At 43.8% G+C, this 144179-nt stretch overlaps 3 protein-coding genes across 3 annotated transcripts in view; 1 reads left to right on the top strand and 2 right to left on the bottom strand.

The window, feature by feature from the left end:
• Positions 1 to 43503: 43503 nt before the first annotated feature.
• ABCG8 (ATP binding cassette subfamily G member 8) lies at positions 43504 to 69328 on the bottom strand. Its single transcript, XM_075338015.1, has 13 exons — positions 69213 to 69328; positions 67330 to 67434; positions 65714 to 65864; positions 63140 to 63378; positions 62772 to 62904; positions 61068 to 61337; positions 58944 to 59106; positions 57167 to 57268; positions 53939 to 54138; positions 51537 to 51613; positions 50069 to 50336; positions 47359 to 47486; positions 43504 to 45423 (listed from the first exon to the last, which is right to left on the bottom strand). Exons 1-13 carry the CDS (start codon positions 69270 to 69272, stop codon positions 45286 to 45288), a joined length of 2034 nt encoding a protein of 677 aa, XP_075194130.1. The 5' UTR covers positions 69273 to 69328; the 3' UTR covers positions 43504 to 45285.
• A 275-nt stretch (positions 69329 to 69603) lies between these two features.
• ABCG5 (ATP binding cassette subfamily G member 5) lies at positions 69604 to 122252 on the top strand. Its single transcript, XM_075338014.1, has 13 exons — positions 69604 to 69707; positions 79080 to 79201; positions 92114 to 92250; positions 95972 to 96070; positions 102272 to 102404; positions 106536 to 106675; positions 107195 to 107324; positions 108438 to 108651; positions 110747 to 110952; positions 113438 to 113576; positions 113668 to 113853; positions 116459 to 116571; positions 120814 to 122252. The coding sequence occupies exons 1-13, from the start codon at positions 69625 to 69627 to the stop codon at positions 121002 to 121004; spliced, it is 1893 nt and encodes a 630-aa protein (XP_075194129.1). The 5' UTR covers positions 69604 to 69624; the 3' UTR covers positions 121005 to 122252.
• A 21570-nt stretch (positions 122253 to 143822) lies between these two features.
• Positions 143823 to 144179, bottom strand: part of DYNC2LI1 (dynein cytoplasmic 2 light intermediate chain 1) — a 151014-nt gene continuing 150657 nt past the window's right edge. Inside the window, exon 13 of the mRNA XM_075338013.1 lies at positions 143823 to 144008. Within this exon, the coding sequence (XP_075194128.1) occupies positions 143937 to 144008 (72 nt within the window). The 3' untranslated portion in view covers positions 143823 to 143936. The remainder of the gene's footprint in view (positions 144009 to 144179) is intronic.

Raw genomic sequence — 144179 nt, 5'->3', positions numbered from 1 at the left:
CTTCTAACACTGAAGACAGCGCCATCTGCAGACACCTCAACAAAGTATCCCCCTTCCCATTCCTTCTACAACACAAGCCTGAAGCTGTTCTTTAATCCAACACTTACACAGGTTGTTCACTCTTGTGGAAACCAAGCTTAATCCGTATTCTAGAAAAGGATTAGGCTGTTACAAGATAGAGTATACAAGATGACTAATTCTCTCACAAAATATAAACCACTGCCAGAGGAGTCTGGTCTTGGCTTATTTTCCTACCCTTATTGAGAAAACATGTATGCTCAGCTGAGTGGATCATGCATGTGTATAGGTGGATTGTGAGGAAAAGCTTTCGTATTAATGAATATTCGGCTAACAGCTATCAAATATGTTTGTTCAGCTTAAATGTGTATCCCAGTAAGACGTTACCATCAATACACAAAAAAGTAATAACTTCAAAATGTGTGGATGTCCATCAGCTGAAACGCCCCACCTGTAGTCATAACGGGGGATTTTGATCCCCCATTCTAATGGACTGGCAATGCAGCAGGGCAGTACTTGGCATTTTACTTTAGCAATTCAGCATGTTCATTACCGCTCCATTGAAATGGCATAAAGCAGTCGCAATGGAAATGGGGGAAAATTGGTGAGGTCCTTGGTGATCAAACTCCCACCGATCCCCTATTCTGTGTTTCTTCAGGTACACCTCTTTAATTCAAGTTGGCACTCTACACGATGGCATTCATAGAAATCACAGCGCCCCATTGGAGAAGTTTCACTATACTGTATATACATATGCAGCGGGTGAAATAAGTATTGAACATGTCACCAATTTTCTAAGTAAATATATTTCTAAAGGTGCTATTGACATGAACTTCTAACCAGATGTCGGTAACATCCCATCCAATCCTTCCAATCCTCACAGACAGCGAAATCAAACCAGAGATGTTCTTAAATTATGTGTAATAATAAGAAATGACAAAGGGAATAAGTATTGAACACGCTTACCGAAAAATATATTTAATACTTCATACAAAAGCCTTTGTTGGTGATGACAGGTTCAAAGTGCCTCTTGTAAACTAGTGACATGCATTGTTCAGGTGTGAGCTTGGCCCATTCTTCAACACAAGCACTCTTCACATCCTGAAGGTCCCGTGGCCTCCTTCTATGAACTCTGAGCTTTAGTTCCTTCCATACATTTTCTATTGGATTCAGATCAGGTGACTAGCTCGGCCATTCTCGCAGCTTTATTTTATTTCTCTGAAACCAATGTAGAGTTTCCTTGGCTGTGTGTTTGGGATCATTGTCTTTCTGAAATGTCCATCCTTGTTTCATTTTCATCATCCTAGTAGAGGGCTGTTGATGATGCAACTAAAGTGCCCCGTATAGTATGATAACTAAATACCCTCACATACACACTCAGTATGAGACCTCCCAGATCCCCTTCTCAGTATGCATGCTCCCACAGCCCACACACAGAAAAAAGGCCTCCACAGCAATCAACAAAGAATGAGGCACCTCACAGTCCCTAACTTAATATGGAACCTTTCACACTCCCTCACATAATATTATGGCCCCCACAGAGCACCTTACATACAGTATGAGCCCTCACCTAGCCCTTATATACAGTATGAACCTCCCACATAACCCCCTGTACACAGTAAGAGCCCCCATATAGCCCATCTATATACAATGTGAGCCCCCACATAGCCCCTATATATATAGTGTGAGCTTCCACATAGCCCATCAATATACAGTGTGAGCTCCCACATAGCCCCTCTATATACACTGGAGCCCCTACATAGCCCCTCTATAGACCAAATTCAGCTTCAGTTAAAGAATAATTAGGTGAAAAGTCATAATAGTGTTCTCTCGATGTGAGAATATGTGCCACCACCCATTATTCATAGATATCTATGGATATCCTGATCCAAATTCAACATAATAACCAATTTACAAAAAAGACCAGAAAAAAAACGTAAAATAAATAATCTTTATTGTGACAAAATTAATAAAATCAAAATGAGGTGCAGTAACACAGGAGATGCACAAGGTGGTGCACTAAAGCAGCAGAGAGGAAAAAGTGCCAGGTTTAAAGTTACAATGCCAAAAATGGAAGTCTAATCACAGGTTAAATATTACACACTGTGAATCTAACTAGTGACTAGTACACATAGGTCCCTGTGATACAAAGGTAAACCATATGGCAAAGGTGGAAATAATAAAGCAAACCAAACGGCACTTACTCACTGCTGGAATGACGCCAGGTCCCAACCAACGCTCGTTTCGGCGATACGCCCCCCTGACAAAGGCTATTGCCGAAACGTTCGTTTTTTGGGACCTGGCGCCATCCAGCAGTGAGTAAGTGCCGTTGGGTTTGCTTTATTATTTCCACCTTTGCCATATTGTTTACCTTTGTATCACAGGGACCTATGTGTACTAGTCACTAGGTGGATTCACAGTGTGTAATATTTAACCTGTGATTAGACTTCCATTTTTGGCATTGTAATTTTAAACCTGGCACTTTTTCCTCTCTGCTGCTTTGGTACGCCACCTTTTGCACCTCCTGTGTTACTGCACCTCATTTTGATTTTATTAATTTTGTCACAATAAAGATTATTTATTTTGCGTTTTGTTTCTGGTCTTTTTTGTAATATGGTTATTATAGCCCCTCTATGTACATTGTGAGCTCTCACATAGCTTCTCTATATACAGTTTGAGCTTTCACATAGCCACTCTATATACAGCGTGAGCCCCCACATTGTCCCTTATATACAGTATGAGCCCACATAGCCCCTCTACATACAATGTGACCCCAACATACCCCTTCTACATGTAGTGTGAGCTTCCACATAGCCCCTCTTTGTACAGTGTGAGCCCCCACATAGCCTCCTATATACAGTATGAGCCCCAACATTGCCCCGTATATACAGTATGAGCCTCTAGCTAGCCCCTCTATATACAGTGTGAGCCCCCACATAGCCTCCTATATACAGTATGAGCCCCTACATTGTCCCTTATATACAGTATGAGCCCCCACATAGCCCCTCTATATTCATTGTGAGCCCCCACATAGCCCTTTTATATACAGTGTGAGCCCCCACATATCCCCTCTATATACAGTGTGATCCCTCACATAGCCTCTCTATATACAGTTTGAGCTCCCACATAGCCCCTCTATATATATTGTCAGCCACCAAATAGCCTCCTATATACAGTGCCTTGCGAAAGTATTAGGCCCCCTTGAATTTTTCAACCTTCTCCCACATATCAAGCTTCAAACATAAAGATAAAAAATTTAGTATTATGGTGAATAATCAACAACAAGTGGGACACATTTGTGAAGTTGAACAAAATATATTAGTAATTTTAAACTTTTATAAAAAATAAATAGCAGAAAATTGGGGCGTGCAATATTATTCGGCCCCTTTAAGTTAATACTTTGTAGCGCCACCTTTTGCTGCGATTACAGCTGCAAGTCGCTTGGGGTATGTGTTTATCAGTTTTGCACATCGGGAGATTGAAATTCTTGCCCATTCTTCCTTTGCATACAGCTGGAGCTGAGTGAGGTTGGATGGAGAATGTTTGTGAACAACAGTTTTCAGCTCTTTCCACAGATTCTCAATTGGATTCAGGTCTGGACTGTGACTTGGCCATTCTAACACCTGGATACGGTTATTTGTGAACCATTCCATTGTAGATTTTGTTTTATGTTTGGGATCATTGTCTTGTTGAAAGACAAATCTCCGTCCCAGTCTCAGGTCTTTTGCAGACTCCAACAGGTTTTCTTCAAGAATGGTCCTGTATTTGGCTCTATCCATCTTCCCATCAATTTTAACCATCTTCCCTGTCCATACTGAAGAAAAGCAGGTCCAAAACATGATGCTGCCACCACCATGTTTGACAGTGGGGATGGTGTGTTCAGGGTGATGAGCTGTGTTGCTTTTACACCAAACATATCGTTTGGCATTGTGCCCAAAAAGTTTGATTTTGGTTTCATCTGACCAGAGCACCTTCTTCCACATGTTTGGTGTCTCCCAGGTGGCTTGTGGCAAACTTTAAATGACACTTTTTATGGATATCTTTGAGAAATGGCTTTCTCCTTGCCTCTCTTCCATAAAGGCCAGATTTGTGCAATTTATGACTGATTGTTGTCCTATGGACAGGCTCTCCTACCTCAGCTGTAGATCTCTGCAGTTAATCCGGAGTGATCATGGGCCTCTTGGCTGCATCTCTGATCAGTCTTCTCCTTGTTTGAGATGACATTTTTGAGGGACGGCCGGGTCTTGGTAGATTTGCAGTGGTATGATACTCCTTCCATTTCAATATGATCGCTTGCACAGTGCTTCTTGGGATGTTTAAAGCTGTGGAAATCTTTTTGTAACCAAATCCAGCTTTAAACTTCTCCACAACAGTATCACGGACCTGCCTGTGTGTTCCTTGGTCTTTATGATGCTATCTGCGCTTTAAACAGAACACTGAGATTATCACAGAGCAGGTTTATTTATACGGAGACTTGATTACACACAGGTGGCTTATATTTATCATCATCAGTCATTTAGGAAAACATTGGATCATTCAGAGATCCTCAATGAACTTCTGGAGTGAGTTTGCTGCACTGAAAGTAAAGGGGATGAATAATATTGCACGCTCCACTTTTCAGTTTATTATTTTCTACAAAAGTTTAAAATAAGGAATAAATTTCGTTCAACTTCACAAATATGTCCCACTTGTTGTTGATTCTGCACCATAACATTAAAATTTGTATCTTTATGTTTGAAGCCTGAAATGTGGAAAAAGGTTGAAAAATTCAAGGGGGCTAAATACTTTTACAAGGCACTGTACAATATGAGCTTTAACATAGCATCCTTTATACAGTATGAGCCCTCACACAGCCTTATAAATACATTAAGAGATCCGACATACTCTCCTATGTACATGAGCCCCACTTCGCCTTATATATATATACAGCATGAACCCTCACATATTTTCCTAATTACTATAAGAACCCCTACATAGCTTTCTATATACATTATGAAACCCACATAGTCCCCATATATACAGTATGAGCCGCACATAGACTCCAATATACATTATGAACCCCACATAGCCTCCTACGTACATTACAAACCCCATATACAGTATGAACCCCTACATAACCCCCTATATACATTTCTACTGTGACACACCGATTGGTCGAAAAAAGAAACAAGCAGCACCGTCCTCTACTAATGTGTTTACCGCTGTCTGCATCCTGTGTATGCAAATAGCAATGACATTGACGAGCGGCAGGGGAGGGCATGGTGTGCCCGCAGCCCATTGTTTTCAGCCCTTCAGTTCTACTGTAGAGGGTTCTAAAGAACCCTTTACAGTTAGAGCAGTCAGATTGAGGAAGCCCTACCACAAGAGGTGGTAATGGCAGTCACTATAACAGCTTTTAAAATTCCCACATCGGAAGGTTTTAACAGCAGTCTTCCTATTAGTTACACCAATTTGCATAGTCACATTTCTTTTTGCACATTCAGCATATATAAATAAGTCTAATTATATATTGTTACTTTATTACTGTAAGCGTTCCTAAATAAACAGTATTTTGTGGGAAAAAATGGATCTAAATGAAGGAAACGCATGTGTTTTTTTATTTCAGCACACCAAAATACATAAAGATCACACGTTATCTTGTAGTCAGCAAAATTGCTGTAGAACAGTGTTATATTTACAAAGAAATATTTGCTACTTCATTTACTTTTAATCACTATAAATAAAGTTTGTCTTATTATAGTATATAGTATATGTATATGTATATAGTATATATATATATATATATATATACAGTATATCTAATATGTAAAGCTGAATGTGTGTATGTGTGTGTGTATGTGTGTGTGTGTGTGTATGTGTGTATGTCCGGGATTGGCATCTGCACCGTCGCAGCTACAGCCACAAAATTTTGCACACTCACACTTCTGGACCCCGAGAGCGTCATAGGCTATGTTTTGAGGGGAAATTTTAACCCCACGCTTTACAGTTATTCACCAAAAAATCTGCCTCCATTAAGCCTCCTGAGAGCCACAGTGCAGCCAGAACTTCAGAAGAATGCGCAGCCACGCCCTTATATGGAATGTTGGCGTGTCACAATGCAGCCAGGGAAAGAGACAGACACAGACAGGGTAAGAAACAGACATAGACAGGGTAAGAGACAGACACAAGAGACAGACACAGACAAAGAGACAGACTGACAGGAAAATAGACAGACAGGGAAAGAGAGAGACAGGTTAAGAGACAGACACAGACAGGTAAAGAGACAGACACAGACAAAGAGACAGACACAGGGAAACAGACAGACAGGGAAAGAGAGGGAAAGAGACAGACAGGGTAAGAGACAGACAAAGACAGGTAAAGAGACAGACACAGGGAAAGAGAGAGGGAAAGAGGGAAAGAGAGAGGGAAAGAGGGAAAGAGAGGGAAAGAGACAGACAGGGAAAGAGAGGGAAAGAGACAGACAGGGAAAGTGACAGAGATAGATAGACAGACAGGGAAAGAGATTGAGACAGATGGAGAAAGAGACAGAGACAGTCAGAGACAGACAGACAAAGAGAGCGAGAGACAGAGAGATATATACAGAGGAGGAGACAGACATTATAATTACATTTATATTTATTTGTTTTGTGGTTTTTGTGTGCAGAATACATTTTTGTTAATACATTATATTTTCTTAACAGCAGTTATTAACCTGGGCGAAGCCGGGTAGTACAGCTAGTAAATAAATAAATCTTTATTTTTTATATAGCGCTAACATATTCTGCAGCGCTTTACATACATCAGAAACACTGTCCCCATTGGGGCTCACAATCTAAATTCCCTATCTGTATGTCTTTGGAGTGTGGGAGGAAACCGGAGGAAACCCAAGCAAACACGGGGAGAACATACAAACTCCTTGCAGATGGTGTCATTGGTGGGATTCAAACCCAGGACTCCAGCGCTGCAAGGCTGTAGTGCTAACCACTGAGGCACCGTGCCACCCTCAAATCCTCGAGATTCATTGGTTTTTGTTAGTCTCCATGATCTAAAAATTCATTAAAACATAATATGGAATGCTGATAATGAATATGAGTAGACATAGAAGAATCAACAGCTTCAGGGTTTATAGTCTGTCAAGGACGGTGTGCTCTCATTTGGGAGGTAAAGAACCAGGAGGCCTGAAAGATATGGTGAAGTTTACTGCAGACTAGCATGAGGAGACTGTACCAACTAGTAGAGAAAGCAGTAGATTGTGGAAATATAGTACACCCAAAACCTCCACCATTCAGTTTTTATCACCTCAGGTGGCGGCTAGTGAAAAGTGTATAGAGCATGAACATCACAGCTTTGTGCTGTTCTCAGTTAACTTTCGTTCTTGTCAAGTTGTGGCCCACCAAAGTTGTTGCCTCCCTATCAGTAAAATAGATGAGTTCAAAACAGAATCATCAGTATGGTGCCACTGGCACTGCCATAACATATCCACATAATTTTAAGGTGCACAGGGTGCCATACAATGCTGTACTGCACATGCACATAACCAACATTAGGAAAAACGTTCTGGCAGTGAGGGCAGTCAGGGAGTGGAACAGGCGACCACGGGAGGTGGTGAACTCTCCATCAATGGAAATCTTCAAGTGGAAACTGGATAAACATATAGCTGGGATGATTTAGGAAAACTTGCACTCGCAGGGGGTTGGACCTGAAGGCCCTTGAGGTTCATTCCAACTCTACCATTCTATGATTCTATGAACAGTGCTGGAGTAGCAACTTGCCAAATAGTGCACAGATAGTGTGTCTATATAAATTGTGCGTTCATTGCTCTTTCCCTATGGTGACAATTTAGTACCAGCTATTGCCAATGAAACCCCTTATTTTTTTTCCTTGCTCTCTGGCTGAGAAGGAGCTCTGTATTTTACACCACTTATTTTACTATTATTCCTCTTCTCTCTCATTGGGTCTTATTGAGATCATGGGACATTTGTGTGATCATAGGTAGATTATAATGAGGAAAATCTGGGCTACTGCTCAGGGCCTGAGGCTCCATTCTAATGGTTTGATGGCTCACATCTCCAGGCAGAGAGCTTTCCTGATGTACTGCTGCTATTATTACAGAATGGGAGCACACTCTCCTGTGATGTGTCGGGGTAATTGGAGCAGGGACCCCTACACTGGCCCTCAGACTAGGAACCCTGTGCTGTCCCTTATCCCAGAGGTAAGCTTGATAGTAGTCAGGTCTGGACCGCCAGCGTGACCCTAACTACTGTCTGAACCCTGATCTAATACCCCATCTCCCTCACCCCAAGAAAGGACCGGAGAAGTAAAGCCCACAAATACCAAAGACAGGGGAAGAACAAAAACACATGCACACTTCAATCAGACACAAGGGAGAGACAGTAAGTGCCCAGGAAGAAATAAAACAGAGAGAGGAAATAAACTATCACCAGGGATCTTTCCACACCACACAGGAAAGCACACGACAGATCACCAGGCTCTGGATAACTACCCCTGACGAAGGTGACGCCGAAACGTGCGTGTCGGGGCTGGCGTCACATGTGTATTCAGGTCTTCTCCTGCACAGGTAAATACTTTCTATTTATCATGTCTATAATTGGGTGGTCTCCCTATACACTTGCTCTGGACATCAGTGTATAACAAGCTATATATGTGATACCTTATGCTGTAATTATACAATTTTTTCACAGCATATTTACACTATATATTACAACTATGTAAAAACATTAAAATTAATACATCTAGTTATCAAATATTTTATAGTAGGACATATAAGTTCACAGTTCTGTTTATGTTGGAGGGCATAGTTTATTAATAAAGTTTTTATAAGGAATAAGTATTAAAATGTCCATATTGAATATACTTGAGTACTGACATGGAAGGATATATATAAATCTTCTGGTAGCTTCTAGAAGATTATGTCATGGAACTGTGTTCAGTTAAAACACCCTATATGGACTGGACAGTTGCCATATAACACACGATGGAGGGGGCTATGGCTCGCTCCTCCACATTGCCTGCTGTCAGAAGACTCCAAGGCTGCAAGATGAAGACACGCTGTCCGGCCTAAGGGATGACACCCCCTGTTTTGCCATTCAGAACCCAAAGAAAGATGGATGAAGAATTCCCATTGATCAGTATGGACTAAATGAACTCTTTTTTCCGTAAGCTAACAAAGTATATTATTTTTTCCTTCCTGTAACTGAACCCTGACAACCATTTTTAAATAGATAAAATACATTTATTTTTTACATTTTTGAAGTCCTTTCTTTCATGCGCTTTTACGTATTTGAAGAAAAATATATTTAAGAGTATATTTTTTAACATTTGGTGAGCCAGCAATTCGTGATTTTTTTTACCTTTTTGTGCTTCGTCTTTCACTTTGCATAAGGGGGGAGAGAGACAACAGAGACATATGCAAAAAAATCACGCAGAACCTAGGAAATACGTATAAGTCAAGTTGCATGAAAGTTTTTTTGACCTTTAAAGACTGTATAAAGCCACAGAAGTTAACTTTTGACGTATTTTTGAGCAAGAAAGATAAAGTCAGAGTATAAGAAGTATTGGACGTGCTGAGCAAGGTGAATCAAGTCTTACAGGATCATCCATCAGATCATCTGATCATTTCAGGTAAGAAAATGGATTTTATCTCTTCATATGTTAAGCAAAGTAAACTTCAGTTCACTTATTCAGATATTTCTAATGTGGAAGAGATTTGGTTACGCTTTTATGGGGAGTGTGAACTTGAGAATTCACGTGTAGAATGTGCAAGGTCTTTTAATAGAGAGAAACAGAAAATCAGAAATGTCTGTCATTTAGTCTATGATTTTCACAAGTTAATCGTAGAAAAATGTAAAAATGGTGGAAATAGACAACCTGAATTGTCAGGAGAGTCAGTGACAGAGAAATCCAAAGACTGCTTAGAACCTGGAATGTCAGTCAGTGATATTGTGAATTCTGACTGTACTGTTGCAAATGATAAATCATATTTTGACTGTAATTCAAATCAGAATTTTGATAATGGCGGCAGACATGTGCTACGTAATCAAGGTGATTTTCAGCATATTGGGAAAGAAGCAGGAAATGACGTAGATAAGCCAGAAGGGGGAGGAGCCAGAGTGGGAGACGTGCAGAAAGGACACGTGCAGAGAGAAAATGGCGACGATCAGTTTCTAAAAATAGAACAGGCTAAGTTAGGGATTAAACTTAGAAAAAATGTATTGGACATATGCAAATTAATTCCCGCATATAATCCTAAAATACATGTTTGCAGAAATTCAGAGATATTTGAAAGTTCCATTGAGAAGTTAAATTTAACCAATAGTGAGACGAATCAGTTATTCCGTATGTGGATACCTCAGCATTTCTTTAGACAATTGGCATTAAAAAAGTCTTCTGACGATGAGACATTTGATTGTTCAAATGATAACGATATCATAAGGCTGAAAAATCTCATCTTCTGTGCAAGGAATGAATCTGATCCAAATTATGAGATGTTGAAGGAATTACAAATTGAACAGAATGAGAGTACGTTCTCATTTATGTCCGTTTTTGAACGTTTGTATAGGGCGGTCATTCCAAATGTCAGATTGGATGGAATGATACGTTTATTCATCAAGAAATTTAATTTCCTTGACAATGCCGCCTGTGCGGTGGCATTAAATAAAAAGTCCCTATTCGAATGTACGACATTTATCGATTTTGTTAGAAGTCGCCAAAGTCAATCAAAACAGAAATTAATTAATTCTGAAAAACCAACAGTGTCTCCCAGATCCAGATATTTCTGTGACAGGGTGTATGAAATTCGAAGGAAAATGCATACGTGTTACAAACCATACAATCCATCCCAATTTTTATCATCTAAAAATCCTTTTCCACAGGAAAAACCCTTGTCTCCAGTGAAGGGATCGGTCACTGGGATTGAGGATCCCAGACAAATGATGAGTAAAAGCTTTGAAAGACAGAAACAGGTGTCTTGTGGAGATCCTCTCCCTGGGTTAGAATTTGATAGCCAGCGACAGCTGGGAGACGGTCCTTCTCATTTAAGAGAAAAACTTGAATTACATAAGTTCAGAGATTCCTATAGGTTTAAAATGAATCTAATAAACCGAATCTTTGAAGAAAAATTTAGGTTTGGTCTTCAGCTAAATAGAGTGGATTTCTGGGTAAATTAATTTTATTGTTTGATAAATATGTTTATTCATATACAGTGAATCTATGCATATATATATATATATATATATATATATATATATATATATTAAAGGTAGTGATAGTAAATCAAGGTCATATTTTCATTTAGTCAAATGATAGTTTAATGTTATAAATTAATAATTTGATCTCTGTATATGAATAATAATATTTAAAATAAAGAATAAGAGAAAGTAACAGATTTTAAGTGTTTCATTTTTATCATAAATATGATAATAATTTTATTCTTTTATTTCCCTCAGAATTTATCAGTAAAGCAGATTGATGAAGTATTAACTTTTTATTTATACATTTGTTCTTGTCCTCAATCAGGTAACATATATTTTATTGGGTAAGGTTAATCGCGAAAGCACGATTAATAATAATTATTATTTTCTCAGGTACCAATTGCCAGAGTATTATTGCTTTAACATATATCTTCTTTAGAGTTATTAGAAATGTAATCTGAGCTTTGGAGTGTAGTAAAACTGCTTGCTGTTTTGGAATGGTGTTCTTTGCATGTAACCAGAGCATGTGACTTGGTACTAAAGCTAATAATAAATGTTTGTTCTATGGTCAAATGTACAGCATGTAATACATTGGAATTTTTATTTTTTCGAGAAGTACTTCAAATTAGTAACATAATTTTTGAAATGCGCATAGAATAATTGGAAAAAAGGGATATGTGTCTGTCAGTTTCTATGTAGAAGTATATGTTAAAGAACCATGACAGTCTTGTGTGCATAGATGTGTCTATGAATGAACGATTGTTTGAGCAGCTGCAGATGTCAATGTTGAGTACTTGGATCCAGAAAAAAAAAAAAAAGGGAATTTTTGTTTTAACTTCGAGGTTATAATATATGTATGTATACTATTAGAATAAATAGGTTATAGTACATAAGTATAAATAATGAAGGAATTTATGCAGAATATATATCTTATTCTTAGACATATTTCTTTAATATAGAGATGTTAGGATCTTTTGTGTTAAGTCACTTCTTTTACTGATACATAGATTGGTAATCATTTTTCTTTTCAAATATGGAAGTGATATTTATAATATGGTCTTGAAGATATACAACACATTTTAATCTAATTTAATCTAAACATATTAATTTTTATAATATCATATTTCATGATATTGAAAGGGAGAGGTTTGGTCTCTATTACACATTTATATTTGATAAATATATGTGTTTACAGGATACTTTAATAATTAATATTTCAAGTACAAAGGAAGAATTGGGAATAAAAAAAAATATTTGGAGTATATCATAATGCATTTATATACTAAGAGAAGAGTATTATTTGCAAGGATACATGACTTAATTATTCTTATAGGTTACTGATATGGAAATCCTATAAGATACTGGTAACATTAAGGTTATGTATTATTAAAGACATAGGTGTTATATATATATATATAGAAGGCCTTATTTTTATTTCAATTTTTATTTTTATTCCGATTTACATTTTTCCTTTTATTCCTATTTTTTATATTAATTATTATTATTTAATATTCACATTTTTAATCAAAATCTTAATTCTACAATTTTTATTTTTTCTTCAAAATTTAAATATCTCAATTGAGAAAACACTTCAATATTTAGTTCAGTAATATCGAATATAAGAATATTACTTTATTAAATATGAATCATAATAAAAGGGAAAAGTTTCTCTGTTTGGAAGAAAAGAATACTTCCTTCATCAATATATACAATTGTCTACTTCCTAGTAATACATTATTTTTATATTAGTATGATAACACAATAAGGATGAAATATTACTTATAGTTACACATTTTCTTATAGTAGGTTATTTAATAAATAATAGACAAATCAAATAAATTAAATTAGAATAATAAAGATGGAAGATCGAGGTACATTTAGGTTTACCTTCCAATATTTACAAATAATATGTATTATATTTTAATCAATAATAATTTATAATGGGTATTATTGTGTTTTGATGGAATCATCCAGTCTTTCCTAAAAGGTTATTTGCTTTGGTTTATAATTTTACAAATGATCTAACTAAATAAGCTACATTGTTGCCTTTCATATTTATAATATGATACATGTTATAGGTACACATTATATTGTTTCATATTTTATATTATATTTTGGTTACATTCAACACATTGCCACCTATGGGTTTGGAAGGGTAATACACCAATGACAAAAAAGGTCATTACATGAGAATACTATTGTCTATACCATTTTTGCAGTATTATTACATCAATCTAAGTATCAATTATATTAATACTTCTACGATAATAATAATGACATGGTATTATAGTATTAGAGTTATGATACGCTGTGACATTTATTAGTGATAGTTATTGCCATATTTGGTATTTAGATTAGGGAATGAAGTCTTCAATCAAGATTACAGAAGATAAAAAGACTTTATAATTTTCCTAAAGTTAAAAGGGATTCTGCAAAAAAGTCCAAAAGGTAACGTCTCAAATAAGACTGTGTAACATACAAAATACACTTACCGTGTTTGCACCTCAGAAACACAGTGCTCCTATGGTTCAAGGATGGACAATGACACATGGTCTGTGCATTAAGACCTCCCTACAGATACTAAGAAGAACAATGACGTGTTAAAGTTAACCCCTGTCGTGCTGACCAAGAACGTCTTAACATCTGTTCCAGGATTTGACAACAGGCAGCATGGAGGATAAAGGTGACTAATGTAAATTACACTGCACAGACATCAAAGACTTCTGCTATTCTTCTACACTCATGAACTGTGGTTTATCAACATTGGCTATGGACTTTGTAATAAAGAATAAAGTTTATGGACTGTGATCTAACGATGATAAACGCAATACGGGACTGTATTAAATGGGTAACCATTCATTTTTTATCAAAGGATTTATTTCTAAGAGACTGTGTTTATGCTGGATTACATCGGAGATAAGAAGACATCAACTCAGAGGACATCATATGGTGACCGGATTTGTTTTTTGCATTTCTTTTTAGGTCTAGTGAAGTATAGATATATATATTTTTATATGATTGATCAGTCACGGCCTACCATAACATGAATCCACATTATTATATTATTGAACTTACAACATGAATAATGCAAATTAATTTCATCATTGATATTAATCTATTATCGCTAAATAAGGAAAGAAGATTCGTTGTTTTAATGATGTATTAATTAATTTTCGGGGTTACTCCACCCGCTTCAAGGGGGGTTTGTAATTGCCTGCTGTCAGAAGACTCCAAGGCTGCAAGATGAAGACACGCTGTCCGGCCTAAGGGATGACACCCCCTGTTTTGCCATTCAGAACCCAAAGAAAGATGGATGAAGAATTCCCATTGATCAGTATGGACTAAATGAACTCTTTTTTCCGTAAGCTAACAAAGTATATTATTTTTTCCTTCCTGTAACTGAACCCTGACAACCATTTTTAAATAGATAAAATACATTTATTTTTTACATTTTTGAAGTCCTTTCTTTCATGCGCTTTTACGTATTTGAAGAAAAATATATTTAAGAGTATATTTTTAACAAACTACAATCGCTGTATATACCAATATAAGTGTTATTAGCAACATATATAGTTCTGGCCCCCAATAACACTAATAGTCAGCTTCATATGTTTACAACACTATATATCCTGGCTATTGTTATTGCATGATTGCTATACATACCACATTTGTGAATACTTGGTTCTAACTCTTATGGTATTTTATATCCTCACTAACTCTATTTTTACAGCTAAACAATTTTACAGCTATAGAATTTTTGTATTTAATTTAATACCTATGCAGTGACACCTGTATTTGACTTTTGAATATGTATACATGTGATGCCCCTGTTCTAGTCATTCTGCCAGTTGACATTCATTAATTTTTGATCATTAATAAAAATTGTTATCTTTGACCAAATCGGTTTCTCTTAGAATTTCTTGTTCTAAAAATTGGTGCCTTATATCATTCCCGTAGGTCTATTACATCCATATGACCCACACACTGTTTAACCCCTTTACGACCGCCGATACGCCTTTTAACGGCGGTAAATAAGGGTACTTTTTCCGATCCGCCGCTTTTTAACGGCGGTCGGAAAAAAGGGTCTAGCGCCCCCCAGAGTCAGAAAATTTCCGGGGTCTCAGCTGCCGGGGGTAGCTGAGACCCTGGAGATCATGATTCGGGCCGGTTTTTCCGGTCCCCGCTCACCTGATGACCGGTATACACCGTATACCGATCATCAAGTTATAGTAAATGACCGCGCCGGTAAAAAATGATTTATCTCCCATCTGGCATGATCAAACATGCCAGATGGGAGATAAATCTTTTTCCCGGTTCCCTCCGGTCCCCCGGTGTCCCCAAAGTGCCCCCCCCCGACCCCCAACCCCCTCCCGAAAATCCAAGATGGCCGCGCGCACCGGCGAGCACAGCAGCGCGCCGGCCGCATTTACAGTGTTCCTATGGTTTCTGTCGTATGTGCCATAACACATACGACAGAAACCTGCTCCCTAGGCCCTGCCGGGTCCCCCCCTACCCCCCCCTGGTGTTCCCCGGTGTCCCCCGGTGTCATACATACCTGTCGCAGCTCTGATCCCCCGCGGCCCCCTCCTCCGGCTCCTTCACAGCAGACGCCGGTCACATGAGCAGAGCGCAGCTGTCAGCTTCCTGTGTTCAGGACGCTGGCTGCTCGCACTCTGCAGCTGTGACCCAGGGAGAGTGGGTGCAGATTCTTTGCACCCACTCTCCTCAAATGGAGGGTCTGCCCTCCTAGAAAATGGGGGATACGTTCCCTGAACGTGTCCCCCATATTCTAGAAGGTCCAGAGGCGACGTGGGACATCCAAATGGATTATTGTGGATTTTTTTTTTTTCTTTTCAATAAATTGGTCAATCAGGGAATGTTTGGGGGAGTGTTTTTTCAAATAAATTTTTTTTTGTTGTCAATTTTTTTTTTATTACTGTCAATTAGTTATGTCGGGTATCTGATAGACGCCGTGACATAACTAATTGCTGGGCTTGATGCCAGGTGACATTACACACCTGGTATCAACCCCATTCATTACCCCGTTAGCCAACGCACCAGGGCGCGGGATGAGCTGGGGCGAAGCGCCAGAATTGGCGCATCTAATGGATGCGCCACTTCTGGGGCGGCTGCGGCCTGCTATTTTTAGGCTGGGAAGAGTCCAATAACCGTGGCTCTTCCCATCCTGAGAATACCAGACCCCAGCTGTCAGCTTCACCTTGGCTGGTGATCTAATTTGGGGGGACCCCACGTTTGTTTTTTTTTTTTAATTATTTATTTATAAATAATTAAAAAAAAAAAACAGCTTGGGGAGCCCTCCAAATTGATCACCAGACAAGATGAAGCTGTCAGCTGTGGTTTGCAGGCTACAGCTGTCTGCTTTACCCTAGCTGGCTATCAAAAATAGGGGGGACCCCACGTCATTTATTTTAATTCTTTTTTTTTTTTTTTGGGCTAAATACAAGGCTAGGCATCCTTTAGTGTCACATGAAAGGCAGGTAAGGGGAGCTTCCTCGTTCCTGCGGCGTCACACATAGCGATGTGTGCTGCCGCAGGAGCGACGAACTACATCGTTACTGCTGCAGTAACGATAATCGAGAATGGACCCCCATGTCACCGATGAGCGATTTTGCACGTTTTTGCAACGATGCAAAATCGCTCATCGGTGTCACACGCAGCAACATCGCTAATGCGGCCGGATGTGCGTCACCAATTCCGTGACCCTAACGACTCCGCATTAGCGATGTCGCAGCGTGTAAAGCCCCCTTAACAGTGAGAAATTTTTTGATACAGCAACAGTTTTGTGAAGTACCTGTGGATTCAAAATGTTTACTATACTCCTGAATAAAATCCTTGAGGGGTCCAGTTTCCAAAATGAGGTCACTTGTGGGGGGTTTCTGATGTATAGGTGCCCAAGGGGCCCTGCTAATGTGACATGGTGCGCGCAATTTACTTCAACTTTTCCAAAATTCAAATGGTGCTCCTTCCATTCCAAGCCCTCCCATTTATCCAAACAAAGGTTTTTGGCCACATGTGTGGTATCCCTGCGCTCACAAGAAATTAGATAACAACCTGTGGGGTACACGTTTTGTTGTTGCCTCTTGAAAAAGTGAAAAATGTGTCGCTAAATCAACATTTTTGTGAAAAAAATGAAAATTTCAATATGGCAACCTAAGCTTATCAAATTCTGTGAAGTATTCGTGGATTCAAAATGCTCAATATACACCTAGATTAAAGCCTTGAGGGGTCTTATTTCCAGAATGGGGTCACTTGTGGGGGACCTCCACTGCTTAGGCACCTCAGGGGTTCTCCTAATGCAACATGGCGTCCGCTATTGATTCCAGCCAATTTTGCAGTCAAATTGCACTCCTTCTCTTCTGAGCCCTGTAGTGTGCCCAAACAGTTGATTTCCACCACATACAAGATATCAACAAACTCAGGAGAAATTGCGCAATAAATTTCATGGTGATTTTTTTCCTGTTACCCTTGTGAAAAAAAAAGCTACCTGGTTGAAGTAACAATTTTGTGGTAAAATTTTATTTTTTTATTTTCATGGCTCAACGTTATAAACTTCTGTAAAGCACCTGGGGGTTCAGGGTACTCACCAAACATCAAGATAAATTCCTTGAGGGGCCTAGTTTCCAATATGGGGTCACTTGTGGTGTTTTTTTGCTGTTTACGTACCTTAGGGGTCCTCCAAATGTGACATGGTGCCCGCAATCTTTTTCAGCCAAATTTCCTTTCCAAAATTCAAATATTGCTCCTTCCGTTCCAAGCCCTCCCATTTCTCCAAACAAAGGTTTCAGACCACAAGTGAGGTATCACCGCGCTCATAAAAAAGTGGGTAACAAACATTGGGGTCACATTTTTGGAATTACCTCTTGAAAAAGTGAAAAAATTGATGCTAAAGCAACATTTTTGAGAAAAAAATGAAAATTTTCAATGTGACAACGTAACGTTATCAAAATCTGTGAAGTACCTGTGGATCCAAAATGCTCACTATACCCCTAGATAGAAGCCTTAAGGGGTCTAGTTTCCAAAATGGTGTCACTTGTAAGGGGTTTCTGCTGTTTAGGTACCTTGGCGGACATGTAAATGCAACATGGTGCCCGCAATCTATTTCAGCCAAATTTGCTTTCCAAAATTCAAATATTGCTCCTTCTGTTCCGAGCCCTCCCATTTGTCCAAACAAAGGTTTCTGACCACATGTGGGGTATCGGCGCGTTCATAAGAAAGTGGGTAACAAGTTTTGGGGTTCATTTTGTTGTGTTATTTCTTCTAAAAGTGAACAAATTTGGGGTAGAGCAACATTTTAGGTAAAATTTTATTTTTTGCTTTTTTTCATTCCACTTTGCTTTAGTTCCTGTGAAGCACCTGAAGGGTTAATAAACTTCTTGGATGTGGTTTTGAGTACTTTGAGGCGTGCTGTTTTGAGAATGGTGTCACTTTTAGGTATTTTCTGTCACTTAGGCCTCTCAAAGTCACTTCAAATGTGATGTGGTCCCTAAAAAAATGGTTTTGTGAATTTTGTTGAAAAAATGGGAAATTGCTGATGAACTTTGACCCCTTCTAACTTCCTAACCCCAAAACATTTTGTTTCAGAAATTGCGCTAATGTAAAGTAGACATGTGGGAAATGTTATTTATTAACTGTTTTGTGTGACATAACTCTCTGGGTTAAGGGCATAAAAATTAAAAGTTTGAAAATTGCAAAATTTTCAAAATTTTCATCAAATTTCCGATTTTTTCACAAATAAAAGCAAAAAATATCGTTCTAAATTTATAACTATCATGAAGTACAATATGTCACGAAAAAACAATGTCAGAATCACCGGGATCCGTTGAAGCGTTCCAGAGTTATGACCTCATAAAGTGACACTGGTCAGAATTGCAAAAAATGGCCTGGTCATTAAGTACAAAACTGGCTTCGTCCTTAAGGGGTTAAATATATGCACTTGTCATCTTATATTATACATTTTATAGTGTTGTGTACGGTCGTTGAGCTATATTCAGCAACTAGCTGTACTACCCGGCTTAGCCCGGGTTAATAACTGCTGTTAACAAAATAGAATGTATTAACAAAAATGTATTCTGCACACAAAAACCACAAAACAAATAGATAGAAATGTAATTATTAAAAGGCAAAAACTAAGCTAATAGAAGCATTTCACAACATATATTTCAACACCACAGATATTCCACACAGATTTAACTAAATTGGCCAAGTAATGTGCTCTGTCTGTCTCTTTCCAGGTCTGTCTCTTTCCCCATCTGTCTCTGTCTGTCTCTTTCCCCATCTGTCTCCTTCCCCGTCTGTCTCTTTCTCCGTCTGTCTCTTTCCCTGTCTGCCTGTCTCTGTCTGTCTCTTTCTTTGCCTGTCTCTATCTCTCTGTTTCTTTCCCCATCTGTCTCTTTCCAGGTCTGTCTCTTTCCCAGGTCTGTCTCTTTCCCCATCTGTCTCCCCGTCTCTTTGTCTGTGTCTTTTCCTGCCTGTCTCTGTCTGTCTCTTTCCTTGTCTGTCTCTATTTCTCTGTCTCTTTCCCCGTCTGTCTCTATCAAGGTCTGTGTCTTTCCCCATCTATCTTTGTCTCTCTGGCTGTCTCCTCCTTCCCTGTCTGCCTGTCTCTGTCCCTGTCTGCATGTCTGTCTCTTTCCCCATCTGTCTCTTTCCCCATCTGTCTCTTTCCAGGTCTGTCTCTCTTCTTACCAGCAAAAACTCTTACTGTCGCCTTCATTCATTCTCGCCTGGATTATTGTAATTCTTTACTAATTGGTCTCCCTGTTACTAAACTCTCCCCTCTCCAATCCATTCTGAATGCCGCAGCAAGGATCATTTTCTTCTGCAACCGCTTCACTGATGCCTCTGCTCTTTGCCAGTCATTGCACTGGTTACCTATCCGCTACAGAATCCAACATAAACTTATCACTCTCACTCACAAAGCTCTCCACGGTTCCGCACTGCCCTACATCTCCTCCCTCATCTCTGTCTATCACCCCACCCGTGCCCTCTTCTCTGCTAATGACCTAAGACTGACATCCTCAACAATTCGAACCTCCCACTCCCGTCTTCAAGATTTCTCACGAGTTGCGCCTATGCTCTGGAACACACTACCAAGAGCAATCCGATTAATTCCCAACATCCACACCTTTAAGCGGGCCCTAAAAACACATTTCTTTAGACTAGCCTATCACCTCACTGCCCTGATCTAATCTAGACTCTTTCTGCCCTTCATAACAAAAAATGTACTTCCAATTCTTGTCCCCTGTACCGGTATAAATTCTGGCCAATGACTGGTTCATGCAGCTGGTTTTGAATACCCTTTTAAATCGATGGCCGGACCATATATAACAAGCTTTTCTCCCCCATTCACCTTTGGTGCCTCCCCTATTTCCTCATAGACTGTAAGCTTTTGAGCAGGGCCCTCACTCCTCCTGGTATCTTAATTTTTATTTTTTTGTATTGTCTCAAATTGTCTGTACATGTCCCCTCTGAATTGTAAAGCGCTGCGGAATATGTTGGCGCTATAGAAATAAAACTTATTATTATCATTATTATTATTATTATTTCTGTCTCTTTCACTGTCTCTTTCCCTGTCTGTCTCTATCTCTGTCTGTTTCCTTCTCGCTGTCTGTCTCTCTCTGTCTCTCTCTATCCATCTCCCCACCGACATCTTATTACCTCACATATAAGCTTCTTATACTATGAATGTCTTTTGTTCCTATAGCAACCAATCACAGCTCCTACTAATAACCTGTAGTTCCAGGCTCCATTTACTTTAATGGAGGCATGTTTTTTGGAGAGTAACTGTAAAGTGCGGGGTTAAATTTTCCTGTCAAAACATAGTCTACGACGTTCCCTGGATCACATGAGGTGTCTGTGCAAAATGTCATGATTCTAAATGCGACGGTGCGGATTCACTTTTCGTTTCACTTTTTCCCTATTATGTAGATAGGGGCAAAATTGATTGGTAAATTGGAACGCGCGGGGGTTACAATTTCGCCTCACAACATAGCCTATGACGCTCTCAGGGTCCAGACGTGTGAGTGTGCAAAATCTTGTGTCTGTAGCTGCGACGGTGCAGATGCCAATCCCGGACATACACACACACACACATGCACGCACGCACGCACGCACGAACACACACACACACACACACACACACACATACATACATACATACATACATTCAGCTTTATATATTAGATGAGCAACTGCATCCAGTACCTTATAAAGAGTGAAGGCGCCTGTAATAGGTCATAGCAGTCTGAGCTCCTAACAGCAGTTCACAAAGCCAGCAGGAATGAACTATTGCTGGACTGGAGAGCAGTGAAGCTAAAGGAGCCGACGCTCGAGTCAGGCTGAGCAACTAAGAGACCTCAGGTTGTTTGTCAGACCCTGTGGTGTGAATTAAGTCCAATGACATCCTGCGAGTGCAAAGCTGATCATTGTAGGGGCTCAAACTGTGTATAGAGAAAATTTTGAAAAATCAGTTTTATCAGCAAGAGATTATCACTGGTGGACTAGTAAACCTGCTGCCATCTAGTCCTCTATATTCATGAGCTTTGTATAAAACTTCCCCTACCATTGATTGGCAGTGTACACAGAAAACTGTCAATCAGTGATGTGCACGAGGCTACACACAGCTCAATATTCAGAAGACTAGTAGAACTGCCGCAGAGAAAACAGTGATTTTATCAAAAGTGCAGCAAGCAGCACAGTATTGATACATTGCTGGACCCACAGTCTCTACCCCTACATTTGCTGCTATCAGATGGGATAGCAAAAACCTGGTAACAAATTCCCTTTAAATGCAACTATCAATCTCTGACAGACACATTCTTATATGGAGCAACCTTGGCTGTGTACCATTTTGGGGGGCATATAGTCCTTGGTGAGGTTTGAACCCAGGATCCCATCCCTTTAAGGCCACAGTGCTAACTACTGAGCCATTTGTTGCTGCCATAGTACATAGATTTTGAATCAATCAACATAAAATTAATTGATCAATACAATAAATACCATGAAAAACAGAAAAAAATCCTCAAAAATGCAATAATAAGTGTTCAAAAGGTCAACTCGCTATGCAAAAAAACATGATGTTGCACCGTTTTATAGACAGGAAAGAGAAAACGTTATGGGGCATAGATAATGGAGACACAAACCCAACTTTATTTCGAAAATTATGAATCTTTTTTTAGACACTAATATCGAAAAAAAACTAAAAAAGGTAATTGTACCCATCTGAATTATGTTAGTGTCAGTTTTACTCCATAAATATGAATCTAAAAAACCCATTGGTGGAATTGCCTTTATTTTACCCCACTTGGATTCTTTTTTTGCACTATTTTTCAGTACATTATATGATAGTGTTATTCAAATCTACAAAAAAAGACAAGCCCTCATATTCGACGCCAGATTGGAGTACCCTGGGCCGCACCAGAGAAAGTCATTCTTGGGGCCCACTATGTAACTGCATAGAATTAAATATAAGACAAACAATTGCATGGTAAAACGTGCTAATTTCAGGGTGTATTACAAGGTATTACACTTCTTAAAGCACCTGTTTTACCCCTTGAGTGAGGCGTTCTCATCTAAGGTCCCTGACCTTACCCTTATACTTTGTCTCCCTGCCCTGTCTTCAGCTCATGGAGCACTTACCTTCCCTGTCACCTCCGTGACTCTGCATTGCCAAGGCAGTGTGATGAGGTCACAGCTTGATGACCTCATCACGCTGCTGACGCTGGGCCACAGTATGATGCGCCCTGCTCTGCTCCACTGACCCTGGTGCCAACAAATGGATAATTTACATATGACGCACATTGCATGCAAATTAGCTATGTGGTAAGGTGGCTGTGAAGGCCGGGTCTTAATAAAGCAAAGTAAGTACCCTCTTTTCACCAGGGCCCATCAGTAAGGGCATTGATGGCCCTTCCAGCTGGTGCCAGTGCCAGGCCCACTGGAGGATCCTCCGGTTCTCCAGTGGGCCAGTCCGACCCCGGTCATGTTACTAAGTTAATGGGTGGCTGTGAAGGGAGGCCTGCCCGGGGCTTAATAAAGCAATGTAAGTATCCCCTCTTCACCGGACCCCATCAGTAAGGGCATTGGTGATCCTGCAAGCTGATGCCAGTGCCTGGGCCCACTGGAGCATCCTCTGGTTCTCCAGTGGGCCAGTCTGACCCTGCTCATGTCTCTAAGTCAGTGGAAAAGTAAAATGGTTATGGCTCTGCATTGCCTGCAGCAGTGTAATGAGGTCTCAGCTTGATGACCTCATCACGTTGCTGCACACTGGGCCGCTGCATGAGGAGCCATGCTCTGCTCCACTGACCCTGATGTCAGCACATGGCTAATTTGCATGTGAAGCGCATGACATGGAAATTAGCCATGTGGTAAAGCGGCTATGGAGGGGGGCGCAGCCGGGGCTTAATAAAGCGATGTAAGTAACTCCTCTTCACTGGACCCCATCAGTAAGGGTATTGGTGGTCCTGCAAGCAGGTGCCAGTGCCGGGGCCCACTGGAGCATCCTCTGGTTCTCCAGTGGGCCAGTCCAACCCTGCTCATGTTGCTAAGTCAATGAAAAAGTATAATAGTTATGGCTCTGCATTGCCCGTATTAACTGCAGGTGAGGTTACACATAGCTTAGGGACCTTGGCGTTTGGTTTTGGGGCTCCTTTGCATTGATCAATACAATGGCTAAATATCTCTCATTCCTATTATTCATAGCAGTTATGCAGATACCATTTTCATGTTTTTCACTTTTTTCAGATAGTCCATTGTATTTTTCAGTCTAGTATTCCCATAGCAGTTCTGCTTTTCATTATTCCCCTATACATTGTGACTGGTGTGCAACTCTTTATCCTATTGTTCAGTTTTATATTTTTGAGTCTTGCACCCTGTTCACACCATTAGTGTTTCAGACGTACATTCTTTCATTACTATGCATTTTCTGTCTGAGAACCCTGCCCCACCCATAACCATGTGTCTTATTTCACATATATAGCTTGGTCCTTTGCTTCCCATATAGAGCAAGTTTTTTAACTATAGGTGAGGTTACACATAGCTTAGGGACCCCAAAAATAGAGATTACCTTGGCGTTTGGTTTTGGGGCTCCTTTGCATTAATTAATACAATGGCTAAATATCTCTCATTCCTATTATTCATAACAGTTATGCAGATACCATTTTCATGTTTTTCACTCTTTTCAGATAGTCCATTGTATTTTTAAGTCTAGTATTCCCAAAGCAGTTCTGCTTTTCATTGTTCCCCTATACATTGTGACTGGTGTGCAACTCTTTATCCTATTGTTTAGTTGTATATTTTTGAGTTTTGCACCCTGTTCACACCATTGGTGTTCCAGACGTACATTATTTCATTGCCTGCAGCAGTGTGATGAGCTCTCAGCTTGATGACCTCATCACATTGCTGCACACTGGGAGCCATGCTCTGCTCTACTGACCCTGGTGTCAGCACATGGCTAATTTGCATGTGAATCGCATCACATGCAAATTAGCCATGTGGTAAAGTGACTATGGAGGGGGGCCCAGCCGGGGCTTAATAAAGTGATGTAAGTACCCCCTCTTCACTGGAGGTCCATTATTAAGGGCAATGGTGACCCTGCTAGCAGGTGCCAGTGCCTGAGACCACTGGAGGATCCTCTGGTTCTCCAGTGGTCCAGTCAATTGAAAAGTAAAAAAGTTATGACTCTAGGATAAAAAAAATGGAAAGAAATGAAGGCGAAAGAAAACAATAAAAAGTCTCCTTTTCGTGAATGGGTTAAGTCTACCGGGACATCAGTACACATAAATTGTTGCCATATTTACGGAATGAGAAAATAGACAAATTGCTTTGACTTTTGCACTTCGAGAAAGTTTTAACCTACTTTTCACGGAGCCCGACAATTTCCCATTTGAATGAACGCATACATTACACTTCAATTAAATGATCAAAACAGAGACGTACATATAGTTAAAAGCACATGATTATTATCAGCCTCGTAAAAATAGCGTCTCCATCATATGTTTTAAAAGGTCTATTAGATAGCTCGTCTTGCAAAATACGTTCTCTCGCAGAGACGGCACATTCAGCTGGTAATTGCAAATGATGGTAACAATTCAAAATCTGTAATATACTTCAGATAAAATTGTAATTTCCCGAATTACTTCTATTGTTAATTTCGCTGAGCGATGTGTGCAACAAACAGAGTAGCCTATAATTTCCCATCTAATTATAATACTCTTCTATTGGCCTTTTATTTTAAGACTTTTAAAATGACATGTGTAGTGGGTGAATTACCTGGACCCCCGCTGATCGCCTATTCTAGGATTGAAGAAGTGAGATTTCATTCAATATAAAGTCTAAGGAGAATGCGGCAACAACACTACAGAGGGTTAAGATATGAAAACATCTCAAGTGAGGCGAGCACCTGTCTATTCCCATTATATACCACGGGGGAAGGACATGCTGGGTCACAAATGCCTTAAAGTAGTTTTTAAAACGTAAAATAAAAGACAAAAAAATGAATGTACAAGTCATCTTTTCTAATTTTTGCGGTTTCAAAAAAATTACATTAAGATCATTAGTTTTGTATTTAGGAATTATTTAAGATCACTAGTTTTGTATTTAGGAATTATTTAAGATCATTAGTTTTGTATTTAGGAATTATTTTTTCCTCCTTAGGATTCAATTTCTTATTTTTCATATTTCAAATTGTGTTAGAAATTGACACTAATTTTTGACAAGGATTTAAAGGAGATTTTTATTTTTTTTATGTAAACCAAATACTTGATGCTCCACTAATTCTGGAAGTTCTGTGGCCCTCCGTTTTCAAGTTATACCCCCTAAAAAAAAAGATGCAATTTTTCCCTTGACCCAACTAGGTGTATACCATAGAACTGTTCTTTGGGCATTTAACTTTTTGAAGCTGGCCAATTAAAACATTCCCACGCCCACAAACAATTTCAGAAATATACAACCATTTGGCTGGAGGCAAAATATGCATCATTATTACCGGTGGAGTATAACCTTGGTACGAGGGGGCACAAAAGAAAAAGAAAAACTTCCAAAATCAGCGGCGCAGTGAAAACTGGACGCGGAACTCAGTTTAATTCCTTTACGACATCCACTTTACATGTACGGCGCATGTCGGAAGCGGGTGTATGAAGGAGGTTTACGGGGTAAACTCGCTCCATACCCAGCAATTAATGACTGTGTGTTACAGCCAGAACCTTCTGCTAACAATCGTGGGTGGAGCTATGCCTGCTGCCATGCAATGTTCTGCTCTGCACTGTCTAAGTGTCATGATGGTGTTAGACTTTGTTCACACTGCAGAGTCTGACAGGCAACCTGAGGTCTCTTAGTTCTTCAGCCAGAGCGGAGCGTCGGCTGTTTCATGTTCACTGCTCACCAGTCCAGCAGGAGTTAATCCATGCTGGCTTATGAACTGCGGCTGGGAACCCAGGTTATTAATCACCAATCACAGCCGCCTCCATCCTTTATTAGGTGCTGGATCCGGTTCTTCATCCCCGATACTAGCTTCTGTTATGCCCTGGACACCCCAGGGGTCACAGGTCACAGGTCACTACACACACCACAACACCCCCACCTCAGTAAGGTACCACCAGTCAACCAAAAGACCTGATTGTCTCCCTCAGAGTCAGACAGGCACACCAGGTGGGCGGAGTCAGGCTGAAAGACACGCCCCCCGAGGAGTCTGCTGGCCTGAGGCAGGAAAACACAAACAGTTAGAGATTGAGTTTAGAGTTTGGAGAGTGAGGAGCTCAGTTCTGCTTGGGGCCTGAGTTGGAGCCTAGGACCCCAGATCAGTCAGGCAGGCAGACGGTAGTGGCCGCCTGCAGAAGACCGGGAATACGACCAGCGGAACCGTAAGGGACCGGGGCAGGGTGGTGTCCCACCGGAACCGAACCGGGGAGCTAACTGGATACCGGAGCACCAGGCAAGGCACTCAGACCCCGAACTAGGCCACCACCATAGTCAAATTAACTGATTGCGGTCTGGACCTCAGGGGTTCATTCCCACCTAAGTCCCGATTGAAGGCAACAGCCCAACCCGTCCGGATAGAAGCCACCGCCAGAGGCCAGAGATCCAAGGGCCAGCATCTGCGGGCAAACGGGCTCCTACGACACATATACGCCGCGGAGCGGGCTACCAGTGCCCAGGCACAGTAGCCAAAATCACACACAGGTGCAGGAGAAAGGCGGACACTGCCACCTATCTGGAGGAACTGCAGCCGGCTGCGGGCCCCGTTCGTCACCCCGTTTGGTTTACCAGCGTCTCCAGTGTCTTGTATCGGAGTGAGTACAACAGTTCCCTCAGGCACCGCACCACACTGCTCCGCCACACTGCGCCCTGCAACCCCGGCCCCTCGCCAATCGGGCCCCGGGACCAACATCCCGTACCCATGGAGGGGTCAACACCTAGCTGCGCCCCTACACCGCTCCCGGGAGTCCCCGTACCTTCACCGCTGCGGTGGTGTCCACCATCACCACAACCCGTGGATGGCGTCACAAACTTTACAACACAACCACCCTACAACCCCTGCGTGCACCGCCACTACACCCTTCCAGAGCGACGTGACCCCTGGGTCCGGAGGCGCTCGAGCCACCGACATGCGAGCCCGGACCCGAGCAGCTCAGCGGTTGCAGCCGAGGCCGCGGGGCGGTACACTTCAGCGATTCCGGTCTCAGTGTATGATCCAGTTTTTGGTGATCTGTTGTATGATCTTGTGTTGCTTTCTGTGCACTTTATGGCTCTCCCTTGGGTCTGATTGCAGTGTGTATGTGTTTTGATTCTCCCCTGTCTGCATTATTTGTAGGGTTTATTACTTCAGTTCTGGCTCTTCCCAGGGGTGTGGGAAAGGGGGTGTTAGACCAGGGTATGGACAGGAGTTAGGATCACGCTGGTGGTCCAGACCTCACTACCAATGAGCATACCTCAGGGATAAGGGACAGTGCAGGGTTTCCAGTCTGAGGGCCAGCCAAGGTGCCCCTGCTTCAGTTACCCATCATTCTGGTGACACCTGCGGTTGTTAACCTGTTAAATTCCTCTGTAAACTCTGACAGTGGGATTTAACATCTGCCGGTGTGACGCCCTGGCCTATCAGGTCGTCACAGGGTATTGTGCAATCTGCCCTTCTGCACAGTATCCACTCCTCCTTGGTTACAGATCCTGGTCCATTGGTGTTGCTAACAGCTTAGCCAGTCAAAATCCTAGGAACACTTTGCACTGAACACACCAGACACACCATTGGGGGGCCTGAAGGGAATAGGGCCGTCCACATGCGGGGTTGGTATGGGAAAGTGAGAAAGTGACAGGGAAGTGAAATGGGAGTGAAAGGAGTAGGAGGTGGAAGGTGACTCTCCAAGAAGGAGAGGTCACTGGCCCAGAGCAGGGCTCCTGAAGTTTACTAGGTGGCAGACGTTGGTCTGGGCCTGGTAGGAGCTGGAACCCCGGTCACAGGGGATTGCGTCAAGGGGCACGGAATGCCGAGGAGGGCGACTGGCGGCCTTGAGCCATCACCGGGCAGGGGCCAGGGCACGACGGGGTACGTGGATCCTAGGCCGGGAAGTAGCTTCACTCGTCCTGGTAATTTACCCGACGGGGGTGAAGACTTCAAGATTCATCCCCAACCCGCTCCAAAATTGGGGTACTAGCGCACCGATGGGATAGGACTTTCCCAAATAGAGTCCAAAGAAATCCTACGCATGAACCCTGAGAGCAAACTCACTCCGTTAGCCATATGGGTGAGCGGGACCCGAAAAGTTTCAAGCTTGAGGGTCTAACTAGTGAAAAGGTGGCACGGATCCACACGTGCTCCCTCCATTCTGCCGCGGTGCTCAGAATTCTGGTTTACAAGCTGTCGGAGTTGTTATTCTTGGACTGAGTGAGTACGCTGAAAAGCCCCTTTTCCTCTACCCAACGGCACCCCAGTCACCAACACCCAATGGGCCCCGGGGTACAAACCCCCTATCCACGGAGGGTTAAACATCCTGCTGCTACACCATTGTCACCGGGCTCCACAACAGCAGCAGTGGTCTCCTACATTACCACGCACCGTGGGTGGCGTCATGAACTTACACATCCCCCTGTACATATCTATCCCCTCTCTTTTGAATTCGAGCGACGAAACAAACCCCCAGGCCCGGAGACCCCTCGAGCCACCGCGGCTCCGGATCCGAGCGGCTCGGCCGCTGGCACGGGGGCGGTACACCGGCATAGGGGGGCGCAACTTTAAGTACTTATCATGACGTGATTGTGGGTGACCTATAGGTTCATATGACAGCAGTGGCTCTGCTGATAACAAGAGATCAAAATGTCATATCTCTCCCAAAATGGTATAAAAAATGTTGGCTCATCCTGAAAAAAATTAACCATCACAGCTTTATTGACTTAAAAATTAAAAAGTTACTGATCTTGGAAAATAGCATCATAATAACCCCCAAATTTTAAGAGAGCAAATGTTTGATATTTTTTTCACCACTAGAATAATGGAAAAAGCTTGACATGTTTAGTATCATCGTGTTCGTACTGATGAGGAGAATAATATTGCAAGGTCATTTTTACCAGAACATGTACTGTACACCGCAAAAACAATTCCCAAAAAACATTGTTGGACATATTGGAAAACCATAATAAATAATTATTATTATAAGTGGTACAAGTCTAAAAGTCTATAGTTCTGAACCAAAATAAAGAAGAAAAAAAAGCACGACAGGTCATAATAACAACTTTTATTATTTAAAACAAGTGACAAAAAATGGGTATAGAAAAAAGGGGGCATCACCACACATAAAAAAAAATCAAAACCAAGTGGTGTATAAATACCAAAGGATCAATTCATTATTAAAAAGTGATATAAGTTAATGATTAAATATCATATATGTTGATCTATGCAAAAAAATATAAATATGCAAACTCTGTGTATATTAAAATTTATATAAAGTGCATAGTGCCAAATAATTAATCCTTATGGTAAAAAAGTCTATAGTTCTTATATAAAGATATCGGCTGCATTCACTGTAAACTGATGATCATTACAATAAAAAATATTTGTATAAGATTCTTCAGCTTCAAAAAAAATCATGGACACCTTAAAAAAAAATTACGGAAAGGGCAAATAAGTGCCCAATTTTTCAAACTATACTAGAATATCTGGACAGTTGGCAATCCAGGAAATCACCCACAAAATATCTGATTATAAAAGGTGATTTTCTCATGATACATTATTTTATATGCAAACAAAGATAGCACTAATGTAAAAAATTTTGCTTTTTTTTTAGAAGTTTATTAAAATCATTATTTCTCACATACTTACATATTTGAGTAAGGTATTGATGCATATAAACTGACATAAAGGGCTCTTCTTTTATATATCAGGTGCTTGACGATTGTAGACTCTAGTAACTACTAGTCCCTTACTTAAAGGTCCAGTCACACTAAGCAACTTACCAGCGATCCCAACAACGATAGGGATCGCTGGTAAGTTGCTAGGAGGTTGCTGGTGAGATGTCACACTGCGACGCTCCAGCGATCCCACCAGCAACCTGACCTGGCAGGGATCGCTGGAGCGTCGCTACACAAGTTGCTGGTGAGCTCACCAGCAACCAGTGACAAGCCCCAGCGCCGCGTGGAAGATGCTGTGCTTGGTAACTAAGGTGAATATCGGGTAACCAACCCGATATTTACCTTGGTTACCACCGCACGGAGCTACACGTGCAGAGAGCAGGGAGCAGCGCACAATGCTTAGCACTGGCTCCTTGCTCTCCTAGTTACAGCACACATCGGGTTAATTAACCCGATGTGTGCTGCAGCTACATGTGCACAGAGCAGGGAGCAGCGCACACTGCTTAGCGCTGGCTCCTTGCTCTCCTAGTTACAGCACACATCGGGTTAATTAACCCGATGTGTGCTGCAGCTACATGTGCACAGAGCAGGAGCCGGCACTGACAGTGAGAGCGGAGGAGGCTGGTAACAAAGGTAAATATCGGGTAACCAAGGACAGGACTTCTTGGTTACCCGATGTTTACTGTGGTTACCAGCCTCCGCAGAAGCCGGCTCCTGCTGCCTGCACATTTAGTTGTTGCTGTCTCGCTGTCACACACAGCGATCTGTGCTTCACAGCGGGACAGCAACAACTAAAAAATGGCCCAGGACATTCAGCAACAACCAACGACCTCACAGCAGGGGCCAGGTTGTTGCTGGATGTCACACACAGCAACATCGCTAGCAACGTCACAAAAGTTGTTCGTTAGCAGCGATGTTGCTAGCGATGTTGCTTAGTGTGACGGGGCCTTTAGTATGAACTCTGAATAAATTGAAAAGAACATGATAATTTTATCACTTTTATCCATGATCTCGTCCTTGGATGACATTCAGGTTTACACATAGTAATAGACATTATTATCTGTGATGTGGCAGGAGCCTGAATCATCCTGACTGCAGTATCTTCTGAATATGAAAATGCGCAGATTTTGGCACTGCTGAACCACTTATAAGATTACTAGAAAGTCAAAGTCAATATACAAGACAATAAACCATGGACTGAAGACCTTACAAGAGCTCTAAACCTTGAAATAAATGATTAAGTTAAACTAGTGATAAAGTTGCTCTCGTTTGTTAGTCTGCCAAACTTTCTGCATGACTTTGGAACAATCAGTCTTTTAGAAATTCCCAGAGATAACAAGGGTAAGGCCTAGGACACATGGCGAGAAAAACGGAGCGAGTGGAATGCGATAAAAAAAATTGCATTCCACTTGGACCAATGTTACTCTATGGGGCAGCTCCCATGAGCGAATATTTTCTCAGCCCTAATCGGACCGAGAAAACAGTCACAGCATGCTGCGAGTGCAATGCGAGCTTGTTTCACTCGCACCCATTCAAGTCTATAGGGCGAGAGAAACATCACATTGCTCTCACGTTACACCGGTGTAACGCGAGAGCAGTGCGATTCTCGCATCAGCCGGTAACAGAGGAGATAGAGAGATAAATCCCTCCCTCTCCTCCGCATCGTCGGCCCTCCCCTTCGCAATGTCGTCCCTCCCCTCCGCAGTGCCAGCCCTCCCCTCTACAACTGTGGTCTGATCGCATGACCGGACCACAGTCGCATGACACTCGGCTCCCGCTGTGCTGCAAGCATGAGCCGAGTGTCATGCGAGCATTCACTATAATCCCCAGTTGGACTATCTCTTGCTAATCAGGTCCTTTTTCTACTAGTACCTGACTAAAGCTCCACCCTCTTGGTCAATGACATGGGGCTTAATCTTGTTATATCCCACTGGAGATAGAATAGAGGGGGGAGGCTTCTGCTGCAGCTAGTTGTCTATAGCTAGACATAGATAAGTGAGAAGGTGGAAGCCCATGGGTGATCTCCTGGGATACACAGAGAAGACGTCTTTATTAGTGATGGGCAGACTGGCAGATAACTGGGACCGGTAGGTTTAATCAGGTTAACAAAAACCCCAGTTATGCCCGTAATTGATTCCGGGTATCTGGCCAGATGCCGGTCCCCATATAAGTCTATGGGGACCAGAATCCGGTGATTAAAAATGGTGGCAGAAGGGATAGAGGGATAGGAGCGAGCGGGCTATACTTACTCACTGGCGTGGCTGTACACTGCTTACAGGCCGCTCATTCACTTCTAGGGCCACATATTAGCCTACATTGCACATGCACTGCTTTCCTGCCCACAGGTGTCAATGTTCTGTTGCATTCAGATGCACCCCCAGCCTGTGTGACTGCGTGTCTGACGCTTCCAATCATAGACCCTGTCTGCGCATCTATATCGAACAGTAAAAATAATTAAATAAAAAATTGGGGTAGGGCCTTCATATATTATGATACCCAGCATAGATAAAGCATATGGCAGATAAAGCGGCATGCGGTCCCCCCTAATTTTGATACCCAGCCATGACAAAGCCTGACAGCTGGGGTCTGGTATTCTCAGGCTGGGGAGACCTGTGTTTATTGGGTCACCCCACCCTAAAAATAGCATCCTGCAGCCGCCCAAGATTGTCGCATCCATTAGAAGTGATAATCCCAGCACTTTACCCAGCTCTTCCAGATTGCCCTAGTGCGGTGGCAATCGGGGTAATAAGGGGTTATTTGCAGCTCACAGCTGCCACGAAGCCCTAGAATAGTAATGGGAGGTGTCTGTGAGACGCCCCCATTGCTAATCTGTAATATGAAAGTAAATAAACACAAACGCAGAAAAAAATCCTTTATTTGAAAAAAAATACTCTCTTTCATCACTTTATTAACCCCCAAAACACCCCTGCAAGTCTTACGTAATCCACACAAGGTCCCATGACAATTCCAGCTCTGATAAAATCTGAATCACAATGAGCAATGCAGGCGGTCATGCCCATTGTGGACTTCAGACAGAGACTGAGCTGCTCGATTAGCGGTGACGTCACTTAGGTAAGTAGTGGTCACTGCAGGTAACTTGACCTCTGGAGATCTCATTGAACTCAGTTACCTCATCTGAGGTGGAGTTACTGAGTTCATTGAGGTCAGGTTACCTGTGGTCACAAGTGGAGGGTCGTGGGAACCTACAGCTGTGACTGCTGATAACCTGAGTGACGTCACCACTGATCACGCGGCTCATTCTCTGCATGAACTTACAGTGTGCGGCCATGTACCATGTACTGTTTTTAAAGGGAATACCTGCCTGTCCCTTTAATTCTCACTAAACGTAGAAAAAATATATACATATGGAAGACACAGTCCTGTTACCTACCTTATCATGAAGCAATGGTTGCATAATTGCTACTTGTAAGTGCAGGGTAGATAAATGTTATTACAAGGGATTTATGGGTATGAAGGTTCAGAAGATTACTGGTGGCCATATAACTGAAGCAAAACTTTTGTATTGTTTGCTGTAGAATATTTAACCTTTTTGCTGAATTGCAATGTAGTTTGATGATCCATGCAACAATCTACATATTTAGCACATGTTCTGCTGACAGTCTGGAGTTCTACATTGTTAGGTGTGATTCTTAAGGGTTAATGAAAATTGGTGAAGCCGTTTGCAAGTGACTGAAAGGAGAGAGCTCCACTTAGAAATGTGTTGGTTGAAGAAGGAGCCACCCCTCAACAACATAAGGTTTAATAAGAGAAAGTTCCAGCACCATCAATTCAGACCTCAGTCAAGTGAAAGGATAGAGCCAATGTGACATTGGTGTTGAGCAGAAGGCGGACTCAACAATTGATAGAGTAGTATAGTAGTATATAAGGTTATTTTAAAATGAGAACATAACATATTGTTATTATTTCTTATTTGTAAATATAAACTTGACTTTCTATAACTTTCTTCTAATCAGTCTCCCATTCCCTAAACACTGCCCTCTTCAATCTATCCTGAATGTATAAGTCAAAATCATATTTCTTTCCATCCACTACATAGATGCCTCCACCCTGTTCCAGTCATTGCACTGGTTGCCTATTCGCTATAAAGTACAATCTATATAGATCACTCTCATTGCCCAACATCTCCTCCCTCATCTCTATTTACGACCCTACTCATCCTCTCCATTCTACTAATGATCTAAGACTACCATCCTTCATAATTTAAACTTTCCTTCCCATCTCCAAGACTTTATTGGTGCTGCATCAGCTCTTTTAATTGCTCTACCTTGGGTAATTCCCAAATTCCGAAGTTTTAAGTGTGCCCCAATAACACATAATTGTAGGCAGTCCTACCACATTAGTAACCTACCTTTTCTATGTTCTCCTTTGTTACATTAATGCTTAAAATATGGTCCCCTCTTTCAACTATTGCCCCCACAGTTCATGGATGTGTAGCGCCCCTGAGACCCTCAGGGCACTACAAGCAACTGCATCCTCTTGGGGATGCAAGACCTACCCCCTGGGACTCTGGAGTACCAGTGCCGATTTCATCCAAACACAACCAAAATCCTAGTTCACCACTGCATACTAGGCATAGAGGGTTAACCATGTAAGGGGATGGTCGCCATGGGAATGAGTCCCGGGGTATAGCCAGCCTGGTGGGAGGGGTCAGTCAGTTATTCAGTAGGGAGGAGAGAGTGGAGTAGCACACAGGAAAGGTGTGCGGACGTGCCTGAGCTGGATCCGTGTAATGGTGACCTTAGGAGCACAGGAGAGATGTTGCCAGGACGGGTACCGGAGATACCGCTGGGACCAAAGCACGCACAGGGCACAGGGCCCTAGGTCAAGCGCAAGTTTTTGGCAAATACCTGCCCGGTGAGGAGACCTTCACGGACTTCATCAAACCAAATAATCCGGGGGCATCAGCAGTAAACTAGGATCGGGGTTCGGACACTTACCTCCCCACAGGGTCCGCACTGCCCGCTGTACGGAGAAGGACACTGTACCCAAAAAGGGACAATCAGGGCCCCAAAACGCTCCATGCTATGAGGACCCAATCAACTAAGAGTGCAACCTGGGTCACTACATTGGCACTGGTCCTCCAAGGGACCTGAACCAGCAACCCCTGGGTCCACAGTAAGTACAGACTGTTAAAGACAACCTGGTGTGGTCTCTGTTATTGCCCCCGTTACATCTCCCAGGCACAGCCCTACCTGCGGAGGGCCTACCATCACAGCTGCCACTACCAACAGTCCTGGGAGTACCGACATTCAGCAGCGGCGGTTCTCCATCCTTAACCTTATCCCGCAGGTGGCGTCACATCACAACAAAGTCTTAACTCCCCTGTAAATACTCCCATTAACAAAAGGGGCCCAGAGCATGGGAACGGGCAACAGCCACCAGAGTGACATTCCCATTTGTTACTGCCCGGGAACGAGTAACCCCTTCTCTGACAGGTCACCGGTTCATGCAGCTGTATGCGTACTTTATAAATGTATTTATTATATAAGATGGCCGGACCATAGAATTCAAGCACTTATTACCTTTTGGGTCCTTGCAAATTGTAAACCTGCAAGCAGTAAACTCACTCCTCTTCGTTAAGTTGTTGACTTACGTATTACTGTAATGATGTATAATACATGTATCCTCTGATTTGTAAAGCGCTGTGAAATATGTTAGGGCTATATAACGATTACACAGATATGCAAAATTTCAGTTTAAGAAAATTTTCCCAAATCCAATGACTAAAGGGTGCTTTACACGCTGCGACATCGCTAGCGATAACTAGCGATGTCGTGCGCGATAGCACCCGTCCCCATCTTTTGTGCGACATTTGGTGATCGCTGCCATAGCAAACATTATCGCTACGGCAGAGTCACACACACATACCTGTTCTGCGACGTCGCTGTGACCGCCGAACAATCCCTCCTTCAAGGGGGAGGTGCATTCGGCGTCATAGCAACGTCACTGCGGCGTCACTAAGCGGCCGCCCAATAGCAGAGGAATATCCCGCCCACCTTCTTCCTTCCTCATTGCCGGTGGATGCAGGTAAGGAGCTGTTCATCGTTCCTGCGGTGTCACACTTAGCGATGTGTGATGCCGCAGGAACGACGAACAACATCGTACCTGCAGCAGCAACGATATTGTAAGAGAGTGAACTATGACAATACAGGGCGAGCATTAGGACCCTGCAGAGTCTGCCTGTCTGTCTGAGCAATAAACAGGAAGTAGTTGTGGAGATCCAGGAAATGAGAGAGGGAGTGTGGTGTCCATGGCAATGGGTTAGTCAACAGAGCAGGCGAAGCAATATAGGCCTTAAAAAAAAGTTGGTTGTAAGCCCCGGTTGGTGAACAAGAGACTTGTTGGTGAACAGAGCCAGTGACGGCATCTGAGGAGAGTGAAGGGAAACAGAAATTGCGGAGACAATACCACATCACTGTGTGATAAGCGATCCAGTTGTGCGGACCTGGGTCCAACTGAAAGAGCATCTGAGGAGAAGCTGAGGAGATGTTTCCCTCCCTGACAGAGCAAGTGATTGATGTCCAGTAAGGCCGTGAGTGACTGCGACAAGAGAGACGGCGTCCGGTGCCATCCCCATTGGAAGGATTCTGACAAGCCCTGGAGAGGAGTGATCCCCAGACTGCGTCCTGAGGCTACAGAATTAAAGTGCTTGACAGGTGACTCTGGCATTGGCTGATAGCTGCCAAACTTTGTTTTTTTTTTTTGCAATAAGTACTTATTTTTGGCGCCAAAGTTTTATTTTTATTTTTATTTTTATTTTTATTCTTCTGGACTTGCTGCAGCCCACGTGGAAACACACCGGTGTAAAGTTACATTGGAGTTTAATGGTACCATAGGTTGTGAGATACCCGGGTATCCCTGTGATAAGTGTATAGTCATCGTTCATTTAGTGTATTGTATTATTATCTGTGATAAGTTATACTCAGTGCGCCATCTCAGAGGTTCCATCAGACCACCCTCATCTGATTTACATCGTCTTTCCAGTTTGATAAGTTTAACGTGTAGGTAAATTTGTTCCGGGTCCTAAATGTGATTTACATATCCTGGGATCTCTGAGCTCGGTGCATTGATTTTCGGCTAACGCTTAGTGTGTGAAATTATTAATGGTAATGTTTTTAAGGGGATTTTGAGCTTATTATATTCTACATTTCACCGTAATTTGATCCCCATTTCAGTAAAATACTGTTGTTCATTTCTGCCTCAGTCTCGGTCTGTGACTCACTGGATCTTAATAGGTCCTCTGGTCATTACAATATTAAGGAAATGAACGACGTGACAACGATCAACGTTTTTTGATGCTTTTGCGATCGTTGATCGTCGCTCCTAGGTGTCACATGCAGCGATGTCGCAAACGACGCCGGATGTGCGTCACTAACGACGTGACCCCGACGATATATCGCTAGCGATGTCGCAGCGTGTAAAGCACCCTTAAGTCTTATGTTTTCTTATGTCTGGATTTAAAAAAAAACAGTTCTATTTTTAACTATCATGTATGGATTTTGCACAAAATGTGCGTGAAATTATGTGCAAGCGAGATGAACAAGAAAAGTGTTTATTGTCGCCAAAAATGTACACAATATTATATAAAAAATGACTGAACATCATTTGTGCAACTTTATTAGAAATTAATTCTTGCCCCTTTTCCTTTTCTCTTCTTGGCTTCTCTTGATCCCTTCTCTCTTATAGAAGGCTGCAGATCTTCTCTGTGAAGCCTCCAGCAGTCGTCCCCCATCATGGTCACCTTCCATCTCTCTTGGTATCATCGTTCCCGCTCCTTGATATCCTGATTAAATATTTCTCCTTGCTCTTCGCTAACAGCACCAAGGTTTTCAGGAAAGTCGTTCAAATGGGAATGTAAAAAATGTAATTTCAAATGCATCTAACAACTCAAGGCTTTGAAATGTTTCATCATGTTCTCCACAATGGACAAATTTTGGATCTTTGCGGTTACCTAGAAATTTATTCATAACTTCTTTAAAAGAATCCCAAGCCTTTTTCTCAACAGCTTTCATATTTGTTTTGAACACATCGTCCTTCATGATTTTCCGAATATCTGGACCCACAAAAATTCCTTCATTCAGCTTTACTTCGGACATTCTCAGAAACTTGGCTCTCAGGTACCTAAAAGTCTCTCCTTCTTTCGGTACAGCTTTCATAAACTGCTTCATCAGTCCAAGCTCAATGTGGAGTGGTGGCAGGAGAACTTTCATGGGATCAACTAAACTTTCCTTAACTATGTTCTTAAGTCCAGTTTGCAAAAATGTTCTCGTTGGCCAACTTTCTTGGCTCCAGGGGCGAGTCCTATCCCGGATGTCCCATTCTCATAAAAAGCATGGTTACTTTCTGTATCCTCCTTGCTGCCTAAGGAGCAAGGAGAAAACTCTCAGATCACCACATATTGATCATCCTTGATCCTCGTAGTTAAGTTTCTTGAGAATAAAGTCTAAATTCTCATAGCTTTCCTTTAAGTGCACATAATGCCATACACCCACCCAAGCTTATTGGCTGCCATTGTGTAGTAGCAGCGGATGAATCAATAAAGAGTCTGCACTCGCTCACAATGTCAAATTTTCCCATCAGCCCAGAAACATCACTGCAATATGCTAGAGCACCGTCCTGTACCATGAAATCTGTTTGTACTGCCCCTAACAACCAATCACAGTGCAGCCTTCATTTCTTATGCTGGTGAGGTTGAATGAAAGATATGCTATGATTGGATGCTATGGATAGTGGCAATATGTCTGGTATTAAAACTCTATCATAATGTGTTGCGATTCTTCCAGAGATAATCATCACCCTGTAGTCATTGAACTAAGGTCAGTAATAATCTGTGTGCACTCAACTGAACCATAGTATTACACTAATTACCTCTTCTGATGACATGTCTACTGTAGATAACTAGTAAAGTAGGTGAAAAATTTATTCTGAGAAGTTATTGCAGAACACTAAGGTTAAAGGTATTATTACCTAGCAGAAGAAATATACACAGTGCCCCAGAAATCTAGTAATCTGTTACTATAATAGTAAACGAAGTCTCATTTTCTTGTTAGAATTTTTACAAATATAGTTATTAAATATACATTGTACAATATACATTAGATATTAATACTACAAATACTTAAAAGGTTGTGATTATAGAGGTTGGTACTTAAAAAGTGGAGTGTATATAGTATGATAAGAAATGTACAAATCTCTCACTCTTTGAAACTTCCCTTGAAGCATTAAAGAGGTAGTCTGCAGTTATTAAAATTGCTTTAGTTAGTTAGACAACTTGAAAATAAGCAAGTTTGCAATTGACTTGCTTTCTCTATCTGCTATAGTTTTTCTGCAATGAGAGCTTTTATCTTTTATAGTGTACAGCTGGTTTCCATAGAGCTCGGCCACTAATGCCTGCCCAGACACTTGCCAGTGGTGTGCGCAGTAGTAAAATTCCAGAAGAGATGTTAACTCCTAACATAGCAGCCACTTCTCTCCATCCCATTAATTTCTATACAGCAGTTAGTTGCTCATCTTCCTCTCCTTCCATCCCAGCTCCTGACAAGCCGCTGTTATAAATTTTGCAAAATCACCATTTTACTATGTTGTGTTGCTCTTAGAGCAGGTCTCCAAGAATGTCTCTCACTGTCTGGTACGGTCTTCTTGTTCAATTTCCCTGATGTATAAAGACTTCGATACGAGTGTAGACTCAGAACAGAACCCTAATGTGTTGAGACAGAACTTGTGCTGAGCTTTATAGTTCCACTAATACTACAGCTCTAATACTCACCAGAACTGTTCCTCAAGGAGGAGAGCCCACCATGCCAGAAACCAGAAAGTGAAAGAAACTGGAAAGCTGTGCGCTGCTCAAGATGCAACTTGAGAAAAACCCTTTAAGAAAACAATAAAGAACTGTACTCTGACATGAATGGTCTGGTGGGTATTCCTGGTCTCACAAGGGGCTATGCAGTCTTATGTCTCTCCTGCTTTGATTGAGGTCCCACAGGCCAACATGCATACATTCCAGTGGCATATGGTATTTATGCAGTGAAGCAATAATAGCTCCATCCCAGTATGGCTGTGGCTGTCGTGGAACTCTGGAAGTTGTATTTTCACAACAGGTGGAGAGCTGAGTGTTGCCAACTGCTAATATTCATCTTTATTCTCTTAATTAGCCTAATTCTTTGTAACCAGCAGTGTATCTACTGGGAAGGTGCCAATGCCCAGGGTCCCCTACTCAGAGGGACCCACCCAGAGCTACTGCCTCTCTTAACTGCGCATGTCGATATAGGTAAGCTTTGCGGTAGAGCAAGGAGATATGATCTCCTAGGACTTCCTCTCTCCATTCTGTAGACCCCAGATTGTTTAGCCCTACAGTCTACAGAACGGTAGGGTAACACACTGACCAAGGCACTGGCACACACACAGGACGTCAGAGTTTTGGCACAGTGACCTCATTCATCATTGCACCGCACATGTACTCTGACATTCAATGCGTTGATCTATCCAAGCTTTGCCGGTGGGCTTGTCAGGATCCTGGATTAGGTAAGCATATTTTTCTTTTATTTTAACTAAAACTTGTGCTGTAACTATGGTGGCATCACAAAGTACGGGGGACCCTCATACAGTGTGGAGATAGCAGTGGGGGGATCTTGTACAGTGTGGAGTCCCTCATGCATTGTAGGGACTACTGTGGGGGGCCTCAAAGTGAAAAGGCTATTATACAGAGTGGGAATCTGTGTGGGACTAATATGTAGTTTGGGGCCATTATATAGTGTGAGGGCTAATGCAGGGTCCATTATACATTTTAGAGGCTACTGTGGGTGCCATGATTCAGTGTGGGGACTACTCTGCGGGCCATTATATGGTGTGGGGGGCATTATACAGTCTGGGGACTACTGTGGGCTCCATTATACAGTGTAGGGGCAACTGTGGGGCCATCATACAATGTATGGGCCTTCAAAGTGTGAAGAATACTGTGGGTGCCATTATGCAGTGTAGCTGCCATTATACGGTGTGTGGGCTACTATGGGGACCATTAAACAGTGTGGGAGCTAATGTGAAGCCATTATACAGTTTGGCGGTTACTGTGGGGGAAACATGCAATGTGGAGGCCCTCATACAGTGTGGTAACTACTGTGGGGGCCACTATGCAGTATAAGGGCCATTATGCAGTGTGGGGGCCATTATGCAGTGTGGGGGCTAATGTGAGGCCCCATATGCAGTGTGGATGCTATTGCTGAAGTCATTATACAGTGTGGGGGCTACTGGGGGGGGCCATTATGCAGTGTGATACGCAGGTATCGGTTGGCTGGTTGAGAGATGTATGATATAGCTCTGGGTGATAGTGTACCGCCCCAGCGCCAGCAGCCGGGCTGCCGCTCGGATCCGGATCCGCAGTGGCTCGAGGGGTCTTCGGACCCGAGTGGGGTCGCGCGGACACTCGAACTAAAAGGGGGGTATTACAGGGGATTTTGTGGTTAGAGTTCATGACGCCACCCCCGGTGTGTGGTAAGGTGAGATACCACCACTGCTGTTGGGAGCGCCCGGTGGCGGTGGAATGGCAGCCAGATGTTTAACCCCTCCGTGGGTAGGGGGGAGATGCCCCAGAGCTTGGTGATGGTGAGAGGAGCACCGTTGGAGAGGCAAGGGGCACTGCGTACTCACTCAGTTCAATAACGCTGACACCGAAAACTTGTAAACCAGAATTCTTAGCACCGCTGCAGCAAGGAGGGAGCACGCTGGGATCCCATGCCCTATGGTGTTGCCTGTTAGCCTGTGACCTTGACCTTGGCACCTCTGTCTGTAGTTGGTCCCTCTCATCTTGAAACTGAACGGGTCCCGCTCACCCGTATGGCTACCGGAGTGAGCTTGCTCTCAGGGTTCACGCTTGGGATTTTCTGGAGTGTATATTGGGAAAGTCCTATCCCCCTCGTTGCCCTAGTACCCCTATTTTGGAGTAGGAGGAGGATGAATCGTGAAGTCTTCGCCCTCGACGGGTAAATTACCAGGACGCTTGAAGCTACTTACCGGCCTAGGATTCTTGTACCCCGTTGTGCCCTCGCCCCTGCCCGGAGATGGCTCAAGGCCGCCAGCTGCCCTCCTTGGCAGTTCCGTGCCCCTTGCCACGATCCCCTGCGACCGGGGTTCTAGCTCCTACCAGGCCCAGACCAACGTCTGCCACCTAGTAACTGAGGAGCCCTACTCCTAACCTCCACCAACGACTTGTGACCTCTCCTCTCGAGAGTCACCACTCGACTGACCTACTCCTGACACTCCTGACCTCCTCTTACCAACCCCCCAAGTGTCCATCCCTATTCCCTTCAGGCTGTCTACTGGTTTGTCTGGTGGGTGTGGTGCAGAGTGTTTCTAGGATTTTGATTAGCTTGTTCTTAGCAACACCATAGGTTAGGGATCCGTAACCAAGGAGGAGATGGACACCATGTAGAAGGGTAGATTGCACAATGTCCTGTGACGACCTGATAGGCCAGGGTGTCACAATAGGTCATCTAGACAACCATTGACCTGCTCTAAACTGATGAGGAAAAAGAATCCTGAGACAGGATAGATGACTTTTGGGGGGAGATCTCTTTATTTGGTTGACATGGGAGATTTTTTGTCTTTCTAGAGGGCTAACTGGCATCTTTCTTTCCAGTATGGCATTACCTGTAAATAAGTCTACTTTCACCAACTCATTTTCTTCATTGAGAGCAGTACCCTTGGTCGCCACCAGAGATGTCACGGAGTGTGTAATGACACGTCAGGGGCCCCTAGGCTGTCCCTCAGACGTGACATCTAATGAGTTTGGACCTGAAGACAGCATGACAGGAGATGTCTGAAAGTTGTATTATCTATAAGACTAATCGTTAATTTAAAAAAATAAGCTCACAAATCTCAGAAACTTTTTGAAAAACAATATTTTTATTAGTAACTGTTGACCTGCAACAAATGTGAATTGTTCGGCCCTCCAGGGGCTTATAACAGACTTGTACACTTAAATTATTTAGCTATCTACACAAATGTCTTCATTATAAATTCAACATTAACATTTTAGAATGAAAAATGATTGTCAAACATAATATTTTGCATTTCAAAATATGGAGAAGCCAACATTTTTCAATTTTATTTATATTTTTACTAACTAATTTAGTCAGGAAAACTATGACAAATCAAACATTTCCATCTTTTTTTTCAAATGCCACACTGACATTCTTTAGACAAAATTTGGTAATTTTTAAGAATGGGGAAGTTAATGTTGATGAACTAAATTTAAAAATTACTAGAATTTTTATGTTTTAAATAGTTCTTATAAAATATCATCAATTCAAGTAGTAGGACTAAGGGGCACTTTGCTCGCTGCGACATCACTAACCGATGCTAGCGATGCTGAGCATGATAGTACCCGCCCCCGTCGCACATGCAATATCTTGTGATAGCTGCCGTAGCGAACATTATCGCTACGGCAGCTTCACACGCACCTACCCGCCTCCTTCCTAAGGGGGCGGGTCGTGCGGCGTCACAGCGACGTCACACGGCAGGCAGCCAATAGAAACATCCCGCCCACCTCCTTCCTTCCGCATAGCCGGTGGAGGCAGGTAAGGAGATGTTCCTCGCTCCTGCGGCTTCACACACAGCGATGTGTGCTGCTGCAGGAACGAGGAACAACATCGTACCACCTATCGGTGCGACATTATGAAAATGTCCGACACTACACAGATAACCGATTTACGACGCTTTTGCGATCGTTTATCGGTGCATCTAGGCTTTACACGTTGCAACATCGTTACCGGCGCTGGATGTGCATCACTTTCGATTTGACCCCGACGATATCGCAGTAGCGATGTCGCAACATGCAAAGTACCCCTAAGGCTATGTGTGTCTGATTACTATAACCCATCAGGAGGGGTCTGTGCCAACACTAGAATGTTCTAATAGAATAAAAACACTCATAACTTTAAGGGGCTGTCCAAAGTTAAAAAAGGGGTCTGATTTCTTCCAAATCAGAATTACACCTGGCCACTGATTATGCTTGGCCACACAAAAAAAGCCAACATTCCGACTAGACATGTCCAGCTCCTCTCAATCTATTTATATTGAGTGAAGATGAGCAAGTCTAGTCGGCATGCGACGTCATGTATGTAAATCACATATTTGCAGTCACATGCCCACCCACTCTCATCTCCGACCACGAAGAATCCTGAAGTTGTTTTTGGAATGGAAGTAGCCATGTTTTTCCAATCACCAAGTCCAATCAACCTGAAGTTTTATTTGTAAATGTGCATCCCAACCGGATATAGTTCAATCAGGCAGTGGCTTGAATGATTATCCCCCTGCCCTCATTGAGTAACATCATAACAAAATTAGGATTGTTTTTTTTCCAGATTTTACATTAATAAAGCCCCACTTCAATATGTCCTGAGTCCTACATTCGTCATTGAATCTTTCAACCTGTCCATCTCCTTTGGTTTGATATATTCCACAGTGGTTTTCTGCAGCAGCCTTTCTCTCATATATGCTTTAAGGTGAGCACCATCCCTCATCGCTCCTCTGGTTGTTATTTAGGTCAAACCCTAGTTATGCTTTTGTTTCTTCCAGTTTCTTTTCGCCTTATTACAGTAAATGAATGAGAAGATGATGAGAGAGGTAACTAACCCATAGTTTATCCCAATATCACCATACAACAATGCTGTTGTGCCCTCGGGGGTGGTCCATTCATGATGGAGAATTACCAATCTTGGCTTGATTTTTGTTTAACAAACCTGAGGGATATGTAATACAGTACAAGAAAACCAGCAACGATGCCAATAAGTACGAGAAACGAGGCGTACAGTGGGTACTTGTCCGAGTCCAAGCTTTGGATAATCTGTCCAAGTAATAAGATAGGAATTGTTATTAAAGATTACACATCACAATGTTGGTTTAGTGTAAAAAACTGAAATTCCTAAATTAATTAATCATTTGTGGATGGCTTAAAGGTGTTGTCCTGGCTTGCGCAGTGTGTGCACTGTTAGGATTTTCCATTGCTGGTGGTGAGAGTGGGTGGGCATGTGACTGCAAATATGGGATTTACATACATGAGGTCACATGCTGAATAGACTTGTGCATGTTGACTCAATATAAATTAATGGTCAGAAGCCAGACATATCTAATCGGAATGTGCATCACTCTATGTGACTGCAAACCTCTCAAACCTCACAGTGCGTACTGTCCACACTGTGAGGATTCACAAGTCTGCAGTCACATAGAGTGATGTCGGGAAAAACTCACAAATCTGGTCAGCATGTGACCTCATGTATGTAAATCCCATATCTACAGTCACATGTCCACCCACTCTTACCACAGGCAACGGAGAATCCTGACAGTGCACACACTGCGCACTGTCAGGACAGGTTATCAAAAAATCACAGACAATATTTTTACAGAGACATTGGAAAACCATATTAAATCATTATGATTAAAAGTATGATATGTCTACAGCCCATAATTTTGAAATTAAAACATCAGCTGCATTCACTGTAAATTATTAAATGATGATATTACAGTCAAAATAATCTGTAGAAGTTTCTTCAGCTTCTAAAAAATTAATGGAAGCCAAGGCAAAAAAATGTGTTAGTTTGGCGGACTCTCCTGGAATTTCTAGACCGTTGGCATCCCAGCTCCCTCTACACCAGTAGAGAACAGCTGTTTCTTTCATATGTATGATTCTCTAATACTAGCTTTAGAGGTACTACACCCTTAATTTGGACACTTCTCAAACTACATCTTCCAAATTTTTATGGAGGTTCTGAGAGCTGTACATGAGGAGATTCTATAAACGGTTCTATAGACGCCATAGTCCTTCTGACATTAATACATTGCCGTATGCCTTCTCAATATTAGAGAGATCTTCTGGTCTCTGAAAACTTCTGTCCCCAGCTACAATTTGTTAAAAAAAAAAGCTGCGCTTTCATCACCCTCCCCAGGTCCAGCACTGAATCTCCATTGCTGCTCCCATTGTCTGATGGTGACAGACAGTCATGTGGTTTCTGGCCATAGAAGGACACAGCATTTGGCTGTGCAGAATGTTCTTTGACTTTCCATTGTTCCTGCTGTCAGTATTCATTGGTATAGGTAGCTTTCCTGCTGGATTCATCTCTCAATCTTTTGGACCCAGCAGGAGCTCACCTTCAACCTAGCAGCTGATCATCAGCATTATGATGGTGCTTAAATACCCTTTCCTTCATTGGACTAGTGCTGGTGATATTTTCAGTTCATTCAAGCCTTGGTTGCAAGTAGGTAGCTCGTACTCCTTTGTGGTATCGTTGCTAAACACTTTGCTGAACTTCTACCTTTGTCATCTGTAGATAAGCAGTTCATGCATTTTCCCCCTGTGTGTCCTCCTTTTGTCTTCTCTAGTGTTTAATGGGGTTGACAAAGAGCTCATCCCATCCATTCTCTATTTAGGGCCCAGCACTAGGGATAACTAGGGACAGGTATCCGGCTTGGCACATAGGTGTGTAACCTATCTAGGGTGGTGAGGGACCCCAGGGACCAGAAGTAGGTTTGGTCAGAGGTCCCCATCGTCCATTTCCCTAGACACAGCGTTTCCCTTTCCTTCCTTTTCGCCGTTTGCTTGGTACTTCCCCGTATCTAGCATGACACTGATATTGTCCGCAACGTTGACGTCACATTGACAACACTGCAGCCAATAGCTGAGCTCAGGGGTTCACGCCATCAACTTGGTCATAGTTTATTATATTACATGTTAGAATGAATCCACTATCGATTTTGTGAAACTGTGAATAAGCTGAAGTCTTACCAGTTCCCCAGGAATATTGATAGTGAAGTTCCGGACTTCGATTTGATATGTCATGTCTGTAAACTGAACTTGCATGAGTCCTGCAAAACCCCAACGGAGAAAAGAGACAAAGGAGATCCCAAATGGCACTGCAGAAACAAAGAAGCCAAGGTAAATATGGTTTATACTCTATATTTACATGATCTTAATATTTCCCATAATAAAAAAATTACCTAGTGTTTGCATTTTTTATTTTTTTGTTATAGGTTTCATTACTCCTATATGGTCCTATGTTAACACAAAGTCACATTAGTGCCAACATAGGGACCTCTTACCAACCGTCATCCATGGAGGAAAGAGTTGGACATTTTGGATTTTAGAATATCTTACTCTTTGTTCTTGTGTAAGAAAAAAGCGTTGGCAGAGGTGCACCCGTCACTAGGCCCTTTTCCCCATTGAAATAAATAATTTTGCAAAAGTAATTCTGCAATGTTGCCACAAATCATGGGTTCATCTGTTTTGTTGTGGAACTTTACACCTCAATTCATCATTTTTAAACAGAATTCCGATGTAAAACTTGTTGAAAGGTCACAACATTTTTGCAAAATTAAAGGTGAGCATAGATTTACACAAATTTGGGCATTTTTTTACTACTGACTGCCAGCTCCACCAAATTTTTGATATCTGAGTAAAGTTTATTAGGGAGGAGTGTGACCAAGTGAGAAATTCATCAAAAGTCATGCAACAAAAGGTTTGTAAATTAATATAGAAATGTACTCTAGTCCCTGAATTTGGTACCTTTCTGACTCTGGCACTCAACAGCTAAATTCATTGATGAATTTCATGCATCTACTCTAGCAGAGGTTTCATCAAAACTGAGAGGCGAAGTGCCAGTCTAGATAAATCAGGACATTTGTCCTTTGTTGAAGGTGTTTTCGGGAACTACAAGATTGATGACATTTCCTTAGAGTGACCCATCACTATCAGGTTGACCGGGGTCTAAGGGGTACTTTGCACGTTGCGACATCGCTACCGAAATATTGTCGGGGTCACGGTTATTGTGACGCACATCCGGCGCCGGTAGCGACAACGCAATGTGTAAATCCTAGGCGCGGCGATGAATGAGCGTGAAACAGTCAAAAATCGGTGATCTGTGTCACGTCGTTCATTTTCATAATGTCGCTCCTGCTGCAGGTACGATGTTGTTTGTCGCTCCAGCGGCGTCACACATCGCTGTGTGTGATGCCGCTGGAGCGACAAACATCACCTTACCTGCGTCCCGACGGCAACGCGGAATGAAGAAAGTGGGCGGGATGTTATGTCCCGCTCATCTCCGCCCCTCCGCTTTTATTGGTCGGCCGATTAGTGACGTCGCGGTGACGCCGAACGCACCTCCCCCTTGAAGGAGGGATTGTTCTACAATCACCGCGACGTCACCGACCAGGTATGTGCGTATGATGCTGCCGTAGCGATAATGTTCGCTACGGCAGCAATCACAAGATATCGCATGTGCGAAGGGGGCGGGTGCTATCGCGCTGGACCAGCTGCATCGGCTAGCGATGTCGCAACGTGCAAAGTACCCCTAACTCTTGGCAACTCCACCAATCAGCTGGCTGAAAGGCCATTGTATCCTCTTATTTTTCTTTACCAAGCAAGACTTCATGCTTTTGGTGGTGGGAGCGCTTAGGATTGAAACAGAGTCCCTAAACTTGAGTGGGATTTAGTTGCAGTGATCTGCAATCCCAAAAGCAGCTACTTACTGAACCATGTACCGAACCATGGCTTTTAAAGGGATGTAGCACTGACTAATTGTCACACGGAGCTTTGCTCAAAACTCGTCGAGTGTCATGGCGGCATTAGACATTGTTCACACTACAAATTCTGACACTCCACACTTTAGGTTCTCTGCTGTTTCTAAGTTACACAGTCAGGCTCGAGTGTCGACCAGCTATGTGCTCGTTAATGGTCAGGAGAGCAAGACTTAACCTCTACTAGCCTGCTGGTTACCTTTAGGATTACATGTTATTGCAAACCTATCAGATTTAATCTCTGCCTTTTTAAGATGTCTTCCCATTCCAACTATACACTTATGCTGTGTTGGTCTGTATGATGTTGTGTCCCAGTCCTACTGGTAATTGTGTTGCTTTGTGCTTGGTTTTGCTGTGGAGAAACCCATTCTCTTGTTTCCTCCCTGCTCTTCTTTTCCTCCTATGCCTTTATTGTCTTATAGCTCTGTGTGAGCATGCTGTGAGGTAGAGTTTTGGTTTCCTCTGTTTGTCTATCTCTGTTGATGTTATCACACTCCTGTACCAGACTTCCCTGGGGTTGGGGGAGCGGGGTATAAGATCAGGGCTGGTCAGCAGCAGGGCAAGGGTAGCGGCTCAGATATCCTCACCTTCAATGGTAACTGAGATAAGGGATAGCTAGGGACCACTTAGCCTGAGGGACAGTCTTGAAGCCCCTGTGCCCTACACTCTCCCCATTCAACATGCACTAATCAGTTGAATGATAAAATTTAATATCCCATTCATTAACTACAAGCAGAGATCTTAAAATCCCTCAGGAATTATCAGAATATTTAAAAATCGCTAATTTTCATCCTTCATTCGTAATAATCTTTCTTGCTTAAAGTAGACTATCATGGAAGTCTTAAAACATTGTATTGGGTTGTATTAAATAGTAACACTAAACAATGAATTCTGTCAATTTTTTTTCTCCTTCGTCAACCTACCTTCCCAAAGAGTATCCAGCCTGATCATGAATCCCCCGGTCAGATAGGAAGCGGTATAGATGGCATTGCTCATGAAAGAAGAGATCTGTAATGTAGGGAGCAGAGCCGACATCCACAAAGCCATGCAACGACTACAATACACCACAAGCCACATCAGCAAGAAGTTTAAGAAGAAGCTATCCACCCCTGGGTTGAGATTTGCCAGCCAATATATAGGAACGCTATAGAAAACTACAAAGGCGATGTGCTCTGGGAGCTCTCCAATGACCTGACAAAAGAAAAACAAAAATTAAATGAAATTTAAAAAAAAATTGTAACCATATTTTTTCATATAATTTTATTTCAATCTTCAAAATAGAATATCAGCATTAACGTTCCCATTAACAAAAACATCACAACTCAAAAATATCTCCTGGATACGTGCATTCCTTAACCAAGAATCTGCAACAACACTAGTGCATGCCCTCATCATCTCCTGCCTTGACTACTGCAACCTCCTGCTCTGTGGTCTCCCTTTCAACACTCTTGCACCCCTCCAACCTATCCTAAACTCTGCGGCCCAATTAATCCACCTCTCCCCTCGCTATTCCCTCTCTTCTCCACTCTGCCAATTCCTTCACTGGCTTCCCATTGCCCAAAAACTCCAGTTGAAAACACTAACCAGGACATACAAAACCATCCACAACCTATGTCCTCCATACATCTGTGACCTAGTCTCCTGGGACGTATCTGCACTCAACTTCAGATCCTCACAAGATCTCCTTCTCTACTCCCCTCATATCTCTTCTTCCTACAGTCGCATCCAAGATTTCTCTTGCACCTCCCCCATACTCTGGAATGCTCTACCCCAACATATCAGACTCTCGCCTCCTGTGGAAACCTTCAAAAGGAACCTGACCCACCTCTTACGACAAGCCTACATCTTACAATAACCCTCAGACCAGTTCACTACTGCACAACTAGCTCTGCCCTCACCAATTGTGTCCTCACCCATTCCCTGTAGTCTGTGAGCCCTCACGGGCATGGTCCTCTGTCCTCCTGTAGACTCTAAGCCCTCGTGGGCAGGGTCCTCTCTCCTCCTGTACCATCACCCATCCCCTGTAGACTGTGAGCCCTCGGGGGCAGGGTCCTCTCTCCTCCTGTAGACTCTGAGCCCTATCGGGCATGGCCCTCTCTCCTCCTGTACCGTCACCCATCCCCTGTAGACTGTGAGCCCTCGGGGGCAGGGTCCTGTCTCCTCCTGTACCAGTCTGTTTTTGTACTATTCATGATTGTTGTACTTGTTTTTATGTATACCCTTTTCACTTGTAAAGCGCTATGGAATAAATGACGCTATAATAATAATATTAATAATAAATAATAATAATAACATTGAGCCCAATTGCTCATCTAATTTTGGAAATACTATAGGAAGATCAGGCTATTTGGGGATATATCTGTTTTATAATACCTTTAATAATACAATTACCTTAGCAAAAAAATATGGGGTAACAGAATATAATCCATCTTCCAATTCATGGAAAAGCATCGCTCTCTCTGAATGACCTGAATGAAAATAATATATATATTAAAGCAAAATGTGTTTCTAATTAGCAAATATTATACAGATTTATTTTTTTTTAAAAAAATTGCAACATTATTTTGATTTCATCATCTCAAAGTCCAAATTGTATTTTATTCATTTTAATCTCCTCTCATTTTGGGCTTCGGAGTCTGATCTCTGACGTGACACAGCCACTGGACTCCCAAGCCGTGAAAGAGAAGGGATGTCTCCAGGGGAGCGGGATCGATGTCGGTCGGGCAAGCTGTCGTCCACGGGCAGCGCCTGCGGGTGGATCTTCGCAGGCGGGAGTGATGTTGTCTGTGGTCGGGTGCGGGCGCAGCGGGCCGACCGGCGGGGTGGCACTGACCAATATGGGCAGCAGGGAACGCAGCTGGCTGAGCGACGGCAGACCGGGCCCCTCGGCGGCAGCGACCGGTCCCTCCAGGACACAGGGGCGTGGGTCACTCACCCGCTCCTCTGATTCTGCTTTCGCCTCACGGGCCTGTACGGACATCACTACTTCCACCATTCCAGCCTCCCATTCTTGCACCAGGAGCTGGAGCTGGGCCTGCAGCCTGTGGCTTAACTGTGTCACCCGAGTTTCCACCCACGCCGCTGTTCCGGGTGTGGGCCTGCTGTACGGGACAGACATTCTGCTTGCTCGACCTCCAGGAATGGGATATTTTGCAGAGTCCTGGCGTCCCCGCTTTTTATAGCCTTGGCTACATTAGGCAGACTTTCACCTGCCCCCCCCCTTGGTTCTTTCTAGCACTTCCGCTTGTTGGGGGCGGGGCTTCGCTTTCGCGCCTTCCCTGCTCGGGGAAGACGCTTGAGCAAGAAATCTTCGCGCCAAAGATGGCGGCGCTTCAAATTTTTCGGCTGGACGCCGCCGGCGGGGACTGCAAGGCGCACTTCTACTGGTAAGTAGATTGGTTCTATCCTGTTCATGACGCCAAGTTGTCGCGGGCGGAGGGGACGCGCTCGCTAACGCTCGGGTCCGGCGCTGCGGCTGCTGCTGCTCGGTGGCTCGAGCGGTGGGCCGGATCCGGGGACTCGAGCGGCGCTCCTCGCCCGTGATTGAAAAGAGGAGTGATTTGGCTTGGGGATTTAGTCCGTGACGCCACCCACGGGTTGTGGTGAAGATGGGCACCACCGCTGCTGGTGACGGGGATCCCGGGAGCGATGGTAGGGAGCAGCTGGGATGTTGTTTTCCTCCTCCATGGGTAGGGGTTGGTGGTCCCGGGGCCCGGTGTTGTGACTAGAAGGCCGGGTCGGTGAGGTGCAGGGTTGCAGGGACAGCGCGGCGCAGTGCCAGATGGCACGGGTGTAATCACTCAGCAAATGAGACACAAAGTCTCCGGTAAGCCAAATGGCTGGATGGACGGGTCCCGCAGCCGGCTGCTGTATCTCTCCCTGGACAGGGGATGGTGGCTGTCTCTCTCTGCACCTTTGTGTTCTGATTTGACTACTGTGGCTTCCCAATGGTAGTCCGCTCCCCGGTGTATGGGTGCCGGAGGAGCCCGTTGTGCCCACTGGCCCTTGGGTCTCTAGCCGTTGGCGGTGGCTGTATACCCTCACGGTGCAGACGGTTGCCTTCAATCGGGACTTTAGCTGTTAGGAAACCCCTTGGGTTCCAGTCACATTCGGATTTGACTGTTGTCGGCGGCTCCAAGCCTGGTCAGGGTCCGATGGCCCTGCCTGTGTGTGCTGGCTTCACTTCACTCCCCGGTCGGTACCGGCGGGCCAACGCCCGACCCCGGTCCTATGGTTCTGTGTTGATCCACCACTCCTGCAGACGACCACCACCGTCTGCCAACCTTGCTGTCAGTGCCTGGGCCACGAACCCAGACACTCCAGTGATCACTCCTCACACTTTGACCTCCAAGACTGATCTCTCACTTTTCCCGCCTCCAGGCCTGTGAACTCCTCGGTGGGTGGGGCCAACCACCCTGGCTCCGCCCCACCTGGTGTGGACATCAGACCCTGGAGGGAGGCAACAAGGATTTTGTGTTCAGCTAATGTAACTATCCAGGGGTGGAGGTGTGTGTGTGTTACCTGTGACGACCTGGCTAGTCCAGGGCGCTACATGGCCACTAATGCTGAGTAGTAGACCACGCCTTTAGGTCACACTTGGGAGTTCCAGGAGCCTGCCCCCACTGATCAGTAGCACATACTAAGGGCTAAAGCATATAAAAGTCATTTGAAAGTATTGAGATTGTAAAAAAAAAAAAAATCTAAAAATATTTAAAAGGAGGTAAATCTTAATCTATGAATATATGAATAGAGATAATACAAATAATTACGGTAAAAGAAAGTAAAATACTTACATTTGGCAACTACATCTAAGACAACGGCAAAAGGAGTTAGTGACCCTTTCATGAAAAGTAATGCAATTGTGTCTTGTATAGAGAGACGGCTTCCTCCTTGCCCATAATATAAGAATCCAATTAATAGTGCCATTAACAGGGCCTCAACGCCATGGATAAGTAAAGTGGTTAGATCCCGGAAGTCATTAGAAACATGGCGGCTGCGGAAAACAAGACAACCCCAATACATTTATTATTACCTAATAATAGCATTAGCGTATACATTAATATATCGGGAATATCAATAACATTGAACATCGATGTGACTGGTCTGTTCCAGAACTCGAATAAGAAGAACAAAAGAAAACTCTGTATTGAAAGTCTATAGTTGTCCCGATCCCTGTCAACGGTGAGGGAGAATGGTTTATTTTGACCAGAGATGGAGGGGCCCACCAGAGTGCCATAAGATGTTGGGTAGGACAAGGCTCTGACACAATAAATGGCCCCTGGGGGCCACAGTGTCTTCCAGCAGACAACCACATGTAGGCACTGTGCACATGCTGTGGTTTTTGATGCAGTTTTTTTTACTTCTCCTAAAGCCAGCAAAGTCTATGAGGTTTTAGATTTGCTGTGCACATGATGTGGGTTTTTTTTTCCGTGCAGTTTTGGTGCAGATTTTGATGCAGAGAAATCTACAGCATGTCAATTATTGGTCAGGTCTAGCAGTATTTTTTCACTCATTGACTTCAATTCATTAACTTTCTTGGTGGCCCAAAAAAACGCATCAAAAACTGCACCAAAACAGTGTCCGATTTTGATGCGGTTTTTCGCCACAACATGCAGATCTGGTGCAGAAAATTTCTCCACTAAATCTGCAGCGTGTGCACATAGTCTAAAGGCAGGTTTACACGCGTCGATTTATCGTGCGTTCGCATGAGCGATCGCACCCGCCCCCATCGTTTGTGCGTTACAGGCAAATTGTTGCCCGTGTCACACAAAGTCGGTAACCCCCGTCACACGTACTTACCTCCCGAACGACCTCGCTGTGGGTGGCGAACATCTTCTTGCTGAAGGGGGAGGGACATTCGGCGTCACAGCGACGTCACACAGCAGCTGCCCAATAGAAGCGGAGGGGTGGAGATGAGCGGGACGTAACATCCTGCCCACCTCCTTCCTTCCGCATTGCCGGCGGCCGCAGGTAAGCTGCAGTTCATCGTTCCCGGGGTGTCACACGGAGCGATGTGTGCTGCCTCAGGTACAATGAACAACCGGCGCGCAGAAGGACGATTGATTTTTTGAAAATGAGTGACGTGTCAACGAACAACGATAAGGTGAGTATTTTTGCTCGTTCACAGTCGCTCGTAGCTGTCACACGCTACGATATGTCAAACGATGCCGGATGTGCGTCACTAACGACGTGACCCCAACGACATATCGTTTGATATTTCGTAGCATATGACGGGGCCTTAAGAGGCCAATCACTTATCATTGAAGTCTATGTTTTATGGATTGGTGAAAAGTAACCTATTGGAACATATCGATATACATCAAATGTATACAATGTTCTCTCTAATGTGGCATCGTTTTTTTTCTTGATCCTACAGCTCTATAATCCCAAATTAAAGCCCCTTTTCCCCTATATATAAACGTAGTCTATTTAGCCAAGTGGACGTGGTCCACAAGCTTCTCTATGGCAGTCTTAATGACCACCCCCAGTTTTATGTATATACAGAGGACAGCAGTCCATATGTCGCGGGCGGGGAGGAGGGTGTCGGCACACTACGCTCACCCCTTCTGCTCGGGTCCGGCAGCTGCTCAGTGGTGGCTCGAGCTGTGGGCCGGATCCCGGGGTTCCTCGAGCGACACTCCTCGCCCGTGAGTGAAAGGGGATTTGTGGTTGGGTGTGGGGGATTGTTATAGTTCGTGACGCCACACACGGTTGTGGTGATTTCACCACCGCTGCTCAATTCGAGGGTCCCGGGGATGGTGATGGGGAGCAGCCAGGTGTTGTGTTGCCCCTCCGTGGGTAGGGGTTGGTGATCCCGGGGCCCGGTGATGGGTGGTGAGGTGCGGGGCCTGGTGGGCGCAGGGACGCGGGGGCAGCGCTGTGCCTTGCGGCACTGTGGTACTCACTCAGCCTGAGACATGGACACAGTTTGTACGGTAAACCAAACAGCTGGTAGGACGGTCCCACAGACGGCTGCACCTGCACTCCCGGTAGGTGACGGTGATGTCCCTCTTCCTTGCACCTAAGTTTGACTGATGGTAGCGGTGGATTCCCTCCGGTTACCCGCTCCCCGACTGCAATCTGGGCCGGAGGAGCTCTACACTTTGCCTGCAGGCGCTGGCCCTGAGAAACTGGTGCCTTGGCGGTGGCGGTGTCTCTCTGCTTCAGGTTGGGCTGTTGCCGTCAATCGGGACTTGGTTGCTGGGGGATCTACGTCCCCTTCACTGACGGATTCGGCAAATTTGGCGACTCCTAGCCTTGCCGGGGTCCGAGAGGCCCCTACCCTGGTGCTGACTGTCCTTCGGAACACTGCTCCAGACCACCGGGCACACAGCCAACGGGGTCCTTCCAGGAACTTCCAAACGGTCCCCCTCCGGACAGTCACCGCCGTCGCTGACCTTGCTGTTCTGGCCCTACACAAAGCTGGACCTTCAGGCTTTCCTCTCACTGTCACCACTCTTGCTTTCCCCCTTTACTCCTTTTTCTTTCTTTGCTTTCGCTTAGTTGTTTACTCTCGCCCCCTCCGGGCTACTCCTCCACTCCTTCTACTTCCTCCTCCCTGACTAGAGTGCCTGGTACTTCCCGCCTCCAGAGCTGTGATCTCCTTGGTGGGCGGAGCCAACCGCCTGGCCCACCCCCTGGTGTGAATCATCAGCCTCTGGAGGAAGGCAACAAGGATTTCTGGTTAGCTGTGATGTGCCTACCTGGAGTGTGGGGTGTGGTGATGTTGTGACCTGTGTCCCCTGGCTTGCCCAGGGCGACACACATATTTTAGGAATGGCGAGATATATGAACAAAAAATAAACAAGGTCAGATTCAGGAACACAAGGTAAAAAAAAATCCATATTTATGGCAAATGATGACAGGTCCTCTTTAACCAATGTAAAAAAAAAGTAAGGGCGAAAATCTGTAGGAGTGAAGGGTGACCAAAGACTATCTGATATTTTGCCAATAAAATGCAGTCAGGAAAATTAGGTGAAAATTTGGAATTTATTGGTATATTTCTTATTAGTAGAACTTACTTTAATAATACTCCAAATTGATGAAGACCTTTCGGCAACTCTTCAACTTCATTTGCATCTATCTTGATAGCCTTCTCGAAAGGAGTGGATAGCAAGTTAACACTGACAAAAAAAGACAGAAGAGAACAATATAAAGATCCTTATTTTGAGATACATTTCATGATTCCTCCTAGGTAGATTCTTACCAGGATTCCTTATACAGCAGAAGCCTTGTAGCAAAATTAAATTGTGTTACTCAAAAATTTTAGACAGGGGGAAAAATAAGTATTGAACATATCACCAATTTTCTAAGTAAATATATTCTAAAGGTGCCACTGACATGAATTTCTCATCAGATGTGAGTAATTTCACCAGCAGTATGTGGATAATTAATTTAATTAAATAATTAACTCATTATCCTTGTTAGTCCCCATAAAAATAAATAAGCCTGTACTCACCTCCCTTGCGGCCGTGGTTTCAGAGATGTCTGAAGTCAGGTTCCCAGGGCCCACGTGACATTGACACGCGAGCCCTGCAACCAATCAGCACTCAATGTCTGTCTCCCTGCCTTCAGATATTTGAGCAGGATGTGAGCACAGCGCTGAAGGCAGCATGAAGGAAGCTGGCAATGATTGGTCGTGGGGCACATGCATCATAACAATGTCACATGAGCCACGGGAACGAGATTTCAGACGTCGTTGGAAGAGCAGCCGCACCGGAGGCGAGTATGGGCATTGTTTTGACATGTGAGCCTCGCGACCAATCATTGCCAGCTTCCTTCATCCCGCCTTCAGACATTTGAGCAGGAAGTCAGCGCTGCACTCACATCCTGCTCAAATGTCTGAAGGCGGGGAGACAGACGTTGGGTGCTGATTGGTTATGGGGCTCGAGTGCCAAAGTTTGACCCTGATTAAGAAGGGCTCCTTTACTTTAGGAGGATTGTAAAAAAAAAACTTAAGACTGAAATAGAACAAAACTGTGCTGTAAAAAACATTTTGAATTGAAGCTAAAAAACAAGGTATAACGTATTTTTTGTTTTAATTTTTCACAATTTTTTGCCATTTTTTCCATATCACAAACTTTATTAAAAAGTAAAATATGAAATATTTCCATTTTTATATGGATCATTGTTTTGTTTTTTTTTCCTTTTATGAAAACTCATGCTTCCTGTATTTTCAGGATGAGTTTACAGCAGTCTCCTTATCAGCAGAGGCAGGAATATAGTGGCAGGTAACACCTCTATACATAGCTGATAACACAGGATACATCAATCACAACCGGTGACATCACAGCTCTCCCTCCCTCCACAACGACCTTTGCACACACTCCTTAGTTGCTTCAATTTAAAAGATATCACCAGTGTCTGTTCATTGTGGCTATGTACATGTGTTGTTTCCTAAAACAACAGGAAGTTAGTATCTAAAATAGGTCCAGTGGCCAGTGACAAAATTGCAAGATTTCTATTTTTTATTTTTATTACAGATTGTGATATGGAAAAAAAACATTGCCAAAAATAATAACATATAACACGAAATCCTGGTTTAAACCATACGTAATTTTATGACGATAGCTTCCCTTTAAAACAAAGTTTTAGAACTGTATTTTTTGTTTGTTTCAATGCAAAACTTGCTGGATTCTCAAGAAAAATTTAGGCAAATGGACAGTTCTGGGCTGAATGGCGCAATATGGCACCGTGGCCGCAACGTGTGAACCCCATCCATTGAGTCAACGCCGATGTTCACCTACTCAGAATCATACTCTTTGCGGTATATCATCTGATACTCTTGTAGACACATACCTTGCCTCACTAGTTGGAAGTTCCCTATTTCCATCGTTAACTTTCCAAAGGAAATCATCAGAGTCTTTTACTTTATCCCAGAAAGTCTCTGATAGTGATTTTGTCCTCTCCAATGTTTCCATTTCTTCCTCTTTGGTTCGATAGTTGATGCTGGTGAGATCCACTGACAAGAAAAAGAATAAATGATTTATCCATCTATAATATACGCTAACTGGTTTTTATAAAGTGATCATCACTTTACCGATTTTTTATTTCATTAATGAACTTCAATATACTTTGATTTATTTCTACTATTCCAGGCACATATCGATTATCCAGGTCATATTGCCAACCAAATTATGAGTGAAAGCAGCAGCAGAAAAGTGATCATAAAGTTCTATGTAACCGCATGAGCATCATGTAGAGGAGGGTTTGATCGCTTCTTTCGAAATCTTCAGAACATATCTAAGGGTGTATTGTAGGAAAGTCGGGGTCACTTGTAGGAAATAATATCAATTTTTTTTTTCTTAAATAATACTACCTTTATAGCTTTTGTTTCTTTATGCCAAAGCTGTACCTTTCAAAATAATTAGGTAAAATGCTAGTAAAAGGCTGTAATACACATTACAACCACTGAAAGGTGGTACATACAGACACATATGGCATAGACATCTACAACACAGAATAACAAAATCATGTGGTTGTTTTTGTTTTAAAACAGGAGCTTATTTCCTTACCCACATTGGTATATGTTGAGCCAAAAAAAGTAAAGGTGTTTTCTTGACACATAGATTTTTAACATATTGTAAAGCCTATGAGAAATTAAGAAACTTCATAATTTACTTGCTGTTAAAATTCTGCTTTGTTTCTCAGCTGTTACATGTGGTTATGTGTCCCCCAGTTCATTACATCCTGCTACAGTCCGTTCAAAGCACAGAGTATAAAGATTTCCTGTCTGTGCTTTGAACGGACTATAACCAGAATTGGACTGCCTACCGGAGGAACCTCCAGTAATATCAGTCCTGGCTGTGGTTACCTGCACTGAACTCTGGAGCTCTCACCTGAGCTCCGGAGTGCAGCCTGGACTAAACTCAGGGTTTGCAGGACTGAATCGCGAGCACCGAATGATTCCACGGCGATTACGGTTCAGTTCATGTTACAGCTGTGGACAGGCCAGGCTGAAGCTCAGGTGACAGCTTCAGAGTTCAGCACGGCCTGTCCGCAGCTGCCATGAACTGAACCGCAATCGCCGGGGAATCAGTCAGTGCTCACGGTTCAGTCCTGCAAATCCCGAATTTAGTCAAGGCTGCACTCTTGAGCTTGTGAGAGCTCCAGAGTTCACTGCAGGTAACCATGGCCAGGCCTGGTATTACTAGAGGTTCCTCCGGTAGTCAGTCCGACACTGACTATAACCCATCAGTCAATGGTGGACACGGAAAGACCGGGGCCCTTGTGCAAGAGGTGGACTGGTTGCTGTCGCGTTCCTTTCCCCGAAGACACCAATCCCGTACTGTATTATCATGTAGTGTAATGTGAATTGTGATTAAACATGCTATAATGTTTTCATTTATAATGTTGTACACTGTCCTATTAGGGGGTTGAGTTTTGTCAAGCAACAGAAAGTGAGTAGGTTCAGAGACAGTTAAATATTGGGACTAGCCCATAATGGGAGGGGTTAGCTTATAGGGAAAGAGACAGTTCCCTTCTAAAAAGTTAGTGAAGACCCAGCGCTTGGCAGAAACAGACATATTGTCTGTAGGTCATCAAGGCCATAAGCAATGGGTGACCTATGGCAGCAAAAGGAAAAGGAGACTGAATTGCGATATCGTGAAGGGTTCAGAGGACCGGACTTTGACAACAAAGCCTGAAGGTAAAGGGACAAGGAGGACTGATATGTGAACAGAGCTGGCTTTCCCCAAGGGGGAGTACAAGGCTCTCCTGTGACACTACTGGCAAACGCCCTACTCCCACAATGAAAGTCCACACACCCAGCCAGGACCATGTCTTTTATGTAGCATGCCAGGGTGTCTGGAGTCAACTCTCCCCCATAACTACTACCCCGCGCCCCCACATAGAAGTTGGAGTAGAACAAATATCAATTTTTCTCATATTTATCTATTTATGACTGTAATTTGAAGTACTTACCATAGAAATCTGCAGGGTTACTATATCGGGGACAGGGGTGTCCTATAGAGGAGAAGTACTGAACCATGTCTTTTGCTGTTCCAGAGTAGATAGTGGAACCGGATGATAGCAGAAGAACTAAATCGAAGAGCTGGAATATGTCAGATCTAGGTTGGTGGATGGATAATAAAACCATTCGATTTCCCCGAGCCAGCCGGGACAAGGTGATCACGAGGTTATGTGCTGTAAAGCTATCCAACCCAGAGGTGGGCTCATCAAGTATCAGAATACCTGCACACAACATGTGTAAACTGATATTAGACAAATTCTGGACAGGTAAATATTTTACATTATGCTGTCTTGCAAAAAGATTTGATTAAGCATTTTAGATGGTTTGGCTTCTTCAATGTATCACTGCACATTGCAGACTGCAGAATGAGTTAACAGTCAATCTGTCAGTGAACTCATCTGATGGCTGTAACCAGCCTGTAACACTTGGACATATCACCTTCTCCTGAACAACCTTCTAAGCTGATTTATGACCACATCAAAGTTGAACTTTCGAATGTCCAAAAAACAGTTTAGAAGAAGGTTTAGAAAAACAGAGAAAAAAGGTTAGATTCTCACTCAGGTGAAATCACTGATGACTCATTCTACAGTCAGGTGAAATCACGGATGACTCATTATATAGTCAGGTGACATCACTGATGACTCATTCTACAATCAGGTGAAATCACTGATGACTCATTATACAGTCAGGTGAAATCACTGATCACTCATTCTACAGTCAGGTGAAATCACTGATGACTCATTCTACAGTCAGGTGAAATCACTGATGACTCATTATATAGTCAGGTGAAATCACTGATGACACATTCTACAGTTAGGTGAAATCATTGATGACTCATTCTACAGTCAGGTGAAATCACTGATGACTCATTCTACAGTCAGGTGAAATCACTGATAACTCATTCTACAGTCAGGTGAAATCACTGATGATTCATTCTACAGTCAGTTGAAATCACTGATGACTCATTATACAGTCCGGTGAAATCACTGATCACTCATTCTACAGTAAGGTGAAATCACTGATGACTCATTATATAGTCAGGTGAAATCACTGATGACACATTCTATAGTTAGGTGAAATCATTGATGACTCATTGTACAGTCAGGTGAAATCACTGATGACTCATTCTACAGTCAGGTGAAATCACTGATGACTCATTCTACAGTCAGGTGAAATCACTGATGACTCATTCTACAGTCAGGTGAAATCACTGTTGACACATTCTACAGTTAGGTGAAATCACTGTTGACACATTCTACAGTTAGGTGAAATCACTGATGACTCATTATACAGTCAGGTGAAATCACTGATGACTCATTATATAGTCAGGTGAAATCACTGATGACACATTCTACAGTTAGGTGAAATCATTGATGACTCATTGTACAGTCAGGTGAAATCACTTATGACTCATTCTACAGTCAGGTGAAATCACTGATGACTCATTCTACAGTCAGGTGAAATCACTGATAACTCATTCTACAGTCAGGTGAAATCACTGATGACTCATTCTACAGTCAGGTGAAATCACTGATGACTCATTCTACGATCCAAAAATAATATAGAAACCAAACTTTTGAAAAATTGTATGTATCTATAAGTCTCTCTATCGTGCAGTACTTCTATTATATAGAAGATACTTTCAGGCATCTTACCGGGATTCCACAGAAGTTGAACAGCAATGCTCACTCTTCTCCTTTCTCCACCAGATACTCCCCGTGTGTATGCATTTCCTACTTTCGTGTTTGCACATTGTCGCAATCGGAGTTCTGCTATGACGTCTTCAACCTTTTTTTGCAAAACAATTAAAAATCCCAATTAAAAAATCGGAACAATCAAATCTTATTATCTATCTATCTATCTATCTATCTATCTATCTATCTATCTATCTATCTATCTATCTATCTGTCTATATATCTATTTATCTATCTGTCTATCTATCTATCTATTTATCTATCTGTCTATCTATAGATCTATTTATCTATCTGTCTGTCTGTCTAAAAAAAATAAATATTTCCCTCACCCGTTTTTGCCGCTGCTGTTCTGAATATGATCTTGGAAGTCGGAGTTTTGCGATAAATGACAACGTTTCCCGAACTGTCAGATGCGGTAACAGTTGATCGTCCTGCTGGACATGAGCTACATTCTTCTTTACCAACTGCTTGGTGATCAGCTTCCCATTAATAAGGACTTGACCCGACTTAATCTTTCCTCCTTCATCTTTACATGTGATGATGTCCAATAATGTTGTCCTTCCACAACCTGAAAAGTCAGACAATAGAGTGGAGGGCATTTCCTGAAAATGTAGACACTATGGTGATTCCGAATGAATCCAACAAAACTCCATATTACTTAGATTTTGTTCTCTAAAATCATTGATCACCTCTGTAACACCAACGTACCATATGCGTTCCTACCAAAATTCTGGTTGGTAACTGGATTGTTTATGTCTTGCTGGAATTCTACTTTTGGGTGAGGTTTATATAAACCCTGTTTGTAGATTGTCCGTAAATCCCCTTTGGTGCTCGCTCACACTAGTGTTAGCATCCAATGATTCTCTTGAATGCATTATGTGAACGACACCCAGCTGCGAGCGCTGAGCCAAGTGTCATTCACAGTTCTCTAAATTCTTTCGCATGCGAGACTCGGATCACAAGTGTGGAGAAGATGAAGAGCTTAATTTCCCCATATTCTCCATTGTCTGTCTTAGCGTATATTGGACTGCACTAGGATGATATGATGTTTGGCACGCACCCATTGACTTGAATTGGTGTACGACGTCCAATATAAGCTGCCAATCACAACTGTCATGATGTGACTGCAGGATAGCAAGTGACAAGGGGCTCCAATACTGTCCATCATGTTAGAAGACCTTAGGCTATCCTTGTCCTCAGAGTTACCCCTAATGGTGGAGATGCTTGAGTGCTTGGCTACTCTCCTGACCAGAGCTAATTTGTCACCCTTATCCTCCCAGGGAAGAAAGGGGCAGGAGTGTGAAGGCAACACAGATTTAAACAGATAGGGAAAACAACAAAACTCACAGTAACAAACCAAGGACAAAAGCAAGAGAAGTAAAGCAGCAACAAGGGTTCACACCACAACAGTTCACAACAATAAAGTACTAAAACCACCAGTAAGTCTTGATCAAACCACCTCTCCAGACCAGTATAGACAAGCTATAGCTGGCACTAATTGAAGTGTCCAGCCAGTATATATAGGAGGGGAAAGAGTATTACATGTTCTCTCATAGCATGTGACTAAAGGAGATTAACAAGCAGATCAGCAGAGATTAACTCTTGCTAGCCTGCCGATGAATTACAAGTCTGTGGGTCAATGCCCGAGTCTCCTTGCAATCATCACAAACATCAGAGAAGTTAGAAGACAGAGTGCAAGAATCTGGAGTTCCCACAGATCCTGACACCACTATGACATGCAATGCTTGCAAAAGCCTCCTTGTGACAGCACCATGCAGCAATTTTTTTCTCATGCTGTCTCAGCATGAGAAAAAAACACTAGTCAGCACTGCTCCATAGCATAGCATTGAAGCAAGTACTATCCAATAAAACATTAGATAGCACTTGTCCAAATTATACAGTGTGTCCACCATATCCTGTCCACCGCCATTAACTTGAGAACGGCGGCAGCTATAGGCATAGAAGTGGTGTCTAGGTATAGTAAAGTAGCCATGCGCTATGCAATGAAACCACCTATAGCATCGCCTGGTGGAAAACAACGAAGTTAGCATTTTTATCTTGAAAACGGAATGAGATAGAGAAAAAAAGTGAATTAAAAAATTGTAGGGCATCATCAATTCAATACTAATCGACACCTTGCATACAGAAATGCTATGATATGAAACCCATGACCCCCCCCAAAACATTGAATGCTGGTCACGCATATGGCGCTCATTTAACTTTAATGCTCAAAGTGGCCACCGTCAGCTGCAATGCACATCTGGCCTCTGGACAGCATACTGTATCTTGCTGCACGTTGTGTAATATGGTAGGTGACACGTTTGCACAAGCATCTGTGATACGTCGTCGTAGGTCCTGCAATGTTGGTGGAAGGGTCGCATACACCTGCTGTTTGATGTGACCTCACAGAAAGAAGTCCAATGGGGTCAGGTCAGGTGAGTGTGGAGTCCACTCCACGCAGCCACCAACCCAATGACTTGTAGGAAGGTCTCCATGACGTATCACTTCACGTCCTCAGCCTTGTGAGTTTTACACATTCTAATCATAGCATTTCTGTATGCAAGGTGTCGATTCATATTGAAATGATGATGCCCTACAGCTTTGTAATTCACTTTTTTTCTCTATCTCGTTCCGTTTTCTAGATAAAAATGCTAACTCCATTGTTTTCCACCAGGTGGCGCTATAGGTGGTTTAATTGCGTAGCGCATGGCTACTTTACTATACCTAGACACCACTTCTATTCCTATTGCCATCATTCTCAAGTTAATGGCGGTGGACAGGATATGGGTGGACACACTGTATACTAGTGTGAGCGAGCCTTTAAACTAATCTATGTGCTACTTTGCAGCAGATAACTCTTCTTGATGCTGCCGTAGAGTATTTATAAGTATCAGATGACCTACCTGAGTTCCCGATGACTGCCAACATTTGCCCACTGGTGACTTTCAAATTTAGGTTAGTCATGGCTGATGTCTGGGCACCTTCATTCCATTTCCAGGGCATTTTAAATTCTGCCAACTTCTCATACCAAGGAATCTGAGCATTTAAATTCACCTTAGGGAGGAATAATAATAATAATTAATTACTTTGAAATAATAATAAAACATTTTAACATATTCAAATGAAAATAATTTTCCAAAGTACCGTAGTTTAAAATGTTAAAAAAAAGTGATGTGATTGTTATTTGAATTTGTTAATTTAAAAGTGCTACCAATGGGGGATATCTGTAATAAAACTGCAATGTTAGAAAAAAAAAATATAAAATAAAATCCGCAAAGGCAAAAAAACACAATAAATCCTGCATTTTTATATATCCTAGTTTTTAAGATTGAAGGTCGACTTATGTCCATCAGGATCAATCTATAACATAAAATGTGGATCCTGAGTAAAGGAAAAACTCGATGGGGCAGACAGTAAGCTCAAAATTAGGGAAAAATTCCTTCCCAATTCCACATACGGCAATCAGACTAGTTCCCTGGATCAACGTCACATCACAGAATCCAGTGCCCATAACCTTTATGATTGCATTTTTCAAGAAATGCATCCAGGCCTCTCTTGAATTTTAGTAGTGAATTGACCATTACAACATCATGTGGCAGAGAGTTCCATAGCTTCACTACTCTTACAGTAAAGAACCTGCCTCTGTAATTATGATTAAACAAACCTGACACATTAAAAAATCACTATTAACCTGCAGATATGGAGTTAGTCTGCAAGTTAATAACATTTCAAACCTGCCCGAAGCAGGCACTTAGTATCTCCCTGCCAGGAATCAGTGCAGGGGGCGCTGTTACAGCTACTGCTCTCCATACACAGCGGTGACTGAACCCACGCTAGCTGACTGTAAGCCAAACACTACTGGGAGAATTAAAGTTATTTTCCTACCAGCAGTGGGGGTCTAAGTGCTGGTTTTGTGCAGGTTTTGGAACGCTATTAACCTGCAGATTAGCCCCATATTTACATTTATCTACATTAAACTTAATTGCCATCTCTCAGCCCAAGTCTCCAGCTTACATCAATCGTTCTGTAATATTAAATTATCCTCCTCTGTGTTGATTAACCTGCAGAGTTTAGTGTAATCTGAAAATATTGAAATTCTACTCTGTATGCACTCTACAAGGTCATTAATAAATAGTTTAAAAAGAAGAGGGCCCAATACTGATCCCTTTGGTACCCCACTGTTAACTGTGAGCCAATCTGAGTGTGTTTCATTATTAACCACCCTTAATTTCCTATTATGTAGCCAGTTGTTAACCAAGTTACACATATTTTACTTTAGTCCCATTATTCTCATTTTATGTACCAACCTTTTGTGACATATAAATATTGCAGATTTCATTGTCAAATGTTACAAGCTAATCTGATGATTTCAAACTTTCACAGCAAGTCAAGTCATTATGCTGCAGATTTTCCTTGAGTGTATAGGTTGTGATTTTGTAAAATTTCAACCCCTTTCCAGAAATAGAAATTAGATTATGCAATATGTCAATACTATAGAAATCAGTGACTAGATGTTTACCTGGTAACATAGTTCTTTTACTTCTAGGACGTTCGGAGCTCCAGAGTATGTAAAATATAAACTGTTGTCTTCTTCAGGAACAAATAACTCATCTTTTCCATCAGTCTGAAAAAAAGAAGGTTGTAAAATATATTGCATTATGAAAACCAGATAAATAAAGCTTTCAAACACTAATAAATCTCATGTAAAAGTGATAATATATTTTTTTATTATTATTATTATTATTATTATATGAAATATGGACACATTAAGGGACATTTTTTAAAAGCATATATATCGGGCTAAAATATAAATATGTAATAAGTGGGTCGGGTTTTTCTATCTATTCCCGCCACTGTCTGTTGCCTGGCTTTGGTAGATGCTGCATTTCGAACATGCCCCTATCACATGACAAAAATGACTCATACCTAGAAGGTGCCCATACAATTTAGCATCTACAGAGGCCAGGCAGCAGAGAGGGGCGGGAATAGATAACAAAACCCTACCCATATATTAGCTATTCGGCAGCTGCTGCCAATCAAAAAGCTGTACATTTCAGGTAACTTTACTTGCCTATGTTTCTGAAACTATACATCCGATCTCACAACTAACGGTATGTATAGAATCAGTATGATAGCGCCAGTATAGCACTGGCTTTAGTTTATATAGGAAAATCCTGGTGGTTGGTGCACTTTAAAGAAATTAAAAACTTTACTATAACTGTTCATTTTGTTAATCCTGGCTAAAGAAAAAACTAAATAAAAAAATTATCAAAAAGTTCCATGTATTCTAAAATGGTACCAGTAAGAACTACAGCTCATTACCCACAAAAAAGCCTTCATATAGTTCTGTAAACAGAAAAATGAAAAAGATAGGGCTCTTATAATAGAATGATTCAAAAAAGTGTTTGTTTTTTTAAGTGATTTTTCTTGTGGAAAAAGTCGAAAAATATAAAACAAACAAATAAAAAGGCTATCAGCGTAATCATGTCTATCCGAAGAATAACGTGGTCAATCACACTGCATGATAAACTCTGTAAAACAAATCAAGTTTAAAAACAATCCCAGTGGTATTAAAAAATGTTTTAAAAAAAATAGAATTGCTATTTTTTTGTTCTTTTTGCCTCTCAAGGAGTTAAATAAGTGTGATCAAAAAGTGACATGTACCACAAAATGGCACAAATGAAAACTACATCATGTTATGCAAAAATAAATAATCATACAATGCCACTGAGGGAAAATTGTGAATGTTATAGATCTCAAAAAATGGGGACTTGTAAAATAATTGTTTTCTTAAAGTAGTAATAGTACAATACTAATGAAACTATATAAAATAGGTATCGCCATATCCATACTGACCCACAGAATAAAGTTGAGACTATATTTATGCAGCGCAGTGAATAGCGTAAAAATTAAAAAAAAACAGTATGGGGCAAATTTTCTATTTGTTTATATTCTCTCCCATAAAGAGTTAATAAAAGTTTGTTAATAAGTTTGGTAAAAATCAAAATTAAGCTACTGGGAAATACAACCCATCCAAAAAAACAAGAAGGGGGGAAGCACTTACATGACAAAGGAAGAAAAAAAAGTTACGACTCCAATAGAGTCAACACAAAACATATAGACAATAAAAAAAATGAAAGACAAAAGGGTTAAATACTAACAATACAATTAAATACCCATAAGTAATATCTTTGCCCATTTTATCATACTATCCAAAATAATTGTGTATGTCTGATATCAATTGCCCCGATAATGTGTAACGAGAGTAACGACCCTATTTTTATATATATATATATATATATATATATATATATATATATATATTTATTTTTATATATATATATATATATATATATATATATATATATATATATATACACTGTAAATATATATAACACTTACTTTTATAGATGGAAATCGCCTTTGTCTTTTCAGTAGCTCAATGCCACCGCTCTCATCCATGTTGGGCCCCAGTAATAGGACATGCAGTCCACACTATCCAAGATGGGCCTTCAGACAGTCTGCTCAGCTTCCTCTGCAGAACCTCTTTGCTCTGACAGCCGCACAGGTAGACTCCAGCAGGTCATCCAAGCTCTATATAGTCACACACACCCTCTCCTAATATATTGCTTTGTCTATTTCGCTCTAGTGTAAAAGTCTAAAGTATTATCAGATAACACCACCACGATTCCCAGCCAGCCAGTCCATGGAAGATAAAGGTTACTGCAGGGGAGGACGCTCCGCACATACACAACCACCGTGCATGGACGATATACAGTATACTCAAGTCTAGGCTAGGACTTTCTAAAGAACCATGAATGGTCCCGAAGATACAATGAATGCTGAAAAAGGGTCCAACTGCAGCATAAGTGTGAGCAACATCTGCTATACTGTCAGGTAAGGGGTTAAATATTGTATACGATGAATAGGTAGAGGGCGTTATATATTCCTCTATGCAGATATGTCATTAATCTGTTGCATATACTTGCACCCATAAACTAAAATTAAAAATTTGGGGCTATATTGAAATCTGAACTTGTCTGCTTATACATGGGATTTCATAAAATAAAGCAATAATATAAAATAATAATAATAATAATAATAATAATAATAACAATACAGAATATAATAATAATAATAATAATAATAATAATAATACAGAATAAAATAATAATAATAATAAAAAAAATAATATATTATATTAATAATAATTATGCAGAATATAGTAATACTAATGCATATAATAATAATACAGAATATACTAATGATAATAATAATAATAATAATAATAATAATAATAATAATAATAATAATAATAATAATATGGTTTTACGCGTTCACGGGGAGCCAATGTTTGTCATGTAAGCACAGTATGACTCCTGTTGTTATCATGACGTAGTTCCTGTTACAGCCGGCAGAGCGCCGGCTGTAACAAGAACAGAGCATTTCTCCTGATCAGAATGATGCTGCTCTGATCAGAAGAAATGAATGAGCGATCAGACTGCTCATCCTTATAGTCTCCAAAGGAGACTAGGAAAATAAAAAACTAAAAAAAAAAAAAGTTTTAAAAAATAAAAAAAAAATAAAAGATTAAATCCCCCCATTGCAAATGAAGGGGTTAGAAAATATATTCACATTTGGTATCGCCGCATTCAGAAACACTCAATCTATCAAGATATAAAATTAATTTATCTGATCGGTAAATGGCGTAGCGGCAAAGAAATTCCAAATGCCAAAATTACAGTTTTTGATCTTCGCAAATTTTGCCCAAGACGCAATAACAGGCGATCAAAACGTAGCATCTGTGCAAAAATGGAACCATTAAAGATGTCAGTTCCAGACGCAAAAAAAATAAGCCATCACCGAGCCCCAGATACAAAAAAATGAGAACGCTATGTGGGCCACTTTTTTGGGACAAACTTCTAAAAAATGTTTAATCCCTTAGATAAAAATAAACCAATACATGTTTGGTGTCAACAAACTCGTACCAACCTGAGGCATCCCACCGACACATTAGTTTTACCATATAGTGAACACGGTGAATAAAATATCCCAAAAACAATAATGCAAGTGCACCTGTTTTTGCATTTTTTCGCACTTGGAATTTTTTTGCCATTTTCCAGTACACTATGTAGTAAAACTCGTGGGTTCATTTAAAAGAATAACTTGTCCCACAAAAAATAAGACCTCATATGGCAAGATTGACAGAAAAATAAAAAAGTTACAGCTCTCGGAAAAAGGGAGCAAAAAACAAAAACAAAAAAAAACGAAAAATCGCCCAGGGATGAAAGGGTTACTATTGAAAGTATAAAAGAAGCTTTGTAATTGCATTCTATCTTTATCCATACCGGAAAAACATGGATGACACAGTGCTAATTAACACCAAAGGACTATCCATATGATACTTTTGATTATCTACAGAGATGCTTTTTCTAGCAATTGTTTGTAGAAATAGTTAAACTATGAGGATTTTACAGTATATATATATTTATTTAATTGTATACATATACAAGTGCATCTCAATGAATTAGCATATTATCTAAAAGTTAATTTATTTCAGCAATTCAATACATAAAGGGAAACACATATATTATATAGTCATTACACACAGAGGGATCTAGTCCTATATATTATATAGAGTCATTACACACAGAGGGATCTATTCCTATATATTATATAGAGTCATTACACACAGAGGGATCTATTTCTATATATTATATAGAGTCATTACACACAGAGGGATCTATTCCTATATATTCTATAGAATCATTACACACAGAGGGATTTATTCCTATATATTATATAGAGTCATTACACACAGAAGGATCTATTTCTATATATTATATAGAGTCATTACACACAGATAGATCTATTCCTATATATTATATAGAATCATTACACACAGAGGGATTTATTCCTATATATTATATAGAGTCATTACACACAGAGGGATCTATTCCTATATATTATATAGTCATTACACACAGAGGGATCTATTCCTATATATTCTATAGAATCATTACACACAGAGGGATTTATTCCTATATATTATATAGAGTCATTACACACAGAAGGATCTATTTCTATATATTATATAGAGTCATTACACACAGATAGATCTATTCCTATATATTATATAGAATCATTACACACAGAGGGATTTATTCCTATATATTATATAGAGTCATTACACACAGAAGGATCTATTTCTATATATTATATAAAGTCATTACACACAGAGGGATCTATTCCTATATATTATATAGAATCATTACACACAGAGGGATCTATTCCTATATATTATATAGAGTCATTTCAGAGTGATCTATTTCAAGTGTTTATTTCTGTTAATGTTGATGATTATGGCTTACAGCCAATGAAAACCCAAAAGTCATTAACCTCAGAAAATTAGAATAATTACCACAAAACACCTGCAAAAGCTTCCTAAGCGTTTGAAATGGTCCGTTAGTCTGGTTCAGTAGCCTACACAATCCTGGGGAAGACTGCTGACTTGACAGATGTCCAGAAGGCAGTCATTGACACACTCCACAAGGAGGGTAAGCCACAAAAGGTCATTGCTAAAGAAGCTGGCTGTTCACAGAGTGCTGTATCTAAGCATATTAATGGAAAGTTGAGTGGAAGGAAAAAGTGTAGTAGAAAAAGGTGCACAAATAACCGGGATAACCACAGCCTTGATAGTATTGTTAGGAAAAGGCCATTCAAAAATTTGGGGGAGATTCACAAGGAGTGGACGCTGCTGGAGTCAGTGCTTTAAGAGCCATCACACACAGACGTATCCAGGACATGGGCTACACCTGTCACATTCCTTGTGTCAGGCCACTCATGACCAATAGACAATGCCAGAAGCGTCTTACCTGGGCCAAGGAGAAAAAGAACTGGACTGTTCTCAATGGTCCAAGGTGTTGTTTTCAGATGAAAGTAAACTTTGCATTTCATTTGGAAATCGCGGTCCCAGAGTCTGGAGGAAGAGTGGAGGCCACAATCCAAGCTGCTGAGGTCTAGTGTGAAGCTTCCACAATCAGTGATGGTTTGGGGAGCCATGTCATCTGCTGGTGTAGCTCCACTGTGTTTTATCAAGAAAAAAGTCAGCGCAGCCGTCTACCAGGAAATTTTAGAGCTCTTCATGCTTCCCTCTGCCAACAAGCTTTTAGGAGATGGAAATTTCATTTTCAAGCAGGACTTGGTACCTGTCCACACTGCCAAAAGTACCACTACCTGGTTTACTATCCACAGTATCACTGTGCTTGATTGGCCAGCAAACTCGCCTGACCTAAACCCCATAGAGAATCTATGAAGTATTGTTAAAAGGAATATGAGAGACACCAGACCCAACAATGCAGACGAGCTGAAGGCGGATATCAAAGCAACCTGGGCTTCCATAACACCTCAGCAGTGATGCAGTAATTCATGCAAAAGGAGCCCTAACCAAGTATTGAGGCATATACTGTACAGACTTTTCAGTAGGTGCCAACATTTCTGAGTTTAAAATCATTTTTTTCAGTTGATCTTAATATTCTAATTTTCGGAGATAATGACTTTTAGGTTTTCTTTGACTATAAGCCATAATCATCAACATTAACAGAAAAACTCTTGAAATAGATCCCTCTGTGTGTAATGACTCTGCAGTGTGTCCACCGCCATTAACTTGAGAATGGCGGCAGCTATAGGCATAGAAGTGGTGTCTAGGTATAGTAAAGTTTCCATGCACTACGCAATGAAACCATCTATAGCGCCACCTGGTGGAAAACAACGGAGTTAGCATTGTTATCTCGAAAACGGAACGAGATAGAGAAAAAAAGCGAATTACAAAGTTGTAGGGCATCATCAATTCAATACGAATCGACACCTTGCATACAGAAATGCTATGATTAGAACGTGTAAAACTCACAAGGCTGCGGACGTGAAGCGATACCTCATGGAGACCTTCCTACAAGTCATTGGGTATGGTGGCTGCGTGGAGTGACCTCCACGCTCACCTGGCATGACCCCATTGGACTTCTTTCTGTGAGGTCACATCAAACAGCAGGTGTATGCGACCCCTCCACCAACATTGCAGGACCTACGACGACGTATCACAGATGCTTGTGCAAACGTGTCACCTACCATATTGCACAACGTGCAGCAAGATACAGTATGCGGTCCAGAGGCCAGATGTGCATTGCAGCTGACGGCGGCCACTTTGAGCATCATTGTTAAATGAGCGCCATATGCGTGACCAGCATTCAATGTTTTGGGGGGGGGTCATGGCTTTCATATCATAGCATTTCTGTATGCAAGGTGTCTATTCGTATAGAATTGATGATGCCCTACAATTTGTTAATTCACTTTTTTTCTCTATCTCGTTCTGTGTTCAAGATAAAAATGCTAACTCCGTTGCTTTCCACCGGGTGGTGCTATAGGTGGTTTCATTGCGTAGCGCATGGCTACTTTACTATACCTAGACACCACTTCTATGCCTATAGCTGCCGCCGTTCTCAAGTTAATGGTGGTGGATAGGATATGGGTGGATACACTGTATATAATATACTGTATAGGAATAGATCTCTCTGTGTGTAATGACTCTATATAATATATATGAATAGATCTCTCTGTGTGTAATGACTCTATATAATATATAGGAATAAATCCCTCTGTGTGTAATGACACTATATAATATGTAGGAATAGATCCCTCTGTGTGTAATGACTCTATATAATATAAAAGAATAGATAACTGTGTGTAATGACTCTAATATATAAAGCTGAATGTGTGTATGTATGTGTGTATGTATGTTCAGGATTGGCATCTGCACCATCGCAGCTACAGCCACAAAATTTTGCACACTCACACGTCTGGACCCCGAGAGCGTCATAGGCTATGTTGTGAGGCGAAATTTTAACCCTGCGCGTTCCAATTTACCAATCAATTTTGCCCCTATCTACATAATGAGGTAAAAGTGAAATGAAAAGTGTATCCGCACCGTCGCATTTACAATCACAAAATTTTGCACACTCACACGTCTGGACCTCGAGAGCATCATAGGCTATGTTGTGAGGCAAAATTGTAACCCCGCGCGTTCCAATTTAACAATCAATTTTGCCCCTATCTACATAATGGGGAAAAAGTAAAACGAAAAGTGTATCCGCACCGTCGCATTTACAATCACAAAATTTTGCACAGACACCTCATGTGACCCAGGGAACGTCGTAGACTATGTTTTGACAGGAAAATTTAACCCCGCGCTTTACAGTTACTCTCCAAAAAACATGCCTTTATTAAAGTAAATGGAGCCTGGAACTACAGGTTATTAGTAGGAGCTGTGAGTGGTTGCTATAGGAACAAAAGACATTCATAGTATAAGAAGCTTATATGTGAGGTAATAAGATGTCGGTGGGGAGACGGATATAGAGAGACAGAGAGAGACAGACAGAGAGAGAGACAGACAGAGACAGACAGGGAAACAGACAGAGATAGAGACAGACAGGGAAAGAGACAGACAGAGACAAACAGTGAAAGAGACAGACAGACGGGGAAAGAGACAGACCTGGAAAGAGACAGATCTGGAAAGAGACAGATGGGGAAAGAGACAGACAGACATGCAGACAGGGACAGAGACAGGCAGACAGGGAAGAAGGAGACAGACAGAGAGACAGACAAAGATAGATGGGGAAAGACACAGACCTTGACAGAGACAGATGGGGAAAGAGACAGAGAAATAGAGACAGACAAAGACAGGCAGACAGGGAAAGAGACAGACAGGAAAAGACACAGACAAAGAGACGGGGAGACAGATGGGGAAAGAAACAGACCTGGGAGACAGACCTGGAAAGAGACAGATGGGGAAAGAAACAGAGAGATAGAGACAGACAAAGATAGAGACAGAGACAGGCAGATGACGAAAGAGGTATACCTGGAAAGAGGCAGACCTGGAAAGAGACAGACCTGGAAAGAGACAGACAGAGACAGATGGGGAAAAAGACAGACGGGGAAAGAGACAGACAGAGCACATTACTTGGCTAATTTAGTTAAAACTCTGTGGAATATTTGTGGTGTTGAAATATATGTTGTGAAATGCTTCTATTAGCTTAGTTTTTGCCTTTTAATAATTACATTTATATCTATTTGTTTTGTGTTTTTTTGTGCAGAATACATTTTTGTTAATACATTCTATTTTGTTATTAGCAGTTATTAACCCGGGCGAAGCCGGGTAGTACAGCTAGTATTATATATATAGGAATAGATCCCTCTGTGTGTAATGACTCTATATAATATATAGGAATAGATCCCTCTGTGTGTAATGACTCTATATAATATATAGGAATAGATCCCTCTGTGTGTAATGACTCTATATAATATATGCGTTTCCCTTTTTGCATTGAATTACTGACATAAATTCTAATTTATTGAGATGCACTAATATATACTGAGCATATTCATTCTACAGAATAATTCTTGAACTTTACAGTATCAATATTTTTCTATGTTTCCAGTGCTTCACACTTTATCTTTGTTTCATCTGGGGTCAGAGTTCTTTCTGTCTATATCTCTCGGTTGCAGCAAAACGAGTGTATAAACTGAACTTTGATCTTTGCTTTGTTTGTATGGATGTGACACTGACATCCAGTACTAAGCTTGTGTCTGGGTAAAATAGACTCATACGATGTTTTCACAAGGCCTGAGTATGTATGGACTTGTGCTGCAAAACATATTTCCATAGTACAGTAGTTTCAAAGTGTTCCCAACATATCACACAGGTATTGACATAATGTTGGACTTTATCTGTTATTTTTGTCTGCAATTTTTATTTCACTATTGATATTTGCAAAGAATAGTTTAGAAGCAAATTAGATATATTGACCCTAGCATATAGCTGCATTACTGCTGGGTAGGCTATACTTACATATTTATTTAAGGCACTTAGAGCACTTTTGATCAAATTGTATTAACCATCTGGCAGCAACATGACAACTGCTACATTGTATCAGTCAGGAGCTCAAGCTGTTAAAGGGGTTGTCCACTTCTTTTACATTAATGGTCTATCCTTAGGGCGGCTTTGCACACTACGACATCGCAGGTGCGATGTCGGTGGGGTCAAATCGAAAGTGACGCACATCCGGCGTCACTTGCGATGTCGTAGTGTGTAAATCCTAGATGATACGATGAACGAGCGCAAAAGCGTCGTTATCGTATCATTGGTGTATTCTCCGACATTTCTATAATGCCGGTGCAGCGACAGGTACGATGTAGTTCCTCGTTCCTGCGGCAGCACACATCGCTGTGTGTAAAGCCGCAGGAGCGAGGAACATCTCCTACCTGCATCCCGGCTGCAATGAGAAGGAAGGAGGTGGGTGGGATGTTTACATCCTGCTCATCTCCACCCCTCCGCCGCTATTGGCCGCCTGCCGTTTGACGTCGCTATGACGCCGCACGACCAGCCCCCTTAGGAAGGAGGCGGGTCGCCGGCCAGAGCGACGGTTGCAGGGCAGGTGAATGCATGTGAAGCTGGCGTAGCGATAATGTTCGCTACGCCAGCTATCACAAGATATCGTACCTGCGACGGGGGCGGGGACTATCGCGTGCAAAGCCCGCCTTAGGAAAGGTCATCAATGTCTGATCAGCCCGGGTCCAACACCTGGCACTCCCACCAATCAGCTGCTCTCGGTCCCGGCAGCGGCAGCAGGCAGACGGAAATGCTCAGCTGCTCCGTCTTCTGATAGTGGCCACAGCCAGGTACTGCACATTCAACGCCTATTCAGATCAATAGGAGGTGAATGTGCAGTAACCAGCCGCAGCCATTATCATAAGACGGAGCAGCTGAGCATTTCCGGCTGCCTGCTACCACTGCCGGAACTGAGAACAGTTGATTGGCAGGAGTGCAAGGTGTCAGACACCAGCCGATCAGACATTGATGACCTATCCTAAGGATAGACCATCAATGTAAAAGTAGTGGACAACCCCTTTTAGCTCACAGAGCTTTGTCTAGACTATATATATTTACATTTACGTCACAACTGAAGGCTCGGACTATGTAAAGATTTGCTGCTCAAAAAGGAATCAACAATCTGATCACTGTGGATCACATTCAATATGTCATATTGAGCTGTCTTGCACTTTCTGCATGGAGCTGTCACGATGTGACTGCAGAATAGCAAGGGACAGGCAGCTCTTATACTGTTCCTCACATTAGGGGATCCTAGGCTATCCCTAACTTTGGGGTTACCCCTAATGGTGAAGACGCCGAAGTCCTGTGCCTTACTATTCTCCTGACCAGAGCTAATCTGTTCCCATTCCAGGGAAGGAAGGGGAAAGAGTGTGATGGCAACACAAATTTAGAAAGACAGGGAAAACCAAAACTCAGACACACTGCAAACTCACAGGAATAAACAGTTAGGAGAAAAGCAAGAGAAGTAAGGCAGCAACAAAAGGACAACAAGTGTTAACACCATAACTGTACACAGCAATAAAGTACTACAGCCACCAGTAAGTCTGGATCAAACCACTTCTCCAGACCAGTATAGACTAGCTATAGTTGGCACTAATGGAAGGGTCCAGCCAGTAAATGTAGGAAGGAAGCGAATGCGACTGGCTCTCCGACAGCATGTGATCAAAGGAGATTAACAGGCAGACCAATAGGGATTAACACTTGCTTGCCTGGTTATGAACTACAAGTCTGAGGGTCAATGGTGGCGTCAGTCTGTGCTGATCACAGATATCAGAGGAGTAAGCAGGTGGAGTGCCAGAATCAGTATTCTCCACAGATCCTGATGCTGCCATGGCAGTCATCGATGCCTGCAAAAAACTCCTTTTGACAGGAGCTGATGGCTGTATGAATATGTTTACTAATTAAGCCAGTGCTATGGTTATGTAAGTCTTAATGCATCAATAAAAATGATAGCTGTTTTGCTGTTTATCGGATCTGCCAGTGCTGAGGATTCATGCTTTAAAGTCATATGCAAATGAGTCTACAATTTGCATTGGGGGCGTGTCAAGGGACTCTAAGCGCATTGACACGCCCCAATGCACTTTTAGGCTAATTTGTATATGGATTAAAAATGATGTTTCTTCACTCTGGCACAAAAGACAGGTATTTTTTTATTTTTTTACCAGCCCCTGTGCAGTCACATTAGTTTCAGTAATAAAATCGTCTTGACAGATTCTCATTAAATTTTATATGGAAACTGTGAAATGGTGCACAGGTGTGCTGAGTGTTTCAGCTATAATATAAAGAGTTTGTTTAGTACCAGTAATGAGATTTTATTCTCTTCTCAGTGAACGGATCGGACCATGGTGGGATGTTCAATCATATTACAAAAAATGGACAAGACAAATTTTAAGGGATGTTTCCTTTTACATGGAAAGTGGCCAAATCATGGCAATTTTAGGAAACTCTGGTGAGTAGAATATATTTTGTTTCATACATGACTCTCTGTGTGGGAGGAAACCCACGCAGACACGTGGAGAACCATCAAATCCCTGGCAGATGTTGTCCTTGGTGGGATTTAAACCCAGGACCCCAGTGCTGCAAGACTGCAGGGCTAACCACTGAGCCACCGTGCCACCTACAGAGGTGTGACCCCTTCTTTTGATTATAAATCTAGCCTTGCTAGTCAAGGGGGCATGGTCCTCATAAGATTCCCGCATAGAAGAACTGATGACCACACCCACTTAGCTATTATGACCAGATTTGCATACAAGGAAGAGAGGTCCATCTTTAAGCAATGGAGCGGTGCAGTAAAAAAATGAAAACAACTCCAGATTCAGGAGGATAGCGGCATTTATATAGAGTGAAAAAAACTGCATAATTGTAGCAAGTGACAGATCATCTTTAAGAGGGTGCAGATCGTGATGTGGGATATATATGTGTGATCAAGGGGCCAACCCTTTGCTTCCGCATAAAAGTCACTGAGATGAAGATCAGGATATATACTTGAGGGTATATTCGATACTTTTCCAGCTGCAAAATTGTGCTGCAATTGGTAAGACTTTGAAATGAAGGATTTTTTCCAGATGGTCTCAACTTAACGGACACCTGTCAAATGTAAAAATGCTATTAAACTGCACATTAAACCTCAATGCTAGGAGGAAATTAACTTTATTCCTGCTGGCAGCGTTCAGGTTTCAGTCCCGGGGGCGGCGCTGGCGCTGGTTCAGTCACCGCTCTGTGTATGGAGAGCAGCGGCTGTGACCACCCCCTAACTGACTGACTCATCATTAGACCAATCTGTCAGTCAGTACGGGGGATGCAGTTACATCCAACCTAAACCCCAATGTCTATATCACCAAACACCAATGAATATAGGTATAGAGACATGCTGACACATATATAATAAAACAAAATTGTATTAAATCCATATAAAAACAATTAAAAATAGGGAATATTACTAGTGTGGGACACTTCATCACAAGACAATAAAAATAGACCAGAAATACAGATAATACCAGTATCTAATAATACAGTATATATATAAAAAAAAAAAATCATGTATAAAGTAAATAAATGTTTTCTAGCAAAATGCAGAGTCTATGGACAACTAAGGGAGTAGAGCCTAGTTATAAAGTGCTTGATATATCATCTCAATTTTCTCTATCACAGTGTTAGGACAGGGAAAATTTCAATAGAAATACCCAGGCAAAATAACCAAACATAAGCATAAGTAGCTGTGAGGCTAATGTGTCAAGCTACACCTGCATTATAAAATATCTGTGGGCAATGGTCCATGTGCCTGTATCCTGCCTCTGACGCACGTTTCGTCCCCAACATCAGGGCGATCTTTATACTCCTGTAATTTCCATATTCTCGGCCTTCAAGATTTTGAATACCCTTCATTAATGTCTTATTATACTTTGTATTGTCTTATTTATTCATAATGATTTATTTTTATTAGTGGACATTTTATTACCAGAGGGTATACGTTTTCTACAGGATTCTGGTAGTATATTCTTAAGGCTATGTTCACATGTCCAGTAATCATCCATTAGAACTGATCCCACAGCAATCTGATGGCAAATATAGGAATTTGCAACTTTTAGCACATTCCAAAGACTCTATGTCCCACTGAATGTCTGAATCCCCCATAATAAGGATAATAATAATAATAATTATAATAATTGTTGCAGAATTTCATCCTCTACCTGTTCAGGTATGTTAAGAGGTTTATAGCAAGCTCCAGTTGGTAGCTTTCAGTTATTGTCCTCCCGATGTACATTTACCCATACTGACTCTACATTGTTGCAGCTCCCCTCAATATCATCATTGAGCACAGTTCTTAAGTTAGATTTGATAAATATACACACCCCTCCACCTTTTTTGTCTTTCCTGTCCTTCCTGAATGTAGTATAACCCTCTATGTTTTTCACCCAGTCATGGCTCTCATCCAGGCAGGTTTCCATAATGCCCACTCATCATAATCTGACATAAGAGTCTCTAGTTCATTCCTTTTATTTGCAAGACTTCTTGCATTTTCCAGCAGACATTTAATACTATTATCACTTTTATTTCTCCTACTCGCCTCCCTACTTTCCTTGCATGTCCCAGCCACCTCTAAATCCTCATTACCCATACTGCCTCACTCTGTTTGTCTTCTCTATCTATCCTCTTACTTGCACAACTACCTTCCCTCCCTCCAGATCTTAGTATAAAAGCTCCTCCATCCATCTAACCATTTTTTCCCCAAGCACAGCTGCCCCTTCCCCATTGAGGGCTGCTTGTCACTTGCATAGAGTCTGTAAACGACAGAGAAATTGGCCCAGTTCCCCATGAACCCAAATCTTTCCTTCCTTCATCAATTTCTGCACCACTTATTTATATCCTGAAACTTTCACTGTCTTTCTAGTGATGCTTGTGGCACCGGTAGCATTTCTGAAAATACCAACTTGGAGGGCCTGGACTTCAGCTTCTCTCCTAGTTCCCTGTAATCATTTTTAAGGACCTTCTACCTCCCTCTAACTTTGCCATTGGAACCATAGTGCACCACTTGTCTGTCCCCTAATGATAGAGTCCCCTACCACCACCACCTGTCTGTCCGCCTAATTATAGAGTCCCTTACCACCAATATTATTATTATTTATTATTATAGCGCCATCAATTCCATGGCGCTTTACATGTGAAAGGGGTATGCATAATAGGGACAAGTACAATAATCATAAACAATACAAGACACAGACAGGTACAGAAGGATAGAGGTCCCTGCCCGCGAGGGCTCACAGTCTACAAGGGATGGGTGAGGATACAGTAGGTTAGGGTAGAGCTGATTGTGCGGCGCTGTATCAGACTGAGGGTTACGGAAGGTTGTAGGCTTGTCGGAAGAGGTGGGTCTTCAGGTTCCTTTTGAAGCTTGTCAAGGTAGGTGAGAGTCTGATGTGTTGAGGCAGAGCATTCCAGAGTATGGGGGAGGCATGGGAGAAATCTTGGATGCGATGGTGGGACGAGGAGATGAGAGGGGAGTAGAGAAGGAGATCTTGTGAGGATCGAAGGTTACGTGCAGGTAAGTACCGGCAGACTAGGTCACAGATGTAGGGAGGAGACAGGTTGTGGATGGCTTTGTATGTCATGGTTAGTGTTTTGAACTGGAGTCGTTGGGCAATGGGAAGCCAGTGAAGGGATTGGCAGAGAGGAGAGGTCGGGAAGTAGCGGGGGGGACATGTGGATTAGCTGGGCAGCATAGTTTAGAATAGATTGTAGGGGTGTGAGAATGTTAGAAGGGAGGCCACAGAGCAGGAGGTTGCAATAATCCAGGCGGGAGATAATAAGGGCATGTACTAGGGTTTTTGCAGCTTCTTGGGAAAGGAATGTACGGATCCGGGAAATATTTTTGAGTTGTAGGCAGCAGGAGGTGAAGAGAGCTTGGATGTGTGGCTTGAAAGAGAGATCAGAGTCTAGGATTACTCCCAGGCAGCGAGCACGTGGCACTGGGGAAAGTGAGCAGCCATTGACATTGATGGATATGTCAGATGGGGGGGTTGAGTGAGGAGGAGAAAAGACAATGAATTCTGTTTTGTCCATGTTCAGTTTTAGGAATCGAGCCGAGAAAAAGGATGAAATAGCAGACAGACATTGTGGGATTCTAGTTAGTAGGGAGATGATGTCAGGTCCAGAGAGGTAAATCTGCGTATCATCAGCATAGAGATGATACTGAAAGCCGTGGGACTCTATGAGCTGTCCCAGGCTGAAGGTGTAAATGGAGAACAGCAGGGGTCCAAGAACTGAACCTTGGGGGACCCCGACAGATAGGGGGCGAGATGAGGAAATGGTGTGAGAGTGGGAGACGTTGAAAGTTTGGTTGGTTAAGTATGAGGAGATCTAAGATAGTGCCAAGTCTGTGATGCCCAGAGACGAGAGAATTTGTAGCAGAAGGGAGTGGTCTACTGTGTCAAAGGCAGAGGACAGGTCCAGGAGGAGGAGTACACAGTAGTGTCGCTTGGCTTTTGCGGTTAGTAGGTCGTTAGTGACTTTGGTCAGGGCAGTTACTGTCAGGTTTCCAGGTTTTCCAGTTCTCTTTTGAATGAGCTTGCCCTCGGTTAACATGGAGTTTACTGTTCTGTTGCCCTACTTCCTGTCCAGCTGCTTAAAAGGCCGCCTCTAAGCCTAGTCCAGTGCCTGAGTATACTGCTTGCTGTGTGCTCCTGCTTTGCTGCTGCTAATCCTGTTTGCCTTTGGATCCTCCTAAAGACTACCGACCGACCGACACTGGACTTTACCCGGTTTCTCAAGCTGTGCCCGGATTCCGTCTGCCATCTTCTGTCAGCACTCTGCCCGGTTCTCTCTGGTTCGTAACCACTCTGGACATTCATCCCGTACGGACACTCCTGGACTTTTACCGCTTGCCCCTTGTGTCCCGGCTGCTGCGCATTTAGGCCTTCCGGGGTGATTGCCGGACAGTCCCTGTATAGGGGTTCGCTCTGGTGGTCTCCCTGGGGGAGTCCGGTGCGTGGCCCCGGGAATTCCCTTCGCTCCGTTTCGGGAAGGTATTGTGTGTATTTGTACCGCTGTGTTTTCCGTTGTGTATCTACCGTGGTTACATATTATAAAATATCTTGTACCAAGAACTCGTCTCTGATTGTCATTGCCCTACGCTATCGAAATCCTCAGAACATATATAAGTATTACATTATACTCAGGCCATAAGAGGAATTCGCTGGGGCAATGACTGAGACACGAGTAGATCAGCTCTTCTCCATGATTAACTCCCTGCAGCAGGAGATGGAGGCGGTGCAGAATAAACTTAGAGATGTGGAGGCACAGCTGGGCCATGATCACCAGGTACTGGGGCCGGCTATACAGGATTTGCAAGTCAGAGTGGAGGCTCAGGAAGCCGTCCCCACTACGTCCGTATCAACTGCCGGTATGCCTAGGTTACCCCCATTCCGTTTCAATGGTGATCGTAGTCAGTTCCGTGGATTTGTTAACCAATGTATACTGTTTTTCGATGTACATTCTGATTATTACCGTTCTGATCGGTCAAAGGTGTTATGTATCATCATGTTATTAACCTCACGAGCACTGGCTTGGGCTAATCCCATGATAGAGAATCGGGACATCCGTTTGAATCACCTGGATGACTTTCTGAATGCAATGGCGCAAATGTTTGATGATCTGAATCGCCGTGCTACCGCTGAAGCGGCTCTCCTTTCCTTACGTCAGGGAAAGCGTTCTGTCGTTGAATACGCCACTGAGTTCAAGAGGTTAGTGGTAGACACCGATTGGGGAAACAATGCTTTATTGTCTGTTTTCAGAAAAGGTTTGTCCGGTACCATCAAGGATGAGTTAGCCCGTTCCGAATCTCCAGGGGATTTTGAACTGTTTCTCCAGCACTGTGTGCGCATTGATACCCGTTTGACGGAACGTAGACAGGAGAAATGGGCAGCTGTAAACCGTGTAAACAATATTGCGTTTCCTTCCAGAGAACCCGCTCTCAGGACGCCACGGGAGGCCGAGGACGTACCTATGCAAGTGGACTCTCTGCAAAAACGAGAGACCAATGAACGTCGTGAACACCGGCTCCGTGAGCGTTTGTGTTTCTATTGCGGTCAATCAGACCATTTCTTGATCGACTGCCCGAAACGTCCAAATCGCCCAAATAAGGTATTGGCAGCCATGGCGGAGTGTGACAACACGGACGCAGAGTCCGATATCTCTGAGGCAAGTGGACACTTGGATGCGGTGTTTCCCTTGACGGTAATGTCTACCTCACCGAAGGACTCAGAGGGGAAATATACCCATTGCTCACTCCCCATTCAGATCCGTTGGGAGGGACAGCTAATTCCTACCTCTGCAATGATAGACTCTGGGGCAGGGGGAAATTTCATGGACTCTTCCTTTGCCAGGAAACACGGTATCCGGACCCAGCAAAGATCCTCACCGGTTACCATGGAGACGGTAGACGGATCTCCGTTAATCTCCGGACCAGTGGATCGGGAAACCGTACCGCTCGAATGCGTGATGAAGCCAGGTCAGCAGGGGACCCTTGTTTTCATGATAATTTCTTCTCCTCATTTTCCGGTTATTTTAGGTATTCCGTGGCTACGGTCTACAAATCCCGTCATCGATTGGGAGACTAAAGAAATATCCTTCCCACCACAGAGTGGTCCGACCATTTGTCCAACTGTTCCGGTTTCAGTAACATCAAATACGGAGGGCACTGTACAGGTACCTGTTTTACCCCCGGTTTACCGTGACTTCGCTGACATATGCGACAAAAGAAAGGCCGATCAGCTTCCCCCGCATAGACCGTATGATTGCCCCATAGACTTACTCCCAGGGGCGGAGATTCCGTTTGGTCATGTCTACCCGTTGGCGGCACCTGAGCTAGAAGCACTAAAAGAGTATATTGATGAAAGCCTAGCCAAGGGATTCATTCGTCCGTCTACCTCACCCGCAGGGGCACCCATCTTTTTCGTGAAAAAGAAGGAGGGGACTCTGAGACCCTGTATTGACTACCGGGAACTGAATAAGATAACCATCCGGAACCGGTATCCGTTACCGTTGATTCATGAGCTATTGGAGAGGGTCCAACAGGCAAAAATATTCACCAAATTAGACCTCCGTGGGGCATATAATCTGCTTCGTATACGTCCCGGAGACGAGTGGAAGACCGCGTTCCGATGTCGGTACGGACATTTTGAGTACCTAGTGATGCCTTTTGGACTTTGTAACGCTCCCGCGGCATTTCAACATCTAGTTAACGATATTTTTAGGGATATCATGGACCAATTCATGGTGATCTATCTGGACGATATCCTAATCTTTTCTGATTCTTTACAGGAACACCAGGAGCACGTTAAGACCGTACTTACCCGGCTGAGGGAAAACCATCTGTACATTAAACTGGAGAAATGCGAGTTCCACTGCTCGCAAATACAATTCTTAGGGTATGTCATCTCTCCTCAGGGACTGAACATGGAATCTAGCAAGATACAAGCCATTCTCGACTGGCCGGAACTGGGAAACATCAAAGAGGTACAACGCTTTGTCGGTTTTGCCAACTTTTACCGACGTTTTATCCGTAACTTTTCAGAGATTGTTCGTCCCATCACTCTGTTAACCAAAAAAGGACAGAAGTTTGTGTGGTCCGCCCAGGCCCAGGAAGCATTTCATCGTCTCAAGGTATGTTTTACCTCAGCGCCAATTTTAGTACATCCGAATCCAGCACTTCCCTTTATCGTGGAGGTTGACGCTTCCGACCATGCATTAGGGGCCATTCTTTCTCAAAGGACTGGGGACAAGAGTCTCTTGCATCCGTGTGCCTTCTTTTCCCGCCGGTTGTCCCCTGCAGAAAGGAACTATGACGTTGCGGACAAGGAATTATTGGCGATTATTTCCGCTTTCAAGGAATGGAGACACCACTTACAGGGAGCCGCGCAGCAAGTGATAGTACTCACAGATCATCGTAATCTGGAATTTCTTAAGTCTGCCAGGTGCCTGTCTCCACTGCAAGCCCGTTGGAGCCTATTTCTTAACCAATTCAATTTTATCGTTACCTACCGTCCAGGTTCACGTAATGGGAAAGCCGATGCCTTGTCCCGAATCCACGCCGTGGACTCCGTGCCTGGAACCCCGTCTCAGACCGTGTTATCAGATGCCAATTTCGTTGGAGTAATCCAGGACCAGGACTTGTGGAAGGACATCAAGCTGGCCTATGATGGTGACGTATTTCTTGCTGCCCCCCCGAATGATGTAACTCTTGTTCTTCGGAATGGTGTGTGGTTGAGAGAGCGACGCATTTATGTCCCGGAGGCCGTAAGACTTCGGGTTCTCAAATTGGTCCATGACTCCGTGTTGGCTGGTCATAGGGGGGTACTGAAGACGCAGGAATTTCTGAGCCGTTTTTTCTGGTGGCCTACCTGTTTAAAGGATGTGAAGGACTATGTCCACTCATGTGTGGTTTGTGCCCGGTGCAAGGTCCCTCGTGTGGCTCCTACGGGACTCCTCCAACCGTTACCCGTGCCATCTCGCCCTTGGGGGTCTATCTCCATGGATTTTATTGTGGAGTTGCCAGTCTCAGGCGGGCACAATACCATTTTAGTGGTGGTGGATCGATTGACTAAAGCTGCTCACTTCATTCCGTGTACCGGTCTTCCCTCAGCCGCAGAGACAGTGGATCTGGTTATCCAGAACGTATTCCGATTGCATGGGGTACCAGACGAGATCATCTCTGACCGGGGCGTGCAGTTCACGTCTAGATTCTGGAAGGGGTTTTGTACGGCACTCCAGATTGATGTCTGTTTGTCTTCTGCATACCATCCTCAGACAAATGGGCAAACCGAACGGACAAATCAAACCCTGGAACAATACCTTCGATGTTATGTCAGCCATCTCCAAGACGATTGGTTGAAGATGCTTCCGTTGGCGGAGTTCTCATACAACAACACTCAGAGCAGCTCCACTAAGGTAACGCCCTTTTTCGCTAACCTGGGTTACCATCCGACTGTTTTGCCTAGGTCACCGGTTGCGGTTTCGGTGCCAGCGGTGGAGAACAGATTGACAGAACTACGACAAAATCTGGAGGTTCTAAAGGACACTGTGGCTACGGCCCAGGAGCGTTACAAGAGGTCGGCAGACACTCACCGGAAACCGGCACCCATGTACAAGGTAGGGGACTCTGTATGGTTATCTACCAAAAACCTGAGATTGGGTGTTCCTTCGCAGAAGCTGGGACACAAATTCATCGGTCCGTTTAAGATCACCGGGATCGTGAGCCCTGTGGCCTGTCGGCTACGGTTACCGCACCATCTAAAGGTACACCCGGTTTTTCATGTGTCTCTCCTCAAACCCGTTTCCCCTAATACGTTTCATGGTCGTGTTGTGCCTCCTCCTCCGCCTGTGATGGTCGACGGCGAGGAGCAGTTCGTGGTTGAGGACATTATTGACTCCCGGCTCCATCGTCGTCGGCTTCAGTATCTGGTACGTTGGCAGGGGTACGCCCCCGAGGACGATTCCTGGGAACCGGTGGGTAACATTCGGGCACCCCGGAAGATTGCTCAGTTTCATCGACGTTTCCCGGACAAGCCAGGCCCTGATCCGTCCTGAGGCCGTCTCTGGGGGGGGGGGAGTAATGTCAGGTTTCCAGGTTTTCCAGTTCTCTTTTGAATGAGCTTGCCCTCGGTTAACATGGAGTTTACTGTTCTGTTGCCCTACTTCCTGTCCAGCTGCTTAAAAGGCCGCCTCTAAGCCTAGTCCAGTGCCTGAGTATACTGCTTGCTGTGTGCTCCTGCTTTGCTGCTGCTAATCCTGTTTGCCTTTGGATCCTCCTAAAGACTACCGACCGACCGACACTGGACTTTACCCGGTTTCTCAAGCTGTGCCCGGATTCCGTCTGCCATCTTCGGTCAGCACTCTGCCCGGTTCTCTCTGGTTCGTAACCACTCTGGACATTCATCCCGTACGGACACTCCTGGACTTTTACCGCTTGCCCCTTGTGTCCCGGCTGCTGCGCATTTAGGCCTTCCGGGGTGATTGCCGGACAGTCCCTGTATAGGGGTTCGCTCTGGTGGTCTCCCTGGGGGAGTCCGGTGCGTGGCCCCGGGAATTCCCTTCGCTCCGTTTCGGGAAGGTATTGTGTGTATTTGTACCGCTGTGTTTTCCGTTGTGTATCTACCGTGGTTACATATTATAAAATATCTTGTACCAAGAACTCGTCTCTGATTGTCATTGCCCTACGCTATCGAAATCCTCAGAACATATATAAGTATTACAGTTACTATGGAATGATAGGGTCGGAAGGCAGATTGTAACTGGTCAAAGAGAGAGCAGGAAGAGAGGTGTGAGGACAGTTCAAGATGGACATGCTGTTCCAGTAGTTTACAGGCATAGGGGAGAAGTGATATGGGGCAATAGTTTGACACAGAGGAAGGGTCAAGGGAGGGCTTTTTGAGGATGGGTGTGATTGAGGCAAGTTTAAAGCATGAAGGGAATACACCAGTTGTTAGTGATAGGTTGAAGAGATGGATTAGGGTCGGGAGGAAGACTGTGGTGAGAGTGAGGATGAGGTAGAATGGGAGTGGATCAAGCAGGCAGGTTGTGAGATGTGATCTTGAGAGTAGAGTGGAAAGATGATCTTCTGTCATGGTGGAGAAGCTGGATTTGGAGGAAATAGGCTGAGTTGTTGTGAGGAGTGGTGATTGTGGGCCAAAGCTTGCTCTGATGTTGTCAATCTTCTGCTTGAAGAAAGAGTCAAAGTCTTCAGCTGAGATGAGAGGAGACAGAGGTGGTGCCGGGGGACAGAGGAGAGAGTTGAAAGTGTTGAATAGCTGTTTAGTGTTGTGAGATAGAGAGGATATGAGGGATGAGAAGTAGGTTTATTTTGCAGCTGTGAGTGCAGACTTGAAAGTGGTGAGAGCTTGTTTGTATGTAACAAAGTGTTCAGTGGAATGAGACCTCTTCCATCTGCGCTCAGCAATTCTGGAAGCCTGTCTCAATTCTTTAGTCTGACTCATGTGCCAGGATTGCCTGTTGATTGTGCGGGTTTTGGTGTGTGTGAGCGTGGCAGCTGATTCGAGAGTTGCAGAGATGGTGGTGTTGTATAAAGTGGCAGCAGCATCTGCATCGTGTGAAGAAGCAATGTCTGCAAGAGGGAAAAGAGACTGAGAAAGTGAGTCTAGAGGGCGCTTTACACGCTACAATATATCTTACGATGTGTCGGCGGAGTCACGTCGTAAGTGATGCACATCCGGCATTGTAAGTTACATTGTAACATGTAACAGCCACGTGCGATTGCGATTGAACGGTAAAACGTTCATTGAATGCACGTCGTTCAATTCCTAAAAGTTGAATGTCAGGTTGTTCATCGTACCCGGGGTAGCACACATCGCAGTGTGTGACACCCCGGGAACGATGAACAGATCTTACCTACGTCCTGCGGCTCCCGCCGGCAATGCGGAAGGAAGGAGGTGGGTGGGATGTTTACGTCCCGCTCATCTCCGCCCCTCCGCTTCTATTGGCCGGCTGCCGCATGACGTTGATGTGACGCCGAACGTCCCTCCCACTCCAGGAAGTGGATGTTCACCGCCCACATCGAGGTCGTATGGACGGGTAAGTACGTGTGATGGGGGGTTATTCGTTTGTGCGACACGTTCAACAAATTGAACGTGCAGCACATACGATGGGGGCGGGTACGATCGCATGCGATATCGTATGCTGGATCGTATGGTGTAAAGCAGGCTTAAGTCAAGGTGACTGACATTTCTGCGGGGGTGTGAAAGTTTGTGGAGGGGGGTTGTGTACTTGGAGAAGAGAGGGAAGAGAATGTGAGTAGGTTGTGGTAAGACGGGGAGATTCGAGTTAGAGAGGTTAGATAGGGAACAGAGGCGAGTGAAGATGAGGTCCAGCGTGTGGCCATCTTTGTGAGTAACTGCAGAGGACCATTGAGTGAGGCCGAAGGAGGAAGTGAGTGTTAGAGGTTTAGATACAGATGAGTGAGAAGTGTCAATGGGGATGTTAAAGTCACCCATGATGATGGTGGGGATGTCGGTGGAAAGGAAATGTAGTAGCCAGGTGGTGAAATGGTCAAAAAAGGCAGTGGCTGGCCCTGGGGGGCGATAAATGACAGCCAGTTGGAGGTTGGAAGGAAGTAGATGCGTACGGAGTGCACCTCAAAAGAGGGGAGAGTAACCGAGGGTGGTAGTGGAATTGGTGTGAAGGAGCATTGGTCGGAGAGGAGCAAACCAACTCCTCCAGCATGCTTGTTACTGGGGCGGGGTGTGTGAGAGAGTAGGAGAACACCATAAGAAAGTGCAGCAGGAGAGGCAGTGTCAGAGGGGGTGAGCCAGGTATCTGTGATGGCGAGGAAGGAAAGTTTACTAGTGATGAAAAGATCATGGATGTAGGAAAGTTTATTGCAGACAGAGCGAGAGTTGCATAGAGCTCCTGTTAGTGGGACTGGGAGAGGCGGGGGCTGGGTGAATGGGTATGAGGTTAGAGAGGTTGCGAAAATTAGTGTTAGAGCGTGGATGGCAGTTAGATGTGACAATGGGGATATGGTGCGGATGACCAGGATTTGGAGAGATATCCCCAGCAGTGAGGAGAAGCAGAGAGAGTGTTAGTAGGTGGGAGCAGGAGAGGCCATGAGGTGGCCGTGTATGTCTGGAGACACTGGGTGTAAAGTGGAGGAACAGATCTGAGGAGAGGGTGAGATGGGTGGGGAGGATGGAGGGAGAGATGAATAGCTCATTACTGGTTGTAGGGATTAGAGGGGAAACTAGAAAGTGAAGTATTATAGGAGTGAAAGTAAAAACACACACAAACATTGTTTACTGTGACTATGTATCCAGTTACCTTCCTGGTCCTGGGCCTCCATTCCTAATATTAGCCAAACAGGCTTATTTACCTGGCTGTTCCAGATCAGCGCTAGGCTCCCTGACATTTTTCCCCCTACCACTTCTTCTAACTGTTACCCAGCTACCTACCTCTGGGTCCTGACCTTCCCCACCTCCACCCTCCTCCATAGCACTGGCCCCAGCCAGAGCCACTCAGTGAGCTCTAAACTCCTCTCCAGGTTTGCAATGCTCCTGTGTTACAAGCTGCATGTTTAGATCCATTACCTGGGCTTCCAAATATGTAACGTACATAAAATTTGCATTTCTTGGCAAATGTTGAGATTTCACTTGCCCTAATTAAATGGGCAACTCTTCGTAAGTTCAAAAGTTTGGCCAGATAAGTAATAAAATATTTTACTAATGTCTAAGAAGAACATGTGGTCATAGAAGCTTCTATGAGGACGAGCTGCAATACCAGACACAGCCCATGGACAGGTGTGGCGCTGTTATACAGCCTCTGACTAATCATGAAACTTATAACATTTTACACTAAGGATCTGGAAAAACGACTCTTCTGGACGCCATTTCTGGAAGGATAGGGCATAAAGGAACGTTGGCTGGTGAGGTGTTTGTGAACGGGTCTCAGTTAAAGAAGGAACAATTCCAGGACTGTTTCTCCTATGTCTTACAGGTATTATAATTAAAAAGTTGAAAAATGTCTTCTGTATAGAAATGTTTAATCAATTTTTACACTACGCCCGTTACTGGAGTAAGATTTGTGACTTTTTTTTTATTGCCCATTTCCCTTTCCGCCATATTTTTTAAAAGTAACAAAAACAACCTAAGAAGTGAACCAAAAATTGTGGCCTTTTTACACTATAAAGCCATGCACAAGCCTTTTCTTGTATAGTTATTATCAAACATAATAATTATACAGGGATCCTATGTCTCAGTCATTAGTTGATTATTCCCTTACCTAATTTTATAAAATAGTTTTTAGTCTTGGTTGCACATTTATCACCTTGGAATGAAAAATTTTGCAGACTTTACAATTTCCATACAATAAATGGCTAAAGCATATATAAAAAGAGATACAAAGGATAAATGTTTTCACTACAGTGAAGGAAATAATTATTTGATCCCTTGCTGATTTTGTAAGTTTGCACTGACAAAGACATGAACAGTCTATAATTTTAAGGGTAGGTTAATTTTAACAGCGACAGATAGAATATTCAAAATAATCCAGAAAATCACATTGTATAAATTTATTTGCATTTTACAGAAAGAAATAAGTATTTGATCCCTCTGACAAACAAGACTTAATACTTGCAAAACCCATGTTGGCAGCCCAGCAGTCAGACTTGTTTTGTAGTTGATGATGAGGTTTGCACATGACAGGAGGAATTTTGCTCCACTTCTCTTTGCAGATTATCTCTAAATCACTAAGATTTTGTGGCTGTCGCTTGGCATCTCAGAGCTTCAGCTCTGTCCATATGTTTTCTATGGGATTAAGGTGTCTGGAGTCTGGCTAAGCCACTCCATGACCCTAATGTGCTTCTTTTTGAGCCACTCCTTTGTTACCTTGGCTGTATGTCATGTATGGTCATTGTCATGTTGGAATACACAGCCACAACTCATTTTTAATGTCCTGGTGGAGGGAAGGATTTTACGGTACATGGCTCCATCCATTGTCCCATTGATGCGGTTAAGTAGTCCTGTGCCCTTAGCAGAAAAACACCCCAAAACATAATGTTTCCAACTCCATGCTTGACAGTGGGGATGGTGTTCTTTGGGTCATAGGCAGCATTTCTCTTCCTCCAAACAAGGCAAGTTTAGTTAAGGCCAAAGAGCTCTATTTTTGTCTCATCTAACCACAGCACCTTCTCCCAATCACTCTTAGAATAATCCAGATGTTCATTGGCAAACTTCAGACAGGCCGGCTGCACATGTGCGTTCTTGAGCAGTGGGACTTTGCGGGCATTGCAGGATTTTAATTCATTACAGCGTAATATGTTACCATTGGTTTTCTTGGTGACAGTGGTCCCAGCTGCCTTGAGATCATTAACAAGTTCCCCCTGTGTAGTTTTAGGCTGATCTCTCACCTTCTTCATGATCCTGGAGACCCCATGAGGTGATATTTTACATGGAGCCCCAGATCAATGTCGATTGACACTCATTTTGTAGTTCTTCCATTTTCTTACTATTGCACCAACAGTTGTCTCCTTCTCCCCCAGCGTCTTACTTATGGCTTTGTAGCCCATTCCAGCCTTGTGCAGGTCTATGATCTTGTCCCTGACATCCTTACAAAGCTCTATGGTCTTACCCATGTTGTAGAGGTTAGAGTCTGACTGACTATTGAGTCTTTGGACAGGAGTCTCTTATACAGGTGACAATATAAGACAACTGTCTATAATGCAGGTAACAAGTTGATTAGGACCATCTAACTCGTCTGTAGGAGCCAGAACTCTTAATGGTTGGTAGGGGATCAGATACTTCTTTCTTTCTGCAAAATGCAAATAAATTTATATAATTTATACAATGTGATTTTCTGGATTTTATTTTGGATATTCTATTTCTCACTCTTAAAAATTAACCTACCCTTAAAATTATAGACTGTTCATGTCTTTGTCAGTGGGCAAACTTGCAAAATCAGCAAAGAGATCAAATAATTATTTCCTTCACTGTATATAGAAAATTCTTGTTTTTCCAATTAATATTTTCCCTCATATAGCTTGGAGCTGCATACATTGATAATGACATAATATATCTGCTAGTGATGAGCGAGCACTACCATGTTCAGGTGCTCAATATTCGTAACTAGTGATGAGCGAGCACTACCATGCTCAGGTGCTCGGTACTCGTAACTAGTGATGGGCGAGCACTACCATGTTCAGGTGCTCAATATTCGTAACTAGTGATGAGCGGGCACTACCATGCTCAGGTGCTCGGTACTCGTAACTAGTGATGGGCGAGCACTACCATGTTCAGGTGCTCAATATTCGTAACTAGTGATGAGCGAGCACTACCATGCTCAGGTGCTCGGTACTCGTAACTAGTGATGGGCGAGCACTACCATGTTCAGGTGCTCAATATTCGTAACTAGTGATGAGCGAGCACTACCATGCTCAGGTGCTCGGTACTCATAACTAGTGATGAGTGAGCACTACCATGCTCGGGTGATCTGTCCTCATAACTAGTGATGAGCGAGCACTACCATGCTTGGGTGCTCGGTACTTGTAACTAGTGATGAGTGAGCACTACCATGCTCGGGGGCTCTGTACTCATAACTAGTGATGAGCGAGCACTACAATGCTTGGGTGCTCGGCACTCAAAATGAGCAGTTGGGTGCTCAGATGGGCACCACTTGAGTACCGAGTATAGTGGAAGTCAATGTGAAACATAAGCATTTTTCCTAAAGATTTTCTGCAAAAATGCTTGCATTTCCCATTGACTTCCATTTTACATGGGTACTCGAGTCATGTTCATCCGAGCGTCCGACTGCTGGTTGCGAGCAGCCGAGCATGGTAGTGCTCGCTCATCACTAGTTACAAGTACTGAGCACCTGAGCATGGTAGTACTCACTCATCACTAGTTACGAGTACAGAGCACCTGAGCATGGTAGTGCCCGCTCATCACTAGTTACGAGTACAGTGCACCTGAGCATGGTAGTGCCCGCTCATCACTAGTTACGAGTACAGTGCACCTGAGCATGGTAGTGCCCGCTCATCACTAGTTACGAGTACAGTGCACCTGAGCATGGTAGTACTCACTCATCACTAGTTACGAGTACAGTGCACCTGAGCATGGTAGTGCCCGCTCATCACTAGTTACGAGTACCGAGCACCTGAGCATGGTAGTACTCACTCATCACTAGTTACGAGTACTGAGCACCCGAGCATGGTAGTGCCCTCTCATCACTAGTTACGAGTACTGAGCACCCGAGCATGGTAGTGCCCCCGCTCATCACTAGTTACGAGTACTGAGCACCCGAGCATGGTAGTGCCCTCTCATCACTAGTTACGAGTACTGAGCACCCGAGCATGGTAGTGCCCCCGCTCATCACTAGTTACGAGTACTGAGCACCTGAGCATGGTAGTGCCCCCGCTCATCACTAGTTACGAGTACTGAGCACCCGAGCATGGTAGTGCCCTCTCATCACTAGTTACGAGTACTGAGCACCTGAGCATGGTAGTGCTCGCTCATCACTAGTTACGAGTACTGAGCACCCGAGCATGGTAGTGCCCGCTCATCACTAGTTACGAGTACCGAGCAACCAAGCATGGTAGTGTCCGTTCATCACTAGTTATGAGTACAGAGCACCCGAGCATTTTAGTGCTCACTCATCACTGATATGTACTCTATAGCACAAAAGTTTCTGTGTTTCAGTAATTTCTTTTGTTTGCAACTTGCAGCACGACAGCTTACTTCCCTACCTGACTGTGCGAGAAACACTGACCTACACGGCAATGCTATCACTGCAGAAACACTCCAAGGAAGCCATCAGGAATAAGGTTATTATCTCCTGTGTTTCTCCAGGTGTTAGAAGAATGATGCAGAGTTGAGCACTGATTCTTTATTTCCAGACTCTAAAGCCAGCTTTACACCTTACAATTAGGTGTGCGATCTCGTATGCGATGTGACACGCCCAGGTTGCATATGCGATTGAATGAGATTGCACGTAGGTCGTTCATTTGCTGTCACACGAGCGTTAGTAGTCTATGTTAAATTGATCAATTTTGTGTGCGATCCTTTGGATCATGTGTTCTGTGACGTATGCGTTGGGCACCTTTTTTTTTTTTTTTTTTATTTATTGACTTGCCAAGCGTGTGTAATGTGTAGGGATGCGTTTTTACTATGTCATCTGCCATTCAGCTCTGCTACATGGCCGCTGACAGCAGACACAGACAGCCATGTAGCAGAGCTGAATGGCAGATGACAGCAGACACAGACAGCCATGTAGAAGAGCTGAATGGCAGATGACAGCAGACACAGAAAGAGCCGCACGATCAGAATGAACTCGGGTGAACTTCACCCGACTTCATTGTCATGCTGCGGCTCTGTCTGTGTCGCGTCCTGATTAGCGGTCACCTGTGAAGGACTCACCGGTGACCGCTAAACTCCTGAGTGACTGAAGTGAGAAGCCCTCTCCCATATACTCACCGATCCCCGATCCCCGGCGCTGCACGGCGTTCACACTGCTCCGGCGGCTTTTACTGTTTTGAAAAAGTCGGCCGCCCATTAAACAATCTCGAATTCCCTGCTTTCCCCGCCCACCGGCGCCTATGATTGGTTACAGTGAGACACGCCCCCACGCTGAGTGACAGGTGTCACACTGCACCCAATCACAGCAGCCGGTGGGCGTGTCTATACTGTGTAGTGAAATAAATAATTAAATAATTAAAAAAAACGGCGTGCGGTCCCCCCCAATTTTAAAACCAGCCAGATAAAGCCATACGGCGGGTAACCTCAGTGACAGCTCAGCTGATCGCGCTACTCACCGCCGCTCCTCTCACCTCCACGCAGCAAATGACGTGAGTAGCGCGATCAGCTGAGCTGTCACTGAGGTTACCCGCGGCCACCGCTGTATCCAGTGACACCGGGTAACACCACTGACAGCTCAGCCGATCGCGTGTCTGTCTTCAGTTGCTGTGTGGAGGTGACCGGAGCGGCTGTGTCTGCTGCAGCTCCGGTCTCCTCCATGCAGCAGCGCTGGATGCGACGCTGGACCATCCTGGATTACGCCGGACATGGAGGGCTTTTTGGGGCTGATTAAAGTGGTTAACCAGGGTATATGCTTATGTTTTTTATTTCTAATAAAGGATTTTTCGGGTGTGTGTGTTTATTTACTGTAATTTACAGATTAATCATAGAAGGTTTCTCATAGACGCCTGACATGATTAATCTAGGACTTATTGGCAGCTATGGGCTGCCAATAACTCCTTATTACCCCGATTTGCCAACGCACCAGGGCAAATCGGGAAGAGCCGGGTACAGTCCCAGAACTGTCGCATATAATGTATGCGGCAATTCTGGGCGGCTGTTGGCTGATATTGTTAGGCTGGGGGGCTCCCCATAACGTGGAGCTCCCCATCCTGAGAATACCAGCCTTCAGCCGTATGGCTTTATCTGGCTGGTTTTAAAATTGGGGGGGACCGCACGCCGTTTTTTTTAATTATTTAATTATTTATTTCACTGCACAGTATAGACACGCCCACCGGTTGCTGTGATTGGGTGCAGTGTGACACCTGTCACTCAGCGTGGGGGCATGTCTCACTGTAACCAATTATAGGCGCCGGTGGGCGGGGAAAGCAGGGAATACGAGATTGTTTAATGGGCGGCTGGCTTTTTCAAAACAGTAAAAGCCGCCGGAGCAGTGTGAATGCCGTGCAGAGCCGCGCCGGGGATCGGGGATCGGTGAGTATGAGAGGGGGGGTAAGAGGGATAGACTGACATGGACAGAGAGAGAGGGACAGAGATAGTGACCGACTGACTAGTGATTAGTGAATGACAGACATTGTGAGGTGCTTCAGAACGCAGCTTTTCATTTTTAAGCTGCGGTGCAGAGCGCACACCTACGCACATAGCCTCAGACACCAAAATCGTATGAGGGATTTCACACGTTACAATTGACTAGGTTCATACAACAAAACGTCCAATGTATGAGGAATAAACGACGTGTATGCGATCACCGTATTTTCGTTCAATCTTGATCGCACGTAGGTGTCACACGCAAATACGTCACGAACGATGCAGGATGTGCGTCACTTACAACTTGACCCCGACGACGGATTGAAAGATTTATTGAAGCGTGTAAAGCAGGCATTACATCCAAAATTCTGATAATTTAAAGCTGTTCTCCTACTAGCGAATAGAATGCCAAATAAAAAAGGAGATATTTACCAGTTTAATCACCTGAAGCTCCAGTGCCAATGTCTGGGTCATCAACTACCATTTTCTTTTTACTTTCCAAACCTGATAAGATGCCATGCTTACTGGCACCACCACTAATTACAGGTGTTACATATCAGCAGACAATCGAAGGAGGAAGGGGGTACTATTCTGAGCTGCTATTGAAGGATCCAAAACCAGCATGAAGATAAGAAATGATCTTTATTAGTCTATGCGTTTCAGAGCCAGACGCTCCTTCTTCAGGACATTGAATGTTATTCATCCTGAAGAAGGAGTGTGTGGCTCTGAAACCCAGAGTTGCCTAGACGAAAAAGTGATGAGGGCTTGTATATACTCCACCTAAGGTGGGGACGGCACCAAGGAGTTTGTTGGGTTTTTTTTTTACTTCCAAGAGGTGTCAAGGGAGAAATTTGGGTAAGACTGCTAATGGAGTCTTTGTTCAGGGCAAATCCAAAGGACGAGTCCAAATTAGCTATCTGTACAGAATAATATAATTAATGAGTATAATAAATAACTCAGAAGCAATGACCACAGACAACGTGTTCACTCTTTTGAGTCAGTATTGGCGTCTGGCTCATGTATTCAATAGATCAGATTTTAGTATTACATTTCAACCTTCAGGCATGTACAAAAGTATCAATCTGTCTTTTCTCACACATCGGAACAGTACAGGGAGGTGCGTAGGGACATAGAAACCCACATTTCATCCCCCGGATAATACATTCTTTCTTTGTGTGAAACCACTGATAAGCATGAATACCTTCTCCGTTCATTGTTTGTACATTTGTCCTTGGTTAACCCTTTCTTGAACATACAGCTTAGAATCATATTATGGCGTCTGTGCGATTGTCATATAGACACACAGATAATTATGCAACTACATCTATATTTTGATTATTTACATACACAGATAATCCTATTACATTTGAACAAACAACCTATAGCCCAGGCTACCTTCACAGAGGAAGTTGGGGTATGCCCAGGTTAAACTGGGTGGTACTTACCCATTCATTTTATACCAAGAGCACTGTTTGTTACTATGCCAGAGCATAGGTCCTGGAACAGAAGTAGATTTAACTGATGAAAACATTAAAATAAATAAATACTTTTCCTCCAGACACAGGCATTAGAACGTCTGCTACTCTAGTCCACCAGGGAAAAAGGTATGAGCCTTTCTGTCACTCTATACTCCTGGAAACACAGGTATTAAGCTCACTGTTACTGAACACCACCAGCAACACTGACAATAATGTTCTCTACTGTTCTAGACCATACAGTAAGTACAGAAGTATTAATTCTATTCACCTTTAGAGACCACCAGGGACAAAAACATTAAATCTTTTTACTACTGTAGAGCACAAGGGACACAGGTATTAACATTATTCACCATTCTAGACCATAAGAGATACAACATTAATTCTGTTCACTTCTGTGAAACACCAAGAACACAGACATGTACTCTCTTCTCTACTCTAGACCACCAGGGACATGGGCATCAACTCTGTTCACTGTTGTAGACCACTAGGAGCACAAATAATTAACTGTAATCACTTCTTTAGACAATCATAAACACAAACATTAACTCAACTCAATATTTTAGACCACCAGCAACACAGGCATTGACTTCTTCACTTCTCTAGGCCACCAGGAAAGCGGGCATTATTAACACACTATCACTACCTTATACCACCAAGGATGATAAAATTAACCCCTCTAATTCCTTGGGCCATGAGGACTAGTGACATTAACCCCTTCAATACTTTACATAGTCAGGCATACCTAAATTAGTCTGGAATTAGTTTCTCTTTGTTTAGACTTGCCTAGATTGGGGTGTGTGTACATTATACCTCATTCAGCCAGCAGCTATCTTCCCAGTCCCCGTCTCCTCCATTCCCATGAATCCTCAGCTTTAATTGTTGAGTTTGAAAAAGCTTTTTCTATGGTTTAAACAAAAGGATCGGACATATTGATTTCAAACTGCCCGATCATTGTCTGTCCTGTCATCATTATCCACGGGGGGAAATTCAGGAGGCCAACAAACAAATTAAATGGTCTGCAGATGCGGTCAATGTTGTAAGTTTCAGTCAACATTAATCTAATGTTAGGACCTTAAGGCTATGTGCGCACGCTGCGGATTTACTGCAGATTTACCAATGATTTTGCCGTGGATTTGCTGCAGAAAATGTTTCTAACATTTCTGCAGCCATTCCCCAGCAAAACCTATGGGTATAAAAAATGCTGTGTGCACACTGCATTTTTTATACCTGCGGATTTACCCGTGGAATTTCCACTGCGGAATTAATTTGCATATCATTTCTTTTCCGCAGGTACCTGCGTTTTTTGCCATAGATAATGGTTAAAATCCGCAGGGACCAACCTGCAGAAAAATCACGGCAAATCCACACCAAAACTGAAAAAGTCAATTTCTAGTGCACACATGGCCTTATATGAGATGACTTTACACCAGCTATCATTTCCTTTTATCTACTTGGTAATTTTCTGAAACAGCCCATAAGATCCACTTCTATAGTTTTCATGATATATCCATTTAAACTCAGCACAAGACACTGATATATGGCTTACATAAACACATGGAAAGTTTCTACTGTAAATATATGCTGTCACTATCTACCTTCATATGCCAAAGGTTACTGCAGGAAAAAACAGATGGTGTACGACGTCTAGAAATAACATATTTAGGGCAGAACTAGGTAAATAATCTATCCTACCTGTAACAGTTTGTAGGGGAATCATTTGTATATGTCATTACAGCAAAAGAAAAAAAACGTGATGTGGAAAGTGGAATTTTGAGGAATTAAAGAATACAATTGTTAGACTAGGGCACAAATAGGAGTGTCGTAAAATATCTAGAAATGTCGCGAAGAACTCAATGATTTGCAGCACTTCCTGTAATAGGAGCCATAGGTGTAACAAGTCCGTTCATGACATCTCTTCCTCCTAAATCGTCTCCCTTCAACTGTGAGTGATATTATTGAGAAGTGGAAGGAACCACAGCGAGCCATCTACCAAGTCGAGACCCCGTAATGCTACAGAGCAGGGTGCCGAGAGTTGAGGAACAGAGGGCAGAAAAGTCACCAACGCACCGCTGACTCCATAACTGCAGAGTCCAGACCTCTTATAGGCCGGGAGCTTCATGGCCGAGCAGCTGCAGCAGCTGTACATCACCAAGATCAATGCCGAACGTCAGATGGAGTGGTGTAATGCCGCTACCACTGGCCTCTGGAGGAGACATGTTCTCTGCAATGGCGGATTTCAATTCTCTATCTGACATCTGATGGACCAGTCTGGGCTTGGTGAATGCCAGGAGAAAGTTACCTGCCTGACTGCGTTGTGCCAGCTGTATGGTGTGGTGAAGAAGGGTTAATGCTAAGGATTTGTTTTTCAGGAGTCGGCCTCTGCCCCTTTGTCCCATACAAGACATTAGCTTCTAACCTTGTGGGAACAGTTTGGGGATAGCCCATTTCTATTCCCATGACTGTACCCAGTACACAAGGTCCATAAAGACACAGTTGGGGAGGCTGTAAAGAAACATAACCGGCCACACAAAGCCCGGACCTCAGCCCCATCAACACCTTTGAGATGAACTAGAACAGAGATTATGAGCCCTGCCTCCCCCATCATCAGAGTCTGACCTCACAAATGCTCTTCTGGATGAAGGGGCAAAATTCCCACAGAAAACTCCAAAATGTTATAGAGATCCTTCCCATAAAAGTGGAAACCGTTATATCGGCAGAGGGGGCGAGTTCATATTAATTCTAACATTTCATCGTTGTACCTTTCAGGTGGACTCCGTTATGGCTGAGCTGAGCCTGACTCATGTTGCTAATACGGTAATAGGAGGCCGCGTTTTTAATGGAATATCTAACGGTGAAAGACGAAGGGTTTCCATTGCGGGTCAATTAATTCAGGACCCAAGTGAGTAACATGTTTATTTGTATCTAACAAAATCTGAATGATATATTACTGGTAGTGATGAGCGAGCACTTCCAAGCCTGGGTGTTCCATACTTGTAACTAGTGATGAGCGAGCACTACTATGCCCGGGTGCTCCATACTTGTAACCAGTGATGAGCAGGCACTACTGTGACGCCCCTGGACTATTCATGTCGCCACAGGGTACTGCACGCTCTTTCTCTACAGTACAGGATTCAACCCTGAACGGTTCTGGGTCTCCATCCTGCAGTATTGCCTCCACCAGAATTCACAAATCCTAGATACACCTTGCACCACACCTGTCAGGCACACCAGTGGGCTACTTAAGCAGGAATAGGGCCGCCCACCTAGGGGGTCAGACAGGGAGGTGGAAGGTGTCAAGTCAGTTCTGTGGTAGCCCTCGAGTTGTGAGGAGCTCTGAGGAAGCTGGGAGTTGTAGCTCCCAGGGGAGAAGCAGACTAGGTCGCAGACGGTGGTCTGGACCTAGAGGAGTCGGACCCCTGGTCGCAGGGGATTGAGGATAGGTGCCTGGGACCTGTATTGGAGGGCGGTCAGCAGCCTGGGCCTAATCACCGGTCCAGGACCGAAGGCACGTCAGGGTACACGGACCCTAGGTCGGGGAGAAGATTCAGGCAACCCGGCAATTAACCTGCGGAGGACAGGGCCTTTATGGACTGTTCTCACGAAGCTCAGAGATCAGGGGCACTAGCGCAACGAGGGGGATAGGGCTTTCCCAAACAAACGGCCCACTGAAATTCCAAGCGTGAGCCCCTGAGAGCAGGCTCCTTCACTTAGCCATATTGGGGAGCGGGGCCCGGAAAGCTCCAAGCTGACGGGCCACAAAGGACACTCTAAATTTTGTGCCAGGAGGCAGGTCACAGACCACCAGGCAGTGCTGCAGGGGACGGGACCCGGACGACCTCCCCTCAAGAGACAGCGGCAGTCAGAGACTTGGTTTACCCTGTTGTCAGCGTCTGCTTTATTGCTGAGTGAGTACCTAATTAACCCCTGCAACCAGCTAGCCTGCGCTCCCCCTGCATCCCTTACCTCCATCCAGAGTCCCAGGGCCTTCCCCTACCTGTGGAGGGTAACGTCATCTTGCTGCCCCACTCCATCACCCCGGGTCCTCCCAACAGCAGCGGTGTTACTCCCAATTACCGGGCGTCACGAACTATACCAATCCCCTGTAAATAATCCCCTTATTCATTTGAGTGTGGCCTCTAGCCCCCGGGTCCGGAGACCCTCGTGCCACAAGTAATCACCACCCCCGGATCCGAGCAGTTCGACCGATACAGGGGCGGCACACTACCATGCTCGGGTGCTCCATGCTTGTAACTAGAGATGAGCGAGCACTACCATGCTCGGGTGCTCGATACTCGTAACTAGTGATGAGCAGACCGCAATCAGGTAATTTGACCTTTACGGTGGCTCCCAGCCTGGTCGGGGTCTGAGTACCCTGCCTTGGTGCTTGGCTTCAATCTGCTCCCCGATTCGGTACCGGCGGGCCACCGCCCGACCCCGGTCCTATGGTTCCGCTGACCTACACCAACTCCTGCAGACGGCCAACACCGTCTGCCGACCTTGCTGAACATTCCTGGGCTCCAACCCAGACACCAACAATTTTCGCTCCTCTTACTTTCACTGCCTAACACAATCTACTGTCTTTTCCCGCCTCCAGGCCTGTGAACTCCTTGGTGGGTGGGGTCAACCACCTGACTCCGCCCCACCTGGTGTGGACATCAAGCCTGGAGGGTGGCAACAAGGGTTTCTGTTTGACTGGTGTCACCTAACCAGGGGAGGGGGTGTGTGTGTGATGTTAGTGTACTGTGACCCCTGGGGGTCCAGGGCGTTACACTCATAACTAGTGATGAGCGAGCACCACCATGCTCGGGTGCTCAGTACTCATAACTAGGGATTATTATTATTAATAATAATTATTTATAAAGCACCATTGATTCCATGGTGCTCTAGATGAGAAGGGGTTACATACAGAATACATATACAAGTTACAATAGACAGACTGGTACAGAGGGAAGAAGACCCTGCCCTTGCGGGCTTACATTCTGTAGGATTTTGGGGAGGAGACAGTAGGTGGGGTGTTGGTCGGGTGGCAGTTCTGATACGGTGGTGAGGAAGTAGCTGTGGTGGTGGTCAGGCAGTAGCTGTGGTGATGGTGAAGCAGTGTGGTCTTTGGAAATTATAGACATTTCTGAACAGATGAGTTTTCAAGTTTCGTTTGAATCTTGCAAATGTAGAAGATAATCTGACGTGTTGAGGCAGAGAATTCCAGAAGACTGGGGATGCTCGGGAGAAGTCTTGTCGGCGGTTGCATGAGGGGCGAATGAGAGAGGAGGAGAGAAGGAGATCTTGTGAGGACCGGAGATTACGTGTTGGTGTGATGAGCGAGTGCTACCATGTCCGAGTGCTCCATACTTGTTACTAGAGATGAGTGAGCACTACCATGCCTGGGTGCTCCATACCTGTAACTAGAGATGAGCGAGCACAGTAGATAAAAAACAAACCCCAAATCTATTCTCCCCAAAATAAGGGCAGAACTAAGCCAAATGTGGGGTAGGAATACTGCTTAGGCAATTAGATTACAATACAAGCAATGTGCTGCACTGGTTGGCAGAAAGAAATTACAATACTGTATCCACAAATGCAAATTGATAGACATGCTATATAGTATATACTGTACTGTACAATGGTATACAATATACAGTATACCGTACATATGTACAGAAAGTTACCTCCAGAGCGGGTCAGAGCGCGGTGAAAGGACAGAACCGGAAGTGTGCACGGTGAGTATTTGCTCTTATTGCAAATCCTTGCTCTTAAACCAAGTTACAAATTTGTAAAAAGCTTTGCTTGTCTTGCAAAACGCTCTCAATCCAAGTTACTCTTAATCCAAGGTACCACTGTACTTATTTAAAAATATATAGAACTTAAATGTTTAAAAAGAAAACAAAAACAAATATTGCTTCTCTTTTACAATCTTACTGTATAGCTATTTAATGAAACTAAAACTAAATACATTCCTTTCGAATAGAGAATAGAGATGCCCTCTTCAAGGAAATGTTTCCTACAGTAAATTTTTACTGAAGATTTTTCTATAATTTGATTGCAGATGGTATCATTGATAGAACCTCCAGCAATGTAATATGGAATTCACTCAAGTGTTTGACTTTACTACAGCGCCACCTCAGTTAAAAAACAAAAACAAAAGCATTAGTCTATGTGCACAAGCTGCGTTTTTTTGCGGCGCTTTTGCCTCTTTTTTGGAGCAGTTTTTGCCCACAAGTGCATATCTTTTTTTCCTCAGCAAAGTCAGTGATGATTCAGAAATGCTTAGCGCACGTTGCTTCATTTTTCCTTGCAGTTTTGGGTGGAGAAAAAAGCAGCATGTCAATTCTTTGTACATTTTTGACCAGCCCTTTAGTGATCGGCGGACTCACAGATACCAAAAAACGGTCTAACCTGGAATTGATACTGGATTTCTGGCTGCTGTCTCCAGCCGCTGCTATCTCCCCTCTGCAGCTACTTCTGGGTTGGCAGTGCATATGTATGAGCATAATTAGCCAGCATGGAAGCAGAGACAGCAGCGGCTGAAGACAGCATCGCCGGAGACGGGCGAGTTTAAAATGTTTTTATTTTAAATGCATTTGATTTTTCTGGTACGTGTTTCACGGATCACACCATAGTGTGGTCCGTGGGTCATTAGTGATACTAGAAAAAAATGGACTTGCCTCCATGCGGCGCACATGGACACGTGTGTGCACCCCACGGAAGCATGTCAGTGAGAAATCACTGATGGGTGCACAGACGCGTGATTCTGGTATGTATAAAAACTGCAACATACTTACCAGAATCACTAACATGTGAAGAAGGGCCTTAAGTGCATGCCAAAAATGTATCTGGGGACATTAATAACAGTAATATTAAAGGTCATCTAGACACAACAATTAAGTAGGAATTAACCGAAGAGGCAGACTGAAGAACTCACTCACTGTTTTTTATCCTTTTTTTGCTGTAGTTGCTCTTTTTTTGGTGCTTCCATGGAGGAGGCTCTTTGTGAAGACTTCACTTAACACAGTGACTCTCCTGTCTTCCACAGAGATCATTTTACTTGATGAACCAACTACCGGTTTGGATTCAATGACGGCAAATCATATCGTTTTACTTCTTTCTCAGCTGGCGCGTAAGGACAGGATAGTGATTATTTCCATTCACCAGCCTCGCTCAGAACTATTCAAGGTAAGTGGCCAACAATTGTATGTTTCCAGCTCCAATTCACATTACACAGATAGGTGAACGGTGCTGGGACTCTTCTATGGGTTTATTTACTCTGTCCTCTATTTTAAGAGCTATTAATAATAGTAATTACCTGGATTTATTGCAGTCATTTGTGAATATTAGCACAGCGCAACCTGGTAACATATTTCCCTTACTTAAGTTTAGTTTTAGAACTTTCTCAATACAACATTTAACACAAACTTTACTTCGAAGAATCACTTTAAAGATATTCATAAAAAAATACATTAACAGAAAAACTCAGATACAATAATATTGCAAACACATCTGTAAAGGGTTCCTTTATGAAGAATGCAGCCAGTTTAGCAATCGACTTATTGTTTGGATTTTAAAACTTCAGAAGTAACATGTTTGATGGTCGTATTTTGCGCTGTTTACTGAATTATATTATAAATCTGTTTTATATACATATGTTATTACTAATACATGAAATGATTAACTATTTTTTATTTCTTCTATAAGATTTTTGATAGGATTGCTATTATGAGCTGCGGAGAACTTATTTTCTGTGGCAACCCACAAGAGATGATTTCCTTTTTTGATGATTGTGGATATGAATGTCCAGAACACTCCAACCCATTTGACTTTTTTGGTAGGGAAAATGTTTTATCTATCTATCTACAGTGGTGTGAAAAAGTGTTTGACCCCTTCCTGATTTCTTATTCTTTTGCATGTTTGTCACGCTTAAATAATTCAGATCACCAAACAAATTAAAATGTTAGACAGAGATAACATAAGTAAAGTCAAAATGCAGTTTTATTAAGGTCTTTATTACAGAACCTGTCACCTACTCACCTGCAGGCCGGTCCAGTCCGATGGTTGGTTCTCTTTAATGGATGAGCCACGTCAGAGACAGCTGCGGGCTGGTATTTTTAGGCTGCGTTGGGCCAAATAACCATGGACCTTTGCAGCCTTATAATACCAACCCCCAGCTGTCTTTTTTTAACTTGGCTATTTATCAAAAATAGATGGGACCCCACTCCATTTTTTTAAATTATTTAAATAAATAATTAAAAAAACAAACAGAATGAGGTCCCCTCTATTTTTGATAAACAGTTAAGGTAAGGCAGACAGCTGAGGGCTGCTGCCCGCAGCTGTCTGCTTTACCTGTGCTGATTATCAAAAATAAGGGGGAGCCCACATCATTTTTTTATTTATTCCCTATCCACATTCGTATCACATTTTGATTCCTTTTGCATCCCTCTAGCCCTAGTCTCTATTGACTTATAATGGGTTCGGGGTCAGAGGTCAAGTCCAGGTCCTAAACCAAACTTTAAATTAAAGTCTGTCCGAAACTGACATATCCGAACTTCCACGGGTCCGCTCATCCCTATTTGTGATATATTTTATTAAATATAAGTATTTTTTCCACTTATCAGACTCATCTTATTTAAATTCACGCTTCAATCTGACTTTAATGTAGACAGATTTTCAGATCACTGAGGGATCAGATTACAGCTTCTTATAGAAGTTATTGAAGATGGGAGTCAAGGATTTAGAGATAGAAACACATAGGGAAATCTGATCAAGAAAAGCAGGATACAAGTCACATAATAGTCAGAAATAGTGTTATTACTTATGTACAAACAGATCATCTAATTCTGAAAAGTCACCTTAAATCACAGTCCCTGGTGTTTTCTCTAAAGTGCTCTTTTTCGTGGGATATATTCAGAAAAATACCTAATTCATAAAATGCTCTCTCCAGTGGACCTTACATCTGTGGACACAAGGACCAAAGAGCGTGAAATGGAGACATACGGAAGGGTCCACGCCATTATAGGGGCCTACAGAGAATCTGAACATTTTCAGAACACACTGGAGTATATCAACTCATCCAAAAAATCCAAAGAGCGCCAAATCATACCATTCAAGCGAAAAGAGTCACCAAATGAAATATCCAAGCTTGTGGTCTTATTCAGGTTTGGTATTTAGTTTTATATCAGTTTTTTTTCAGTTTTGTCTTCCTCAAAAACATAGTCTTAGAAGAATCTCTAAAAAATAATGTAATCACAGATGACTCGTTGCACAGATCCCGAAAAATCAGCTATTATATGTTGCATTTGATTTCACTACAGTGCCTCCACAGGGGAAATTAGGTATTTCACCATGCCCCCCTCTTATCTAAGAATTTCCAAACTAGGTATATGGAAAAACTATTTATTTGTTTTTAACATGGAAAGTCCTTTTTAAATATATGTATTAATTATTGTCCTAGGACAATGGTAAGCGCTCGACCCAACTACTAATAAGTCTGCAGCTAGTTAATCGGCAATAAAGCCCAAAAGGTTGCCTAGGGAAGGAACAAGGTAAAAATTGGAGAGATTTTTTTTAAAAACCTCAATAACCAGCGCTGAAAAAAGGAGTATAGACTTGAAGTTAAAGTTTTTTTTAGGGTTTTTTATTATTATCCTTGTTCTAAAGAATTAAACACATTCACATAAATTAATATACACACGAAAAATAAAATAAAACTAAATCAATTCCTGCAAATTGTATTAGCAGATGGAAAAAAACCTAAAGACACCTAAATGGTAATGGGGCCCCAACCGGTGGTAACAGGACCACCAAAAAAATAAAATAAAAATAAAAATGAACCTTTGGAGAGGTAAATTAAAATTGTATGGATTATAAATCTATATAGATTATAAAAGAGGAGATCAGAGGAGAGGACTTAGGATTCAAGGGTCTAATGGAAAGCACTATGAAATGCCAATTCATGTATCACATCAGTGCGTACTTAAAAAGTGTCTGCAGTAAAAATGTTTCTTCCCCGCTTATTAGCGGTCGGGCTCCACTTTCTTCCAGATCCTAGATATACCGCACTCTAGTCCAGGAGTCTAGCGGTAATAATAACAGCGCAGCAGAGACCCGTTCCAGATCTTCTGATATAGAGTACCTGTCACCGGTATTAGACAGGGGGGCTCCGTAGATGGTAATCCTTACACAGAGAGCCTTTTACTTGCCGGAAAGAATAGGTTAAATCCTGGTCTCCGCAGTTTGTACTTCCAGGAGACAAGCGGCTGGTAGGCGCTGTTACAGGAGATTTCCTCTGTTAGAGATCTGGGCGTTCACCGGTCAGGAAAAACAAGATTCCACGCTCCAGCAGGATTGATCAGACTGTTACGTCCACAAAGTAGATAGTCGACTGAGCAAGATCCGACGCGCGTTTCGGGGACGTTACCGGTCCCCTTCCTCAAGGATCTTGCTCAGTTGACTATCTACTTTGTGGACACAGCCCAGATCTCTAACAGAGGAAATCTCCTGTAACAGCGCCTACCAGCCGCTTGTCTCCTGGAAGTACAAACTGCGGAGACCAGGATTTAACCTATTCTTTCCGGCAAGTGAAAGGCTCTCTGTGTAAGGATTACCATCTACGGAGCCCCCCTGTCTAATACCGGTGACAGGTACTCTATATCAGAAGATCTGGAACGGGTCTCTGCTGCGCTGTTATTATTATCGCTAGACTCATGGACTAGAGTGCGGTATATCTAGGATCTGGAAGAAAGTGGAGCCCGACCGCTAATAAGCGGGGAAGAAACATTTTTACTGCAGACACTTTTTAAGTACGTACTGATGTGATACATGAATTGGCATTTCATAGTGCTTTCCATTAGACCCTTGAATCCTAAGTCCTCTCCTCTGATCTCCTCTTTTATAATCTATATAGATTTATAATCCACACAATTTTAATTTACCTCTCCAAAGGTTTATTTTTATTTTTATTTTTATTTTTTGGTGGTCCTGTTACCACCGGTTGGGGCCCCATTACCATTTAGGTGTCTTTAGGTTTTTTTCCATCTGCTAATACAATTTGCAGGAATTGATTTAGTTTTATTTTATTTTTCGTGTGTATATTAATTTATGTGAATGTGTTTAATTCTTTAGAACAAGGATAATAATAAAAAACCCTAAAAAAACTTTAACTTCAAGTCTACACTCCTTTTTAAATATCCTATACTAAATAAGAGAAATGTAAAAATAACACTTTGTCTCTGTTTTACGTTCCATCTTTAGGAGAACCGTGAGAAATCTATCCAGGAATAAAATTGGCATTATCATGCGGCTTTCCCAAAATTTAATTTTTGCACTTTTTATTGCGTTTTTTCTCATTCACTTAAATAATGATGTGCTAAAAGGAGCCGTGCAAGATCGTGTTGGAGTGATTTATCAGGTTCTGGGAGGAACGTCATACACGGGGCTGCTTAATGCAGTCGCGTTATGTGAGTAGTTAATATTTTACACTTATACTTACAACATTTTAAAGGGGCTGTCATCTACTTTGATATAGATGATTTAATCCTTCAGAGTGGTCATGAATGAATGAATGAATGAATGAATGAATGAATGAATGAGTAGAGCACTGGTTGAGCATGGGCACCGCTGCTCTATTCTAACCCATTCTGCCGATCGGTGTTGGTCACAGTGGTCAGACCCCCCCTGATCAACATGTTATCTCCTATCCTGTCAATAGGTACCCGTGATTCTCCCAAAAAAAGACACGGTCTTATATTAACTTTTGCTCAGAAAGATGCTCTAGGGCTTATTTTCAGGGGATGTATTATATTTATTTATACAATACACATTTATTCTTGAACAAAAAAACCCAATGTTTATTAAATTACTAGCTGTTCCCAGCCAGCTAACGCTCAGCACGCCCATTATGATCAGCTCCTCAGTGTATGCAGGACTCTGCTGTGGGTATACAAGTGTCCCCTTCAAGGATATACAGCTTTCCCCCAAGGGTATACAGCTCTTCTCCCCCCAAAAGGTTTAAAGCTCACTTTCCTGGTATATAGCTACCTCCCAAAGGTATACAGCTGTCCCCCTCAAGAGTATACAGCTCTCCTCCTCCCAAGGGTATACAGGTCTACTCGCAAGGGTATGCAGCTCACCTCACTAGTATATAGCTCTCCCCCAAAGTTATACAGCTGTCCCTCTCAAGGGTATACAGCTCTCCTCCCCCCAAGGGTATACAGCTCACCTCCCCCAAGGGTATATATCTCCCCTCCCCCAAGGGTATACAGCTTTCCCCCTAAGGGTATACAGCTCCATTCCCCCCAAGGGTAAACAGCTCTCCTCCCCAAGGATATACAGCTCTCACCCTCCAAGGGTATACAGCTCACCTACATGGTATATAGCTCCCCCAAAGGTATACAGCTCTCATCCTCAAGGGTTTATAGTTCTCCTCCCCCCAAGGGTATACAGCTCACCTCCCTGGTATATAGCTCCCCCCAAAGGTATACAGCTGTCCTCCTCCAAGGGTATACAGCTGTCCTTCCCCCAAAGGGTATACAACTCTCCCCCAAGGGTATACAGCTCTCTTCCCCCCAAGGATATACAGCTCCCCTCCCCCAAGGGTATATAGCTTCCCTCCTCCCAATGGTATATAGCTCCCCTCCCCCCAAGGGTATACAGCTTTCCCCCCCAAGGGTATACAGCTCTCCTCCCCAAGGATATACAGCTCTCTCCCTTCAAGGGAATACAGCTCACCTACGTGGTATATAGCTCCCCCAAAGGTATACAGCTCTCATTCTCAAGGGTTTACAGCTCTCCTCCCCTCAAGGGTATACAGCTCACCTCCCTGGTATATAGCTCCCCCCAAAGGTATACAGCTGTCTTCTCCCCCAAGGGTATACAGGGTCTGGTGAGTGTGAGTTTTCCTCTTTAAACCTCACCAGGAACGTAACTTCAACCTCCAAAAATAACACTGATTATTATTGACCAGGGAAAGCATAAGTGACAATTGAGATTATTCAGGACAAATTGGGACAGTCAGCAAGTATAACTTTATAAGAGGTTAAACTTCACCAACTAATAACAATATGTTCCTCATGTACAGTACATCACAAAAGTGAGTACACCTTTCGCCACTTTGTAAATATTTCATTAGACATTTTCATGAGACAACACTGAACATATGACACTTTGCTACAACGTACAGTACATTAGTCAGTGTACAGTGTACAGCTTCTGTAAATTTGCTGTTCCCTCTAAATAACTCAACACACAGTCATTAAAGTCTAAACCACTGGCAACAAAAGTCAGTACACCCCTAAGTGAAAATGGCCAAATTGTGCCCAACATGTGAATATTTTGTGTGACCCCCACTATTTTCCAGCACTCATTTAACTCTCTTGGACATGGAGGTCACTAGAGCTTCGCAGGAGTCTCTGGATCCTCTTCTATACTCCATGATGACCTCACAGAGCTGGTGGATCTTAGAGATCTTGCGCTCCTCCACCTCCCATTTGAGGAGGCTCCACAGATGCTCAATAGGGTTACATTGTTATACAAACTGTACACTGACTACTTTACATTGTATCAAAGTGTCATATCTTAAGTGTTGTCCCATGGAAAGAAACAAAATATCCCATGAACAGTAATATTAAAATATTTACAAAAATGTGAGGGGTGTACTCACATTGTGATATCCTGTACATAGCTTAAAGAGACTTTAAAACAAAAACCTCAGATGGCTGTTCCCTGGAATAGGCCATCAGCAGATGGGGGTTTGACCCTAGAACCTCCATAGATCACCACAACGAAGGTGCTGTGGTGCTCGAATCGCTGCCCAATGGTACTACAGCTCAGCCCTATTCAATAATTTCAATCAGATGGATTCCCGGGGAACTTAGACAATCAATGTGTTTTTCCAGAATTTCCTTTAACATAATATTAATTAATGTGTCTTCGGCATTTGTACAGTCCCAGCTCTACGTGCGATGAGTGACCAGGAGAGCAAAGATGGTTTATACCAGAAGTGGCAGATGCTTCTAGCCTACGTTTTTCACGTGATCCCATTCAGCTTCCTGAGTGTTGTCATTTTTGGAGCTTTCATTTATTGGTATGTTGTTGGTTTTATTTCCCATACCTTATGCATTAACATCAAATCTGAAGCAGAAGACTTACATGTCCTCGTCTGACTTTACTTGCAGGACAGTAGGACTAAATCCAGAGCTTCTAAGGTTTGGAGTTTTTCTGGGTGCAGCTTTTCCTCCACATCTGATGGGTGAATTCCTAGCACTTGCCGTCCTTGGGATCGTGGACAACCCTAATATTGTCAATGCTGGAGTTGCCTTACTGAACATTGCTGGGATACTTGTTGGATCTGGATTGTTAAGGTGAAATTCTTGTGCCACGTTTTGACATTATAAAACTATATTTATGAAGTGTATTAAAGCAGCATTACATTGTACAAAAATTATCACCTAGAATGGGTGATAATTTTTAGATTGCTGTTGGTCCCACAGTTGGGACTCCCACCAAAAACTTGTGTGTCTGTTCTTCCATGACTGAACAACTACAGACATGAAGGGGATGAATATTGCAGCTAGTCATGTTGCTACATTGTCTCTGGAGTATAGGAGTGATGATGACAACTGTCTATCTTCATCAGTGCATAGACTTTGGCATAACTCCTCTTGGTCATACTGTTTTTTTTGTGATCCGAGATCATGTTGAGAACTTAAGCAAATGTTGAGAACTGAAGCAAAATGTACTGTGTGGCGAGATACACTCTGCTCTTTAAAAATGGTAGGTGATATACAACTAATGTATTCTTGAAGAAGCAATCATCATAGAATGGTAGAGTTGGAAGGGACCTCAAGGGCCATCGGGTCTAACCCCCTGCGAGTGCAGGCTTTCCTAAATCATCCCAGCTATATGTTTATCCAGTTTCCGCTTGAAGATTTCCATTGATGGTGAGCTCACTACCTCCCATGGTAGTCTGTTCAATCTCTCAGAGACGTTTGCCAGCCACTGCTCTCTCTCTGTTTAAACCACCACTTCAGTGGGGGAGGTTGATTTCACCTCCGGAATGGTATCACTTATGTCTGTTCCCTGCTCCTAGTAATATACTTACCAGCCGAAATCTTCTGATCTTCCCTGTGCTGCTCTGGTTCCTCTCTACCATCATGTAACCGCATCTCCTGAGTAACCGGAAGTCACAGCTAACGGTCACAAGCTGCCAATGCAAGTCTTGTTCTCTCTCTCATAGACTTACATTGAGAAATAACTTCCGGTCAAAAAGCCCCCAAAAATTGTTCTTGGGCCTATTTTCGGGGTAGGTCTTATTTTAGGAAAAACAGGGTACATAGATCTGAGACAGAGTTATAAACTGCAATTTTTTTAAAAAGTAGTAGTGTTTTTTTTCTTACACTTAAGGCCCCGTCACACACAGAGATAAATCTTTGGCAGATCTGTGGTTGCAGTGAAATCATGGACATATTGTTCCATTTGTACACAGCCACAAACCTGGCACTGATTGTCCACAATTTCACTGCAACCACAGATCTACCACAGATCTACCACAGATCTACCACAGATCTACCACAGATCTACCACAGATCTACCACAGATCTACCACAGATCTACCACAGATCTACCACAGAGCTACCACAGAGCTACCACAGATCTACCACAGATCTACCACAGAGCTACCACAGAGCTACCACAGATCTACCACAGATCTACCACAGAGCTACCACAGAGCTACCACAGAGCTACCACAGATTTATCTCTGTGTGTGACAGGGCTTTTACTTTCTTTCTGGTGAATGGCATATAAGTGGAGTAGCAGCTGAAACACTGTGCAACACTCTTATAAATCTGTTGCAGAACTGGGTAGAAAGGCAAAATTTGCAATTGTAAGACACAGTGCTATATAATATGATGATTGCAATATATTAATGGGAACCTGTCACCAGATTTGGAGGCTATAAGCTGCGGCCACCACAACTGGGCTCTTACATACAGCATTCTAACATGCTGTATATAGGAGCCCAGGCCGCTGCGTAGAATGTAAAAATCACTTTATAATACTCACCTAAAGGGTCGCTGCGGTGGAGTTGGGTCATATGGGCGTTCTCCACTGCCTCCTCTTTTGGCCATCTTCGTCCTCTTTCTGAAGCCTGTGTGCATGAAGCGTCCTACGTCATACACACTCGCTGGTCCTGCGCAGGCGCACTACAATACTTTGATCTGCCCTACTCAGGCAGGATCTCAATGCCAGTGAGTGTAGGTGACGTAGGACATGTCATGCACCACGGCTTCAGAAGAAGGACGACTAAGATGGCCAAAAGAGGAGGTGCCAGCATTGGAAAACGGAGACGCCCATATGACCCAACTCCACCGCAGCGACTGTTTAGGTAAGTATTATAAAGTTATTTTTATGTTCTAAACAGTAGCCTGGGCTCTTATAAGAGCCCACTTGTGGATGCTGCAGCTTATAGGCCCCAAAACCGGTGACAGGTTCCCTTTAAAGAATAAAAACTGTGATGAGTGTGCTTCTCTAAATCCTGTAAAGCAGTTGAAGAGTTAATAAATAGGGATGATCAAATACCTCAAATATTTGGCTTTGCGAATATTTGCCGAATAGGTCACCGCTCTTCGACTATTCGCGAATAGTCGATGCGCAATGTAAATCTATGGGAAACCCGAATAACAACTATTCGGAACTATTCGGGCTTCCCATAGGCTTACACTGTGCATCGAATATTCGCATAGCAGCGACCTATTCGTCGGATATTCGTGAAGCCGAATATTTGAGGTATTCGATCATCCCTATTAATAAACTCCAGATGTAAATGCTTTGAGAGTGTGGTTTTTTAAAATGATGTCACTTTGCGGGTTTTGTCAATATATAGGTCCCTCAAAGTCACCTCTAAATTAAAAAGGTTTTGGAAATCCAGAGGAAAGCGGAAATCCTTATTGTATGTATTTATTTCAGGAGTTTACAAGAAATGCCTCAGGTGTTCCAGCTTTTAAGCTACATCACATATCAGAGATATTCCTGTGAACTTATGGTGGTGAATGAGTTCCATGACTTGGAGTTCACTTGCGGTGAGTTGTAGTGAATTGTAATGAATGTTATTGATAATAAATATATGAATTAAGAGATATGAAATAAATGTATCCTGTATAGACTGAATCTCTCTGGTCACTTTGCTTATAGAAGCGGAAAGGTTGTGAGGGCAGTGAGGACGGACTGATGAGTCACTATGAGTAGGGAGCCATCTAAAGGCCGCTTTACACGCTGCGATATCGGTACTGATATCGCTAGCGTGCATTCCCGTCCCCATCTGTTGTGCGACACGGGCAAATCGCACAACATCACCCGGACCCGTCACACTACTTACCTGTCCGGCGACGTCGCTGTGACCGGCGAACCGCCTCCTTTCTAAGGGGGCGGTTCGTTCAGCGTCACAGCGACGTCACTGAACCGCCGCCCAATAGAAGCGGAGGGGCGGAGATGAGCGGGACGTAACATCCCGCCCACCTCCTTCCCTCGCATTGTGGCCGGGAGGCAGGTAAAGAGAGCTTCCTCGTTCCAGCGGTGTCACATGGAGCGATGTGTGCTGCCGCAGGAACGAGGAACAACTTCGTTACTGCTGCAGTAACGATATTTGAGAATGGACCCCCATGTCACCGATGAGCGATTTTGCACGTTTTTGCGACGATGCAAAATCACTCATAGGTGTCACACGCAACGGCATCGCTAATGCGGCCGGATGTGCGTCACCAATTCCGTGACCCCAACGACTTTGCATTAGCGATATCGTAGCGTGTAAAGCCCCCTTTACTCTCTATAGTAATATTGTCCATAATATTTTGGTCATAATGTTACATGCATTATAGAAATGTACAGGGTGGGCCATAAATATGGATACACCTGATAAAATGGAAGTGATTGCTGATATCACCTCACCGTTTGTGGCATATTAATACATGGAAGGGACTAAACATTTGAGGCCGGGTGACGCCCATGGCAGCTATCTGTAAATGGGAAGGGGGTCATGTGACACATCAAACACATAGAGAAATACACAAGAAAAACAAAGGTGTGCTCACTTTTAAGGTAGCTTTATTCATTACCGAGTTATTGACACGTTTGTAAGGATACTTTCACATTTCCGTCATGTTCCCACAGCCACAATACATCACTTTAAGAAGAAACTGAATCCTGCAAAATAATTTGCAGGATTCCGTTTTTTCCCATAGACTTGTATTAACAACGGATTACCAATGATGGCCTTGCGTTGCATCCGTCACACGACTGATCAGTCGTGGAATGAGTGATTGTCGGGCAGAAGCAACGCACAATGTAACATTTTTCCAAGTGTCGAAATGACACACTGCGCAGGATTCCATCGCAATCCGTCAAGAAGTATAATGGTTGTCTATGGTGCAGGATTCCGTCGTAATCCGTCACACGACAGAATTCAGTGCTGGATTTCGTAATTTCTACTGAGCATGCCCAGCATGTACACAATCACATTGCAAGGCTCCAAAGCTGGTACGATGGATCAGTTTTTTTACAGGGATCCTTCGCATCAGTTGTACCACAATCTGCGACTGATCCTTCGCATCAGTTACAAAACGGATTGTGACTAATGGAAAAAAATTGATGTGTGAAAGTAGCCTTACATGGAACAAGACAGTAACCCACTAAAGGATGTGCTCAAAATGCTGCCCATTGTGTTGAATTGTCAACGCAATTCTCTTCTCCCACTCTTGACATATCGAGAGCAATACCGTAGATCCAGGATCCAGGATGTGGGGCACCTGAAACAACGGATACAGGAGGCCTGTGCTAACTTTTCTTCTGCGGCATTGCTTTCGGTGTGTCAAGAGTGGGAGAAGAGAATCACGTTGACAAGTCAACACAATGGGCAGCACTTTGAGCACATCCATTATTGGGTTATCAGGGTGTATCCATACTTATGGCCCACACTGTACTTCACTCTCTCCACATTACACCTTCGGAAGAGAAGGATAAAGGAAACCAGGTATCTCGCCGCGCTTGTCACCATTCAAGAACAAATAAACTTATTCCATGGCTTTATTGAGGTAGCGAAGTACAGGTCAACGCGTTTCGGAGGATGCAACCTCCTTCCTCAGGACACATAGCAATGACAATAATAACCTGTCATTGCTATATGTCCTGAGGAAGGAGGCTGCGTCCTCCGAAATGCGTTGCCCTGTACTTAGCTACCTCAATAACGACATGGAATAAGTTTATTCGGTCTTGAATGGTGATAAGCGCGGCGTGATACCCGGTTTCCTTTATCCTTCTCTTCTGAGCACTTCAGGGCTGCAGATGTTCCACCTTGATACGCCGTGATTTTAGGTGTTGTGACTGACACAACCCCTATAGGTAAGTGTACCTAATTTTACATTTCACTTTTTAATCTGGTAAGACCCTATTGCGCAACTTGTCCACAGCTTCTACATTCCACATTACACCTTCAGGAGCTTTTATCACTTCCCATTCTAGATCCACAGTCATTAATATGGAGTTGGTCCCTCTGCAGCTATAACAACTCCCTGTTATGGTTGTCTTCCTGTTCAACACTAGTGACAGCTTTAGGACTGGAGCCTCTCATTTCCATCTGGGGCTCTAATTTAAACAGATTTTCCATTCTTTTGATGATTTATGAGTTAATCTTAGTTTTGTTGCCAGCAGCCCTTGCAGTGCATGTCAGCTGCAACCCCTTTAGGTTAAAGTAGTTGTGTTTCCCAGCAATCCTTGCTGATTGTACAATACAGTTGTATTTTGGCCACCTTGGTGGAAGGTTCTGCTGAGGATTTCTCCTGAAGTCGGACTTTATCCTGTTGCTGTTCCCTGGTTTGTCTTTTCTTCCCTCCTGTCTTATTTTTGCAGTGGTGGGTCTAGTGAACCTCACCTGCCTCTCACTAGCCAGGGCATCTACAAGGCTTCTCAGGTTCCTGCTTGGCAACAGTTGCAGAGACTATATAGGGACTGTCAAGGAGAGTAGGGACAGCTGCAGATGAGAATAGGAGGTGTCCTATCTACCCCTCTCAATAACTCCAAGCTCTCTGTTGTTATAGTGTCCCCGCTGTCCCCTTTGTGTTTTTTTGTTGTGCGTCAGATGCCTGTAGGTCACAATCTTTATTATAATTCATTGCATGGTGTTGTATGGGGTTGGCACACCTAACTCACCCATCCATTTCTTTATGGACCTTGCTATTTGCAATGGGTACAGTCATGGGGAACAAAAAAGAGCCTTCCCAGACTATTACTTTTAAGTTATAATTGTCCATAATAGATTGGAATGGAACTAAAGGGCCGACCCCTGAAAAACAACCCCATAGCATTATTCCTCTGCCTCCAAACAGTTGGCCAATGAAGTCAGGCAGGTAACATTTTCCGGGCATTTGATAAACTCAGACTGATTTATTAGACTGTCAGAGAAGTGTGATCTGTCTATCTACAGAGCACGTTCCAGTGTCCCAGAGACTAATGGCGGGCTGGAGGGTATATATTTGGTTCCATAAGGCCGGAGGTTATATTCCGGGGACTATGGAACTGGAGGTTATACCCCGGGGTCTATGGGGCCAGAGTTTATACACCAGGGTCTATGGGACTGGAGGTTATACACCGAGGTCTAAGGGAATGGATGTTATACATCAGGGGCTATGGGGCCATATGTTATACACCGAGGTCTATGGGGTCGGATTTTATACACCGAGGTTTATGGGACTGGAGGTTATACACAGGGATCTATGGGGCCCAGGTTATACATCGGGTTCCATGAGACCAAAGGTTATACATCGGGTTCCATGGGGCCGAGGTTATACACCGGGGTCTATGAGGCCAGAGGTTATACACCGGGGTCTATGAGGCCAGAGGTTATACACCGGGGTCTATGAGGCCAGAAGTTATACACCGGGGTCTATGAGGCCAGAGGTTATACACCGGGGTCTATGAGGCCAGAGGTTATACACCGGGGTCTATGGGGCCAGAGGTTATACACCGGGGTCTATGGGGCCAGAGGTAATACACCGACATCTATGGGGTCAGAGGTTATACAGCAGTTTCCATGGGCCTGAAGGTTATACATCGGGTTCTATGGGGCCGAGGTTATACACTGGGAGCAATGAAAAACCTGAAATTAATGATTAAGATGTATAGCCCAATACTTTTATCCATATAGTGTATAAATCACTGTATAAAGAAGAAAATCGTAAATTAGATCTTAAACAATTTTAGGACACATTTATTGTTATTATCTATTGAAAAATATTTTGCAGTTATTTTACTGTAATATTTGTATTCCACAGGGGGTGCAAACAATACAGAACCCAACAGTCAATGTCCTTTCAGTAATGGCAACGATTTCATTGAGAACATGTACCCGGGAGCTACGTCCAGAATGACATTTGACTTTCTCATGCTTTATGCCTTCGTTCCCGCGATGGTCATTGGCTGCATAATAAGTTTCAAAATAAGAGACATTTTGGTTCGTAGATAGAAAAGTGCTGGGATTGTGATCGTGCTTCATGTCTCTACTGCTGCTGATATTAATAAAGGAACGCTGCACCTAGAAATGAATGATTCAAGTGAACAGAAGATAAATTTACTCACGTGCTTATCTGCAAAATTTTCTCCGTGATCCTGAAACGGGGAACACAGGATAACTTACTACAAAACTCTCATTTTTAACAGCTTTGGGGCAGGGCTTGACCAAATGGGATGAGGTTTAGTTTTCCTACTGCAGAGGGGGCAGAGGGAGAGGCTCCTGCTGCAGCCAGATGCCTTATAAGTATGAATTCTTTATATAAGTATGAATTCTTTAAATACTGTAGTTCTCACAGGAGAAAGGGAACATCTTGGGGTGGATATTTTGACCATTTTCTACCTTTGGTTTCCCTTTAAATAGCAGCTTTCTACTGTGGAAGAGATTGTATTCTCATTAGACATAAGTGAGTTATTCAGACAACATGCTGAGGAGCAGACTGCAATTAGCAGAATCGATTTTTCTAGGTTTTTATTCAATGCCAGAAAACGAAACACAGTGCAAACTGATTCACGTAATAAATGGCTGATGGTAGGAGATCAAAATGTCAATTTATCGATATGGAAATCTTGTTTGACAGATTGATAAGATTGTAAATACAATTCAATACTTCCCATGGACAATGAAGGGAAACATACGTGAGCCGGACCAACAATTATCAAAATGGAAATTGTCAATTTATTGAAAATCATCCAACTGTGACAATTCATTGCAAATATTCTTAAAGTCCCCGATACACATTAAAGAGCTTTAAGGCCACTTTACATGCTGCGATCTCGTTAGTGAGATCGCTAGCTTGCGTACCTGCCCCCGTCGGTTGTGTGTCACGGGCAAATCGCTGCCCGTGCCGCACAACATCGCTCGGACCTGTCACATTACTTATCTGCCTAGCGACGTCGCTGTGACCGGCGATCCGCCTCCTTTCTAAGGGGGCGGTTCATTCGGCGTCACAGCGACGTCACTAAGCGGCCGCCCAATCGAAGCGGAGGGGCGGAGATGAGCGGGACAAACATCCCGCCCACCTCCTTCCTTCCTCATTGCGGGCGGCCGCAGGTAAGGTGAGGTTCCTCGTTCCTGCGGTGTCACACATAGCGATGTGTGCTGCCGCAGGAACGACGAACAACCCGCACCCTGCAACAGCAACGATATTTGGGAACTGGACAGCATGTCACCGATCAATGATAAGGTGAGTATTTTTGATCATTAGCGGTCGCTCGTACGTGTCACACTCAGCGACGTCGCTATTGAGGCCGGATGTGCGTCACAAATTCCGTGATCCCAACGACATCTCATTAGCGATGTCGTTGCGTGTAAAGCGGCCTGTAGGCTGAAGAATCGATTTAGGGGCAACTATCTCTCCTGAGTCTCCAATACTCGGCCGATGGCTCCTGGATTTTTTATGGATAAGCTGCTGCCAGACTCCTTAATTAGTAATTTACCTCCAAGTCGAAAAAACGGTCAGTCATTGAAATTCAGTAGTCAGGAGGCCCCTGTACATATTAGACCATCGGCCGATCTCACTGATGGTGGCTTTGGCTGACTTTACTCTACTGTCTAGGGAGGGCTTTACATTATTGAAAAGCACTGATACGGTCATCTGATTCATCCTGCCCAAACTGGAGACAGTAGAAGTCAGATCGTGGCAGAACGATTGCAATCAGGTTTATTTTTCTCTTAAATTTTGCTGCATTTCAGAGAAAATATACTTTACTTATCCAGCGGGGAATTATAGCCAGACTAGTCCGTGGTTGCATCTGGCAGGCTCATCCTACAATTGCTGCAGGTGATTGACAGATCTTTCCTTTGTGAAAAAAAGTGGAAAAATACTTCTCAGTCAGTCCACCATCGATGTTCAAATCCTGGTAGGAAGGAGCAAGACTGCACGGAAATTTACTCCAGCTGGTTAACTAGAGTAAGCAAGATCCATGAAGACAAAAGGGTATCTAGCAATCCAAAAATTCGCAAAAAACAACTATCTGGCATATTTAAAAACCATGGTGAACAAGAAAAAACATGTTCGGATAAAACCGCAGAACAGAATATGCGTTTCGGATCAAAAAGGATCCTTAATCATATGTTAGTTTGCAAGAACGTCTCAGATATGATTAAGGATCCTTTTTGATCCAAAACGCGTCACCTGTTCTGTAGTTTTATCACGTGATGGTTCTTGTTCATCACGGTTTTTAAATACGCCAGATATAGAGTTGTTTTTTATGAATTTTTGGATTGCTGGATGCCTTTTTGTCTTCATGCCCTCCTTCATGGATGCTCTTTTGTCTTCATGCCCTCCTTCATGGATGCCTTGTTTTCTTGGATGCCTTTTTGTCTTCCTTTGTACAGACGAGAGATAGCGAGACCTATCAATCACCTGCAGCAGCGCACCATTGGCGGAGACCAGTTTACTCCTGCCCCCCCCCCCCCCCTTCCCTAACTCTTCCCAGGTGATTAACAGGTCTCCCCTCTATGTACAAGTGAAGGAGAAACCTATCACTAGAAGTCCTGGCCTGGGGCAGCCTGTGGTCTCCGACTGGATCTTTAAAGTATACTTTCTCTTAAACATTGAAGTGTTTCAGATAAAAATATACCCGGTCGGAATCACGCAGGTTCATGAATCAGATGACAAGTTCCCGTTAAATAGTAAATTGAACAAAGCTTTATTAAATTATTTAATTGCCAATAAAGGTTCATTATTCCACCCACCTTCAAGTTCTAAACATCTAACCTACATGAGGTCCTATGGTTCTCCTGCTTCCTCCAGGGTAGGCATGGTGTGATGTAACAATGTCCCTCTCTTCTAGGGTGCTCACACATGTAGTAGTTTGTGCTGAGTGTCCAAAAACCACAACGTTTATCATATGAGGTTTGCCTGTGGGGCATGTACAGGGGAAAAACATTGCAGCAAGCTGTGGTGAAAAGTACAGCTTCTGGGAGTAGGGGGCTCTAATCCGTGTACAGACGGACTTACACGTGAATTTATTCTTACAGAGAATTGTGTTTTTTCATTATCTGTGTTCATCAAATGCTCCATTAATGTAATAAATTTAAAAGTATTTATATACATAAAAAAATGTTTTCCATTTATCTTATTTCATTACATATTAACCTACAATTTGACAACCACACAAAGCAAGCCAGTTTAAATGTAAATATAGCCAGGTAGTGAAACAGTGGCAAATGTTAAACCTACAAAACACTACCCTGAATAAGACACAAACAAATTCATAGCTCAAAAATATACCGTAAACTTTATTGTTAAAATATTTTTAAAAAATTTTTTTTTTAAAAGGTAGCACAGCAGAAAAAATGTGGATGATGTATCAATCAAATAGACTCATAATATAAACAATCATCAGTCCTTCAGTTTGGGGTATCAATCCCAATAACAATATAATATTGGTTTATAGTGACAAACTGAATACTATGATATTAATAAAGGAAGAATGATGAATCAATTCACAAAAAAGGGCCCTTAGAGAAAGCCACAGCGAAACGCGTCATAGTGTGAATGGTGAGGCTGTATTTCTATGTAGCACTGTGTAATAATTTCATTAGCAGGCATGTTTAATATCGTTATTTCTTACCGGATTCCTTTGGGCTTTATCTGAAGCCCTTCTCTGGCTATTATGTTATTCCAAACATTCCTTTGCTCTATTAATGTCATCTAGTCACAGTTGCCAATGTATTTAAACCTGTGTTCTTTTTTGTGAATTGATTCATCATTCTTCCTTTATTACTATCATCGTATTCAGTTTGTCACTATAAACCAATATTATATTGTTATTGGGATTGATACCCCAAACTGACGGACTGATGATTGTTTATATTATGAGTCTATTTGATTGATACATCCTCCACATTTTTTCTGCTGTACTACCTTTTTAAAAAAAAATATTTTAACAATAAAGTTTATATTTTTAAGCTATGAATTTGTTTGTGTCTTATTCAGGGTAGTGTTTTGTAGGTTTAACCATTTCATTACATAACATAAAAAGGTCATGAGGCAAATTGAAAATGGAACCTAGAATTACGATTTATGTGCCCCCCATATTTTTTATTTTTTTTTCTTTATTCCCAAGCTAACTTGATTTAGGCCGCAGGTGAAAACTGGTAAAAATGCCAGATATAAGCCATAAAATGACCAGATATATTGTTATATTGCAATAATGCTTTTCCTCATGTACACACGCATAGCAGCTTATTCTGAAAAGTCACCTGAAACAACAATATTTTATTTATATATATATATATATATATATGTGTGTGTGTATATATATATATATATATATACAGTTAGGTCCAGAAATATTTGGACAGTGACACAAGTTTTGTTATTTTAGCTGTTTACAAAAACATGTTCAGAAATACAATTATATATATAATATGGGCTGAAAGTGCACACTCCCAGCTGCAATATGAGAGTTTTCACATCCAAATCGGAGAAAGGGTTTAGGAATCATAGCTCTGTAATGCATAGCCTCCTCTTTTTCAAGGGACCAAAAGTAATTGGACAAGGGACTCTAAGGGCTGCAATTAACTCTGAAGGCGTCTCCCTCGTTAACCTGTAATCAATGAAGTAGTTAAAAGGTCTGGGGTTGATTACAGGTGTGTGGTTTTGCATTTGGAAGCTGCTGCTGTGACCAGACAACATGCGGTCTAAGGAACTCTCAATTGAGGTGAAGCCGAACATCCTGAGGCTGAAAAAAAAGAAAAAATCCATCAGAGAGATAGCAGACATGCTTGGAGTAGCAAAATCAACAGTCGGGTACATTCTGAGAAAAAAGGAATTGACTGCAGAGCTTGGGAACTCAAAAAGGCCTGGGCGTCCACGGATGACAACAGTGGTGGATGATCGCCGCATACTTTCTTTGGTGAAGAAGAACCCATTCACAACATCAACTGAAGTCCAGAACACTCTCAGTGAAGTAGGTGTATCTGTCTCTAAGTCAACAGTAAAGAGAAGACTCCATGAAAGTAAATACAAAGGGTTCACATCTAGATGCAAACCATTCATCAATTCCAAAAATAGACAGGCCAGAGTTAAATTTGCTGAAAAACACCTCATGAAGCCAGCTCAGTTCTGGAAAAGTATTCTATGGACAGATGACACAAAGATCAACCTGTACCAGAATGATGGGAAGAAAAAAGTTTGGAGAAGAAAGGGAACGGCACATGATCCAAGGCACACCACATCCTCTGTAAAACATGGTGGAGGCAACGTGATGGCATGGGCATGCATGGCTTTCAATGGCACTGGGTCACTTGTGTTTATTGATGACATAACAGCAGACAAGAGTAGCCGGATGAATTCTGAAGTGTACCGGGATATACTTTCAGCCCAGATTCAGCCAAATGCCGCAAAGTTGATCGGACGGCGCTTCATAGTACAGATGGACAATGACCCCAAGCATACAGCCAAAGCTACCCAGGAGTTCATGAGTGCAAAAAAGTGGAACATTCTGCAATAGCCAAGTCAATCACCAGATCTTAACCCAATTGAGCATGCATTTCACTTGCTCAAATCCAGACTTAAGACGGAAAGACCCACAAACAAGCAAGACCTGAAGGCTGCGGCTGTAAAGGCCTGGCAAAGCATTAAGAAGGAGGAAACCCAGCGTTTGGTGATGTCCATGGGTTCCAGACTTAAGGCAGTGATTGCCTCCAAAGGATTCGCAACAAAATATTGAAAATAAAAAATTTTTTTTTGGGTTTGGTTTATTTGTCCAATTACTTTTGACCTCCTAAAATGTGGAGTGTTTGTAAAAAAATGTGTACAATTCCTACAATTTCTATCAGATATTTTTGTTCAAACCTTCAAATTAAACGTTACAATCTGCACTTGAATTCTGTTGTAGAGGTTTCATTTCAAATCCAATGTGGTGGCATGCACAGCCCAACTCGCGAAAATTGTGTCACTGTCCAAATATTTCTGGACCTAACTGTATATATATATATATATATATATATATGTAATCTTGTCTTTTACTTTCCTTTCTCAAATGTAGTTAATCAGCTGTTTTCTTTACCCAAAGCCATATTTCCCTATTTGGGACCTGACTGTATATTTTGTTCTGCGTCTATGAGGAGTTGATATCCCTTTGGGCTCGTCGTTCCTTCATGTTATTTTTGTAAGTAGAACGTCCATAATGTGTGTTGCATCTTATTACTAATGTGCAGAATGTTTCTCGTGCGGATTGCTTTGCAGCATGTATATGCAAATGTCTTTGTTTACTGAACATTTCTTTGAAAACATTTAATAAAAATAGTTTAAACACATATATTTTAAAACCACCTGGTAAATAATATTTGTGCCACAGAGAAGGAGTAACTGTATTACTGTACTTTGCTGCTATCCCAGGAACATTTTTTTACAGCACTGACATTTCACTTTGTGGCAAACCACCATGGGCACTTTCCTAATAAAGCAGAGGATGCGGTTAATAAAAGGCAAAGAAGAGGCAAATCTCTGTAAAATTATTGTTTTCCATGATAATAACAATATAAAAAAGCCTGACACCTGTCACTGAGCTGATACGTCCTGTTTTCTAGAGATCACTTTCCAGGTTGCTTATTGTATGAAAAGTAAAATCTCTATAATAAAATTGGAGTCTAATAACCCAGGATTACAGCATTAACAATACACTGTGTGCAGAATTATTAGGCAAATGAGTATTTTGATCACATGATAGTATTTATACATGTTGTCCTACTCCAAGCTGTATAGGCTTGAGAGCCAACTACCAATTAAGTAAATCAGGTGATGTGCATCTCTGTAATGAGGAGGGGTGTGGTGTAATGACATCAACACCCTATATAAGGTGTGCTTAATTATTAGGCAACTTACTTTCCTTTGGCAAAATGGGTCAGAAAAGAGATTTAACGGGCTCCGAAAAGTCCAAAATTGTGAGATGTCTTACAGAGGGATGCAGCAGTCTTGAAATTGCCAAACTTTTGAAGTGTGATCACTGAACAATCAAGCATTTCATGTCAAATAGCCAACAGGGTCACAAGAGGCGTGTTGGGCAAAAAAGGCGCAAAATAACTGCCTATGAATTGAGGAAAATCAAGTGTGAAGCTGCCAAGATGCCATTTGCCACCAGTTTGGCCATATTTCAGAGCTGCAACATTATTGGAGTATCAAAAAGCACAAGGTGTGCCATACTCAAGGACAAGGCCAAGGTAAGGAAGGCTGAAAAATAACCACCTTTGAACAAGAAACATAAGATAAACATCAAGACTGGGTTAAGAAATATCTTAAGAATGATTTTTCAAAGGTTTTATGGACTGATGAAATGAGAGTGACTCTTGATGGGCCAGATGGATGGGCCAGAGGCTGGATCAGTAAAGGGCAGAGAGCTCCACTCTGACTCAGACGCCAGCAAGATGGAGGTGGGGTACTGGTATGGGCTGGTATCATCAAAGATGAACTTGTGGGACCTTTTCGGGTTGAGGATGGAGTGAAGCTCAACTCCCAGACCTACTGCCAGTTTCTGGAAGACAACTTCTTCAAGCAGTGGTACAGGAAGAAGTTGGTATCGGTCAAGAAAAAAGGGAATTTTGTTTACTTACCGTAAATTCTTTTTCTTATAGTTCCGTATTGGGAGACCCAGACCATGGGTGTTTAGCTTCTGCCTCCGGAGGACACACAAAGTACTACACTTAAAAGTGTAGCTCCTCCCTCTGAGCTTATACACCCCCTGGAGAACCAGATCTAGCCAGTTTAGTGCAAAAGCTGAAGGAGAATAGCCACCCACAAGTAAAACAGAGCAAGAACCGGAACAACCGGAGACTCTGTCCACGACAACAGCCGGTGATAACACGCGGAACAAGAAATTGCCAACAGGCAACAGGGAGGGAGCTGGGTCTCCCAATATGGAACTATAAGAAAAAGAATTTACGGTAAGTAAACAAAATTCTCTTTTTCTTTATCGTTCCTATGGGAGACCCAGACCATGGGACGTCTCAAAGCAGTCCATGGGTGGGAAATAAACAGAAAAACTAAGAAGTAGGCGGAGCCTAACTTCACAAATGGGCGACAGCCGCCTGAAGGATGCGTCTGCCCAAGCTCGCATCTGCCGAAGCATGAGCATGCACTTGGTAGTGCTTTGAAAAGGTATGCAGGCTAGACCAAGTGGCAGCCTGACAGACTTGTTGAGCCGTAGCCTGGTGCCTGAAAGCCCAAGAGGCACCGACAGCTCTGGTCGAGTGTGCCTTGATCCCCAGCGGGGGAGGCACCTGAGAACACTGGTAGGCGTCCGAAATGGTCGACCTAATCCAACGGGCTAAGGTCGGCTTAGAAGCAGAGAGGCCCTTGCGCCGACCTGTAGTTAGCACAAAAAGAGAGGTGCACCACCTAAGAGCAGCGGTGCGAGACACATAGATCCGGAGAGCACGCACCAGATCCAGAGTATGCAATGCTTTTTCAAAGCGATGAACAGGAGCCGGACAAAAGGAAGGTAGGGTAATGTCCTGGTTAAGGTGGAAAGTAGAGACCACCTTAGGAAGAAAGTCCGGAGTCGGACGGAGAACCACCTTGTCTTGATGAAAAACCAAAAAAGGTGACTCCGAAGAGAGCGCAGCCAAATCGGAGACTCTCCTGAGGGAAGTTATGGCCACTAGAAAGACCACTTTCTGTGAAAGACGAAACAAAGAAACCTCCCTAAGAGCCTCAAAGGGGGGTTTCTGCAAAACCGTGAGAACCAAATTGAGGTCCCAGGGATCCAAGGGCCGCCGGTAAGGCGGAATGATGTGAGACGCGCCCTGCATGAAGGTGCGGACCTGAGCCAGCCGGGCGAGACGTCGCTGGAACTGCACTGACAGAGCTGAGACTTGTCCCTTGAGAGAGTTGAGGGACAGTCCCAGCTGCAGACCGGACTGTAGAAAGGACAGAAGGGTCGGCAACGAGAATGGCCAAGGAGGATGGCTGGAAGAGCGACACCAGGACAGGAAAATTTTCCAAGTCCTGTGATAGATCTTGGCGGAGGAAGACTTACGGGCCCGAGTCATAGTGGAGATGACTTCAGGAGGGATACCAGAAGCCGTCAAGATCCAGGACTCAAGAGCCACGCCGTCAATCTGAGAGCCGCAGAATTCTGGCGGAAAAACGGACCTTGTGAGAGAAGGTCTGGACGGTCCGGAAGATGCCACGGCACCTCTACGGACAGATGGAGCAGGTCTGGGTACCAAGCTCGCCTGGGCCAGTCCGGAGCAATGAGGATGACTCGACGGCCCTCCATTCTGATCTTGCGCAGGACTCTGGGCAAGAGGGCTAGAGGGGGAAACGTAGGACAGACGAAACTGGGACCAGTTTTGAACCAGAGCGTCCGCGGCGAATGCCTGAGGATCGTGGGAGCGAGCCACGTAAACGGGAACTTTGTTGTTGTGGCGGGATGCCATTAGGTCCACGTCCGGAGTGCCCCATTTGCGGCAGATTGACTGAAAAACTGCCGGGTGCAGGGACCACTTGCCACTGTCCACAGTTTGACGGCTGAGATAATCTGCCTCCCAGTTTTCCACGCCTGGGATGTGGACTGCGGATATGGTGGACTTGGAGTCCTCCGCCCATTGAAGGATGCGTTGTACCTCCAACATTGCCAGGCGGCTGCGTGTCCCGCCTTGGTGATTGATGTAGGCAACCGCTGTCGCGTTGTCTGACTGGACTCGGATGTGCCTGCCCGCCAGCAGATGGTGAAAAGCTAGGAGAGCCAGAAGCACGGCTCTGGTTTCCAGCACATTGATCGAAAGGGCTGACTCGGACGGAGTCCAAGTGCCCTGCGCTCGGTGGTGGAGACATACCGCTCCCCAGCCGGATAGACTGGCATCCGTGGTGAGGATCACCCAGGACGGGGCCAGAAAGGAGCGCCCCTGAGACAGAGAGAGGGGCCGAAGCCACCACTGAAGAGAGCTCCTGGTCTGTGACGACAGAGCCACTAACCTGTGCAAGGAGGAAGGCCGCTTGTCCCAACAGCGGAGAATGTCCAGCTGCAGGGGACGCAGATGGAACTGGGCAAAGGGAACAGCCTCCATTGACGCCACCATCTGACCCAGCACCTGCATCAGGCGCCTGAGGGAATAACGGCGGGGCCTCAGCAGAGAGCGCACCGCCAGTTGGAGGGACTGCTGTTTGACTAAGGGCAACTTCACAAGTGCCGGCAGTGTCTAGAACTGCATCCCTAGGTACGTGAGACTCTGGGTCGGAGTCAGAGTGGATTTGGGAAGATTGACAAGCCACCCGAATTGGGCTAGAGTGGCGAGAGTGAGCGAGACACTCCACTGACAGTCCACGCTGGATGGAGCCTTGACTAGAAGGTCGTCCAGGTAAGGGATCACTGCCAACCCCTGTAGGTGCAGGACCGCAATCACTGCTGCCATGACCTTGGTAAATACCCGAGGAGCTGTGGCCAACCCGAAGGGGAGAGCCACGAATTGGAAATGTTCCTCTCCGATTGCAAAACGTAGCCAACGCTGGGGTGAAACTGCAATTGGCACATGCAGATAGGCATCTCTGGATGCCAGGAAATCCCCTCGGGTCATTGAGGCAATGACTGATCGCAGAGACTCCATGCGAAAATGCCGCACCTGAACATGCTTGTTGAGAAGCTTGAGATCCAGGATGGGCCGGAAGGAACCGTCCTTTTTGGGGACTAGGAAGAGATTTGAGTAGAAACCTCTGAACCGTTCCCGGGTGGGAACCGGTACAATTACTCCGTTGGCATGCAAGGATGCCACGGCCTGAGAGAAGGCGGCGGCCTTGGAGCAGGGGGGAGTGGACAGAAAAAATCTGTTTGGCGGGCTGGAAGAGAATTCTATCCTGTAGCCGTGGGAGATGATATCCCGCACCCACTGATCGGAGACGTGTTGAAACCACGCGTCGCCAAAGTGGGAGAGCCTGCCACCGACTAAGGACGTTGCTGGCGCTGACAGATAGTCACGAGGAGGCTGCCTTGGCGGCAGCACCTCCTGCGGTCTTTTGTGGACGAGCTTTTGGGCGCCAGTTGGATTTCTGGTCCTTGGCTGAGTTAGTGGACGAGGCCGAGGGCTTAGAGGACGACCAGTTGGAAGAACGAAAGGAACGAAACCTCGACTGATTCCTGCCCTGGACAGGTTTCCTGGTTTTGGTTTGTGGCATGGAAGTACTCTTCCCGCCAGTAGCTTCCTTAATAATTTCATCCAGCTGTTCACCGAACAGCCTGGACCCAGCAAAAGGGAGTCCAGCAAGATACTTCTTTGAAGAAGCATCTGCCTTCCACTCTCGAAGCCACAATATCCTGCGAATAGCGAGGGAATTAGCCGAAGCCACCGCAGCGGTGAGTAGCCTCTAGCATGGCAGACATGGCATAGGATGAAAAAGCTGAAGCTTGGGAAGTTACGGTAACCATTTCGGGCATAGATTCCCTGGCGAGGGAATGCATCTCCTCTAGAGAAGCAGAGATGGCTTTGAGAGCCCACACTGCTGCAAAAGTCGGAGAGAACGAGGCCCCCGCCGCTTCATATACGAATTTGGCCAGAAGGTCAATCTGGCAGTCAGTGGAATCCTTAAGAGAGGTGCCATCAGCCACCGATACAACGGTCCGGGCTGAGAGTCTAGACACCGGGGGATCTACCTTTGGGGAATGAGCCCACTCCTTGACCACCTCAGGTGGAAAGGGAAAGCGGTCGTCAGAACCACGCTTTGGGAAGCGTTTGTCAGGACAGGCCCTGGGCTTGGTCACAGCGGCCTGAAAACTGGAGTGGTTAAAGAACACACTCTTTACTCTCTTAGGCGAGGTAAACTGGTGCTTTTCTGCCAGCGAGGGTTGTTCCTCTGATACTGGCAGATTGAGATCCAGTACAGAATTAATGGACGCAATCAAATCACTAACATCTGAGTCACTTTCGGACAGATCAATGGGGCACATGGAGTTAACCTCTGAGCCCCCCGTAAAGGCATCCTCCTCGTCCTGCGAGTCAGCTCCTGAATCAGAGCCGCGGGACGAGGAAGGAGAGGGAACCCTGCGTCTCTTCTTAGAAGGACGGGGTCTGGGACCAGAGGATGAATCCTCTGTGAGCTCCGGTCCTGAGAGACCCCTAGCAGCAGAGGCACCCTGTGAAAGGGGCTGATGCATGTTCAGCAAAGTCCTGGACACAAGTCCCATGGAGTTGGCAAAAGACTGGGAGATAGACCTAGAAAAGGATTCTACCCAAGCCGGGGGTTCAGCCACAGGAGCAGGAGCAGCCTGAGAGACCACTGGGGGTGAGACTCCAGGCTGAGGCACCGCCAGGTTAGAGCAGGCATCACAATGTGGGAATATGCTCGGTTCAGGCAGCAGGAGCTTACATGCAGTGCATACTGAATACAGCTTTGGAACCTTGCTCCTCGTGTGAGACATGCTGCTGGAGTGGGGGCTCTGCCAGAGAATGAACCCCAGAGAGTATAATCAGAGGTCCACAACCGGAGACCGGTTGTGGCTTACCGGACCGCTGGAGCGGTGTTGTGTGCCCTCCAGATCCCGAAGCCCGGACCCCCAAGCACAGCAACTCAGCAGAGATGCTGCAGACCAGCGCTGCTGCAGAGAGAACGCTGAGAAAATGGCCGCCGGAGCGAAGAGAGGGGGCGGGACTTGCTTGGGGAGCGGGATCTGGAGGGCCATAGAGACCTACAGGGGAGGAGACACACACTGCAGTGAGGAGTGTCCCTCCCTTGTGCTGAACGGCCGCCGGGCGGAGCCGAGCCTGTCCCTCTGCATGAGTGACATGCAAGGGCAGAGAAACCGAAACTAGGCCTCCGGCGAAGCCGGGGCCTAAATTTGAGCAGCGCGGCCGGCGCGCAGGCACCATCGGCGCGGTTCTCAGGCGACAGCCAGAGAACCCGCCGGAAATGTCATAAAACACAGTCAGCACACTCTCCCACAACAATAAAGTACAGGGACCCCCAATATATAAACGTCTCAGGTACTTAGCTTGCTGACACGCAGGGTTCCAAGTCCCTGGGGATGAGTGCTCCGGTCCAGCAAGATCCTGAAGGGCTGCAGATGGAGACCGGTCTCCTGCCAAGCATGGAGACCGTGCTGGCTCCCACTTGAAGCCAGAGCCCAGGAGGGATGGTGAAGGAGCGCGGCATGTAAGGCTCCAGCCTTGGAAATCAACCTTAACAACACCGCCGACACAGTGGGGTGAGAAGGGACATGCCGGGAGTCCAGACTTGGACCCGCTTTTCTTCAAACTCTTTCCAAAAATAAAAAATCAGATGAGAATGCATGTGTGGATGTATGCCTCCTGAACACAAAGCGATAAACTGGCTAGATCTGGTTCTCCAGGGGGTGTATAAGCTCAGAGGGAGGAGCTACACTTTTAAGTGTAGTACTTTGTGTGTCCTCCGGAGGCAGAAGCTAAACACCCATGGTCTGGGTCTCCCATAGGAATGATAAAGAAGAAGGGAATTTTGTTTACTTACCGTAAATTCCTTTTCTTCTAGCTCCTATTGGGAGACCCAGACAATTGGGTGTATAGCTTCTGCCTCCGGAGGCCACACAAAGTATTACACTTTAAAAAGTGTAACCCCTCCCCTCTGCTATACACCCTCCCGTGCATCACGGGCTCCTCAGTTTGGTGCAAAAGCAGGAAGGAGGAAACTTATAAATTGGTCTAAGGTAAATTCAATCCGAAGGATGTTCGGAGAACTGAAAACCATGAACCAAAAGAAACGAATCAACATGAACAACATGTGTACACAAAAGAACAAACAGCCCGAAGGGAACAGGGGCGGGTGCTGGGTCTCCCAATAGGAGCTAGAAGAAAAGGAATTTACGGTAAGTAAACAAAATTCCCTTCTTCTTTGTCGCTCCATTGGGAGACCCAGACAATTGGGACGTCCAAAAGCAGTCCCTGGGTGGGTAAAAGAATACCTCAATATAAAGAGCCGAAAAGGCCCCCTCTTACAGGTGGGCAACCGCCGCCTGAAGGACTCGCCTACCTAGACTGGCGTCTGCCGAAGCATAGGTATGCACCTGATAGTGTTTCGTGAAAGTGTGCAGACTAGACCAGGTAGCTGCCTGATACACCTGGTGAGCCGTAGCCCGGTGCCGCAATACCCAGGACGCACCCACGGCTCTGGTAGAATGGGCTTTCAGCCCCAAAGGAAGCGGAAGCCCAGAAGAACGGTAGGCTTCAAGAATCGGTTCCTTGATCCACCGAGCCAAGGTTGACTTGGAAGCCTGCGAACCCTTATGCTGGCCAGCGACAAGGACGAAGAGCGCATCAGAACGGCGCAGGGGCGCCGTGCTAGCCACGTAGAACCGGAGTGCTCTCACCAGATCTAATGAGTGCAAATCCTTTTCACATTGGTGAACCGGATTAGGGCAAAATGAAGGTAAGGAGATATCCTGATTGAGATGAAAAGGAGATACCACCTTACGGGAGAAATTCCGGAACAGGACGCAGAACCACCTTATCCTGGTGAAAAACCAGGAAGGGGGCTTTGCATGACAGCGCTGCCAGCTCCGACACTCTACGGAGCGATGTAACTGCCACTAGAAATGCCACCTTCTGCGAAAGACGTGATAAAGAGACATCCCGCAGCGGCTCGAAAGGTGGTTTCTGAAGAGCCGTTAGCACCTTGTTAAGGTCCCAGGGTTCCAGCGGACGCTTGTAAGGTGGAACTATGTGGCAAACTCCCTGCAGGAACTTGCGGACCTGCGGAAGCCTGGCTAGACGCTCTTGAAAAAATACGGATAGCGCCGATACTTGTCCCTTGAGAGAGCCGAGAGACAAACCCTTGTCCATTCCGGATTGAAGGAATGAAAGAAAAGTGGGTAAGGCAAAAAGCCAGGGAGCAAAACCATTATCAGAGCACCAGGATAAGAACATCCTCCAAGACCTGTGATAGATCTTGGCGGACGTTAGTTTCCTGGCCTGTCTCATGGTGGCAATGACATCTTGAGAGCACCCTGAGGACGCTAGGAGCCAGGACTCAATGGCCACACCGTCAGGTTGAGGGCCACAGAATTCAGATGGAAAAACGGCCCTTGTGACAGCAAGTCTGGGCGGTCTGGGAGCGCCCACGGTTGACCCACCGTGAGATGCCACAGATCCGGGTACCACGACCGCCTCGGCCAATCTGGAGCGACGAGAATGGCGCGACGACAGTCGGACCTGATTTTGCGCAGCACTCTGGGCAGCATCGCCAGAGGGGGAAATACATAAGGTAGTCGAAACTGCGACCAATCCTGAACTAATGCGTCCGCCGCCAGAGCTCTGTGATCTTGAGACCGTGCCATGAATGCCGGGACTTTATTGTTGTGCCGTGACGCCATGAGATCGACGTCCGGCGTTCCCCAGCGGCGACAGATCTCTCGAAACACGTCTGGGTGAAGAGACCATTCCCCCGCATCCATACCCTGACGACTGAGAAAGTCTGCTTCCCAGTTTTCTACGCCCGGGATGTGAACTGCGGAGATGGTGGAGGCTGAGGCCTCCGCCCACAGCAGAATCCGCCGGACTTCCTGGAAGGCTTGACGGCTGCGCGTGCCGCCCTGGTGGGTGATGTACGCTACCGCCGTGGCGTTGTCCGACTGTATGCGGATCTGCCTGCCCTCCAGCCACCGATGGAACGCCTTTAGGGCTAGATACACTGCCCTTATCTCCAGAACATTGATCTGAAGTGAGGACTCTGTCGGAGTCCAGGTTCCCTGAGCCCTGTGGTGGAGAAAAAACCGCTCCCCACCCTGACAGACTCGCGTCCATCGTGACCACAGCCCAGGATGGGGACAGGAAGGACTTTCCCTGCGACAGAGAAGTGGGAAGAAGCCACCACTGAAGAGAGGTTTTGGCTGCAAGGGAAAGAGAGATGTTCCTGTCGAGGGACGTCGACCTCCTGTCCCATTTGCGGAGAATGTCCCATTGGAGTGGTCGCAGATGAAACTGCGCGAAGGGGACTGCCTCCATTGCTGCCACCATCTTCCCCAGGAAGTGCATGAGGCGCCTCAAGGGTTGTGACTGGCCCCGAAGAAGAGATTGCGCCCCTGTCTGCAGCGAAAGCTGTTTGTCCAGCGGTAGCTTGACTATCGCTGAGAGAGTAGGAAACTCCATCCCGAGGTAAGTCAGTGATTGGGTCGGTGTCAACTTGGACTTTGGGAAATTGATGATCCCCCCGAACCGCTGGAGAGTCTCCAGAGCGACGGTCAGGCTGTGTTGACACGCCACCCGGGAGGGAGCCCTGACTAGATCGTCTAAGTAAGGGATCACCGAGTGGCCCTGAGAGTGTAGGGCCGCCACAACGGATGCCATGACCTTGGTGAAGACCCGTGGGGCTGTCGCCAGGCCGAAAGGCAGTGCCACGAACTGAAGGTGTTCTTCCCCGATGGTGAAACGCAGGAAGCGTTGATGCTCGGGTGCGATCGGCACATGGAGATAAGCATCCTTGATGTCGATTGATGCTAGGAAGTCTCCTTGTGACATCGAAGCGATGACCGAGCGGAGAGATTCCATCCGAAACCTTCTGGTGCTCACATGCCGGTTGAGCAGTTTGAGGTCCAGAACGGGACGGAATGATCCGTCCTTCTTTGGCACCACGAACAAGCTGGAGTAGAAACCGTGACCATGTTCCTGAGGGGGAACGGGAATCACCACTCCCTCTGACTTCAGGACGCCCACAGCCTGAAAAAGTGCGCCGGCCCGATGGGGGCGGAGATGTTCTGAAGAAACGAGTCGGAGGACGAGAGCTGAACTCTATCCTGTAACCGTGAGACATCCGTAGCTGAGGTCTCTTCGGATTGGACTGGGGTAAGGACGAGTCCTTTCCCTTGGATTCCTTAATAATTTCATCCAATCGCTCGCCAAACAATCGGTCGCCAGAAAACGGCAAACCGGTTAAGAACTTCTTGGAAGCAGAGTCTGCCTTCCATTCGCGTAGCCACATGGCCCTGCGGACTGCCACCGAATTAGCGGATGCTACCGCTGTACGGCTAGCAGAGTCCAGGACGGCGTTCATGGCGTAGGACGAAAAAGCCGACGCCTGAGAAGTCAAAGACGCAACTTGCGGAGCAGAGGTACGTGTGACCGCATTAATCTCAGACAGACAAGCTGAGATAGCTTGGAGTGCCCACACGGCTACAAAGGCTGGGGCAAAAGACGCGCCTGTGGCTTCATAGATGGATTTCACCAGGAGCTCTATCTGCCTGTCAGTGGCATCCTTGAGCGATGAGCCATCTGCAACTGATACTACAGATCTAGCCGCCAGTCTAGAGACTGGAGGATCCACCTTGGGACATTGAGCCCAACCCTTAACTACGTCAGAGGGGAAGGGGTAACGTGTGTCATTAAGGCGCTTAGTAAAGTGCTTGTCCGGAAAAGCTCTGTGCTTCTGGACAGCATCTCTGAAGTTAGAGTGATCGAAAAAACGCACTCTGTGTACGTTTGGGAAACCTAAACTGGTGTTTCTCCTGCTGCGAAGCCGACTCCTCTATAGGTGGAGTTGGGGGAGAAAGATCTAGCACCTGGTTGATGGACGCTATAAGGTTATTTACTATGGCGTCCCCTTCAGGTGTATCAAGATTGAGAGCAACGTCAGGATCAGAGCCCTGAGCTGCGACGTCCGCCTCATCCTCCAGAGAGTCCTCAAGCTGAGACCCCGAGCAGCGTGAGGAAGTCGGGGAATATTCCCAGCGAGCCCGCTTAGCCGGTCTGGGACTGTGGTCCGTGCCGGAGTCCTCCACGTGAGACCTAGGGGCCACCCCGGGAGCACCTGCGGCGCAGACCGAGAGGGGCCTGGAGGTGATGATCCAACAGTGCCCGCAGCCTGTGTAAGGACCGATCTGGACTGCAAGGCTTCTAGTAGCTTAGCAGACCATTTGTCCATAGACTGAGCCATGGATTGTGAAGGCGACTCAGAGAGTTTCTCAGCAAAAACTGCAAACTCTGTCCCTGCCACCTGGACAGGGGAAGCAGGCGGGACCGAGCATTGCTCACAGTGAGGGTAGGTGGAACCTGCAGGTAACATAGCCGCACAAGAGGTACAGGTTGCAAAATAACCCTTTGCCTTAGCGTCCTTGCTCCTTGTGGACGACATGCTGTTGTCTCCTAGGAGAGTGATCACTGAGGGTATATTGCCAAAAGCAAAACAACTCGGCCGCACAGAGAAAATATATACAAATATATATATATATATATATATATATATATATACTTCGGCACCCTAGGGGGACCAGCACCGGGTGACCGGTGTGGCTTACCGACCGCCCAAAGCGGTGTGTGTCCACCAGATTCCCTGCCTTGGGTCTCCCAGAGCTGCAGGGCTCGTTCCTGAAATCCTCCACCGGCAGAATGTGTTGTAAAAATGGCTGCCGGAGCTCTCAGGGGAGGAGGGAGCCGTGGGCGGCGACTAGAAAAGTGCGGGAATCTGGTGCCCCACAGTGATCAGTGAGGGGGGGGGAGGAAACCTAAAGGTCGACCGTCCCGCCCTTACCCCTGACTGGCAGGCCCGGGGGCGGGAGTTATGGTACTAGGCCGCATGAAGCCGGGGACTAAATTTAATACCGCGGCCGACAAACAGGCGCGGTCGGCGCGGAAGTCCCGGTCGTCACAAAACCAGCAGCAGCTGCAGCGTCTGTGAGACAAGCGCTCCATGCACCGTCCCCATGGGGACACAGAGTACCTTTAGATGCAGGGCCCTGTCCCTGATGATGCAAAGTCTCCTGTCCGGCAGATTCCCTCAGGGGCTGCGGAGGGAGCCCGGTCCCAGTGAATGGATGACCGGTTAGGATCCCACTTCTCCCAGAGCCTCTAAGGGATGGTGAAGGAAAACGGCATGTGGCTCCAGCCTCTGTACCCGCAATGGGTACCTCAACCTTAACAGCATCGCCGACTTAGTGGGGTGAGAAGGGAGCATGCCGGGAGCCCTGTGGGGGCCCTCTTTTCTTCCAACCGATAAAATCAGCAGCTGCTGCTGACTAAAATGGGAGCATGAGTGGATGTGTGCCTCCTTCCACACAAAGCAAAAAACTGAGGAGCCCGTGATGCACGGGAGGGTGTATAGGCAGAGGGGAGGGGTTACACTTTTTAAAGTGTAATACTTTGTGTGGCCTCCGGAGGCAGAAGCTTTACACCCAATTGTCTGGGTCTCCCAATGGAGCGACAAAGAAAACATGATTTTCATGCAGGACAATGCTCCATCACATGCATCCAACCACTCCACAGCGTGGCTGGCCAGTAAAGGTCTAAAAGATGAAAAAATAATGACATGGCTCCCTTGTTCACCTGATCTGAACCCCATAGAGAACCTGTGGTCCCTCATAAAATGTGAGATCTACAGGGAGGGAAAACAGTACACCTCTCAGACCAGTGTCTGGGAGGCTGTGGTGGCTGCTGCATGCAATGTTGATTGTAAACAGATCAAGCAACTGACAGAATCTATGGATGGTAGGCTGTTGATCCAAGGAAGAGTGCAGTCCTGCACTACCCGTATATGCTTGTTACACCTGGGCTCTCTGGAGGGGAAGGAATACAGCACCAGTCGTCCTTGGTAAAAACCGGATCAGCGTGCAGGTCCAAATAGAAACAGTCAGTTCCAACCATCCATAAAGAAGAAGAATAAGACCGCACCAATGCTGATTTCTTTTTCCGGAGAATCTTTATTCCATACACAAAGTTAAAAGGTGTGTAGTAGTAGGCAGGTAGAGGAGACCTGGATGCGGCCCCTCACTGCGGACGACGGCCGTTTCGCCTGTGATTAGGCTTCGTCGGGTCCACATGTGGGGTAAGATCAACCCTCCCTAAATAGGATAGTGCATCCAGGTGACCTCCCCACACATTTAAAAAAATATGTAAATCAAGTGTATAATACAATAAAAGGTACTATGTATAAATACTTAACGTACCATTTAAAAACAAACATTGTGAATAAACCAGAATCGGACGATGTTACAGAGATATCAATAATCATAATTTTCACAAAAAATGAATTTATACATGGCTCATATATGCAATAATAATTATCAATTATTACAACTCATCTATATTTAATTTCATTTTTCTGGGATATCTTTTGTATATTATATTGATAATAATCCCGTTAATCATGGAACCTATATACTCATTTTACCATGCCATTTTTTTGTGAAAAAAAAAAAAAAAATTTTTTTTATTTATTTGTTTACAAAAAGACTGATAAGTCATTGCGGTCATTCATTCCCAATGCTCCCTGTGCTCCATATTTTATGATTAACTTTGCCTCTACTTGCAACAACAGTTTGTGATGGTCCCCTCCTTGCAATGGGAGGGACACTCTTTCCAAACCGGCAAAATTCAGGACATCAGGGCAGCTATTATGTGATTCACGTACATGTGCTATCAATCTTGGGGATCCTTTTCCTGTCAGGATTGAATTATAGTGTTCCTTAAATCGGACATATAGGCATCTGATGGTTTTTCCTATATAAAACCTCCCACAGGGACACACTATTGCATAGACTACAAATTTTGTCTTGCACGATATAAATTGGTTGACATAGTGTGTATGTGCACCAATTTTTACGGACTTGCCAGTCAAACGCAGATTGCAAAACCTGCATTGGCCACATTTAAAGTTGCCATTCGGAGACAATTTTTCCAACCATGTATTTTTGCTGGTTAATCTGTTTTTCACCAGCAAGTCCCTCAAATTGTGGCATCTTCTATATGAAACTAATGGTTTGGAAATAGTCATGTTTTTCAATTCCGGGTCCCTTTCCAGGATGTGCCAATTCTCATTGAGCGTTTTTTTTATAATGTCAAACATGGGTCCAAATTTGAAACTAAAGGTAAACCTATTGCTAGTGTTCTTTTCTTTTTTCTTTTTCATCTTCACCCTTCCTGATTCGCCTGTTGGACAGCGATAGTAATCCTCGTTTTTGGTTTTTCTATATGCTGCTTCAATGATATTATCGGGATAACCCCGTTGTAGAAGCCTCTTTTTTAGTTCAACAGCCTGTTCCTCAAAAGTCACACTGGTACTGTTCGTTCTTTTTATCCTTAAAAACTGTGAGTATGGTAGGGCAGTTTTTGTGTGCTGCGGGTGGGCGCTTTCATAGTGTAAAACAGAATTAGAGGCTGTCGGTTTTCTGTAAATTTTTGTTGTGATTAGTCCATCACTGACTTCAACCTCTACATCCAAAAAACTTATGGAATTGCCTCCAAAGGTAGAGGTAAACGACATGTTCATGGTGTTGGAGGTGTTCAGATAGGAAACATGGTAGGCTGTTGAGTATCATCATAAAGAAAGGTGGCTATATTGGTCACTATTTTTGGGGATTTTTTTTTTGTATGTCAGAAATGTTTATTTCTAAATTTTGTGCAGTTATATTGGTTTACTTGGTGAAAATAAACAAGTGAGATGGGAATATATTTGTTTTTTATTAAGTTACCTAATAATTCTGCACCGTAATAGTTACCTGCACAAACAGATATCCTCCTAAGATAGCCAAATCTAAAAAAAAAACCCACTCCAACTTGCAAAAATATTATGCTTTGATATTTATGAGTCTTTTGGGTTGATTGAGAACATAGCTGTTGATCAATAATAAAAAAATCCTCGAAAATACAACTTGCCAAATAATTCTGCACACAGTGTAGAAGATGACGTCAGCTGAGATCCTCCTCCCTGTAGTCACAGTGTTCTTCCATAGTTGTTAATGAGTTTTCTTATATGCAGGTGTCTGCAGTAAAGCAAATCTCTGAACTCAGCCGACATCGCTGCCCTTATAATTATGTAACGAACAAAAGAACCAAGTATACAATCCAACCAAAGACAAAGAAAATCGATGAATAAAATCAGATGGGACAAAAACTCTTTAAGAAAATAAATAAGGTGATACATTCCTTTAAATGGAATCAGCCATGTCGACAAACGCCATTAACCTGCAGATATAGGGTTAATGTGCTGGTAAATAGCGTCATACTGAGGCTTGGCCGCTGCACTGAGAATCCAGCTACAGGGAGAAAGTGAATTTTATTCCTCCCAGCAACCTCTGGCTTTCAGTCATTGCTCAGTGTATAGCGAGCAGCGGCGGTAAGCCCACCTTGACTCCTAAGGCCGCTTTACACACTACAATATATCTTACGATGTGTCGGCGGGGTCACGTCGTAAGTGACGCACATCTAGCATCGTAAGGTACATTGTAGTGTGTAACAGCTACATGCGATTGCAAATGAACGGTAAAACGTTCATCGCATGCACGTCGTTCATTTCTCATGAATTGAACGTCAGGTTGTTCATCGTACCCGGGGCAGCACACATCGCAGTGTGTGACACCACGGGAACGATGAACAGATCTTACCTGCGTCCAGCAATGCGGAAGGAAGGAGGTGGGCGGGATGTTTACGTCCCGCTCATCTCCGCCCCCCGCTTCTATTGGCCGGCTGCCGCGTGACGTCGATGTGACGCCGAACGTCCCTCCCACTCCAGGAAGTGGATGTTTGCCGCCCACATCGAGGTCGTATGGAAGGTAAGTACGTGTGACGGGGAGGGGGGGTTACTCGTTTGTGCGGCACATTCAACAAATTGAACGTGCCGCACATACGATGGGGCCGGTTACGATCGCATACGATATCGTATGCGAAATCATAAAGTGTAAAGCAGGCTTTATGTACGATATGTATGGACACAGCCAACTGTCAATTAAAGTGCCGGCAGCATTGTAACGCTGTTAAACTGCATATTAACCCAATATCTGCAGGTCAAAAGCAACTGGGGACGGAACGAGTTCCCTTTAAGGATGGCCCTATAGTTTTAAACCTCAATATGTATTTGACAAAGGAATGCAATCATTATGCTGTATATAGTAGTTTTATTGTATTTACATGTTAAAATTTACAAACTTTTTAAGTAATCGCACATTGATATATAAAAAAAAAAAACCCTGAATGTAATAAATAATGCATTTATTGTGTGTGGAGTCCGAGATTCATCGATTTCCATGACTTGTCAGCGTTCCTTTTGTATTGCTCCAGCTCCTACAAAATAATAAAATAGTTTTTCTTACACAAGTATACCGCCGACAGATTCTTCAGCACTTTACAGTCAGGAAAAGCAATACACAGTCAAAATATTGAAAGGGTTATTCCCATCCTTAAAAGTCATCACCTATCCAATGGATACGATATAATTCTGGCACCTTGTTTTCT

The sequence above is a fragment of the Anomaloglossus baeobatrachus genome, chromosome 3 (genome assembly GCF_048569485.1).
Source record: "Anomaloglossus baeobatrachus isolate aAnoBae1 chromosome 3, aAnoBae1.hap1, whole genome shotgun sequence".
NCBI classification, from domain to species: Eukaryota; Metazoa; Chordata; class Amphibia; order Anura; family Aromobatidae; genus Anomaloglossus; species Anomaloglossus baeobatrachus.
This window is presented reverse-complemented; position numbering and strand designations above follow the sequence as displayed.

Coding starts and splice junctions, on each gene's coding strand:
- ABCG5 (XM_075338014.1), top strand. CDS start 69,625: ATGAATGGTCCCGAAGATACAATGAATGCTGAAAAAGGGTCCAACTGC. Junction 96,071..102,271: donor AGGAAGCCATCAGGAATAAG/GTTATTATCTCC, acceptor TGTACCTTTCAG/GTGGACTCCGTTATGGCTGA. Junction 107,325..108,437: donor CAACCCATTTGACTTTTTTG/GTAGGGAAAATG, acceptor TGCTCTCTCCAG/TGGACCTTACATCTGTGGAC.
- ABCG8 (XM_075338015.1), bottom strand. CDS start 69,272: ATGGATGAGAGCGGTGGCATTGAGCTACTGAAAAGACAAAGGCGATTT. Junction 67,435..69,212: donor GGCGATTTCCATCTATAAAA/GTAAGTGTTATA, acceptor TCTTTTTTTCAG/ACTGATGGAAAAGATGAGTT. Junction 61,338..62,771: donor TCAACTTCTGTGGAATCCCG/GTAAGATGCCTG, acceptor TGTTGTGTGCAG/GTATTCTGATACTTGATGAG.